At 43.7% G+C, this 128,128-nt stretch overlaps 1 protein-coding gene and 1 long non-coding RNA gene across 3 annotated transcripts; one reads left to right on the top strand and one right to left on the bottom strand.

Annotated features, from left to right (window-relative positions):
• Positions 1–16,030: 16,030 nt before the first annotated feature.
• Positions 16,031–22,816, bottom strand: LOC134738415 (uncharacterized). Of its 2 annotated transcripts, none has more exons than XR_010124126.1 (2): positions 21,705–22,816; positions 16,031–16,353 (listed from the first exon to the last, which is right to left on the bottom strand). It is a non-coding gene; the product is annotated as an uncharacterized LOC134738415 (long non-coding RNA). The 2 variants fall into 2 exon arrangements; XR_010124127.1 differs by having other exon boundaries at positions 16,031–16,350; positions 21,705–22,812.
• Positions 22,817–23,020: 204 nt separating this feature from the next.
• LOC129018975 (cytochrome b5) lies at positions 23,021–64,614 on the top strand. The gene is made up of 5 exons (XM_054461179.2): positions 23,021–23,293; positions 54,324–54,452; positions 56,865–56,894; positions 62,113–62,147; positions 64,245–64,614. The coding sequence occupies exons 1-5, from the start codon at positions 23,165–23,167 to the stop codon at positions 64,324–64,326; spliced, it is 405 nt and encodes a 134-aa protein (XP_054317154.1). The 5' UTR covers positions 23,021–23,164; the 3' UTR covers positions 64,327–64,614.
• The last annotated feature ends 63,514 nt before the right edge of the window (positions 64,615–128,128 follow it).

Here is a 128,128-nt window from a genome sequence, read left to right as displayed (position 1 = left end):
GTCTCGGGGGAGAATGTTTGTTACGAGAGAGGGAATCCTACAAAAGGCCAGGGCAGGAGGGGCGCCAGCTGGCTGCAGTAGAGCAGGAAAGAAGTGGCTTAGTGAGGCCGGAGGAGTTACAGAGAGCCAGACAGGGTTAGGCCCAATAAGCCATGAAAGTATTAAAGGTGCATCCAGACTGCTGTGCTGGAATGGACTGAAGGGGACAGGGAAAGGAAGAATAGCAGTTAGGTGGCAATGGCAGTAAGGAGAGAGGTGGCTTGGATCAGAGCAGTGGCAGTGGAGGGGATGGGATGGGATGGGATTGGATTCTGGATATACTTTGAAATTAGATTTAATAGGATTTGGATATGGATTGATGTGGGGTCTGAGAGAGAGGAAGAGGAATCAAGCATCACTCCAAGGTTTTTATACTAAGAATTCAGAAGGATTGGGTTGCCATTAATTACAAAGGGGAAGACTAAGAGGAGCAAGTTTGGGGCTGAAGATCAGGAGGGTTCATGTCAGTTTTGGACTTGTTGACATTGAGAAATGAAGAGGAACAATTAGAGTTCTGGGGAAAGATCTGCATATAATAGATGCTATTTAAAACCTGAGGCCAGATTGGATCTCCAAGAGAGTGCATGTAGGAAGAAAAGGAACCCTCACACTGGATCCTGGGACACCCCAATATGAGGTCAGGGAGATGACAAGGAACTTCATGGGTGGAATGTCAGGAAATTTTCATTAAGTCAGAGATTTGCTACTTTTCAATCCCACATCTTCCCAGCTTCCAGAAGTGGTATTGTGAAAGAATGAGATTTTATATTGTGTTTAATGTCTAATCAGTTAGAGTAATTTACCTATTTTATTTGCAAAATAATTTTTGGCAAAGAGGAATGTATTTACATATCTTCCTATCAATAAGAATGTGTTCAATGTCTACAATTGTTTGGTTACTTATGACCCCAGATGTGAAATCATAGTAAGTGATTATCACAAGGTTGTTGAGACAAATCAGCCTCCTAAGACAAATACACTTTACATTAATTGAACAAAACACAATCTTCTGAAATAGTCTAACAAATGTAATGTCTCAAATTTAACACCTGCAGTCTGAAGGTTTTATGTCACAGTCCTTGCAATTATTAAAACAAACCTTTCAATATTACAGAAAATCTCTTTGTCCTACTTGGTATATACACATGGGGAAAGAAACCCCTCTGTTTTATGAAGACAGGTAAAAAGTAAATATAGATTCAATTTAAATTTTGTGATAACTGTGGATATTCACTAGCCTTTCCTATCTGTCTAAACAAAGGGAAGCCAAGTGTTCTTTATTCTAAAAAGCACGTGTATCAACACTTTATGTTCTTAATATCTGTGCTATTGAACTTATGGCCTCTAGTTTCAACAATAATTTTAACCAAGGCAGAATTAAAGACATTTGAAGTTTGTTTGTTTGTTTGTTTGTTTTGAGATAGAGTCTCGCCCTGTCGCCTAGGCTGGAGTGCCGTGGCACAATCTCGACTCACTGCAACTTCTGCCTCACGGGTTCCCACATTTCTCCTGCCTCTGCCTCCCGAGTAGCTGGGACTACAGTCGCGTGCCACCACGCCTGGCTAATTTTTGTATTTTTTAGTAGAGACAGGGTTTCACCATATTGACCAGGCTGGTCTTGAACTCCTGACCTCGTGATCCGCCCGCCTTGGCCTTGCAAAGTGCTGGGATTACAGATGTGAGTCATAGTGCCTGGTCTGAAGTTTTAAATTATGTTCACATTACCAAATACCCAAATACCAAAAAGGCCATTTCTAATCATATAAAAAGTGCTTAACAAATATTTATTGAATGGATTCACAAGGAGATGTCTCCCAATCTTTTATATTATGCCTGTGAGAAACTGGTAACGATTTTATGTCATGAATTCTGAATCTTGCTACCATCTTTGATTTAGCCGATAAGCTCAAAACCAAATTTGAGATCCACTTGGAGCAATTGTGCAGGACTTGAGGAAATGCATCTTTATATATGCATGAGAGGAACTGTTGTTTAGTGGTTAAGAGCATGGTCTTTGGGGCCAGACTGCCTGGATTTGAATCCTGGTTCTGCCAGTTACTAGCTATGTAATGTTAAGGTAGGATACTTAACCTCTCTGTACTGCAGTTCATTACCTTAAAAACAGGGATTATAATAGTACTTTTTCAGGTGATAATATACCCCTTAACATAATAAAGGAGTTAATGCACATTAAATACATAAAATACTTACATCAGTGCTTGATATAAGGACAATTTAAGTGTCAGGTATATCAGGTATAGTTAATATTAAAACCATGGGGAAGAAATATAAAATAGGCTATGGAGGCTCTGGTATTAATACTAGTCACGTTTACTATGTGTCCTTCGGCCTGATATTTTGCTTCTGTAAGATACAATTTGACCATATGACATATAGGAATGACAGTCACTAGCTCAGAGTCTTATTGTTAGGATTAAATGGGATAATGTATATATGTATATAAAATGTTTGGAAATACTTCCACATAATAAACACTTACTGAATGTTAATTCATCTTCCTACCAACTTTACTCTTGTTTTATCTTACTTTACCACCTTGGTCTTCCTTTGCTTTGGTTTTTATCTGCTATAGATTGAGTCATGTGTCTCCCCCAATTCATATGTTGAAGCTTAACCCGCTTGCATGTGACTGTATTTGGAGACAGGGCCTACAAGGAGGTAATTAAGATTAATGAGATTATAAGGGTGGGGCTGAGCATATGTCAGGAGGACAAGCTAGAGGAGCTACCCACTCCAGGGCCTCCTCTCTGTGGAGAGCTGCAGAGACGTCAGGAGGACCTGTCTGCAGAGAGAAGCTACACACTCCAAGGCCTCCTCTGAGCTATTGTGTCACTCAATAAACCTTCTCTTTGCCTTGCTCATCCTTCTTGTGTCCACATACCTCATTCTTCCTGGACGCAGGAGAAGAGCTCAGGACCTACTGAATGGCAGGGCTGAAAAAGCTATAAGACACACAGGGTTGAAACACACCCCTTGCTTGCCACGTTGCAGGTGAAAAGGAAACAACTGTGGCCCTTCGGGGACCCCAGACATGGGAGCTCCCCAAGCCTGGGTTGTGACTCCCTCTTTGGGGCCCTGCAGTTCCTGGAGTCTCCAAGCTTCTGGGCAACACCACATTCCCTGGTGGCAGCCATGGAAGCTGCTTGCAGGGTGCCTGGTCCAGCTGCAGCCTTGCAGAGAACCGGCACGTGTGCCAGCACCTGGAGCTGCCCCGCCCTGCTGCAGCAGCCAGTGTGCCTGACTGTGTGCAGTGGCTGAACCCCATGCTTGCTCGCTCACACACCCCTTGTCCCTCCACACCTGGCTCACCCTTGGCAGGCATGGGATCCAGCCAGTAGCATGAGCTGAGTGCCTCCTGCCAGGCCAAGTGGGTGGAATAAGCCCAGGGGTCCTGCAGGCAAAGGTGCCACCAGCCACAGAGGTTTCCTGCCAGGAAAGTGACACCCCAAAGATCCTGTAACAGAATCATTGTACTTTATGCATAATTCCTTTTTTGGTATCCTTTAGTGAAGTTCGTTTTAATATTCTAACAGTGCTATAAGAAAGCAAGGTAAAGGCTATGCATCCCCACTTGTGCCACAGTAAAAAGAAGAGAAGAGTAGTGGTGGGTGGCAAGGAGTGATATTGGTAATCACTGAGGGAATTGAGGGAAAGAAGGATCCAATGGATGCAGTTGCATACTTGGACACTAATGTCCAGGGTTTAGTTTTGTCTTGAATCAACCTTAGAGTTCCTAGACTATTTTTATCAAAGTAGATAGCTGTGTATCTGACATGTGACTCCCAGCAGCATAGGGTATGAAAATGCCGTTGCCCTCTCCATTGTTCCTGTTGTGTTACTTACCAAGCACCTCAGACTTGGACTTAATCAAGTCCAAGTTGATTACAGCACACATTTTCATTTTAAACTATGTTCATGCTGCTGCTGACATTAGCCTCCCTTTCCCTCTGTTTTCTATACTGGAAAAGAAATAAAACAATATTTCAGCTTTAGCAGAAGTCATGGAAAAAATTTAAAACTTTGCTGGTACTCTTGCTAGTAACAGATAAGTAAATCCACATTTCTCAGTATGGTTACAATACAATTATGATTTTCCATGTACTTAAAATCTATCTTCTGGATCACATTTGTGCTCTTATTCATTCAAAAACACTTATTGAGCATCTGCTGAGTGCTAGGCACTGTGATAGTGCTGGAGATAGCAATGCAACTAACCATCATTGTCCCAAAGAACCCATGATGCAATGAGAGAGACAGCCATGTAGATAGACAATGTAGTTGGTGTGTGTGATATAACCGAAGAATCAAGGAAGCACTGAGAGGGCACCTAGTGGAAGGGAAGGATGTGGTCAGTACATGCCTCCTCCAGGAAGTGACTCCTAAGCTGAGTCATAAAGAGTCCTCAGTCCTTGTCCGGTACAGAGAAAGTGGGAGAAAGGAGGTAAAGAGAGTACTCTGGCAAGGGAGAGGACTTGAGCAAGGGTATGGAAGTTGGGAAAGTGTGCTGTGTGGAGGACTAAAAATAGCTAATTTTTGCTGGGTTCTGAGGTTTGAGGCAGAAATGACAAAGGATAAAGCTAGAGAGTTAGGCAGGTACCAGATTTTGAGTGATCTTTTATGTTGTGGTAAGCAATTTGAACTTTGGTTATCAGGAGACATGGGAAGGTCTTAGGCAAGTAGTGATATGATCAGATTTTAATTTTGAGTCCACTCCTGTGTGGAGGATGGATCTGAAGAAGTCAGGTTACAGGTGAGAATAACCTGTTAGGAAGTTATTGAAAGCAGGGTATGCAGGTAATCCTGGCAGGAAGATCTGGAGCAAAGATTGTAGGAATAAAGAGAAGAGCACTGATTGGAGAGATGTTTAACAGGTAAAATCTATAGGACTTGGTGATGAATTCAGTTTTGATGATGATGTGGATGATTCCCAAGCTTCTGACTTGGGTCACTGATAAGGTTAGCCTTTGTGTCCCCACCCAAATCTCATCTTGAATTGTAATCCCCAAGTGTTGAGGGAGAGACCTGGTGGGAGGTGATTGGATCATGGGGGCAGTTTCCCCATGCTGTTCTTATGATAGCGAGTGAGTTCTCAGGACATCTGATGTATTTATAAGTGTTTGATAGTTCCTCGCTTGCTTGCTTCTTCTGTCTCCTGCCATCCTGTGAAGAGGTGCCTTCTGTCATGATTGTAAGTTTCCCATGGCCTCCCCAGCCATGCAGAACTGAGTCAATTAAACCTTTGTTTCTTTATAAATTACCCAGTCTCAGGTAGTATCTTTATAGCAGTGTGAGAATGAATTAATATAGTGACCTTATGACAGTGGCAGCATCAACTATTTCATGGAACTGTCTAGAAACCTGGACACTTTACAAAGTTAAATATGATATCTGGAATTTCCTTTTTACCATTTTACCCTTGTTCAATTTATGCTGGAGACAAAAAGAGATTTAAAAAATAAATTTTATATTTCAACCATGTCCTACAATTAAACATTTACTGTCCTTATTGGCCTTCTCCTACTTAAAGATGGACCTACAAGAAAAATGTGCTTAAGGACATATTTACAGTAAGATGCCCGACATAATTAACTTGTCATTGAAGTTACTGAGGAAAATTCCACTGTGTCAGCAATGAACTTCAGACATTTGTTTTGGGTTTATGGTGAGATATTATCTGTTGCGCTCTGCTCCTTGTTCTGCCTCGGCAATCCAAATGATCAGAGGCTCTCAGCAGACATGCTGGTGGGTTACAAAGGTACATGAGGGAAAAACAACTTCAAGTCATAAATGCTTTATTTTAAAATGAATAAAAACTTTAAAAATTTAGCAGAGTTTGGGAATTACTGCTAATAGATAGGGAATTGTTTAGAAATCAACTAAATGCAGTGTATCTACTAGAAATAGAAATATTTTTGGAAGGAAAAAAGTAACCTGTGCTAACATGATATTTAAAAGACATGGATATACTACAGATGATTTGTGTAGATATTTGAAGATTTCATTTGCATAGAAGTGCTCATTTGCTGAGGGAACCAGCTCTCTATTGTTGATATAACTATTTGCCTATAGGCAGGAAAGATCTGCTCAAGTAGGTCTTGTGGATTGAGTGACAGAAAGAATTAGAAAAAATAATTTAAAAAGTAACAATACTACTTTTTGGTATTATAGTAGAAGAGAAGAATGAGTGCTTTTTACTTTATATTTTTACCTGAGGAACTTTAGGAGTAGGAGTGGTTTTCTAAATATGTATAAAACTGTCTTTACTGTAGGGAAAGTCAGGAGGAGTTTGTAAATATTTGTGTTGCTTTCTCTGTTGTTTGTCTTTAAATTTGCCTAGATTAACTTCACATCAGAGTAACTGCCAGGTAGGATGCTTCTTCATCTTTGTTTTAGAATAAGGAAATCTTTTGAGTAATAATAATAATAGCACAAGCTAAAATTTATTTTTTTAATGTTTTATTTTTAATTTTGGAGGGTACATAGTAGATGTATATATTTATAGGTTCCATGAGATATTTTGATACAGGCTTACAATGCATAATAATCACATCTGGGTGAATGGGTATCTGTCCCCTCAAGTATTTACTTTTTGTGTTACAAATAATTCATTTACACTCTTTTAGTTATTTTAAAATGTACAATTAAATTATTTCTTACTATAGTCACTCTGTTGTGCTAATACATACTAGGTCTTATTCATTCTTTCTGTTGTTTTTGTACCCATTAACCATCCCCACTTTTCCCCTACTCCCTGTTATTACCCTTTCCAGCCTCTGGTAACCATCATTACACTATCTGTCTCCATGAATTCAGTTGTTCTAAATTTTTAGCTCCCACAAGTAAGTAAGAACATGTGAAGTTTGTCTTTCTGTGCCTGGCTTACTTCACTTAATGACCTCCATTTTCATCCATGTTGTTGCAAATGACAGGATCTCATTCTTTTTGTGGCTGAATAGTACTCCATTGTGTATATGCACCACATTTTCTTTATTCATCTGTTGATGGACATTTAGGTTTTGTTAGACCCTTATTAGTGGTTCTGCTTTTTGCCCTTTGAAGCATGTGATCTTTGTACCTACTCCCTGCTCTTACACCCCCTCCCCTTTTGAAACCCTTAATAAAAACTTGCTGGTTTGAGACTCAGGCCAGCAGCACGGTCCTACCGATATGTGATGTCACCCCTGGCGGCCCAGCTGTGAAATTCCTCTTTGTACTGTCTCTCTTTATTTCTCAGCCGGCTGACACGGAAAATAGAAAGAATGTATGTTGAAATATTGGGGGCGGGTTCCCCCAATATCTGGTGTGCCAACATGGTTTTCTTTTTCCTAAGTGCATGTGGAAACCCGATTCCCTTTGGTAGGTGCGTAGAAACGTTCATCCGTTCGGTCCACAGAAACGCTTGTTCGGCTCCCTGACGATTGGTGAGTTGTCTGTGTATTGTCCAGGGTAACTATGGGGCACATGGAGTCTAAATATTATGCCATCTCTGCTATATTAAACTCCTGTTAAAACAGGGAGGAGTTCAGGTGCCCATGGAAAATATGGTCACCCTATTCAGGGAAGTGGAAGAACACTGTCCTTGGTTTCCTGAAAAGGGAACGTTAGATGTGGAACTATGGGATCGTGTTGAAGAATCTCAAATCAATAATCTAAACTCCCACTTCAAGAAACTAGAAAAAAAGAGAAAAGTTTACCCAAAGCAAGCAGAAGGGAGGAAGTAATAAAGATAAAAGCAGAAAGTTAATGAAATTGAAGGAAGAAAAACAATAGAAAAAATCAGTGAAACAAAAAGCTTTCCCTTTTAAAAGATCAGTAAATCTCTGGAAATGTTGACAAATAAATAAAAAGACAAAAGTCACAAATTAGAAATATGAGGAATTAAACTGAAGATACCATTACAGACCCTGCAGACATGAAAAGGATAACAAAGGACTACTGCAAACAACTCCATACACATAGACTTGACAACTTCAATGAAGCAGACCAATTCTCTGAAAGAGTATAAACTGTGACAACACACCCCATATGAAATGGGTAATTTGAATAGTCCTATAACTATTAAAGAAACTTAATTGATAGCTTAAAATCTCAAAAAGAAATCTCTAGACCCATATGGTCTCACTGGAGAATTCTACCAAGCCTTTAAAGAAGTCTAATGTTAATTTCACAAAATCTTTTTCAGAAAAATAGAAAAAATAGAAAAGAAGGTCCCAATTTATTCTATGAAGTCACTATTAACCTAACATTGAAACCAGACTATTACATTACATAAAAAGAAAACTATACACCAATATCTCTCATAAGTATAGATATACAAATTATTAACAAAACATTAAAAATAGAATTCAGCAATACATAAAAAGAATTATACTCCACAAACGAGAGCTTTATTCCAGAGATGCAAGACTATTTGAATATTTGAAAATCAATAAATGTATTCCATCATATGAAAGTCTAGAAGAAAAATTACATTATCACATTAACTGATACAGAAAAATAATTAGATAAAATTCACACCCATTTATGATAAAAACTCTCAGAAAACTGAGTATAGTAGAGAGCTTCCTCAGTTTCATAAAGAGCATCTAGAAAGATATACAACATTATACTTACTGGTGATAGACCGAATGCTTTCTGTTTAAGAACAAGAATAAGACAAGGGTGTACATTCACCACTGCTATTTAACATAGTACTGGATGGTCTAGCCTGTGTGAAAAGACAAGGAAAGGAAACGAAAGGCACACATCATTTATAGGTGACATAATGATCTATGTAGAAAATGCCAAGAAATTTACAAAAAAACCGAGTTCAGCAAGGTTGCAGGGTATAAGACAAACATAAAAATCAATTGTATTTTTATATATTATCAGTGAACTCATAGAAACAAATAAAAACTACAATACCATTTACAGTTACTCAAAAAAAAGAGGAATGTTTAGCTGTAAATCTAACAAAACATGTACAGGACTTATATGCTGAAATTAAAGAATGCTGATAAAAATATTAAGAGAGATTTCTAAATAAGTAAAGAGATATTCTGTGTGCATGGATTGGAAAAGTCAACGTAGTAATGACAGCAGTTCTTCCCTGGCATACAAGTTTAAAGCAATTCCTATCCAAATCTCCAATGCATCAATAGATACAGACAAGATTATTCTAAAATGTATATGGAAAGACAAACAAACTAGAATAGCTAAAACAATTCTGGAAAAAAAAGTGGAAAGAATCATTCTACCTGATTTCAGGACTTATTGCCTAGTTACACTAATCAAGACTAGATGATATGGTGGAAGGATAGATATATAGATCAATGGAACAGAATAGAGAACTCAGAAATAGCTTCATACAAGTACAATGAACTAATTTTTGACAAAGGTGCAAAAGCAATTCAATGAAGGAAAGATAGTCTTTTTAAACAAATGGTGCTTGAGCAACTAGATACAAGAAAAATGAACCCCAGTGTAAGTGACTCAAAATAAATTATAGAATTAATGTAATACTATAAAATATTTAGAAGATAGCATATGAGAAAATATAAGGCTTGGTAAAGTTCTTAGACATGACACCAAAAACACGATGCATACAAGAAAAAAAGTGATAAATTGGACCTCTTTAAAATGAAAAACTTTTGCTTTGAGGAAGAGTAAGAGGATGAAAATACAAGCTACAAAGAGGGATAAAATGTTCCCAAACCACATATCTAACAATGGATTCATATCTAATGTATAAAAAGAACCCTCAAAACTCAACATTTAAAAAATTTTAAATGGGCAAATTTTAAAATGGGCAAAAGACATGAAAAGACCTTTTATTGAAGAGGATATCCAGGTGACAAATAAGTACAGGTATATGAAAAGATGTCCCAAATTAAAACTACAGTAAGATATCACTGCATACCTATTAGAAAATTGAAAATAAAAAATAGTGACAATACCAATGTTGGTGAGGATATGGAAAAACTGGATCTCTCATACACTGCTGGTAGGAATATAAGATGGTACAACTACTCTGGAAGACTGTTTAGCAGTTTCCAAAAAAACTAAACATACACTTAACCATATGTCCCAACAGTCACACTTCTGGGCATTTATCCTAGAGAAAATAAAAACTTATGTTCACATAAAAACCTATACACTAATTGTTCATAGCAGTTTTGCTGTAATAGCCAAACACTGGAAACAACAAAAATGTCCCTCAATAGGGGAATAGCTAAATAAACTGTGATACTCTTGTACATCTATACCATGCAATAATACTTAGTAATGAAAAGGCACTGACTATCGATACATTTAAAAACTTGGATGGATGTCAGAGGCATTATGTTAAGCGAAAGAAGCCAATCTACAAGGTCATTTTGTATGGTTCCATTCATATAACATTTTTTAAATGACAAAATTATATAGATGGGAAACGTTGCTGGTTATGAGGGGTTAGGGGTGGTATGGGAAAGGCAGTGGGTATAACTATAAGGAGGTGGCAACAGGGAGACGTTTGTGGTGATAGAACAGTCTGTATCTTGTTTGTGGTGGTTGTCACAAATCTACAGAAGTCCTAAGACAGGATGGAACTAACATAGTCCTCCTTATCCACAGTTTCATTTTCCATGATTTCATTTACCAACTGTGAACCACAGTCCAAAAATATTAAGTAAAAAATCCTAGAAATAAATAATTCATAAGTTTTAAACTGTGCAGCATTCTGAGTAGCAGGATTAAATCTGGCACCTTCCTGTTTTGCCCTCACATTCCAGCATGTGAATCATCCCTTTATCCAGAATACCCACACTGTAGGCATTCCACGCTCATTAGTTAGCCACTTAGTGGCCTTCTTGGCTATCAGATTGACTGTTGTGGTATTACACTGTGTGTTCCAGTGAACTTTGTTTCACTTAATAATGACCCCAAAGTGCAAGAGTAGTGATGCTGGCAATTCAGATATGCCAATGAGAAGCTGTGAAGCGCTTCCTTTAAGTGAAAAAAAATGAAAGTTCTCAACTTAATAAGGAAAGAAAAAAAATAGGCTGAGACTGCTAAGATCTAAGGTAAGAATGATCTTCGACCTGTGCAATTGTGAAGAAAGAAAAATTCAGGTTAGTTTTGCTGTTGCACCTAAAACTGCAAAAGTTATGACCACAGTGTGTGATAACTGCTTAGTTAAGATGCAAAAGGCATTACATTTCTCAGTGGAAGACATGAACAGAAACATGTTTTTATTGATAATTTTGAAGTCAAAATATAGAGATGAATCTCTAAATTTAAAACACTTTATTTGGGAAGCAAGAATTGCAATTCTGGCCACACACAGAACATTTTATTTTAGTCTTCAGTCTTTAGTATGTCTGAAGAACAAAGAAGGTTGGAGGTTTTATAAAAAGGGGAAATGTTACGTGTTATTCTGAAAGTTCATTGGCACTAGAAAGTTTGGTGAGTGACAGTAGTGGGTAAAACCGGTCTTAGGGTTGCAGCAGGTTGTTTCAGTAGTGAGTAGCTAAAACTGATTTCAGATTACAACAGGCAATTTCTGAAGCCAGCCTTGCAGATAATTACATTCTTAGTGCAATGTTATTATATTATATGCTCTGAGTGCTTTTTCCCCCTGGACTCTCAACTTTGTTCTCGTTGAATATAAAAAATGACCCAATTTGTATGATCACCTTTCACATTTCCCTTTTCTGATCAGGATTTTTCTCTGAAAACATCAGGGACCAACCATTATGTAGTAAGGCTTAATTGTTCCTCAGTGACAGGATGAACCTATCTAATATGTCTAACATATTAGATTTCTGTGAATTTATGTAATTTTTGAAACGTGATTATCAACAACATACCCATAAATGTAACTAAAAGATCTAGTATCACTTATTTGACAATGTTTCCTACACAGTTTACCAAATAAGCCTAACTAATATCTCTACAAGATGACATATATCTTTTGAGGCTTTCCATGGGCTCAACTGAAAAATCCTAAAGTTAATTCTAGGTCAGAAAGACTTAATTTAGAATTTGATTTTAGGGAAGTTTTTCAAAGATGTTAAAAAGCTTGAAACACTTGATCAAAACAGATTAACAGGTCACTGTAAAATAACAGTCATTCATTTAAAAAGAATGATAGTCAAAAGACTCTAAAAGCAATCCAGAAAGTTACACAGATATAAAAACCTTAACCCTTTCAAAGCTTAGTTTTCCTCAGTAATAAAAAATCTAATAAAGGCAACATAGAAAGTAACCTTGACAAAGTGTAAAATCTTTGTTTCTTGGACCCGCTACCAAAAAGGTAGAGAAAAAATTTCTGCAGGGTGAGTGTTTCTCCTTATGGAACGTCATTTAGATAACCTGGAAGTCAAGCCTGATGCAGACATATGAAGACTATGTCCAAAGTTATGAGTGTAACAATTCATATACATCAAGAAAAGCTAAGAGTACAGAATCAGGTTATACTGAAGGAAAATATTGCTTTTCTATGCCTTTAAGATAAATATTTCAGTGTCAGGCCAAAAAAGCAGAGTTAGAACTGGAAAAAAAAATGTTTTAGGAGCTGATAACAAAGTTGGAGAAGAGCACTCTTACCCCAGGCCTTCACAACGGGAGAAAAAAGGTGAAGGCAGGGATGTCGGACCTACAAGTCACGTGTAGCGAGATATAGCAAAAGTTGAATCACTGAGATGTGAATCTGAGAAATTTCAAAAGGAAAACTTTACCTCAGGAAATGAAATTACCATTTTCAATGAAAAGGGCAGCATTTTAAACCTGAAACTAGAGAAATTAAATAGATCTCAGGAAGAAATGGCAGAAACAAAAATTGTGCAGTTCAGAACATGGCTGTTAAACAGATTTTAGAATTAAAAATCAAAACTTCTTGCAGTTTTATTAAGGACAGATCAGTACTTCAGGAAATATTTGTTATTTTAAATATAGAGGACTATACTCTGGTCCGGTATCAGCAACTCCTGACACCAGTGTTTAATTTTTAGAAAAACACATAAACAATTTCTTTCTAATCCCAGCCAATCTGATCACAAATAAAACTTCCTTCATAAAGCCCATCTTCTATAAATCCTCTTCAACTTGTTTAGAACTTTCATTATTTTCCTAAGCCCCCATTCTTAGTCCTATAGTTTTTCTTTTTTGTAAATTTTGGAATAACTAATTATTTAATCTCAGGACAAAAAGGTACCACTTAAGATTTTTTTCTCATACAAAATTATTTTTCCCTAAATTCATATTTTGATTAATAGACCTAAATATATTTAGTATTTTTATAAAATTTAAGAAGCCAAGAAAGAACTTTTATGTATTTACCAATTTGGCTCAATTTTGGATATAACTTGGTCATTTAATGAGTATTATTATTTAATATCACTTTAAAATTTTAAATTGCATAAAAGTTTCATTTATAAATGTTAATTTCATTTCCGATTACCTAATTTATTTTTTAGTAATTACACCTAGATTACTTACGAAAATTAAAATATTAGAGCAAGTCACTATTTTATTTTTTATTAACCAATTTCATAGCCTATTAATATGAAGTGTTTACCTAAGGTGAAACCTTAAAGTTTAATACATGGGTATCCTGTTCATAACTCAGAAAATACAGCCGTTTTTATTAAATCAACAATATTAAACCTTATCAATCAAAGAATTGCATACACAAACATTATTTTGTTTTAGGCTGGGTTTATAGCTTTATAACCTTAAGAACTCTGGCAGAGGCAAATATAAAACTGAACAGTAAACCCAGCCAAAAATGTTGACAATTTTAAAGACTTTTCTAATTTTATTTTATCAACAATTTAAAAACCAATTGATTTATCAAGGATTTGTTTAAGTAAGGCAAAGCAAAAATATTTGGGGTTGTTACATATTTTATATGAGTACATATTTTATCTAAATAGAATTCCTTAAGGGATTTCTGGCCGACTACACCAGGTTTTATCATGTAGATGCAACACATCACACAATACATGTATACATGCATAAATACATCTAAACACATACACATACATATAAATAAAGATCTTACAGATTTTATTTTAGAATTTTAGTCATGAGATAGTAAAACATACATACTGGTTTCTTAAAAAGCAGTTGAATTGAAATTATTTTCTGACAAACTGAGAGAAGGCTAAGCTTTTAACTTGTTGTCTGTAGCCCTGATATGGCTGTGAAACAAATTTTGAGTAAAGCAGTTTGAGGCAGTTACCAATATAGTGGATTGGACAAGGAGTAACTGTGGAAATGTGTCTGAATTACGTGAGGAGGGGTAGAAGATAAGAGTTACTCTAACAAGGTCTGTACAGTGTTTTCTTGTTCTCAATTATTTGTCCTCGAAGATAAAAATGCTGCCATTCCTTATAGTATAGTGTTTTACATGAGAATTTAATCTTTAGCTTTAAGAAACAGCACAAAGGTCAAAACAATTTTATTTTATATCTACTGGTTTCAAGTGTTTTAGAATAATTAATATGCCAGAATAGCTTAGCTGTTTTAGAAAAAGAAAGTTTAGGTTACAAAAGGGTGAAGAGGAGGAATTGTAAGAAGGGGAGGGGAAGATCCAGAGAGAAAAGCCTCCCAGCTACCTTTGAGACAGTATTTTGTAGTTAGACAATCTTTGAGTGCTGATTTTTTTTTTTTTTTTTTTTTTGCCTCAAGGTATCAATTGAAATCTAAGTCTTATTTGCAGTGTATGATTTTATAGCTGTGGTTTTTTAGTTTAGTTTTAAGAACAATAGTCTGTTTGAATGATCTCTGTAATGTTTAAACATGTTACCAGGTGGAGTTAAAAAAAAATTTTGCCATGCCTCTGAACTTTGAGAGCCCATTTGTAACTAAATTTATCTAGGTGATTAAGCACTTGCCAATTAGATGCAAGTGCTAATAAACAAAGGCCAAGTAAATGCAAGAACTGATAGAAAATAAAGTACATATTTACCAAAAAAGATGACAGTCTTCTCCAAATGAAGAGGAAAATTCCCTCATCCAAACCTCAAAGCCAAGATGAGTCAGCTTTGGAATCCCACTTCGGATACCAAGTATGTCCAAGTCAAATACAATACGTTTTACTTGGGAAGCAAGAACTGCAAGTCCAAGCATACACGAGTGGTCTTTGGTATGTCCAATGAACAAACAGAAAGTTTGAGGTTTTATAAAAAGGAGTCATATGTATTGTTCTGAAAGTTCATTAGCACTTGTAAAATTTTGGGGACCTGGCAAGTTCTGATTGGTGAGTGTTGGTGGTGGGTAAAAAGTCTTATAGTAGAAGCAGGTTGTTTCAATAGCTATTAGATATAACTGGTTTTAAGTTAACAATAACCAGTTTCTGTGGGTGGGGTTGCAGACAATTACATTCTTAGGGTAATATATGATGTTTCCTGAGTGCTTTTCTCCCCTGGCCTCTCGACTTTGTTTTAATTGGGCATGATAAGAATGACCCAATTTATATGATCAACTTTCACAGTGGCAATCAGGTTTGGTACTATTGGTGGGTTCAGACATCTACTGGAGTCTTAGAACTATTCCCTGAGGATAAGGGGGGCCTACTGTGGGCACATACATTATACAATGCCAATTTCCTGGTTTTGATACTGTACTACAGTTATAAAAAGATGTAACCATTGGGGGAAACTGGATGAAGGGTACACAGCACCTCTACTATATTTGCAACTTCTTGTGAACCTACAATTATTTCACAATTAAAGATTGGAAATCATTTCAACGTATTTTTGTTGGTTAACGTGAAATAAAATATTTCTATATTATATATGAACCATGACTGATTAGTATATAATAGTACAAATAATTTACCCTCTTAACACTACTTAGTACTTAGAAATATCTCTGAATAACAAAATGTTACACTTGGAAATGTCTGCTTGATATGAAAAAAATGTGATCATTTGGAATGCTTAAAAAATGCGTGTGTGCGTTGTCATATGTGTCCGTGTGAAGGGACTACCAACAGGCTTTGTGTGAGCAATAAAGCTTTTTAATTGCAGGTGGGCTGAGTCCGAAAAGAGAGTCAGCAAAGGGAGTTATAGGGCTGGGGCAGTTTTATAGGATTTAGGTAGGTAGTAGAAAATTACAGTTAAAGGGGGTTGTTCTCTTGCGGGCAGGGGTGGGGGTCACAAGGTGCTCAGTGGGGGAGCTTCTGAGCCAGAAGGAATTTCACAAGGTAATGTCATCAGTTAAGGCAGGAACCGGCCATTTTCACTTCTTTTGTGATTCTTCAGTAGCTTCATACCATCTGGATGTATATGTGCAGAGTTGGGCTCAGAGTCTTGACATTCTTGTCTTCTTATATTAATAAGAAAAACAAAACAAGATAGTGGTGAAGTGTTGGGGTGGGGAAAATTTTGGGGGTTCGTATGGAGAGATAATGGGCGATGTTTCTCAGGGCTGCTTCAAGCAGGATTAGGGGTGGCATGGGAACCTAGAGTGGGAGAGATTAAGAGGAAGGAAGATTTTGTGGTAAGGGGTGATATTCTGGGGTTGTTAGAAGGAGCATTTGTCATATAGGATGATTGGTGATGGACTGGATACAGTTTTGTATGAACTGAGAAACTAAATGGAAGACATAAGGTCCGAATAAGAGAAGGAGAAAAACAAGTATTAAAAGACTAAGAATTGGGAGGACCCAGGACTTCAAATTAGAGAGTGCCTAAGGGGGTTCAGCATGATTATTTGCTTGGCTGGCAAGTTTTTGGCCTCTATCCTTGAATTTTTTTATGTTGTCATATACCAGGCCAGACTGATTTAGGTAAAAACAACACTCTTCATTTAAAAATATGCAGAGTCCTCCTTTTTCAGCAGTGAATAAGTCAAGGCCTATTCCTGTCTTCTTATATTAATAATAAGAAAAAATAAAATAATAGTGAAGTGTTGGTGTCATGAGGGGAACAGGAAGCTGTTTGGTCTTATTTGCAAATTGATTTTTGGGGGTAAGGAAAACTAGTGTACATGTGCCTGTCTAACTAACAGGTAGACACATGTAGGTGGAGGAACCACAAAGGAGGAAGAGACCTTGCGTAAGGCAAAACTGGAAATGTAATGTGGGTGAAAGAATTGGAGTGTGCTTTTCCAGCAAAGGTCATTTATCCATTCCAAGAGGGAGTTAAGAGTGGCAGTTAGGGGCCAAGACCAGGACCAGCTATGATGGTTTGGAGGAAAAGTATAAGCTGGCAGTGTAGATAAGGGCAGGGCATTTATGGATAGGTGAAAATGAACAATAAGAGTACGACTAGACAGAAAATAGCAGGGATGAAAAGTTTTTGGGATGCAGTCTAAGTAGTGGGGATGACTGCATAAAGCCCTGTTGCAAAGAGTCTGGTAAGGAAGGACAGACCTAACAAAATGAAAGGATGTATTAGGCTCATAAGGGTTACTACTGTTCTTCAGAAATGTGGGTGAGTTTAAGGGAAGTAGGGGTGAGTACTCGTGACTTCTAGGAGGAAGAGGAGAGATCAGGCTGGCTGTCCAATGGACACGGCTTTATTTTGGAATGGTGAACCCAATGGGGAGGGTCCTGCAGGAGGACGGCAGTTGGGGTATTATAGATGACTAAGTAGGGTCCATTCCATCGAGGTTGTAGAGTTTGAGGGGTCAGATTCTTAACAAGAACTGATTGTCCAGCTAGGGTGTCTTTATAAGGCTAGGAATCTGGAATAGGCAAGAGAAGATTAGCAGCCTGGCCAATTTCCTGTCTAGCCTGCTGGAGGACTGGAAGATAGTCACCTAGGGGGCTGGTGTCTGGGATGAGGTTGGGGCCGAGCAAGAAAGGGTATCCATATAAAAGTTCAAATGGGCTGTACTCTGTAGCATCTCAAGGACAGGCTCTAATTCTGAGAAGGGCAAGAGGTAAAAGTACTATCTGGTCCTTTTTAAGTTGGAGGCTGAGCTTAGTGAGGTGTGTCTTTAAAAGACCATTAGTCTGTTCTACCTTTCCTGAAGATTGAGGACAATAAGGGGTATAACGTTTCCACTGAATACCAAGAGCCTGAGAAACTGCTTGGGTGATTTGACTAATAAAGGCCGGTCCGCTATTGGACTGTACAGAAGTGGGAAGTCCAAACCAAGGAATTATGTCTGACAGAGGGGAAGAAATGACCACGGTGGCCTTCTCAGACCCTGTGGGAAAGGCCTCTACCTATCTGGTGAAAGTGTCTTCCCAGACCAAGAGGTATGTATATTAGTTTCCTGACTCGGGGCATATGAGTAAAGTCAATTTGCCAGTCCTGGGCAGGGGCAAATCCCCGAGCTTGATGTGTAGGGAAGGGAGGGGGCCTCAACAATCCCTGAGGAGTAGAATAGCAGATGGAACACTGAGAAGCGATTTCCTTGAGAATAGATTTCCACAATGGAAAGGAAATGAGAGGTTCTAAGAGGCGGGCTAGCAGCTTGTAACATACATGGAAGAGGTTATGAAGTGACGACAGAATAGAATGGGCCTGCGAGGCTGGAAGGAGATATTTTCCTTGGTCTAAGAACCATTTACCTTGAGTGGGGAGGGACTGATAGGTGGAAACTTCAGTGGGAGAGTAAGTAGGAGTGACTGATGAGAAGGAGAAAAACTGGCCGTGAGGAACAGAAGTAGGAATGCTAGCTGCTTCTTTAGCTACCTTATCAGCATAAGCATTGCCCTGAGCGACGCGATCTGATGCCTTTTGATGGCCCTTGCAGTGAATGAATCCAGCTTCCTTTGGAAGTAAAGTGTCCTTGAGAAGAGTTTTTATTAAAGAGGCATTAATGATGGAGGACCCTTGTGTAGTGAGGAAACCTCTTTCAGCCCATATAACAGCATGGTGGTGCGGGATATGGAGGGCATATTTAGAGTCAGTATAAATACTGACATGCAGTCCTTTTGCAAGAGTGAGGGCCCGGGTTAAGACAATGAGTTTGGCTTGCTGAGAGGTAGTGGAGGGGGGCAGAGCGGTAGCCTCAGTGATAGATGTGGAAGACACTATAGCATAGCCTGCCTTTGCCAGTGATTGGCAATTGGGCCTGGAAGAACTATCATCAATAAACAAAGCGTGGTCTGGGTGGGGAACAGGAAAGAGGTAATATGGGGAAATGGGGAAAATGAATGGTTTCGTTAGGATGGCAAAACCAGGTATCTAAAGGCGAAAGTACCTAACCATGCCTAGGAAGGAAAGGAGTTGTTTTGTAGAAGGGGTTGGGGTTTGGGAGACTAGCTAGACACGATTAGCAGGGAGAGCACATGTATTTTTATGAAGAATTATGCCGAGATAGGTAATGAATGACGAAGAAATTTGGGCTTCACTGAAGTAATGGGTGCTGTCCCTGAAGCCTTGTGCCAGTACAGCCCAGGTAAGTTGCTGAGGCTGATGGGTGTCAGGGTCAGTTAAGTGAAAGCGAAGAGAGGCTGGGATGAAAGGTGCAAAGGAATAGTAAAGAAAGCATGTTTGAGATCCAGAACAGAATAATGGGTTATGGAGGGGTAAAATGGGAGAATTGTAAGGAGAGTTTATAGGATTTATAAGGCCATGCTGTAACAAGTGAGTGATAATAGGCTTTAATTCTTTTAAAGTGTGCTGTGGGATGGGATATTGGTGTTGAGCAGGGTAAGGGTGATGAGGTTTTAATGGGATGGTAAGGGGTGCATGATCAGTTGCCAAGGAGGGAGTAGAGGTGTCTCATACTTGTGGATTAAGGCAAGGAGATACAAGGAGAAGATGTGAAGGAGGCTTTGAACTGGGGAAAAGGGTGACAATGAGTTGTGGCTGTAGCCTAGGAAGAGTCAGGGAAGCAGATAATTTAGTTAAAATGCCTTGACATAATAAGGGAACTGGGCAGGTGGGGATAACTAAAAAGGAGTGCATAAAAGAATATCGCCCCAGTTGGCATCAGAATTGGGGAGTTTTAAGAGGTTTGGAAGCCTGGCCATCAATACCCACAACTGTTATGGAGGCAAGGCAAAGAGGCCCTTGGAAAGAGGGTAATGTGGAGTGGGTAGCCTCTGTATGAAGAAGGGGGCGGACTTATCCTCCACTGTAAGAGTTACCTAAAGCATCTGTCATGGTCCAGGAGGCTTCCAAGGCGATCGGGCAGTGTCAGTCTTCAGCCACTAAGCCGAGAAGATCTGGGAAGGAGTCAGTGAGCCTTGCGCCAGAGTTCCAGAGACTCTAGGAATGGCTGCCAGGTGAGTTGGACACTCCAATTTCCAGTGGGGTCCTGCACAGATGGGACGTTGCTTAGGAGGAATCCCGGGCTGCAGGCATTCCTTGGCCCAGTGGCCAGATTTTCAGTACTTGAAGCAAGATCCTGGGGGAGGAGGTCTTGGAGGAATGCCTGGCCACTGCAGTTTAGGTGTTTTGAAATTCTTGTGTGCTGGAGATGTGGCTGAAGTTTCTCTCACAGCACAGGCAAGTAATTGCCACTCTTCTCTATTATTGTACACCTTGAAGGCAAGGTTAATTAAGTCCTGTTGTGGGGTTTGAGGGCTGGAATCCAATTTTTGGAGCTTTTTCTAATGTTGGGAGTGGGTTGGGTAATAAAATGCATACTGAGAATAAGACGGCCTTCTGGCCCCTCTGGGTCTAGGATGGTAAGGCGTTTAAGGGTTGTTGCCAAATGGGCCATGAACTGGGCTGGGGTTTTATATTTGATGAAAAAGAGCCTAACTGTTTTGGGAGAGGTCAGATAAAGAAAAAAGGAGCATCAACCTTGACTATGCCTTTAGCTCCAGCCACCTCTTTAAGAGGAAATTGTTGGGCAGGTGGGGTAGGGCTAGTCACAGAACGAAACCGTAAGCCGGACTAGGTGTGAGGAGGGGAAGTGATAGAAGGATTATAGGGTGGGGGAGCAGAGGCTGCGGAAGAATTGGGACCTGGCTCAGCCTGGCGAGGAGGGGAGAGGTCAGATGGGTCCATAGAAAAGGAGGATTCAAAGTACTCAGAGCTTGGGGTGGAGACCGAAGGAACACACAGAAGAGAAAGAAAAAAGATTTGGGATGAGTCACATTGGGAGCAGAGACTAGGGCGGGACTGATGTGTAGAAGAATGCCTGGATGTCAGGCACCTCAGACCATTTGCCCATTTTATGACGAGAATTATCTAGATCTTGTAGGGTGGAGAAACTGAAAGTGCCATTTTCTGGCTATTTGGAACCACTGTCAAGTTTGTATTGGGGTCAGGTGGTATTGCAGAAGAAAATAAGGTGTTTAGGTTTTAGGTCAGGTGAGAGTTGAAGAGGTTTTAAGTTCTTGAGAACAGAGGCTAAGGGAGAAGAAGGAGGAATGGAGGGTGGAAGGTTGCCCATAGTGAAGGAGGCAAGCCCAGAGAAAAGAGAGGGCAGAGACACAGAGGGGGTCGGTACTTGCCACCAAGGTGAAGGATCAAGGCAGGTGTCCCTGTGGTGATCAGACACCTCTGAAATGTGGGTGAATAATCAGACAGGCATCCCTGCAGTGATTAAACACCAAGGGAAGACTGTCTTCTCGAGTCCGTGACCAGTGCTGGAGTTTTGGGTTCACGGATAAAACACGTCTCCTCTGTCTGTACCGGAAAAGGAAAGGAACTGAAATTAAGGGAAGGGATAGATTAAGGGAAAGTGGTGCCAAAATTGAAAGGAGAAAGAGGTTGAGGGATAGTGAGAGAGGTTGGAGAAAAGAGTAAAAGGAAGCTGCTTACCCAATTTAAAATTGGTGAGATGTTCCTGGAGCTGGTTGGTCTGAGGACCTGAGGTCGTAGGTAGATCTTTCTCACAGAGCAAAGAGCAGGAGGACAGGTGATTGTCTTATCAGTTAAGGCAGGAACCGGCCATTTTCACTTCTTTTGTGATTCTTCAGTTGCTTCAGCATTTTCACTTCTTTTGTGATTCTTCAGTTGCTTCAAGCCATCTGGATGTATATGTGCAGGCTTGGGCTCAGAGGCCTGACATGCGTGTGTTTTGTGTTTTCCTGGATAGGCATGCATTCCTATGGAGGAGGTAAGCGGGGGAAGGGAGCTCACATTCATCAGACACCTAGTATGTACAGGAACCTTCTGCGTCCCTGGAAGGATGGATGACCCCACATGTGAAACCTCTCGTGTGGTTCTTTTTGGAATTGACTACCATTGCTGAAAAGGGCCCAAATAAAATATCAAATTTTAACATGCTGGAATTTTTCTTTTTTTTCTTCTCCTTCAAACATTTGTAGCTCTTTATATGTGGTATTTCCCCTGTGTCAGAAGGGAAAGAGGGTGCCCTTGGGGAGGTTCTCTTCCAGACTCCTAGAAGAGAATCTGATTTACCTTAAATGCACAAACAAGGCCTTGCCATGTCCCTGGTCAACCGCAGACAAACTACTTCAGTCACAGAAATAATTTGGACATTTTTGCTTTTTAAGGAAAAGATGATTTCCCTGGATTTTTTTCCTGGGAGGACGAGGCATTCCAAAACCCCAGAGGGGTCAGGCACAGTTCGCCAACTTTATGTTTTGGCGGGGCAGCGCATTTGCTTCCCGAAGAGAGTTGCGAAACCGTTTTCTAGCGCGCACGGGGCTTTCATCTCTTCGGTGCATGCCAACGGCTTCCCGAGATGCCCCCTTTATGGACTTGGCCATCGCTACTTTTGTTACAAATTAACGTCTGGGACTCGGATTACTGCCAATAGGAAACTCCCGCGATTCGCTGCCTAGGTCGCCGCCCTCACAAGACTGGACTCTGCACAGGCCATCCATGCCCGCTGGTGCACCTCGCTCTCTTGCACGCTAACCCCGCGGGGACGCCCCCGACCTCCCACCTCAGCCCTCGCCACAGTTAGTCCCGCCCTTCCGCGCAGACTCCTTGGAGTTCTGTCCCGCCCTCCGCGCGCTGCGGCAGCCGGGAGATTGTGAAGGGCACCTCCGGCAGCCAATTAACACCAGCACACTGGGCGGGACCACGCTTGGGCAGGCGGAGGGGGTGGACCAAAGGCGGGGACTTTTGAGTGACAAGGATGATGGCCAACCGTCGGAGGTCCCTCTACTGCGCCCCGCCCCTGAGCCGCCCGCCCAGCGCCCAGTGGGGTTCCCGGCGCGGGGAATGTCCCGGGTGGAGCTGGCTGAGTCGCGCGCTCTGCTCCACACGACGGGGCTGTGTGTGCTGGGCCTGGCTCGCGGCGAACCGAGATGGCAGAGCAGTCGGACGAGGCCGTGAAGTACTACACCCTGGAGGAGATTCAGAAGCACAACCACAACAAGAGCACCTGGCTGATCCTGCACCACAAGGTGTACGATTTAACCAAATTTCTGGAAGAGGTGAGTTGGGGATGAGCGGCTTGGGGCGCAGGGAGCGTGGGCCGGGTTTGGGGGTTCACTGGCATGACCTGTCTTTCGCGGCCGCGAGTCCGCATACCTACGCCTAGGCGCACCCCCCGAGTTCGCTCACCTGCGCGTGTACGCCTGGGCGCGCTTCCGAGTCCGCACACTTGCGCGTACACGCCTGGGCGCCCCCCACCGCCCCAAGTCCGCACACCTGCGCGCGCACACCTGGGAGCGCTCCCCGAGTCCGCACACCTGCTAGTGTACACCTGGGCGCTCTCCTCGAGTCCGCACACCTGCGCGTGCACACCTGGGAGCGCTCCCTGAGTCCGCACACCTGCGCGTGTACACCTGTGCGCGCTCCCCGAATCCGCACACCTGCTCGTGCACACCTGGGAGCGCCCGGCGCGGCGGCATCCTCGCTAGGTGGTGCTGGAGCACCCTTCCGGGGAGAGCGCGCAGCTATGCGGGGGATTTAAATGATCCCTTTCTCCCTTGAGTTTGAATAGAAGGGTGTCCTTCCAGGACCGGCGGCATCCCCGGAGTGGCCGGCTGGAGACCACCCACCCCGAGAGCTGCGGATCCCGCCGAAGGGGACCCCCAGTGCGGAGGTCGGGTGTGGTCCGGGCCTGCGCTTCCCGCGGCAGCCAGTGGCCGACCTTGCGGTCCACACCCACTCGCGTTCGCGTTCGCGTTCGCCTGGAAGAGGCCCGGTGTTAATTAACCTTTTCTGGTCACGCCTTGGCAGCCAGGTGCCGTGCTTGACTCCTGAGACCGCGGTGTGTGGCTCGAGCAAGAACACAGAAAGAGGCCAGGCAAAGCAGCGGACGTTCTGCTGTGGGACTCGCCCCTAACAGCTTTGGAAGGTGTAATAGGAAACGTTGGTTAACTTGAAGACATTCCTTTGATAAGATTCTTTGCATTCGATTATAATTTTTGCCGCACACGCTAAGGGGCGCTTTTGGTGATTGTCTTAGATCCTCTGGAAGTGTTTTACCACTTTTGGGGAGTCTCAATCATCAATCTTAACGCATGCTCACGCCCCTCTCCCAATAATGAGAAGGTTTAGTGATGGGAATTTTTTACATAGTCAGGGAGCAGGGGACAAAAATAGATGCCTGGTCTGAGCTGGATCACAGTTTACATCAGAGGACTTTGGTTTTGCAGAAAATGTTAAAATCAAAAGGCCTGTTTTAAAAAATGAGGCTGGGCCAAAAGCGGTGGCTCACACATGTAATCCCAGCACTTTGGGAGGCTGAGGCGGGTGGATCACTTGAGTCTAGGAGTTCGAGACCAGCTTGACCAACATGGCGAAACCCCATCTCTAACCAAAATACCAAAATTAGCCAGGCCTGGCGGCGCATGCCTGTAGTCCCAGCTACTTGGGAGGCTGAGACAGGAGAATCTCTTAAACCTGGGAGGCAGAGGTTGCAGTGAGCCGAAATCGCACCACTTTACTCCAGCCTGGGGGACAGAGTGAGACTCTGTCTCTAAATAAATAAATAAAATTAAATAATAAGGCTGGAGTTGATGTTTATTGGTATTTCACTCTGGAGCAGTGCCCGAAGATAAAGTCATGTTACCATTTAGTAAGGAGGGGTTTATGTTAGGAAATCAGAGCTGACCTGCCCTCTCCCTCCTGCCCGGCTGCAGATCTTGTCATATAACATCAATTCTCATTAACTCTAAATGTGGAATTTGAAGATACAGTGTGTGCTTTGTCTATTTGTGCTTATAGAAAAAGTAGCATAAGAGAATATTAGGATATTTTATATTATGAAGCATTTTCTTCTTTCCTTTTGTTTTCTCCTAAAGCGAGTTTTTTCAACCCTGGCACTGTTGACATTTTGGGCCGGCTGATCTTTGTTGTGGTGTCTGTCCTGGGCATTGTAGGATATTGAGCCACCTCCCTAAGTTCTACCCACTAGATGATCGGTACCACCACCTCCCCTATTTTTTTTTTTTTTTGAGACAGGGTTTTGCTCTTGTGGCCCAGGCTGGAGTGCAATGGTGTGATCTCGACTCACTGCAACCTCTGCCTCCTGGGTTCAACCAATTCTCCTGCCTCAGCCTCCCAAGTAGCTGGGATTACAGGCGCACACCACCACGCCCAGCTAATTTTTGTATTTTTAGTAGAGACAGGGTTTCGTCATGTTGGCCAAGTTGGTCTCGAACTGCTGACCTCAGGTGATCCACCCACCTTGGCCTCCCAAAGTGCTGGGATTACAGGCGTGAGCCACTGCTCCCAGCCCTACCTCCCCTATTTATAGCAACCCAAAATGTCTCCAGATATTGCCAGAGGTCCCCTAGGGCACATAATCTCTCCAACTTGAGAATTACTAAGGTTACTGTGCATGACTTTAGGGGTAGATTTTCAGAGAGGATAATAAGGAAGTGAAGATTATTGTTAAAATGTACTCAAAACTATTTACTTTCACATTTCATTCCTGTGAGTCAGGAAAGGAGGGATTGTGCAAAAATTTTCCGAGAAAAACTGAGAGATGAGAGCAAGCTCTTGAGTGGGTGAATTAGCTGAAAACAAATTTCTTTATTTTTTCTCACTCAAAGTTTTTGTGGAGAATGCATCTCAAATAAAATGAACAAGAGGGTGGCTGACCCCAGGAACGGCTAGGAGGATGGCGTGAGTGAGGAGGCTGGGGTCTGGGAGAAACACAAGGAGTTTGGTTTTGGTCCTGTCGACTTTAAGGGGTTGGAGGGATCTTCAGGCATCGGGAGAACTGCATGCGTTTCTGCCTCCACTGTCTGCCAACATGTGGTTCTGGGAACAAGCAAGGCCACTTAGCCTTTCGCTGGATTGTGTCTGCCCTCTGGGCACCTCCCGATTTGACCTTTTATGGATGTGTTTTTCCATTTGCCGTCTTTATTATTTGCTTTGACTTTCTGTGACCATCTCTTGCTTATTGCATGTCCTGGTCATTGGCTTCCCAGCCCCCGGCAAAGCCTTTGGGAGCCTCTGTCTGGGTTCTATCTAAGATTCTAGCCAGGATTCCTTGCAGGTGACTTCCTGTACTCCTGGGGTTACATCTCAAATAAGCTAACTCGCTCAGAGCTCTTCAGCACGCTGCCCTGCCAGGTAGCTTTTTTTGAGGCTAGTCTGTTTGTCTCAAATCTACTTTTAAAACAGAAATGAGTGCAGAATGTCTCTGTCTCTCTTCCCCGCTTGCCCAGTCCTCTTTCCTGTCTTCTATTGTTGAAAGGCTCCAGAATTCATGAAGCATTTGTGTGTTAACTAAAAAATATTTTATCTCACCTAATTTACTTAAATATGAAAGATTTATCTTCCCCTTCGAACTCTCAAATGAACTTTCAGTCATTATGGGCTAGACCTTTGTTTACTGTAGATCCCCCATCCATATGGACAAGATTTCTCATGGCTGAATATTTTCCCTTCTTTCAGAATATCCTAGATTTATGTGCATGTCCGTGTTCGTGTTGAGAAAGTATGTGGTGAGATGGTGGAAGGATCCTGCTCTGCTGGCAGGTACAAGCCAAGAACACAGGTTGAAGCTCACAGGTGCAGCATGTGCTCCGACCTCCTGAAATAATGGCCTCTAAAGCTGTTTTTGTTGTTTAGGAGGAGGGGTAGAAACCTAAGAGGGAAGACTGGCTTATTATTAATGGCAGTCTACATAGCAGCAGGTGCTTAGTTACTGTCTGATATTTAAAAGATTTTGAACTTTATTGCCTACATATTTTGAACTAGATTTTTTTTTTTAATCCTGAGTTCCAGTTTTTGAGTTTATATTTGTGAAATTGAGTCTTTGCTTGATCATAGAACTTTAAGGGACAGTTCTTTGAAATGAAAACTTAGGCATTTAGGGCCGGGGGAGAAATGTTTGCATTTCCCTTTCTGTGATTTGGGCAGCAGCATCTATTCAGTTTTTAAAAGAGCTGTGGAAGGGAGAGAGAAAGGTATCCTGTAATAAACAACAGTTCCATTAGCTGTTGCTTTTGGTTCAAGTCAGTGGGTGTTTGATTTTTGAAATAGATATTGTCCTGGAAAATTTTATAAAGCAGAATGTCTTTTGTGAAGTTATCTCCTCTCCCTTTACATCATAAAAATGGAAACTTGTTTCTGTAGAACATTTTCTAGTGTTCCTGGGATTCTGATAGTCTTGGACCTGAGCCTTAAATGTTCTTTACAGCATTCTGCCTCATAGAAGCTATTGGCTCCTGACTCGCTTTGATTTTTGGAGTCTTAAGAGTGTCCTTTCTAGCACGTTTTGTTGTAGGGACTTGCTCTTTGTTATTTTCCGTTGAACATGGCTGCCTATGTTGCGTAGACCAGTGGTTCCAAGGCTTGGGGATCGAGGAAGAGAGTATGGGTGTTGAAATTCATTGCCCTTAATTGTGAAAAACATAGAACACATATCTTTACCCTTGTTAAAGCTACCATATTTAGGGCTAAAATACTAAATGCCTTTGCTTTTTGCAAGAAAATTTGATAGTATTCTGAATCTCATGCTACTAAAAGGCTGCAGTTGGCAAATATGCCTTTGATGCATGTAAAATGGGAACATTATTATTATTTAATATATACCGTTTGGTAAATAAAACTTAGAAATTACGGAGTCTGTAGAAGGGAAATATTAAGTTATTGTTGATAGTGTTGGTGGCTTAGGCATCTTGGGTAAAGTGGTAGCAAAACCACATCTTAGAAGGCTACCTGGGGAATGTGAACCCCTGAGGCTTTTGTGTGTTTCTGCATATATCTCTATATTTTTTGGTAACCTGTTGCTACTTTTGAAAAGAGGTTCCGAGAGGCAACTTTGTTTTGAAACAGTAAAGAAAACAGTAAAGAAACAGCAAATTAACTTTTGCTTTTTGATTATCTTAAAGGTTGATGAAAATTGTAAATAAGGAAGGGAAAACACATGCAAGCCAGCTTTGGTCAATCAAGGAATAAATAATATGCACAATTTTACTGAATGTGAATGTCTGGTATTCTGAAAAGTCCTCCTGGTGAAGATGGCTGATAAGTGCCTTTGTAGTTGAGTGGAGTCTGAACAACCCTGTCCCGCTGGGCATTTATGGGAAAGCATTGGGCCGGGGTTAGGAAAACTAGACCTGGTCTTAGACCTATCATGGAGGTGACTTTGGGCAAGTCAGGTATTTCTTTCAGTCACTTTCCTTGTTCTGAAGTGGGGACTATTCTGTCACTGGCATCTGCATTGGGAGAAATGATATGTATGAGAACACTGGAAAAAATATGTAAAGAGAAGGCATTTAAGTGACTATATTTTGATTGAATTGAAATTTTAAAATAAATTGTTTTTATGTGGAAGGTCCATTTAGTAGGAACATATCTCAGGAATTATAGTGTTAACTAGTAAACAAAATGACTCAAAATACAAATATTCACTTGAAATATAATTGTTCACGAATGTGTGCTTTGCATGATTGGAAATCATCCCATTCCGCGAGCTTTTAAACATACAACTTTATTGTGTAAGGGGAAAATAATACATGATCATGTTAAGGAAGTGGACAGCATGGAAAGCTGCAAAGAAGAAACTCAAAGCTGCCTGGAGCTCTGCTCCCCGAAGGTGGCCAGCTTGAGCAGTTTGCACACTTGCTACTACAACACCTTGCTCATGGATGTGCTTTACATCCATGGAAATGTGCTCTGCATGCTGCTCTGTAATCTCCCTTTTTCCCCACTGAACTAGGTGTTGAGGGACCAGTCCTGAATTTCAGTAACTCCTGTTCCCAGGCTGCCTCCTGATTGTATAGAGGGATCCTAATATACGGAATCCTCTTTCCTTCCACGTTTTTAGGTTCCCACCTGCAATTACCTCCTTATGGTAGATCTGTGTAAGTGAGATTCTTGGGTGAAAGGATGTACACTTCTACTTTTTTTTTTTTTTTTGAGATGGGGTCTTGCTCTGTTGCCCAGGCCGTGGTGTGATCTCAGCTCACTGCAGCCTCGACCTCCTGGGCTCAAGTGATCCTCCCTCTGGAATAGCTGGGACCACAGGCATGAGCCACCATGCCCAGCTAACTTTTGTATTTTTTGTAGAGATGGAGTCTCTTGTTGCCCAGGCTGGTCTTGAACTCCTAGGCTCAAGTGATCTGCCCCCTTTGGCCTCCCAAAGTGCTGGGATTATAGGCATGAGCCACTCTAAATTTTGATGGATGTTACCAGAGCACCCTGGGGTGGCACAGCAGTGTGTGCATTTCTCAGTTCTTAGGAGTGGAGGAACTTGGTTGCACCTCATTCACCTCCCTTCCTGAATTATTTGGCTGTGTACTTCTGTTAAAAAGGGAAATGTATGGAATAATTTTTTGTCCCCTTTAGCTTATAAATTCTCTTAAAAGTGCAGCTGTGGCAAGTAATACCTTGTCTATTCTATGAAAGAATTTCATTGTCTGAAGGCTCAAAACATCAGAAAAGTGACCGGAGGCAGCAGCTGACTACATGGGAAGCTGAGTAGTGGGCTCAGAGCCATTTTTGGAGTCTCAAGAGTGTCCTTTCTAGCAGGTTTTGTTGTAGGGAGTTGCTCTTTGTTATTTTCCATTGAACATGGCTGCCTACATTGCATAGACCAGTGCTTTCCAAGGCTTGGGGATAGAGGAAGAGAGTATGGGTGTTGAAATTCATTGCCCTTAATTCTGAAAAATGAACATTTTAATCAAGTGTGCTTTCTTCCCTATTACCCTTGGACCTAGTTTTCTTGGGAAAATAGTCTTAAGTGTATATAGTAACTGGGTATCTGTGCCTTTTACTGAGTTCCAACATGGGGACCGGGAGGGTGAGCTGAAGATTGGGTGGGGACAACTCAGTTCTTGCTGTTGAATAGAATCTGGCCTGTGTTGCCTGTTGGCTTAGAGCTGACGTCTCTGTGGATGATGGCAAGAAGTTACTTTCTTACATCCATGGAATTCCGCCTCTAGCAGGCCCACGCCAGAATGATGGCATCTGAACCAGCACTGATGCTGGGGAGGCTCTGGAGGGGGCGAGGGATAAGGGATGTGGACTTAAGGGAAGGGGTGGGGTGATTAACAGCCTCTAGGCTCAGTTAAAGGTGGTCTCTGCCTGGCTGGTGGGCACGGGAGCCTCTTTGAAATGGAATCACTTGAACTCTTCTGTAGTTGAGGGCCTTGGGAGTGTCAGTTTGCAGCTTGTTTCTTTCACTGCCTGCTATTGTTTGTTCTTGGCAGACCTATTCATCAAGCTTTGTGCAGCTGTGTCCAGAATTAGCCAGGTCACAAAATATATTCAGACTTCTTTCCCTCGTCTTCCTCAGAAAGTGTTAAGTAAATGCCATCCATTAATCATCCCCAAGTAAATGCTATTCTTTAATCCTCCTCTCCCCAACAGTCCCTAGTGAGCTAATAAGAAAAGTGATAGCAGTAGACATTGGCTGAATGTTTATGGACATTCAGTATGTGCTAGGGAGTATGCCAAGTGCTTTTTCTGCATAAAACCTTCTTTGCGTTTGTGCTTTTAATCTCTCTTTTTTTTTTTTTTTTTGAGACAGAGTTTCACTCTTGTTGCCGAGGCTGGAGTGCAGTGGTGCAGTCTCGGCTCACTGCAACCTTCCACCTCCCAGGTTCAAGCAATTCTCTTGCCTCAGCCTCCCAAGTAGCTGGGATTACAGGCATGCACCACCACGCTGACTAATTTTGTATTTTCAGTAGAGACGACGTTTCACCATGTTGGTCAGGTTGGTCTCAAACTCCTGACCTCAGGTGATCCACTCGCCTCGGCCTCCCAAAGTGCTAAGATTACAGGTGTGAGCCACTGCGCCCGGCCTGTGCTTTTAATTTTCAAAACAACCCTATGGGGTCAGTGGTGATAGTGTTCTCCCTTTTAAAGGTAAGACGGTGTGTCTTAGGGAGATTTTGCAACTTGCTCAGCAAGTCCCACAGACGATAAGGAGCAAAGCCAGGGCTTCAGTCCAGGCTGCGGGCGCTGCGGCCCAGTGTCTTCAGTGCTGAGTCTGCTGCTAAGGCTTGAGACCCAAGGAGTATTAAAGAGAACCTAGTGTAGCTTTAAAAGCAAAAGTCCATCCCCCTATACAGAGTTGCTGTCATTTGCTGGAGACCTCGATCACTGGAGAGTTCTCTGGAGGAACCAGGGAGAAAGCAAAGGGAATTTGTGATGCAAAGATCTGAACAAAGCCAAAACCCTTGGAAGGTTAATGGGCAAAAATTTGCCTTTCTTTCCATCTGTTGTCAGTTTACTATGTTGCCTTCTAGGAGGTGAAGGAAACAGCCATTCCTGTTTCTTGTAGAGGAATTTTTAAATAGAGGGAGTTGGGGTGGAGTCTTTACGGCCTCAGTTTGTTCGTGACCCAGATGCTGCTCTCACCTGGCAGAGGCTGAATCATCGGTGTGGTTTTGGTTTGGAAAGAGATCGTTTACCCGTGTGGTGGGTATGTGTGAGGAGACATGTGTTGTTTGGTAAAAGGCCTCTTAAATGCCTGCCCTGGGAAGGATTGTTTAAATGGAAATCCGAAGAGGTTCCTGCTCTGATAAATGCCTCAGTGGGTCCAGCTCATCTCTTACCCTCCCCTTCCGGGTCCATATCCCCTCTGCATCTGCCACGCGGTTGGTTGCAGGGTGGTTAGAACATCTTTCTCCTCTAAGCTGAGAGCAGATGCCCTGGCGTGGCCTCTCTTGTATCTTTGCCACCTCTCATGGTGCCCACTGGGCAGTCAGTTCTCAGGATTTCATTGGTTCCATCAAATGGGTGGTGGTTTTATGAGTTTTCAGCTTGAGTAATAAATGCTATTTATCGCATTAAAAAGTGTGATTTCTAGAAGAAGCACACACAAAAAACTTCATCTTTTGGAAACAGATTGTCATTTCTCTGTTCAGTTCCTTTCAATGGCTTCCTGTTGCATTTAGAATAAGATCATATCTCTTTGCCCTGGTTTGGAAAGTTCTGAATGATCCGGCCCTTACCTACCTCCCCTACCTCAGCAAATAACACTGTGTCCTCCCTGCTAATGCCCACACCTGGTCACATTGACCCTTTCTCTCTGTTTCTCAAACAAGCCAAACTTGTTTTTACCTTAAAACCTTTGCCCTGGTTTCCCCTGTGTCAGCCTTGGCCCTGTTCAGGTCTCAGCATGGTGTCCCATCCCGTTTTGCGCCTTTGCTAGCAGTTAGACCCTCCCGGCTGTGATATGCTGCCTACCTGCTGCTTTCTTCACGCGATGGGGGCTCCTGCCTGCCTGGCTGCTGTGCACCTGGCCCATGTCCGGTGCCGGGAAGTCACTCTTCCGGGGATGGAAGAGGAGAGCCTGGTGGAGGAACAGACACGAGCCCCTGCTCTGTGACTATCTTATTTTACCCCCTTTTTCCACACACGGCACATGCTAGTGTGATCTCTTCTTACTCTGTAGGCCTTGGCCTGGGATTTTGTCCCTGAGGATTGCGCAGTTAGAAACTAGTGGGACTCTATTGTGAAAGTCTGGATTGTGACATAGTCTCAGAGCATGGAACACAAGAACAGCATCGAGGGAGGCTCCCAGGCAGTCAGTAGAAGGGAAGAGGAGAATTAAAGGTGAGGGGAGTACTTTGGTCTGCATTTTCCAGTCTCTTCCTGCCCAGAGCCCGGGCCTCCACCTGTGCCTGAGATCCTGTTTCCCTTCGCACTCACAGACGTTCCCTAAGCCACCCGATGTTCCCCACTGTAAACCAGGCCCCTCCAGACTGCACCCCGCTGGGTTATTCTCATCAGTGTTCCTGCTGTTTTTTTCCCTTTCCTGCAAAACACACACACACACACACACACACCCTCCTCCCCTCCTCTCCTGCAAAAACACACATACTCTCTTCTCCCCTGAAACACACACACACACACACACAGCCTCTCTTCACTCTCCTGCCTGCTCCAGGATTTCCTCATTTTTCTGCTCCCCTGAATAATAGAACCCTCTGAAAGGGTTGTTAAGCCTGGTCTCCAATCCACCTCCTCCATTCCCTTTTAAACCACACCCATTCACCACAACTTCTCTTGCCAAGGTCTCCCAGGGTGCCTTGTGTCAGCTCTCAGTTCTCCAGCGCAGTGGCTCAGCAGACTCTGACACAGATGCTCACCCTCCTGGGTTGCCATCCTCTCCTGATTCCCTCCTTCCTCCACCTCCTGTCTCCTTTTCCCACTTCTCTTCTGTCTGACCTCCTTATTGGAGGGCCCGCCTGGGGCCTGGGCTTTTCCACTTTGGCAGGCTCACACAGTAGCATGGCTTTAATGTGCTAATGAATCCTGGATTGTCACATCCTGGTCAGAAAGACCTCTGTCCTGAACTGGCTCTTGTATCCCTGAGGCTACATCACAGTTAGATGTCCAGTAGGCTTCTCACCCTAATGTGGGAAACACACCTGCTCCCTCTGCATGTCCCCATCTCAGCAGATGGCAGTTCCATTCTCCCAGCTGCTCAGGCCAAAAGCCTGGGGGTCGTACTCCTCTCTTCTCTTGCTCTCATACCCACATCCAGTCCACCAGGACATTCTGTGGGCTTAACTTTCATAATGTCAGAATCTCACCAATTTTTTACCATCTCTACTGCTGTTCACCTGGTTGGAGCCTCCATCCTCTCTCGCCTGGTCCCCTCCTGCCCCTGACAGCGTATTCTCACCATAATAGAGTGACATTTTAAAGTCAGATCGGATCAGTCCATATACTCTGTTTAAACCCTTCAAGGGCTGATTACACTGCCCGATTTTAAGAGTTAGGATATGGCTGCAGTTGTCAGAAAAGTGTAGTTCTGGCAGAGGGACACATACATATGTCCATGTAGCAGAATAGAGAGGCCAGAGATAGACTGACAAAAGATTTCCACCTCATTGTTGACAGAGATGGAAAAGCAATTTGATAGAGGAAGGGTAGCCTTTTCAGCACATAATTCTGGAACAATTAGACATCAATAAACAAAAATATAAACCTTGACTTAAACCTCACACCTTATGCCCAAATTAACTCAGAGTGGATCATAGATTCATAGATCTAAATATAAAATGTAAAACTTTTTTTTTTTTTTTTTTTTTTTTTTGAGACAGGGTCTTACTCTGTCACTCAGGCTGGAGTGCAATGGCGTGATCACGGTTCACTGCAGCCTCCACCACCTGGATCAGGTGATTCTCCAACCTCAGCCTCCCAAGTAGCGAGGACTACAGGTGTGCACTACCACGCCTGGCTAATTTTCCTTTTTTTTTTTTTGTAGAGACAGGGTTTTGCCATGTTGCCCAGCTGCCAACTGGTCTCAAACTTCTGAGGCTCGAGTGGTCTACCTGCCTTGGCCTCCCAAAGTGCTGGGATTACGGCATGAGCCACTGCACCTGGCCGACACGTAAAACTTTTTAAAGTGACTTAGGATTAGGCAAAGAATTCTTTGATGTAGTAGAAATGTGATCCATTTTCAGTTCTTTGCACTGGAAGGTTATTCCCCCAAATAACATGTGGTTCCCTGCCTCACCTCCTTTGAGTACTCACTCACTGTCACCTCAACGAGGCATATCCTGACCACTGTATTTAAGCCTGGATATTGCCCCAGCCCCCTGCACTGCTGAGCCCAGTTATGCTGCTGAGTTTTCCCCTGTAGCATGTATTACCTTGTAACATACAGTATAATTTACTCATGTATTAGTTTTTGCTTCTCTGTGTCCTTCCACTAGAAATGTATGCTCTGTGAATGCAGGACTTTTTCTTTCATTCACTGATAAATCCAGTTCTTAGAACAATGCTGGCACATAGAAAGGACTAAATAATTATTTATTGATTGAATAAGAATTAAAAGTTTATAAATATAAAATACTAGAAAGCTGATGTGGAATGGCTGTTGGGTGACATTGAATAATTTTCTGATACCTTATTTTATTTCTCCTTTGTCTCACCTGCATATTTCAACCCAGTTTATTATGATTAAACATGAAAGAGAGGCCTAGTTATTTGGTATTGAGAGAAAAAAAAGAGAGAGATGGGCACATGCCACTATCAATCCTGCTTTCTTTCCACCTCTGGGCTCAGCGTAGGCTATTCTATTATGTCGTCTTTTGTTTTTATTTATTTTTATTTATTATTTATTTATTTTTGAGATGGAGTCTCACTCTGTCGCCCAGGCTGGAGTGCAGTGGCACAATCTCAGCTCACTGCAACCTCTGCCTCCCGGGTTCAAGCAGTTCTCCCTGCCTCAGCTTCCTGAGTAGCTGGGATTACAGGTGACTGACACCATGCCTGGCTAATGTTTGTATTTTTTAGTAGAGATGGGGTTTTGCCTTGTTGGCCAGGCTGATCTCAAACTCCTGACCTCAGGTGATCCACCTGCCTTGGCCTCCCAAAGTGCTGGGGTTATAGGCGTGAGCCACTGTGCCCAGCCTCGTCTCATCTTTTGGCCATTCCAGCTTAAGACAGATCGTAGTTAGAGTAACAGCCTGTCTTAGGTCATCACTCATCTACCACTAGGCCCCCAGTTTTGGTGGCTTGCATATTCCTCTGAGGACATCAGGTTGCATTGGGTTACAAAGCAGGAGGTAAGCTGTGGCAGCTCTGGGCCTGGCAGGACTGGTGCCACAGTGCCCTCCTGCTCTTGTCCCTCAGAAGCAGGCCTGTCCCTGGTCCTTCCCTGTACCCCAAGGCCATCATGTCAGAATTGGTGGCTTATGTACTCTTCAGAGATTAGAGGAAGAATTAGCACACCTGCTTTATTTTATCCAATGAGACAAGTGTAGTAATGGTAGAAGATGAAATACTGGTCAGGGCATAGTGACCAAAATTTGGTTCCCAGTACGTTTTAGACCAAACGTTTACTAATTCAGTTCTAAAAGTAATTAAGAAGAATTTTCTTTCTCTTTTTCAAGAAGAGGAAATTCTAACAGCATTCTGCAGGATGATTGCCAGCTCACAGGCTGTGTATAAGACCTGTCTGCCCTTGGCCTAACTAACCTTTAAGAACCATCTCATGTAGAAATGTCTATTATTTTTATCATAGGATGTTTCTGTGAATGTGTGCCATTTGGTTCTGTGGTTCAGTGGAATCCAGCCAGTTGATTAAATCCAGAGAAAACTTTTGAAGATGAAGGAGAGGTGGTGAGAAGGGGGTCCCTTGGGTTTGGTGCTGGAATTGGCCTTCAGCAATTTACAAAGGCCAGGAACTGTGCCAGGGACTATACACAGTCTCTGTGGCAATATAAAATGGGGATGGGGAAGAAGGAAAAGTGAACTGGTCTTTCTCGAACATCTCTTACTTGCCAAGGAATCTACTAATTAATTCACTTAATCCTGCAGATGGGTAGCTGCTAGACAGACTGTGCCTGAGGGACTCAGGAATCATCTGGACTTAGACCCCTGTTAGCAGATCTCAGGGAAGTGGCTCTCCTCTCAGTACACACAGTGGTCAGGAGACCTGGCATGGAGTCAGGCGGCCTGCGTTCATTTCCAGGGCCTCCCCTAACTGGTTCCGTCACCTCTGTCTGTAAAGTGGGGATAGTAATGGTAATGCCTGCCTCTTGGGCTTGTGAGCTTTAGAAGGGTTCACACAAGTGCTCAGAACACTTCCCTATACACAGTGAGCATTTGTTAAATGTTACCCACTGATATTCATCATTATTTGTCCCTAGACTTTTTCCCTGGCTGCTAGAGTGGAAAGGAGAGAAATTGAAGGCATTTGTTCAGGCTGTGAAATGCGGAGATCTTTGGCAGGAACTCCAGGTGCTCTCTTCCAGTCTGGGCTTTCTGGGTTGCTTTCTCACTGGAGACCCAAGCCCTCACCTGAGCCATATAAAGTTACCCCTGTATCCTCCATGACACCATTGTGTTCTGCCTCAGGGCCTCTATGTGTCTGTGTCCCGGACTTGGGATGCCTCCCCTTGGTCACCTGGTGAGCTCCTGCTGAAATGTTCACACAGAGTCTAAGCGTTGCCTCCTGAGTGACCCCTCCTGGGCCCTTTCTCTGCCTCACACTCCTGGGAGAGTTAATCCCTCCATCTTTTGTGCCATGACTCCCGCACCTGATGCTTGCCACATTTAGCTATTCGTTTACATGTCAGTTTCCTTACTAGACTCTAACTTCTTGAGGGTGGGGCCATGACTTTGCCATTTTGGTAGCAACAGAACATGGCTTGGCATTCATCAGATGTTTGAATGAGTTTGTGGGTCCCATAGGCAAGCTGGTTGACTGCCAGAGGGGCCTCTTTAGTTTCATGCCATGACCTTCAAGGTGAAATGGGAAGTAATTCCATCAAGGCTTGTGGGGATTCAGTGAGAGGGTGGATATGAAGCCCCGAGGTGGTGCCCCATGCAGATGCTGGCCCCTCCACAGAGTCCACAATGGAGCAGGACAGAAGTCTGATGAACTCAAACCAACTTTAAGGCCATCACCCTTTCCCGTCTTAGAAAAACAGCATCCAGAAATGATAGGCAACGTTTGGTCAGGGCATCTTGTTATCTTATTCTAAATCTTGCATCAATTGTTCATTCTCCAAACTCTTTTGAATTGTTTTCATTTTGGGCTTAACTATTGCAGATAAGCTCTTTAAATAAGGTTGTTTTTGCCTAGTCGTTGTTTATGGACAATCTCTGTACTCCACCTTTTTTGGTATGTTAAGCATTTGGAATGAAAGATCCTGTTTAAAACTCCAGAATGGATGGACTTCAGTCACTTAGCATTGCATTTAGGTGAAAAGGGTTTTTTGTTGTGGTTGTCTTTCTCGAACATCTCTTACTTGCCAAGGAGTCTGCTAATTAATTATATGACTTAATCCTGCAGATGGGTAGCTGCCAGATAGACTGTGCCTGAGGGACACAGGAATCATCTGGACTTAGACCCCTGTTAAAGTGGCTCTCCTCTCAGTACATACAGTGGTTAGGAGACCTGGTGTGGAGTCAGGCGGCCTGCGTTCATTCCCCTGGGTTCGGTTCATTTTTGCTTGGTTATGCAAACCCTCCGAAGGCATGACTTTGACCTGCTGCAGATTGTCGTATTGTAGTGTTATTTTGCATACGCTTTTGACTGTTTAATAGGGACAACCTTGTAGTCAAGTGGAACCCTGACAGAAGGGTGTGTGTGTGGGTGTGTGTGTGTGTGTGCTGAATCTTTTGTACTTGGTAAGACCCAGAAAGGCAGGGCAGATGACAAAATTTCTTGAGGTTTAGAAGTCTGTGAAATTTTCTCCTAAATTCTCAAAAGGGAAATTTATGAAGAAACTTTATTTTTAAGACATCTTTTTATATTTAAAGATACTTTGTTCAGAAATGTAAAAATGGTCATTTTATTTGCATGTTCAGAAAAAAAGGTGGGGGGAACTGAACTCTCAAAGTCAGAAAGCAGGGTTCTCGTCCCACCTCCCTCGTGAGCTATTAGTGTGGCACTGGGCTTCATTCCTCTGCGTCCCATTTTCTCTGTCTGAAAATTTAGGATGTCCTTTGCACCTCTAAGCCTCTGGGATTTTTCACCTTCACCCCACCATTTTGAGTCAAGATCTCCAGCTCAGTTGCCTGGTTTTGATGCCGGGCTCACAGAGGAGGTGGAGGATAGTGGGCTGTGAAGGATAGTGGGCTGTGCAGGAAGCTGAGGGAGTTAAGTATTAAGGCTGGAGCTTGTGTTGGGTCGAGGGGGAGAAATGGGGTTGGAGAAGCCTCCAGGCTGGGTCAGATTCCGGTGCCGCACTGGTGTTGGGGTATCTGGTCTGCGCACCGCCGGGTCCTCCCCGGCCACCCTACTCGGTGGCGATGGCTCCTCTGGCATGTTCTTCAAGCCTCTCCTTTTCAGTTTCTTCATCTTTATTGATCTGCTCTATTGATCCACATCCTAACTATTCTAAAGGGGCTGAGGGTATTTTTTAATAGCTCCTGCTTTTCCAGACTCTGCTGTGTTCAGGCAACAATTCGGATGCCCCTTCATGTTCCTCTTATTGCTTGGTGCATGTCAAACCCTGATTGGTAGGAAGCTTCTCGAGGCTCGGGACTGTGTATTCGTGAGTTTCAGATGCTTCTGCATGTTTACACAGGTCACTTTTCTTGACTAAATGATTGATGTAGTAATTAGGATTACGCTCAGGAGATCCTCTAATAACTGGCTTAAGCAGGACAGGAGTTTATTTGCCCTAAAGAAGTGATCTTTGCCACCAGAGCTGTGTGATAACTGCATCCCGCTCCCTTCTCGACCAGTCCTGGGGACAGCCTCATCCTGGTGCTCGGAGGCGGTATCTCAACTCCAGGCAGCAGGATGAAGGAAGAGAGGACACAGAGGATCCACCACTCCAGAGGGAAGACTTCTGGAAGGTTCTTCCATTCCATAAGCCAGAGTTTAACCACATGAGATATGTAGCTGCAAGGAGGCTGGGAAGTATCTCTAACATCTTTCTTTGTTGGCCATTCCCAACTCAGAGTTTTAAGTATTAGGGAGGAAAGGAGAAACAGACGTTGGAGCAATGAACAATTCTGCCCCCCTCCCCCTCACCTGATTTGTTCACCTGATTTGCTCAGCTAAGGGTACCTCCTGTGCTGCATAGGTGTTGACGTTCTCTTTGAGAAGTTCCAGAGGCATTTGATTTAGCTGCAGAAATTCACCACCGTAGGTTTTTGAGGAGGGTACAAGAAATGGTCAAAACAATATTTGAGGATGAAATCCCAGCAGCAATATATGCAAGGGACAAAAGTGGGGTAAGGATTGGAGTGAGGAAGACCAGCTGGCAGCTGCAGCCAGAGGCCCTCCCTGGTTTCCTTTACAGGAATGGAAGGCTCTGCTGTCAAGTGAGCCAGACTGTTAACCTTTGACTTTGAGATTTTATAACTTGTTTCTCCAAGGCCACTAAAATGTAGCAAATTTAGGAGTTAAGGGCAACATTAAACAAAAATATTATTATGTGTCAAGCTTAAGACAATCTCATTTGACCTAGTTATTTGAAGAATATAGCTGGCAAAGACAATTCCAAAAATATAGTTTATACCCATTTTTACTTTCTGGGTGGAGTATCTAAGGAACTATAAAATGGCCCTAGAAACAACAGGAATGAAGAATGGTCCTGGTAATTGTTTTCACTTAGTGACCAGCTTCTGAATAAGTAACAGTTATAGACTGCATATTTAAACCTAGAGTGACTGATTTTACCCACAACATTTTCTTTCTCCTTACGATTATTGCCTTCACACTAAGAATTTATTATTTATTGAAATCATCTGTATCAAGTAGCATCAAATTTATTTTATCTTGCCAGTTTTTATAGATCCACTTTTAGTGTACACTCTTAAGTAGAAAATAGAATTTTCTTGCAGTTTTAAAAATCCTTTATACTGTGGAATCTCTAATAATACATTTATTTAGCATTTCTCTTTGGCCTCATTCTAAAAAGAAGTGGAAACATCACTCGTTGTGTATATTTTCTCATTTTTGGCCTCTTAACATACAAACCCATCCCAAGATCATGTCTTTATTGATTGTACTTATTTTACAGCTGACTGTGACATATTCGCACTATTGTGCTATTATAAATCACCTTCTGCTATTTTACTCTGCTATTCATTTTTTCTTGTATGGGAAAGTGGACTCCTCATTTTCATTTCAGCCACTTGTGCGCTCTCTCACTGTTACTTATTACTGAAGTAGGGAGCATTTGGGAACTGGAGAATGGCGTGCAAATGAAGAAGGCCTTCTAGGGATTGGCTGTGCCATGTGAACAGTCCTGAGCTTGCCATCCATGGAGCATGCCACTATTGCCCAGAAGGTTTGGGTAAGCTTTTTTGTGTGACCTTGGTGGAAACCACTGAGCTCCATGGCATTAAGTGGGCCACGTGTCTTCTCAGTGAGGTTCTTATGTAGATATGAAGGAAGGAAGCCCATTGTGATCCCCGGAGGAGCTGTGAGTGTAGAGCTGGCCCTGAAAGACTTGGCATCTCTCCTGCAGGAAGAATCCCAGGAGCAGGTGAATCCCACCTGCATTGAGCATTTTTTCAGTTTAAAGCAAATCCTTACTGCTAGAGTATGTTTAGAAAGAGGCAGGGCCAGGGCCATGGCTAGGCCAGCTTCGTAGGTGATGAGCTGTATGTTGGCCATCAGCCTTAAGTGTGTTGACTTTTCACAGCAGGTCACTCAGCAGTGTTTATCTGAAAATACTGGCTTGGTGCTATTAATTAAGGATGAAATGAAAAGCTTGTTTCTGTGTGTTAGCATTGTCTAAAGGACTGTAAATAGTGATTAATTCATTATGGATATTTGGTGCCCAGTGAAGAATAATTTACCAAGTTTGTAAGAACAGTATTTTCTTCCTTTTTAAACTCTTTTATTTCTTAGGGAACCAGGGCTGTACCTCTTAGATCACTGAATAGTGCAGACGTGCAGGAAGTGCCGTTTATTGGGATGACTGGTGTTGGGCAGAGGGGTGACCTTACCCTCCAGTCGGTCACTCAGCACACAGGGGCTTCTTCCCTTGACTGTCTTCCTAGCTGAGATGACCTAGTCTTTCCTTGAAGTTATTGACACCATTCAGCTAACACTTCATTTTCTGCCATATTTGCATTCCTTTCGTTTTTGTGTGTATGTATTTGGTGGACCGTTGACCTTGATAAATCCTCAGCTTTACAAGTACAATTACAACTGTGTTTCTCACATTACATGAAGTATAACTGAAAAGGTTAAGACACCAGATTTTTAGTGATAGTAAAAACAAGGACTAAAGCTATAAAACACTCTTTTTTTTTTGGTTTTGTTTTTGAGATGGAATCTCGCTTTTGTCGCCCAGGCTGGAGTGCAGTGGCGCGATCTCAACTCACTGCAACCTCTGCCTCCTGGGTTCAAGCAATTCTCCTGCCTCAGCCTCCCAAGTAGCTGAGGATACAGGCGCCCACCACTATACCTGGCTAATATTTTTGTATTTTTAGTAGAGATGGGGTTTCACCATGTTGGCCAGGCTGGTCTTGAACTCCTGACCTCAGGTGATCTGCCAACCTTGGCCTCCCAAAGTGCTGGGATTACAGGCGTGAGGCACTGTGCCCGGCTGCCATAGAACCCTTAGTTTATATTGAATTAGTGTAAATAAGAGAAACTCTGCTTTCAAGCATTCTTTGCCTTGCCATTATCCAGACAGGAACTTCTTCACTTTACCTCGTTAGAAATACCAGAATTGTTAGAAATAGATAATTGGTACCACGAGGAAACGTCAGTGTGGAGCTAAAACATCTCTCAGCAAAGCAATCTTTACTTTCTGCAGAAAGGGTGCTCAGTGGCAGCTGGAACAATGGCGAGAGCACACCTGAACAAAGGAAAAGCAGACATATTTATCCCTTACACATTTGAGTTGTCCTTACTGCTGTGTCCTGCATCCATTGGCTGGAGCAGGACCTCACACTCTTAAACTGATACCCAGTTTGCTAATTGCCTAAAACTTTCCTAAATAGGTAAGTGCAAAGAAGAACAAAGAAGTTGCTTAGGAAAGGTTTAAGGAAGCAATAACAATTCCAAATGAGAAAGGGGCATAGGCTGTGAGCTGGAATGTGTCTGTGAGCATGTCCAACAGTTACATAGGATAGGGCTTAACAAAGAGTTATTAGTACAAAGCAGGGAGGCTTGAAGAAAGTCTTTAAAATCATCTATTATTTCTAACACTTATGATTTATTCTTTAACAAGAAGGGGAGCTTTAAAGAGGAAACTTTTTACTTTCTACATCTCTTTGTGCCTTAGGGTGGCAAGATGCTGAAACAGGTCAGGCTTGATCCTAAAACCTGGCTCTACAGAGTCATAGGAGACTCATTTGGTCCTTGGCCATCTGCAGCTTTTATGTTGGCCTCTCCTTGCATGAGTCAGTTGACAGCAGCGTATTATGCCAGAGTAGTTTGGTTTGTGGCAAACTCTTGTTCTGGAGATAGTTTGCACACAAGGTAACTACAGTTAATGTTAATGTATTGTATAGTTGAAGATTTCTGGGAAAATACATCTTAAGTGATCTCACCACACACACACACACACACACACACACACACACACGATAAGTACATGAGGTGATGGATATGGTAATTAGCTTGATTGAATCATTTCACAATGTAGATGTGTATCAAAGCATCACACTGTATTCCTTACATATATACAATTTTTATTTCTTAAGTATACCTTGATAAATCTGGGGAACATTTTGAAAAATTAAAAAAGATAAGATGAGAATCATCAAACTACACTGTGGGATGAGGGCTGGAGAGTCAGAGAGGTACCCGTGGTAGCTATGGGGCGCGTTCATTCCTGCCCTCAGGGAAAGTCACTCAAATCCACACTTCAGTGATATCTCAGCTACTGCGAGTTTAGGACCCATTGAGTCACCTGTAGACAGTCAGAACTATGAGGCTGTCTCAGGGAAGCCCAGAAGTCTCTTCTGTGCTATTTCTTTATCCCCAAATGAACTGTATGCTTCTTCAAGATTGGATCATGTTGATTTCTCATGCATTTTTTCTGTCCCACACAATGCCTTGCACATAGTAGACAGTAAAATATTTCGATGAACTGAATCAGACAGCAGTTAAGTACAAAATCATATGATCTGAATGGGAAGAACTGTTAGAGCTCAGGAAAAGTAGAGTGCTATGAACTGGAGGAGTTGGAATGAGAGGGAAAGTTCCCATCAGCCACTGAAGTGGTTATATATAATAGTTACAAAACCGATGTGTAAGAATGATCTGTGCTTATCTCATTTATTTATCTAATGAATACTTATGGGTATTGAACTAAGAGTTAGAGAAACAGTGATGAACGAGACAGATTCATGAATCTTAGAAACAAATTGATATGAAATGTCACTGTCACTAGGTGTGCTCCAGGGAGTAGCTCTAGGACCTCCCTCGATACGAAACCCTAAAGGTGCTCAAGTCCCTGATATAGAAGGATGTAGTATTTGCATATAACCTATACGCATCCTCCTGAATATTTTAAATCTAGATTACTTATAATACCTAATGTAATGTAAATGTTAGATAAGCAGTTATACTGTATAGTTTAGAAAATATTTACAAGAAAAGCCTGTTCATGTTCAGTACTGAAGCAGTTTTTTTTCCTGGATACTTTCCATCCATGGTTGGTTGAATCTATGGGTAAGGAACCCATGGATATGAGGGCTGACAATAATTGTAGGTAGTGACAAGTACTGAGAGGGAAATACAGCAGTAAAGGATAAAGGCAATAGTGTGGGGACACAGGCAGGCTGCTTTAATTAATTATTTAACTTAATGAATGATGGGGTCTCGCTCTGTTGCCTAGGCTGGAGTACAATGATGCAGTCATAGCTCACTGCAACATTGAACTTCTTGCCTCAAGCAATCCTCCCACATTGGTCTCCCAAAGTGTTGGGATTACAGGCGTGAGCCACCACACCCAGGCAGGCCGCTTTAGATGGGGAAATCAGGGGAGGGCTCTGAGGTGTTGACATTTGAGCAGAGCATAAGTGAGGTGACGTATGAAATCTTGTAAAGGTCTGGGACACCAGCATCCCAAGCAGAAGGCAGATGTTGGGTTCTGAGATGGGGACTGAGTGTGGCCAGCTTGAGGGCCTGCCAGAGGCCGTGCAGCCATGACCATGAGCAAGGGCCTTGTAGGACATGGCAAATACTGGATGTTTGTTAACAGCAGTGGGAACCTGTTACCATTAGAATATTACTGAAGGCATCTGTTTCATCTCTGAAACTCCCCTACTTTATCTTCTACCTCTGCATCACCATTACTGCCACCCCTCTAGACTACGCCAGCATGATCCTTTCCCAGGGTACCATAATCAGCTTCTAAAAGTCTTCATGGCATGGCGCTCTCAGGGGAACTGATGCTAGGGAGGATGGGAGACCAGCTCAGTGACAATTGCTGTTGTCCCTGGGTGGTAGCAGGGGAAGTGGTGAGAGGTGGTTAGATTCTCAGTCTGTTTTGAAGGTTGCCAACTGGATTGGCTAATGGAATAGATGAAGAAAGAAAGAGGAATAAAGCTTGACTCCTAGGCTTTTGGCTGCAGCAACTGGGTGTGTGGTGGCAGCATTTCCCATGAATGAAAGACTGGAAGGAGTGTATTTTGGGGGGGAAAGTGAGACATGCCATTTGGTCCTGTTACACTGGGGTATGCGTTAGCTATGGAGTGGAAGTGCTGAGTAACTGCTGTGTGTGGAAGGGACCTGGGGCTCTTCCACTGCTTTCCTTGGCTGACAGATGATACTCTAAGTGGGGAGACTTGATAAGATCATCAGGAGAGCCAACGCAGATGGAGGAGGGGTGAGGGCCAGGGACTGAGCCCCAGGGTTCTCCTGTGTTTAGACACGTAGATGATCAGGAGAATGTGGTGGCCGAGAAGGTTGGGAGAACACGAGCAGAGCCTGTTCCCCTGGAAGTCAAATAAAGAAGGCAATTCAAGGAGAAGAGAACCACTGTGCAAAATTCTGCTGCGAACTTTTATGTGTGAGCTGTATAAAGCTATGGAGCGACAGGAGCTGGGAGCCGACATTACTGTTTACAATGCAGGGGTGTACTGTGTCTTCCTGAAAGTCACTTAGTATTGGGTAGGGGTGTGGCAGTTAATGTCTTCTGAATTTAGACTGTGCCGACCTTCAATCTTTTAAAGCATATTTCCTGTTTATTTTCCCATAGCTAACCTTTATAGATGTAAAAAGCAAAAGCCATTTCCAGTTATTGTATTGGTATTCCCTGGGTTGTATCTGGGGATTCTCATATGCTGTCGAGAACAAGGTATATTTGGGTAACTTACAAAGTGGAGATATCGCAAAAGCATGTGGGAGGCATTAGGAGCTACAAGATATGTGGGCACGATGAGTGAGTTCCAGTAAGTGGTTTAGCCCTAAACCTGGTCTCTCTGCCTGACACCTGTTCTCAGCATTTGGCCCCGTCTTCCATTCAGTTGTGCAAACCAAACATTGGCTCCAGTGGCGCTTCCTGTCTCCCCTCCCATCCTTACTGTCCGGAAGCCCTCTCGTCCACTCTGCCTTACACCGTGCACACCCTTGCACCTGCAGCTGCCCCCACCCTACCCTCTGGAATGGCTGCAGAGAACAGCCTTCCCTCACCCTCTCTTGCCCTTTAGTCTGCTGTCCACTCTGAAGCCTGGGTTATATTTTAAAATTAAATCTGATTGTGTTACCTCCCCTACTTAGATCCTTACCATGGCCTCTCATTGCTCACAGGACAAAGATCAGAATCCTTGGAGAGGCCCAAAAGCAGCACACGGCCTGGGCCTTCTCCTACCCTGGGGCCCTGTGAGGCCTTCTCTCCCAGGTCCTGAACTCGCTGTTCCCCGCCCCTGCAACACCTTACCCGGACACCTCTTGGCCCTTGTTGACTGCAGCTCCCACCTTGTGGTACAGCTCAGCAGGGCCCGTCCTGACCCCTTTGTGTGGGTGGCATTCCTCTGTCATATTCTTCATGGCACTAAACTCTTTCATTTGAGGACATTTCCTTTCACTTGCAGTGGCATGGTCATAGTTATTCATGTTTCATCTCTCCGGCTGTGAACTCCCCGAGGTGGGAGCCGTCGCTGTCTTGGCTCTGACTGTGGCTGCCACATGGAGACCTTCATGTGTGTTTGTTGGGTGAATTAACTCAAGTGCATAATAACAAAAACAAATGGAAATCTTCCTCTGGAAAGACGGAAGACTGTTAGGGGGCAGCTCACGTGGAAACGGCTTTGCATCTCCATGCCCATCCTCACTTCCGGGTCCTCCTTACTGTCCCACGACATCCTCTCCTCACCTTTCTCCCTCTCTCTGGGCTCTACAGCTGGACACCTCCCACACATGGTCACATGAGTAGAGGCTTAGCAAGGAGTGCGTTATGTGGACAGATTTCTGCTACCGACTTCACCAAAGTGGAACCACAGCTTCCATTTGGCTCAGGCCATTTGGGAGAATTTCACCTCTTTTGTTACCTCTAATCTTACCTGTGTGTAACCACATATTTTGGTCTCTTTCTTAAATCTTTTAGATAATCATCAGATAATTTTACTTACCTGTTATTCTACTACTTTCTGCCTTGCCTTTTCTTCAGGCCACCCCCAAGTACTATAACCTGCCCAAAGGTTAGGACATACACGCTGCCACACGTTTATCTCTGGGCATAATCAAGATGGCATAAACACCAGCATTCCCAATTTTTCCTTGTCTCTTCGGAATGCTGACAGGCAAAGAAGAGCATTTTCTTTAGTCTCCAAATGTGTGGCTCACGCCTGTAATCCCAACACTTTGTGAGGCCGAGGCAGGTGGATTACCTGAGGTCAGGAGTTCAAGACCAGCCTGACCAGTCTGGTGAAATCCCATCTCTACTAAAAATACAAAAATTAGCCGGGTGTGGTGGCAGGAGCCTGTAGTCCCAGCTATTCCAGAGGCTGAGACAGGAGAATTGCTTGAACCTGGGAGGCGGAGGTTGCAGTGAGCTGAAATTTTGCCACTGTACTCCAGCCTGGGTGACACAGCGAGACTCTGTCTCAAAAAAAAAAAAAAAAAAAAAAAAGTGATGTGTGCTTATTAAAATTGCTGCATATCAATAAAAAATGATAAAGGGGATATCACCACTGATCCACAGAAATACAAACTACCATCAGAGAATACTACAAACACCTCTATGCAAATAAACTAGAAAATCTAGAAGAAATGGATAAATTCCTCGACACATACACTCTCCCAAGACTAAACCAGGAAGAAGTTGAATCTCTGAATAGACCAATAACAGGAGCTGAAATTGTGGCAATAATCAATAGCTTACCAACCAAAAAGAGTCTAGGACCAGATGGATTCACAGCCAAATTCTACCAGAGGTACAAGGAGGAACTGGTACCATTCCTTCTGAAACTATTCCAATCAATAGAAAAAGAGGGAATCCTCCCTAACTCATTTTATGAGGCCAGCATCATCCTGATACCAAAGCCGGGCAGAGACACAACCAAAAAAGAGAATTTTTAGACCAATATCCTTGATGAACATTGATGCAAAAATCCTCAATAAAATACTGGCAAACCGAATCCAGCAGCACATCAAAAAGCTTATCCACCATGATCAAGTGGGCTTCATCCCTGGGATGCAAGGCTGGTTCAATATATGCAAATCAATAAATGTAATCCAGCATATAAACAGAACCAAAGACAAAAACCACATGATTATCTCAATAGATGCAGAAAAGGCCTTTGACAAAATTCAACAACCTTCATGCTAAAAACTCTCAATAAATTAGGTATTGATGGGACGTATCGCAAAATAATAAGAGCCGTCTATGACAAACCCACAGCCAATATCATACTGAATGGGCAGAAACTGGAAGCATTCCCTTTGAAAACTGGCACAAGACAGGGATGCCCTCTCTCACCACTCCTATTCAACATAGTGTTGGAAGTTCTGGCCAGGGCAATTAGGCAGGAGAGGGAAATAATGGGTATTCAATTAGGAAAAGAAGAAGTCAAATTGTCCCTGTTTGTAGACGACATGATTGTATATCTAGAAAACCCCATTGTCTCAGCCCAAAATCTCCTTAAGCTGATAAGCAACTTCAGCAAAATCTCAGGATACAAAATCAATGTACAAAAATCACAAGCATTCTTATACACTAACAACAGACAAACAGAGAGCCAAATCATGAGTGGACTCCCATTCACAGTTGCTTCAAAGAGAATAAAATACTTAGGAATCCAACTTACAAGGGACATGAAGGACCTCTTCAAGGAGAACTACAAACCCCACTGCTCAAGGAAATAAAAGAGGATACAAACAAATGGAAGAACATGCCATGCTCATGGGTAGGAAGAATCAATATCGTGAAAATGGCCATACTGCCCAAGGTAATTTACAGATTCAATGCCATCCCCATCAAGCTACCAATGACTTTCTTCACAGAATTGGAAAAAACTACTTTAAAGTTCATATGGAACCAAAAAAGAGCCCGCATCGCCAAGTCAATCCTAAGCCAAAAGAACAAAGCTGGAAGCATCACGCTACCTGACTTCAAACTATACTACAAGGCTACAGTAACCAAAACAGCATGGTACTGGTACCAAAACAGAGATATAGATCAATGGAACAGAACAGAGCCCTCAGAAATAACACCACATATCTACAACTATCTGATCTTTGACAAACCTGAGAAAAACAAGCAATGGGGAAAGGATTCCCTATTTAATAAATGGTGCTGGGAAAACTGGCTAGCCATATGTAGAAAGCTGAAACTGGATCCCTTCCTTACACCTTATACAAAAATCAATTCAAGATGGATTAAAGACTTAAACGTTAGACCTAAAACCATAAAAACCCTAGAAGAAAACCTAGGCATTACCATTCAGGACATAGGCATGGGCAAGGACTTCATGTCTAAAACACCAAAAGCAATGGCAACAAAAGCCAAAATTGACAAATGGGATCTTATTAAACTAAAAAACTTCTGCACAGCAAAAGAAACTACCATCAGAGTGAACAGGCAACCTACAAAATGGGAGAAAATTTTCACAACCTACTCATCTGACAAAGGGCTAATATCCAGAATCTACAATGAACTCAAACAAATTTACAAGAAAAAAACAAACAACCCCATCAAAAAGTGGGTGAAGGACATGAACAGACACTTCTCAAAAGAAGACATTTATGCAGCCAAAAAACACATGAAAAAATGCTCACCATCACTGGCCATCAGAGAAATGCAAATCAAAACCACAATGAGATACCATCTCACACCAGTTAGAATGGCAATCATTAAAAAGTCAGGAAACAACAGGTGCTGGAGAGGATGTGGAGAAATAGGAACACTTTTACACTGTTGGTGGGACTGTAAACTAGTTCAACCATTGTGGAAGTCAGTGTGGCGAGTCCTCAGGGATCTAGAACTAGAAATACCATTTGACCCAGCCATCCCATTACTGGGTATATATCCAGAGGACTATAAATCATGCTGCTATAAAGACACATGCACACGTATGTTTATTGCGGCATTATTCACAATAGCAAAGACTTGGAACCAACCCAAATGTCCAACAACGATAGACTGGATTAAGAAAATGTGGCACATATACACCATGGAATACTATGCAGCCATAACAAATGATGAGTTCATGTCCTTTGTAGGGACATGGATGAAATTGGAAATCATCATTCTCAGTAAACTATCGCAAGAACAAAAAACCAAACACCGCATATTCTCACTCATAGGTGGGAATTGAACAATGAGAACACATGGACACAGGAAGGGGAACATCACACTCTGGGGACTGTTGTGGGGTGGCGGAAGGGGGGAGGGATAGCATTGGGAGATATACCTAATGCTAGATGACGAGTTAGTGGGTGCAGTGCACCAGCATGGTACATGTATACATATGTAACTAACCTGCACATTGCGCACATGTACCCTAAAACCTAAAGTATAATAATAATAATAAATAAATAAATAAATAAAATTGCTGCATATATTTGCTAACAAGAGAAGATTGACAAGTTTCAAAACATGATTTAGATTCAGTTTACTTGGCAAAGTGTCTCTGTCTCTCTCTCCATAATACATATATTTCAAGGAAAATATTAGATTTTACAAAAAGCCACCCTCATCTTTTACTGTCTTATCAAGATGAGTTTTTTTTCCCAAAATATCAATTTTTAGGATTTGATCTTCCTACCAATTATTAAGATAGACCTTTAGGTGGAGTGAAAATATTTTAGTGTCAGTTTATTCTATTTTTTTTTTTTTTTTAGTTTTTTAAATCTTTAAAATTTTACATGAGTTATCAGTGAAACCAATGTAATCCAAGATGTTTCTCTCTCTCTCTCTCTTTTTTTTTTTTTGTTAGAAAATTGCCCCACAAATGGTTTAGGCAAGGTAAAAACCAGAGGTCAATAGGTAGATTCATACATACCTATCCCTTGTTGCTGTTCTTGGTCAAAAATTAAGGTGAGGAGTTGCCCGTTGTACTTCTGTTTCAGATTAAGACTGTCGAATTACCCCATGAAATCAAATGTGTATTTTCTCTGTTATAGTACTTTAAAGATCAGAATTCTGTATCTAAAAACTTGTCTAAGTCTGCAATTCTTTATAAAGGGCCAAGTCCATGTTTTTAACCTCACTTGAAGTCGTCCTTTGAACATCGGCTGTCCCTGGCAAATAATGATTGACTCTGGGAGATTTGTCTCCACTGACATATCCTTAACAGGAATCAAAAGTTACGGCAGCTCCTGAATTCAGCGGTCCCCATGCAAGTAACAGCAGTCTGTGAGTTTACATAGTTGTGGGTCCTGGCTGAGTCATTTTATATCTCACCATATGGCTTCTCTGTACTCAGTAGGTGAGTAGAAGTGTCCAACCTTAAGTAGACTTTTCCAGAATCAACAAAATCATGTTTTTATTGCTGCAGCCTTGGCGAGGAATCCAGAAGTTTCGGGTTGGCTTTGAGGTAGCCATTCTGTTGTTTGCACATCTAATGTGCATTCCCATGCCTGTTTAAGGTGGACTTTTAATAATCTAAATGGCCCCAGTAGAAGACATTCAGTAAATCGGGGAATGCCTATACAATGTAACAGCATGTAGCCATGTCAAAGTCCCGTTGAGGAAGAATACTTAGTGACTGACATGGTTTGCACCTGTTCCCTCCAAAGCTCGTGTTGAAATGTGGCCTCCAGGTTGGAGGTGGGCCTAGCAGGAATGTTTAGGTCATGGGGGCAGATCCCCTATAAATGGCTTTGTGCCATCCTCACAGTAGTGAGTGACTTCTCACTTCGTTAGTTCAGGCAGAGTTGGTTGTTTGAAAGAGACTGGGACCACCTCCTCTCTCACCATGAGATGTGTGGGCTCCCCCGGGCCTTCCAGTGTGTGTAAAATCTTCCCGAGGCCTCACCAGAGCTGAGCAGATGATGGTGCCGTGCTTGTACAGGCTGCAGAACTGAGAGCCAGAGTAACCTGTTTTTTCTTTGTAAATGATCCAGTCTCAGGTATTTCTTCATAGCAGTACAAAACAGACTAACATAGTGACACTGGAAAGTGTTTAATAAAAATGCTGGGTAATAGTTATTGAGCATAAATGATGTGCCAGACACATGTTAATACATTTAATCCTCAAAAACTATATACGTATTTTCGCAAGTTCACAGAGTGAGTGGTAACCACTAGGCACCCCTGCCTCTGTACCATGTATCACCTCCTTTTTATTTTCTAAAACAATGCATAGGATAACAATCACAGTTTCTATCCAACATTACATACACATATGTGTGTGTGTATGTCCAGCTCTCTGGAGGCAAGATGATCGGTGATTTTAATTTTTTTCTTTGTGCTTCCCAATTTTTCTGCAGCATAGATGGATAAATGTTATAAAAAGAAAAAAAAAAGAGTGGATTTCCTTAGCACTAGGTATGTTTAGACAAAGTAGGAAGAGAAACAGTTTCAAAACAGAATAATGATCCACCTTCCTACAATGTTATGTGCCCTGATGTCTTCATTACTGGGAGAAATTAAGTACTGACCGCAGTCGACTCTTCAAGGGAGACCGTTTTTGTCCAGTTGTTGGACACTTGCAGGTGACTTGCTCAAGGTCAGGATGAATCTAAGATAACATTCAAGCTCAGTTAAAGAAGTTTTTTTTTTTTTCCCCTACAAAAGTACGTATTTAGGATGCTTTGCCCAAGCTCCACTTTCTTTTTTATTACTCTGAGAGCTGCTTCCCTTGCCCGAGAATTCCCAGACCTCCTTACCTCTGTCCTGTGACTAAGCCCCACTTGTAATCATCTTGGAGAAAAAACTCCCTCCCTGCATCATGACCATCCTTGTTTCACACATTAAAGCAGCTGAAAACACTAAAACTCTTTTATTCCACAAGAGGCTCTTCCCGCCTCTCCCCTCCCCAGTGTGGAGTCGAGCCCCTGCCTCCGTGCCTCCATTGTGTCCTGGCAGCACTGTGTCCTGGTGGCAGCATCTTCAGCAAGTTACTTGTTTTGTTTTGTTTCATTTTCTTTTTTCCTACCAGAAAGTGAGTTCTGCAAAGGCAGGGACTTATCTGACAGTCTGTGCTGCCTGTGCATTGCCGGCACGCAGGGTGCTTTCCAGAGGGAAGTGACACACACGTGCCTCCTGTGAATCGTCTTCTCAGGCATGCCAGCTCTTGAGGCCACACTTAGACTAAGACGTCAGAGTAGTCAGTCTTAGGTGCAGGAGTCAAGAAAAAATAGATTGGGTAAAGAATAAGAGCAATTTTGAGAGCCTTATGGAAAAACAAAACACATTACCAAAGGATGAAGGACATGAGCCTCATGCTTTTATTAAGCTGTATGAATGACATGGGGAAGCAACTTATGCTATTAGTGAAAGGTTCTTTCTTTCTCTCTCTCTTTTTTTTTTTTGAGACAGAGTCTCACTTTGTCACCTAGGCTGGAGTGCAGTGGCGCAATCTCGGCTCACTACAACCTCCACCTCCTGGATTCAAGCGATTCTCAAGACTCAGCCTCCTGAATAGCTGGGACTACAGGTGCCCGCCACCATGGCTGGCTAATTTTTGTATTTTCTGTAGAGACGGGGTTTCGCCATGTTGGCCAGGTTGGTCATGAACTCTTGAACTCAAGTGATCTGCCTGGGATTACAGGCGTGAGCTACCGTACCCGGCCGGGAAAGGTTGTTTTTAAATTTTTTTTTTTTTATTTTTATCTTTTTGAGGGTCTCCCTCTGTTACCCAGGCTGGAGTACAGTGGTGCAGTCACTGCTCACTGAAGCCTCAGCCCCTTGAGCTTATGCCATCCTCCCACCTCAGCCTCTCATGTAGCTGGGACTGCAGGGGCGTGCCACCATGCCCGGCTAATTTTTTAAAATTGTATTTTATAGTTATGGGGTCTCACAGTGTTGCCCAGGTTGGCCTTGAGCTTGGGCCCAAGCAATTCTGCTGCCTAGGCCTATTGTACTTGCATGATGGAAACTGAATATAAAGGCCTGTGTTGTTTTAATCCACGTTTATGGACAAGTTACAGTCTCCTGTTGTCATCTGTGTCTTCTGAAGGAGTCACCTGTTTGGTTAAATAAATTCTGGCCATTTTCTCTTAATTCATTTGCCTGAAAAAAAAATTTTTTATTCTACCTCTCCTTTGAACAGCATCCTGGTGGGGAAGAAGTTTTAAGGGAACAAGCTGGAGGTGACGCTACTGAGAACTTTGAGGATGTCGGGCACTCTACAGATGCCAGGGAAATGTCCAAAACATTCATCATTGGGGAGCTCCATCCAGTAAGTACATTTTGGGGGCCCTTTCTTATTTGTATTTAGGGCTATCAGATGACCTTACCCAAGTCTGTAAGCTTGCATGTATACACATTTTAAAAGGAGTAAAGCAAAAACAACTCCTGATTTTAGGACACCATTTTTTGTTATAAATAAATTGACCAAAAATGTCTTTGCATTTCACTGTCGCTTTTTTTTTTTTTTTTTTTTTTTTTTTGAGACAGGTCTTACTCTGTCACCCAGGCTGGAGTGCAGTGGCACGATCATGGTTCCCTGCAGCCTCAACCTCCTGGGCTCAAGCCATCCTCCTGCCTCAGCCTCTTGGTAGCTGGGACTACAGGCACACACCTCCACACCTGATAAATTTCATAGTTTTTGTAGAGATGGGGTTTCACTGTGTTGCCCAGGCTGGTCTCAAACTCCTGGACTCAAGCGATCCACCCACCTCGGCCTCTCAAAGTGTTGGGATTACAGGCGTGAGCCCCCACACCTGGCCTGATTGCATTGTTTACTGGCACTTCGTTTTAGTCAGCATGCTCCACCCCACAGCCACGCACTGGGGAGTCTGCTCAGTCCTAGAAATTCCATGGGGCAGCACGTTTTACAAGGTGGGGAGAATCAACCCAGCATTGCTTTCTTTCTTTTTCTGACCAAAATATTTTCATTAAGAACCCCCCCTTCTACTTTCATTAGACCAAGGATATTTTAGTTCTAAAAAATGATTTAAAAAATATAAAAACGGAGCTACGTGAAATGAATAAGCTCTACCTTCTGTAGAACTAGCACATTGTCCATATTCCGCTCACTGTACCTCAGACCTTCGAGAATATCAGCTCTGGACCAATCCATTGACCAACTTTTAGAAAACACTGGCCTAATTTGGCTTTTCTTTTTTTTTTTTTTTTTGAGACAGAGTCTCGCTGTGTTGCCCAGGCTGGAGTACAATGGCGTGGTCTTGGCCCACTGCAACCTCCACCTCCTGGGTTCAAGCAATTCTCCTGCCTCAGCCTCTCAAGTAGCTGGGATTACAGGCACCGGCCACCACGCCTGGTCAATTGTTTTGTATTTTTAGTAGAGATGGGGTTTCGCCATGTTGGCCAGGTTGGCCTCGAACTCCTGACCTCAGGTAATCCGCCTACCTAGGCCTCCCAGAGTGCTAGGATTACAGGTGTGAGTCACCGCACCTAGCCCTAATTTGGCTTTTCTATAAACACTGTGCTGTGTTATGGTTTTAGACCCCTCTGTGGCAGTTGTAAATGACCATGTTAAATGTTACTAGTCTATCAACCTAAGTTATCAGGAAAATCGCTGAAAACTTGGAAAGAAGTTGCCGAGCGCTCTGAGCTTCTGGAGTGGATCACGGGGCCGCACACTCAGCTGCCCTGTCCACCTCTGGGAGTGCCTGGCTCCGTCCTGCCTTCACACTTGTGGTGCATGGTTAGCAGCCCGCCAGAAGGGGACAGAGGCCTACTAGGAGCCCGCTCTGCTCTCATAAGAAAAAAATGGAGAGGCAAATAGCCTCATTCCAAGTGAGCAAACTGAGAAACTCTTAAAGAATATAGGAAAAGTCTTATCATATACCACTGATGCTTCCTGTAATGACTGTGAATGAAGAAGAGGTTACATTAGGTTCTTTGTAGAAGGCTCGAAAGTAGGAAATCCATTCGAGAACAACTTCATTGAGTGCGGAGGTTTGTTTGATTTTGTTTTTGGTGGTAGGAGATATGTACTTTGAGGGAGTAAGCTTCATTTATCTGACAAGTTTATTTGCCCCTATATTTTCATCCCATACTTCACAAAGGCAAAGTTGTTTCAGGGTCATCAGGGAGGCCTGCCCTTACACATGCCTGATCCCATCCTTGTTTCCAGCTGTGGGTCAGGTTTCAGGCCCTGACCGTGGCACTTCCGCTTCACCTGCCCGCTGGGCTTCCCCCTGGCCAGCCTTTAAACACACTGTATTTTTGACAGCTTCAGCCTGAAGTTGAAATAGTTTATGACTCTAAAACTGGGAGATGGCAGGGCTTAACTGAAGATATCACACACGTAAGAGATACATGCACAATCTCAAATGGAATTTGAGAGGACAGAAGGGAAGAATTAGTCTTCAGCTCCTCCCTGAGTTACGTGTCACAATCTGAGTCTAATAAATGTGTATGCACATCAACATGTACAGAGAGCTGTCATGGGTGCTGTTCTAAACTTTGGAACTCTAGATAGAAAATATCTCTTGGCACTTAATCTGCTACTAATTTTTGCTGTTAAATCAGATGGATCAAACTTTGTGTTTAATAGCTAAATGTTGAATCTGAAATGGTAATTACTGAATTGTAATTTAAAAAAATCTCAAAGTCAGCATTTTGGAAGTGGTGCTTTCGTAGATTTTTAAACTCCATAATGTGCCTTATTTTTTCATTGCAGGATGACAGACCAAAGTTAAACAAGCCTCCGGTAAGTGTGACCATCTCAAGTGTCTCTGGATGTTCTCATTGTCTTTAATACTTGTCAAACTGAAGGCAGAGGGTTTTTATTTACCTGACTGAGGCCAGCACAGGTCTTTCTAGATAAATGAATATGTAACCTACTGGCTCAGCAAATACTTTTTATTTACGGAAACCTGTCAGTATGATTTGTTAGGATGGCTTGTGTGTAATTTTTTTAAGGCTGTCAATAAACTACTTTTTTCATCATAATTATCAATATATACCCTTTGAAGAGCTACTTTTTATAGTAGCACATGCTTCTGATCTAAAAGATTTGACACAAGCCTTATTTTCAGAGAAGTTAAAATCTGAAAGGATAGTGGTTTTATTACTTAAATCTTTTAAGGGTGCGTCTCATGTCTTCTTCATCTGTAAGTCTCTTGGGCATAGTAGGTGTTCAATAAATATTTGTCAGATGAATTTAATGAAATTAAATAATACCCTTTTGACTTACTTTTCCTTGGGAAAGGAAAATAACTCTGGCAATACTAGTTTTATGTTCTGATTCACTAGCCTTTCTCTCTGAACTGACCATCTCACTTATATTTGAAGATAAATGTAGGGTGAGAATGGAAGAGCACAGCCTAAGTTCCTGAAAAGTACAAGTAGGCAAAATAGTTTCTAGTGTCTAATTAAAGGACTATGGGGGAAAGTTTTGCTTAGAACAAATGACAAAACAGAAAGTATAATTTTTCGTTTTGGTGTAAATTCTTGGTTTCATTAGAGAAAATGCAACAGCAAGACCCCACTGAGCTTGTGTCGAGAACTGGTGAGCTGATTTTTTGAGCTGTTGCTGCCAAGATATCTTCTTTAATCTATTAAAGGATCAAAGCAGTTAATCCAATAATATAAGCATAAAGGCCACATTTACCTCAACATCCCTGATGGTGCAATAAAAGTCTTGTGTAATACTGTTTAGTACAAAGCAATTTTATTTATATTCTCTCCTTATTCAAGAAAGACTTAAGTTCAATGTTAATGATATGAGTACTTCCAGAAGATAAAAAATTGACTTCAGAATTTCAATGGCCTCTGTGACAATTGCTTAGAATCCTTGCTGTGAGTTCATTTGACTTTAGCATCTTTTTTGAGGCTCCTTTTTGGACAGCTGAAATTCTGTGATGCATAAAGTTTTTCCTTTTTCTCTGAAGTCTCTTAAGGGAAGAATATATATATATATTTTAATCACGTGTTCAGCATGTTAATCATTGTGGTATAAGTCATTTAGCTATAGCAAAACAAAGGTTTAAGATTCATCAGATGAACTTAGATGACCGCAGGGCCAGCTGTTTCCCTAACCATAAAGACACAAGCAGAAAACACTTGTAGGTGTAAGATTGTACATGTGTCTCCTGCCATAACTACTTTCAGTTTGAAGGACAAAGACTTTCCTCCTTTATTTGCTTTTAGAACACGTGTATTACAACCTATACTCTGTTGGATTAATTGCCCGTTACTATTTATTGTTCTTATTAGATTAATTGCCCGTTGGATTAATTGCCCGTTACTATTTATTGTTCTTATTTTCTATTTTATTTATTGTTCTTATTTTCTATTTTAAAGTGGCAGTTACTTTGATACTGAGAATATTTTGGGAACAGAGCAAGTTTATGTGGTAAATTCCGGAACTTTAGCTTTTAGTATCAAAGAAAGCTTTCCTGACAACATTAAGTGACAGCCTTTTGTGCATTAAGACATGACTTACTTCATTCCAGCATTAGCAGCTGATATTTGATCAGCTTGTTAGATGTAGAAGGTCTCACTGAAGTTAAAGTAGATTTTTGTTTGCTTGCTTGCTTGCTTGTTTTTGAGACGGAGTTTTGCTCTTGTCACCCAGGCTGGAGTGCAATGGTGTGATCTCGGCTCACTGCAACCTCCACCTGCTGGGTTCAAGCGATTCTCCTGCCTCAGCCTCCCGAGTAGCTGGGATTACAGGTGCCTGCCACCATGCCCAGCTAATTTTTGTATTTTTAGTAGAGATGGGGTTTCACCATGTTGGCCAGGCTTGTCTTGAACTCCTGACCTCAGGCATTCGCCCGCCTCAGCCTCCCAAAGTGCCGAGATTACAGGCGTAAGCCACGGCACCTAGCCTAAAGTAGATGTTTTTACTCTCTTCAGAGATTTTACAGATTAACTAACTTCTGAGTATTTTTTAAACAACTCTTCTTTATTGTGACTTTGCTTCAGTGAGAGCAGAACCGGAAGAACGTGGGACAAGAACTTGCTGGCCTTTTTGAGAGGCCATAAGCAGATGAAATGAAAGGAAATACATGAACACTTTTCTGGATATATCTTTCTTGTGCTTTTGGTTTAGCAGAAGTAAAGAGTGTCCTTAGAGATTTCTTTTGTCATGTGTCTGTATAACCATCCACCGATCTCCAGGTTGAAGAATGTACACTGTGGTCTGAAGTTTTGAAATGTTGCCTGCTTAAAATATCTAGTTGAATAGTGAAATAAAATGCAGTAAAGATTATTAGCTTGAACCTGCCCTATGGAAAGCGTAGTGTTAAGTTACCAAATTAAGATATTTGTAGACCTAGAAATCATGCATTTTAATCGAACATAAATGTTTCTATCACATTTGCTTACATAGAGAATATTAGTCGTAGCAATACTCCTTCTTGGTTATAGTTTTTAAAGCACTCTTGTAGAAATTATTTGGTTCTCACAGTATCTGCATGTTAGACCTGCCAAAGGAGGTAAGTACATTGCAGCTGGGAAGTGTTAAGCACCCGGCTCACAGACATGCTCCAGAACCATCTAGCACCCATCTCAGGCTGGTCAGTTGCAGTCCCTTAAGCTTCTCCTTTAGGTTCTGGGCTTGCCATGTTAGACATCACTCTGTCAGTATTTTAAGGGAGCTAGGCTTCCCACTAAAGTTTACGTTAGATGAACTTACAAATGAGATGACTCTGATTCACAAAAGCTTGTTGGGCTTTGCATGCTTTTCGTAGTTTATGGAGCTTACTGTAATTTACACCGATTCACATGACTTTTATAAGTCATTATACATGACATACTTATTTTACTTTTTTGAGATGGGGTCTCACTCTGTTGCCCAGGCTGGAGTACAGTGGCATGGATCTCGACTTAACGCAACATCCACCTCCCGGGGTCAAGCAATCCTCCCACCTCAGCCTCCTGAGTAGCTGGACCATAGGCACACAGCACTGTGCCCAGCTAATTTTTGTATTTTTCTGTAGAAACAGAGTTTCGCCATGTTGCCCAGACTGGTCTCAAACTGCTGGACTCAAGCAACCCACCAGTCTCGGCCTCCCAAAGTGCTGGGATTATAGGCATGAGCCACCATGCCCAGACTTTGACACACTGATTTAATTGTTAATCTCTTTTTACTGAAGCTGAACCCTCGAAGTCATGGGGTGAACAGGTGACAGAGCCAATCATAAAAACCATATTCTTTCTCCTTGTTCATTGCTGACATTCTTTGATAGTCATGTCCCTAAACCCAAGTGAGGCCCTCAGGGCATTGACCACTAAAGACCAATTACTTTTTCATCAAAAGTGCAAAGTGGTAATTCAAACTTCCTTTAACTGTCAAGCATCCTGGGCTACAGAGCTAAGAAGATAATCAACAATCAAAAGGTGATATGATTATTTCAAGTTCCCCTCTTTAGAGTTCATGGCTGTTGCTGATGATGCTGGTGCGAGAGTAGTGTTTTAACCTTAGCGCCCACCCATGGTAACGACGAAGGCAGCAGGAGGACAGGTGGGAGGTTCCAGAGTTGTCAGCACGTTGGTGAAATGCCTGCGCTCATTTTAACGATGCCGTGGATGTTTGTGTTTGCCTTCCGTTGGCTGTTTCAAACTTAACTTTCTAGTTTGACAATCATATTTTACCTTCAGTGATTCTTTTGTTTCAGAACTGATTGTGTCCTCTAATAGCTAACTAATATCTTTGTATATTTTGATTATTTCTAGTAATCTTTGTTAATTTTATTCATATATACACAATTTGGAAAACCCTCTTGCTGTAGTTATGAATACTTTTTATAGATGCTAAGATTTTAAAATTGCTGGAATAGATAATAAATTTGCAATTTTCTTTTTAAATGACTTACCTTTTTTCCCCTACTGTGTCAGGAACCTTAAAGGCGATGTTTCAAGGTTGGTGGGTCTCATAACTGCTTTGCTTGCTTTTCCCTGAAAGGTGTCTGTCTTTTCACGGGAGTTTCTCTAACATGCTTTGCAGAGTGATGCTTTGCCTCACTGCAGGCCGCTGATTGTTTTGCTAATGCTTTTTATCTGTGCTTTAGGAAACTGCAGATCTGAAGCTGTCTTATTTATGGCAACTTCTCTTTGAGGCACTAATGCTTATGTTGGTGTGGAACATCAAAAGAATGCTTCTTAACTCATTTTCAAGCCCCGAAAAGTTTATATTTCACTAGACCTTAGCTTTTCAGCTGTTTGAAGAAGTATGCGTTTTTCGAGAATCATTGTCCATTCACTTTAGTGCTACTCAAAAGAGCTGCTCCCAGAAAGCCCTGGAGGATAAAAACAGGGCTTCCTTATTTGGGGATTTGCTGTTAGGCTGACAGTGACCAGCTGGTGACAAGTGTGATGCCAGGCACAGCAGTCCTGTGAGGCTGGTCTGATGTCTTGCTGGTACCGTCTGGTCAGAATTAAAGCAGCCCCCCGGGAAAGTTGGCCTAGAATGTAGAACTTAAAATGGCAGTCCTCTTTTTTCTTTTTGGTTCACATGTATTTAATGTAATTTAGGTACACTTTTTTACATCTGTCAGATTTGAATGAAATAACTGATTTTTTTATTGAACATTGTGTTCATGCTTTTGAAGAATTAAACTGCTTTTTCTAAAGGTGACGTGGGATTGTGTGTATGTGAACATGAATGTCTGTTTTCAGTTTCTGCATTAAAGTATTTAGATGCCTAGCGTGTGCAAGATATTTTATGTAGCATATTAATTTTGAATGTTTTTAAATTATTGAGGTTATGTCCTTAAATAAATATAGATAATGATTAAAATGTTTTATTCTGGAAAAAAACAAAGGCATTTTAGTGAAAAGAAGTTTATAATTTTCCCTTTCGACATCTTCCGAAGAATGCATTGCATAAAATATTGTGTTCTTATTTTCAAACAGGATTTTAGTCAATGGAATAAGTTCAGCATTCCCTTGAACTTACTTTACTTTTTCCTCTCGTGTTTCAGGAAACTCTTATCACTACTGTTGATTCTAGTTCCAGGTATGTGGTAGCTTTCTTTTAAAGCAGTGGTGGGTGGGAAGGCTCATGGGTCCAGGCTGGACAAGGTGCGTCCCCCACCTGCTGGGTTCCTGGGCCTGACACTGTGCTGTCTCAGCAACTTTCCACTGAAGGCCAGACTGTTCAGAGCACTCAGCCTTAAACTTTCAGGCAGCTGACTATGAACACCATCCACAGCCACGTGATCTAGCCGGCTGGCTGCATCCACCCCAAGGAACAAACAGAACAATTGCATTTCCTTTTCCCCCAGGGCAGCATCTTAGGCGGCCAGTCCCACAGCGCCTCCCTGGCTCATGCAGGCAGACATTCCATTTCCTTCCTTTCAATCCATGTCTGTTTCTTAAACTCTAGCGATTACATTTCCCTAAGCATGGGTCAGTTTTCCTTTGTCATTTTTATTAGCTTTAAAATTGAAGCTGGTAATCTATGTGTAGCACGACTCAATTGTTCTAGGCACCAGATTTGTTTATGACAGACCAATTGCATATTAACATCTTTGGCAGCTCTACCATATTGACTTCTGTAGTAGCCACTTTTTTGGACCCAAGCTCAAAATCACACATTTGTATTTCATCCTGTCAAATTAACTGCCTCAGTCCGTTGGTGTTCTGGAATATTCCCTGCCTGCAAGCAGTATTTCACCTTACTCTTCATTAACAAGCCAGTTTCTTTCTAAAGTGAAATTGAAAAACCCCACCAAACCCCACTAAGACAAAAGTTACACTTATAATTCTTATGAAAGTTACACTTGTAATCCTTATGAAAGGATTATACTTATAGTCCCTATGAAACACATATGTATACCAAGCCTATTTCTAAAGCCTACACATTAATTTCCATTTTTCTAAGAAATTAAGTCAAAGATCAAAATCTAAAGATTCAAATCGAATTTAAAGATTCAAATAGAGGCCAGGCGCAGTGGCTCATGCCTGTAATCCCAGCACTTTGGGAGGCCGAGGCGGGCGGATCACGAGGTCAGGAGATCGAGACCATCCTGGGTAACACAGTGAAACCCTGTCTCTACTAAAAAATACAAAAAAATTAGCCGGGTGTGGTGGCAGGCGCCTGTAGTTCCAGCTACTCGGGAGGCTGAAGCAGGAGAATGGTGTGAACCTGGGAGGCGGAGCTTGCAGTGAGCCGAGATCGCGCCACTGCACTCCAGCCTGGGCAACAGAGCAAGACTCTGTCTCAAAAAAAAAAAAAAAAAAATTAAATAGAAATTATAGGTCATCCCTCCTTTGTCCCTGATTTGATTTGTAATCTATAATTTATAGATCGAAATTCTATGCATCAGGACTGTCAATTTAGGCTTTTTTTTTTTTTTTTTTTTTTTTTTTTGGTGAATTTAGACCTGTGGACCACACACCAAGTAGTCTGGCCATTCTGTTTCTTAACCCTTTAAATCCATTTCAGCACAGGTTGTAAAGGTTAGATTTTCCAAACCTAAGCTTAAAGCTGTGGTGTTAATGGCAGCCTTAATAATCACAGGGCCCATATTCTTCAATTTTACAACTGGTGGGGCATTCGTTTTTTGGTTTGTTTATTTTTGTTAGTTTGTTTTTGAGACAGTCTCCCTCCACTCTATTGCACAGGCTGGAGTGCAGTGGCATGATCTCGGCTCACTGCAACCTCCGCCTCCCAGGTTCAAGTGATTCTCCTGCCCCAGCCTCCCCAGTAGCTGGGATTACAATTAGCTACTGCCACCACGCCCAGCTAATTTTTGTATTTTTTGGTAGAAGGTTTTTACCATGTTGGCCAGGCTGGTCTCAAACTCCTGACCTCAAGTGATCCGTCCGCCTTGGCCTCCCAAAGTGCTGGGATTACAGGCGTAAGCCACTGAGCCCAGCCAAGTGGGGCATGAGTTTTCTCATAAAGCCAGCAGGGCAGAGTGATTCCTAGTATAGCAGGGCATGTGTTACACTCATGTCACTTTTAGCAAATCCAGGTTGCCTTTTCAGCAAAATTCATTACAGAGTTAAGAAAAACAAGCCCTGGTAATTTTCTGTTAGAAGGGGAAAAGAGTTTGAGTTCACCACAGTGCACATCATGTCAGCATCATTGCTTTTTGTGTCTTTCTAGTTGGTGGACCAACTGGGTGATCCCTGCCATCTCTGCAGTGGCCGTCGCCTTGATGTATCGCCTGTACGTGGCGGAAGACTGAACACCTCCTCAGAAGTCAGTGCAGGAAAAGCCTGCTTTGGACACAGGAGAAAAGAAGCCATTGCTAACTACTTCAACTGACAGAAACCTTCACTTGAAAACAATGATTTTAATATATCTCTTTCTCTTTCTTCCGACATTAGAAACAAAACAAAAAGAACTGTCCTTTCTGAGCTCAAATTTTTCGAGTGTGCCTTTTTATTCATCTACTTTATTTTGATGTTTCCTTAATGTGTAATTTACTTATTATAAGCATGCTCTTTTAAAAATATATTTGGCTTTTAAAGTATGCACCGTGTTTGCCTGTTTGGTGTATAATTGTCTTTAATGTTTAGAATCTGATTATTTAGAGGAATCCTTCAACGTGTTACTCATTCAGACCCAGGGAGGCCATATGACTGGAGGTGGGGGAAATAGATTTGAGTGTCTCCTTTCACATCGTCACATCTCATTGAGTAACCATGTATTGTATGCTTCCGATGTAGTTTATTTTTTCAAGGAAATTAAGAAAGGCCAGAAATTATAGTTTAAGGATTTCTAATAATTGTTCTACTTGAAATAGATCTTAAAAAGAAAGTAGCGGCTGGGCATCATGGCTCACACCTGTAATCCCAGCACTTTGGGAGGCTGAGGTGGGTGGATCACTTGAGGTCAGGAGTTCAAGACCAGCCTGACCAACATGGTGAAACCGTGTCTCTACTAAAAATACAAAATTAGCAGGACATAGTGGTGCATGCCTGTAATCCCGGCTACTTGGGAGGCTAAGCCAGGAGAATTGCTTGAACCCAGGAGACAGAGGTTGTAGTGAGCTGAGATCGCGCCATTGAACTCCAGCTGGGCAACAAGAGCGAAACTCTGTCTCAAAAAAAAAGAAAGTAGCCTACAGGGCCTATAAGAGAGACTTCTTATCTTCACTGATTGAAAAACATCAGCAACTTAAAAACACATGAACCATTGGAGGGCATCGCAACTGTCCATTCTCTCAGCTTACACGTATCATTGCGAAGACACTCCCAGCTTCATAGGTCCTAAAGTTTCAAGAATTCCTCATTCAGAGGGTAGGATTTATAAACTCTTCTAAGGAAAGGCTGGTTTTCTAATTTGTAAGGAGATTGTGGGACACTGGAATCTGATCTTTGAAGAAATTTAGCGGCTAGTGTCAAGCTCTGAAGAGTTCTGGTGTGGCTCTGTCTCCTCCTGGGAGCTCTAAGGGGCTGATTCAGTCATCTTACTTCCCATTTACTATTCTCTGCCTTATGTGTTATTGTTTTAAATGTGGAAACTTGAAAGCTGAATTTGTTAGACCCCAGTACATGTGTCATTGGCTGTGACTGCGTTTGCACTGGCATGAGCTGACAAACCACGAGGTTCTTCAGAAGTGACCGCATGCAGTGGAAAGGAATTGTGTTGTTCTTACAGAGTACAACCTTTATAATCAAATAGCATGCACCGCCTTTGCCTTCTTTAGTCACTGAAAGTTGACAAGTAGTTTCTATTTCAAAATAAATTACAACACTTGTTAAGGGACCTGTATAAATATGTCAATATTTTTGGTTGTGATTTTTAGCTATAAAGCTTCACATTTTAGTAGTTTTTAAAACATTGCTCCTAAATCAACTATGAAGTGAATCGAAGTGGGTCTGTCATACCTTAGATGACATTAAAGGGTTAACTTGTAAATCATTTTTAAGATGTTGAGTAATAGCATCTGTGTATCGTTAAGAAACCTAACAGTTGAACTTTGACATTTTTATCAGTGACTCAGCAATTTGCTGCTGTGGCTGGCAATTTTTCTTGATGTGTTTTGGGAACAACATCTGGAGTAAAGGAGAGTTTACTTCCTAATTTTAACATTTACAGTTTGTGCAGCCAGACTCTCAAGGAAAGATATTTGACACTTTTTTCTCTATTGCTTTCCCTTCAGAGAGGTGAGAGACTTCAGAGGCTGCCCTTTCTCTTCATCTGCTGGTTGTGAAAGGAAAACATCTCAGGCCCCCAGAATCACTAAGGAAAACTCAAGCTGGAAACTGCTTAGGGCCAACCTGCCTCCCGTTCTACTCAGTCACCCTCTGCTCACTGAGAGAGAGGCATATCTGATTGCTTCCTTTGGAAAGGCTAACCAGAAACTCAGAAGAATGCAACCCTTTGTGTCTCACCTGTCTGACCTGGAAGCTCCCTCCCGCTTTGAGTCTTCCTGCCTTTGCTTCAAGACGTCCCGCCTTTCCAAACAGAACCAATGTACTTCTTACATATATTGATCAATGTCTCATGTCTCCCTAAAATGCATAAAACCAAGCTGTGCCCTGACCACCTTGGGTACATGTCATTAGGACCTCCTGATGCTTTGTCACGGGCATGTCCTCAACCTTGGCAAAATAAACTTTCTTTCTCACTCTGTCGCCCAGGCTGGAGTGCGGTGGTGCGATCTTGGCTCACTGCAACCTCCGACTTCTGGATTCAAGTGATTCTCCTGCCCCAGCCTCCCGAGTAGCTGGGACTACAGGCATACGCCACCATGCCCGGCTAATTTTTTTGTATTTTTAGTAGAGACAGAATTTCACCATGTTAGCCAGGCTGGTCTTGACCTCCTGACCTCAGGCAATCCACCCGCCTCAGGCTCGCAAAGTGCTGGAATTACAGGCGTGAGCCACTGCGCCGGGCCTATTCCTTGACTTTCTTAATTAAGTTGTTTTCACTTTGCACTGCGGACTTGCCCTGAATTCTTTCATGAACCCTCTCCTGGGGTCTGGATTGGGACCCCTTTCCTGTAACACAGGGACTGTCTTGGGTGCACGTGTGTCAGTTGCTCACCTCCTGGGTTTGAGTTGATGATTAGGGCTCTGATTGGAACAGGCATCTCCCTTCCTCCGGAGGTGTCTAGATGAAGGCAAGTGTAAGTTCTGGAAGCAGATTCTCCTTTGCAGGGTAGCCTTTCTAAGGGGTGTGCAGACACAGATGGCGTCCGGATCCTCAGCTTCTACCTAGATTGTGGGAGTTTCCCTAGGCTGCTGTAACCAAGTACACCACAACTGGGTGGCTTAGAGCAACAGAAATGTCTTCTCATAATTTAGAGGCCAGACGTTGTAAATGAAGGTTTCAGCCGGGCCACTCGCCCTCCGACACTCTGGGTGGAATCCTTCCTCACCTCTTCCAGCTGCCACTGGTGGCCGGCAGTCCTCACCTGGCGGTCCCCACTTCACAGTCCTCACCTCACAGTCCTCACCTGGTGGTCCTCGATGTGGTCCTCACCTGGCGGTCCCCACCTTGTAGTCCTCATCTGGCAGTCCCCACCTCGTAGTCCTCACTTCGCAGTCCTTGGCTTGTGGCTGCATCGTGCAGGGCTCTGCCTCTATTGTCACTGACATTTTTCTCCCCTTGTGTCTCTGTCATAAGGACACGTTGGATTACCTACCCCAGCATGACTTCATCTTAACTAATTACATCTTCAAGATCCTGTTTCCAAATAGTCACACTCTGAGGTGCTGGGGTTAGGACTTCAACATATGTTTTTGGGGGACGCAGGTCAACCCATAGCACGTTCTTTTCTAAAAGTGACCTGATGTTTATGCCTGCGCTTCTTCCTTTACTCTCTTTCAACTCAATTCCTCTTCTCCCACTTTTCAGGAAAGAGGCAATCTTAGCTCAGGCCACTCCAACAAAATACCTTGGACTGGGTGGCTTAAAAAGCGAATATTTGTTTCTCACAGTTCTAGAGGCTGGAGGTCCAAGATCAAGGTGCCAGCAGATTCGGTGTACTCACATGGTAGGGAGAGGAAGCAAGCTGTCTCGGGACTCTTACGATGACACGATACTACCCCACCTCCTCATACCCGCACATGAGGGGACAGGGTTTCCATATGGGAATTTAGGGGAGACATTCCATCCGTGACAGAGACCTATTTCTCATCCATCCTGAATTTTAATATTGGATGTGAAAGCTACTGTCAAACATAGTACATAGTAGGGTCTGTGAGTCTCTGTAATCGAGACACTTCTTTAATCAAGGTACCCCACCCCAAGTCAGGCTTTGTGCTTTCCTTGTCTGGTGTGTGCTCTGCTGACAGTGAATCACAGAGTAGGAACAGGGCGATTTAGCCTTCTGGAGGGTGGTTGGAATTCACATGGACAGTCAGCAGCAGGGGTGATGACATTGCATTGAGCAATATCTGTTCTACCATGCTTTCACTGTCTTTGATGAAGGCCTCCCTCCCTCAGGAGTGCCCTGGGAGACTGGTCAGATACATGAAATCATCTTGTGATATGGGTCCACAGAAAATCAAAATCAAATGTTTAATTTCACTGGTATGTGTACATTTCTATTATAGACAATGTGATTGGGAGGTAAAAGACTGTCATAACAATATCTTTCACTAGGATAAAACTGGGGAGAAGAAATAGACCTATGAGGTCAAGGAGAAAAAGGAACAATGTACAATTTCTTTCTACGAGGAGTGTTTCTGCATCTTTTACAAAAGGGTAATGGCAAATTGCATTGATATTTAAATTCCACTTAGCAAATTTTAAAGAGTGATATTTCAGCTTTATTTTAAAATGTCAATATTTCAAATGTTGCATAATGATGCCCTTTGTAAATATCTAAACTCATTATGAAAATTTTAAAGGGCAACTGAAGGTGTTTTTCAACATTCTTGTAAGGGTAATTTAAGTAGAATGTGTGAAGAGCACTGGCTCGCGGCAGGAGCTCGTTCTCACTCGCTGCCTCTCCCCGCCACCGCCTCACACACCTGTCCCCACATCCTTTCTCCATGGCCTGGCCACACTGTGAAATCAAAACATAAGTTTCAAGCATTGATAGTGTATGTTGAGTGAGGTTATGCACTACATACTTAATTTTGACTTCAGGCTGCCTGAATGTTTTTCTTGCAAAATATTTTAAAAATTGGTTTTTATTTGTTAGCTCGTCAGTCCAAGACCTCAGCACATAGCCTCGCTCACAGAAACATTCAAGGTTTTGAGTTGAAACTAAATTGTGAATTGTTTTAATATTTTCCATGGCTTAGAAGTCTTTGATTTGATTTTTTAAGACTCTCTACTCCTGACTGTAAGTTGGAATCACTAAATCTGAAAGTATTGTTTTAAAATAAAGGTAAGGCATCTTTGATACTATAAAGCAGGGACAGAATGAAAAACACCTTCTCTTTCAGGAAGACATCTGTTGTACTGAAAATCTGAAGTCACTCTTGGGCAGAAAGGAAGGCTTGGGAGGCTTGGAGACCGCGGTTGGAAACCTGGCCCTCCTGCTTGCTAGCTGCATCGCTTTGAGTAATTACTTATCTTTGTGGAATCTTACTTTCCTATTGATATAATTCATGAACAATGCTTCCCTTAGGCCTTGACTAGAGGTCCTGCCCACTCGGAGGACCCCATCTGGTCCACTGGCTGTGGGCTTCCCCATGGTCAAGGATGTGCCCACCTGGAGGCTGTACCCCTCCAAACCCTAGTACCCCCCACACACAGCCCAATCCTGCCTGTAGGTCTGGGTCTCTCCAGCTCATCCTCCTGAGGGTCACCAGGCTGTGGGGGATGCACATCAGTGCTGAAAGAGTAGCCAAGGGCTGGTGGTCTTTAGAGAGGATGGACACCCTGGATGAGCAGGTGGGGTCTGCAGGTAGGGTCTTCATGAGTGCACTTGGACTCTGCATGTGGGCGGACTGGCGCTGAGAAGGGAAGCGGGGAGCTGGGAGCTGACTCTTCCAATGCCACCACCATCTGGCACAGAACTTTGATGAATCTGAAAATCCTAACTTCAAATGTGACCTTTCTGGCCATTTGTCAAGGCAGGCGGATGCGGTGTATTTTAAGACTTGTCAGTGGCTGCGCAACATTAAAACCCTCGGACACACGAAGTGTGCTCCTCCTGCCCCACCGATGTGAGGGGATGGTGTCTCCTCAGCAGGTGAGGATTGAAATGACCACCGAGCAGCTGTCCACTGCTGGCTCACGCGTCTAATTTGTGTTTGCACTTTCCCATCTGGACCTCTTAAAGATTGCTTTATGTTAAGATGAGGTGTTTGGTGTATAAAATTTGAGCAAAACAAAGCTGATTGCAGTAATTGCAGCTAATAATCACATCCATGTATAGAAATCCCTAGAAGGCCAGGCTGACCCAGTGTATAAAGCTCCCCTTTCTCTCTCCTGTGATCCCTGTTGTCCACTCTGTCGCCTTATCTGAAGGCACCATTTGGTTTGGCTGCACATCAGGGTGGGGAGCACTGGCATTTGGGGTCGTGCTGTCACCCTGGAAGGTGAGTGTCACTCCTTGGTCATCAGCATTACCAAGGGCAAGGGAAGAGGAATGGCAGGGCCCCTGCTGAGAGCTCTGCCATCTCCTGGGAGGAGCGGACACAGAAGCTAGGAGACAATGGGAGGATGGGGAGATAGTGACGGGGAGGGGAGACAATGGGGAAGTGAGGAGATAGGTGGGGGGTGGGGAGATGACAATGAGGGGATGGGGAGATAGTGGGGGATGTGGAGATGGGGGTGGGAAAATAGTGGGGGATGGGGAGATAGTGGGGGATGGGGAGATAGCGGGGGGATGGGGGATAGTGGTGGGATGGGGAGATAGTGGAGGATGGGGAGATAGCAGGGGATGGGGAGATAGCAGGGGGATGGGGAGATAACGGGGCAATGGGGAGATAGCGGGGGGATGGGGAGATAGTGGGGTGGTGGGGAAATGGGGTGTGGGGAGATGGGGAATGGGGAGATAGTGGGGGATGGGGAGATAACAGGGGGACGGAGATAGCGGGAGGATGGGGAGATGGGGGTGTGGAGATAGTGGGGGATGGGGAGATAGTGGGGGTACAGGGAGACTATGGGGAGGTGGGAAGACAATGGGGGCACGGAATGATGTCAAGTCTGATGCTCAGCTGCTTAGCGGAGGCATGGCCAGCAGAGGCCAGCAGGAAGAAGTGTGCTGGGCACTCAGCACCTGCCAGGGAAGCTCAGAAACAATAGAAAAGGGCACAAGGTTGTCCAATAGGGATGGGGGTGTTGAAGGGGTTCTGTGAGGAGTCATATTTTGTAATCAATCAATAATGTCTGAATATTAAGAGATCACTAAGTCATTATGTAAATCCTGAAACATAAATCACAGTCTTCCTTGATTTTTGGCTGAAATGCGAATATTTTCATCAAGATGGAAAACACAACCCAAGTTGTGGGTGGGAAGGAGACATCTATCAGGAAAAGTCCTTAAAAATAAAAAACTAGTGAGGCTTCTTTCTCTACTCTTCTCTCTAGCCTCGGTTTCTGGTTACTCCTCCTTCCTACTGAAGGCACAGAGTCCAATAAGCCATGAAGCTGGACATGGACCACAGCCTCCATGAAGACCAGGAGTAGAATTTCTAGCTTGAGGGTGGGTGGGTGGTCCCGGCATGGTCTCCATTGCCATGCAGCCAGCTCTGCGTGTGGTTGTATTTGGAATCTGTAGGACCAGGCTGAAGTTGACCAAGGGCTTCAGGATTGGCCTAGAAACAAACATACAACCAGAGGTGGGATGCCATGGGCTCCCACCTTTTCTCCACTCCTTTTAAAGAAGAAAGAAGCAAGTGAAACAAATTTGCTTTTTGAAAACCTTAGGTCTCCCGAAAAAAAAAAATGCAAAATGTGCAATTGCAAGAATTTTACCTTTAGTCCAGATAATTTAAGAAACCATTAAAATGCCATGTTGTCATTTTTAGATTAGAAAGTTTGACTTGTTTTAATATTCTTATAGCCACGAGGGAATTCTGGAAATAAAGGAACACTTTGAAGTTGTAGTAGACAGAATTTGAAATTCTCATGATAATTTTAAGTAACATCATATGGAGAACCTTCACCAACTTTGAGAATTATTGTTTCATTATCTTAATATGCTATTGCTAAACTGAATTTATTTTACCGTTATGATTATGCTTGTCATTTTTATATGTCAATAGTTGTTTAAGGAGAGATCATTTGAGAATTGTCACATGGAAACATTTAACATCAGCCAGGACAGTGGCTCACGCCTGTAATCCTAGCACTTTGGGAGGCCAAGGCAGGTGGATCACCTGAGGTCAAGAGTTCAAGACCAGCCTGACCAATATGGTGAAACCCCATCTTTACTAAAAATATAAAAATTAGCCGGGTGTGGTGCTGCGTGCTGGTAATCCCAGCTACTCGGGAGGAGAATCGCTTGAACCTGGGAGGCGGAGGTTGCAGTGAGCCGAGATTGGGTAACTGCACTCCAATCTGGGCAACCGGTGAGATCCATCTCAAAAAAAAAGAAAAAGAAAAATTTAACCTTGTTATAAGTAATGGTAGCATTACTTCATATTTCTTTTCTTAGTTCACCAGTTCATGAACATGCACACAAAAATCCATATTTGTCTTGGAAGTAAACATAGGCATAAATCTTAATGACTTTGGATTAGGAAATGGTTTCTTAGATAACAAAAGCACACACAGCAAAAGAAGAAATAGATGAACTGAACTTCATCACAATTAAAAACTTTTGTTTCAAAGGACATCATCAAGTAACTGAAAAGATAACACAGGATGTGAGAAAATACTTACAAATCATGTATCCGAGGGACCTGTATCTAGAATATATAAAGAACCCTGACAACTCAACAAAAGACAACTCAAGTTAAAAATGGGCAAAAGATCTGAATGGATAGTTCTCCAGATGAAAATGCATGAATGGCTGATAAGCATGATTAGCATGCTCAGTATCATTAGTCATTAGGGAAATGCAAATCAAAACCACAAGATGCCACTTCACACCCACAGGGAAGGTTATAATCAAAAAGTCAGACACTAACAAGTTCTGACAAAGGTGGAGAAATTGTAACCCTTGTGCATTGCTGGTGAGAATGTAAAATGGTTCAACCTCTGTGGAAAAGAGTATAGCAGTTCCTCAAAAAGTTAAACAGAATTACTACATGACTTAGCAATTTCACTGCTAGGTATATATCGAAAAGAAGGAAAAACATGTGTTTAGACAAAAACTTGTTATGTGAATGCTCATAGCATTATTTATAATAGCCCCAAGCTGGAAACAACCCAGAAGTTCATCAGTAGATGAGTGGATAAACAAGTTGCATTATGCCTATACAGTGGAATATTACTCTGCAGTAAAAGTTACTATACATGCTAGAACATGGCTGAAACTTTGAAAACATTTGCTAAATGAAAGAAGCCATTCATAACAGGCTACATATGGTATGATTCAATTGATATGAAATGTTCAGAATAGGCAAATCCATAGAGACAGAAAGTGGTTACCTAGAGCTGGGAAGAAGGCTGAAGAAAACTGGGGAGTGGCTGATAACGGGTGCAGGATTTCTTTGGGGATTGATAAACATGTTCTGAAATGAATTATGGTGATGGTTGCATAACTCTAAATATACTAAAAACCATCAAACTGTACACTTTCAATGGGTGAACTGTGTGGTATGGGAATTATATTTCAACAGAGCTATTGTATAAAAAAATTCAACATAGTCAAGGTGAACCCATTCTCTGTGCCCAAGAAATTGTCCCGTCCAGCATTTCTTTCTTTCTTTTTCTTTTTTTTTTGAAATGGAATTTCACTCTTGTTGCCCAGGCTGGAGTGCAATGGTGCTATCTTGGCTCACCGAAACCTCTGCCTCCTGGGTTCAAGCGATTCTCCTGCCTCAGCCTCCCGAGTAGCTGGGATTACAGGTGTATGCCACCTGATCTGTCCACCTCAGCCTCCCAAAGTACTGGGATTACAGGTGTGAGCCATCGCTCCCGGCCTCAGTGTTTCTTATCTCAGGAGCATCCACCCAGGTCATGCCAGAAACAGGGTTTCTCCTTCACACTCCTCACCTTCGGCATTGCTTCCTACAATCACCACTCGGTTAAGAGTGGCCTCTTGTAAAGGGTGAGATGTGAAGCCAGAGGAGGGGCTTTTACTGTTTCACTCCATACTTTGTTCACTTACATATTGTTGGAATTAAATATATGACTTTTGCAGCTGAAGATAAACTGATTGCTGATGTGTACTGTTTGTTTCTAGATAGCCTCAGTTGCTGCTCTGTCTACTCTCTTGCTAGTGCCCATCCCTCCTCTCCACCTCCAGTGCCACGACCCTCGTCTAGGCTGCAGCTCGGCTGCTCTGAGTTACTGCTGCAAAAGCTCACTTCCTACTCGCATCTGGATCTGCCCAGGCCATTATTTCTGTCCTGCACTGTATTCTCTGAATCTGCCTCATGCAGTTCCTGAGACAAAGGAGGTGTTTGTTAACTGAAGTCCCCTAACTGGTCTCCCACTTCCAGTCTCTATTTTCAATCTCTTGTGCCCATCATGATGAGACTATTCTCACTAAAACACTATTTTGATATCACTCTTGCCCCGCAGCCCCAGGTAGCTCTGAAGCACCCTACAAACTCAGCCTTTAGAGGCAAGGGGTTTTGAGAACTGCAGGATGTCCAGGCTGTGCATATTGGAGCACAGGAACGTTCAGACTCCAACAGTTCGTCAGCGTGGCAAGAGGCAGAGACAGATGTTATCTGACAAAGTTTGTCGTATTCTTAGTACACCAGATCCTGGAAGCTTGTGAAACACTCTAGAAGGTCAAGCTAGTGCCTAGATCTTGGTGTCAGCCCAAAAGACTGAGGGCGAGGGCGGGCGGAAGATTATCAACAGCAAACATGTAGGAGGGCAGGGCCAGCTCGTTCTCGGAGGTCAGGGGAGTTCTGTGCTCTTGGACCTGAGCTTGATAAACTCAGTTCCTCTTTATCTCTGCTGAGCTGCGGTATCTCATAACTTCAGCACGCTCGCCCCTACCCTGAGTCTGTAGACTTCGGTGCTGATGAAATTCACGTTCTTGGCACTATGGCCAGTGCCTAACAGCCTTTCCTTTTAACTAAGAATCTATTGGCTTTAGACGTCCCCAAGTGACACCCTCCTCCTGGGAAAATACTGATTATTTCAGCATCCAGGACTTACTACTGAGACCTAGCAATAACTAAAGAAAGCACTTTTCTCTCTCCCTTTGCGCTGGCTTAGTTACTGATTTACTCCTAGACTCGCAGTAACTTGCAGAATTCACAGATGTGATTTAGAGCAGCTAAATGTTTCTGGCTGAAGTTTTCATGTGTTAGGAAAAACAAAATCCTTTTAGGGAAACCATGGAGTAGATTTTTGCCCTTTTTCTCCAATGGTTCTTCATGTTTCCTTTAATATTTTTTCAGAGTTATCTCTCCTGAGAATCATACCCATTTGTGGCTGCTTCCCTGTATGTTTCGAGTTCAAACTGGATTCCATAACTTTCATTTCTGTCCTCGTGAAATCCTTCTTACCCAAGCAAACCTGTAGGACATGCCTCTCTCCCTGTGTTCCTCTACAGCTTTAAAGCTCTCTTCTCTTTGGGATTACAAAGGATCTAGTATTTGTCAGTTTCCTGAGCCATGACTTTGCAAAGAAAAAACAATACAGCTCTGATGGCATTACAACTTCATAAAAAATTAATTTAGCAGTGTTCAAAGATTGCCTTAATTTCTTTCATGATTTCGGGTTGGCTGTCTCCTCTCCCTATTTTTAGAATGTAGTAGATAGAATGCCCTTAACTATATGGGTGGGTGGTTGATTACTCAAAGTCAGGTAAAGTAGAAAATGATTATATTTTAACTCATTTTAAGTTCATTTGCCAAGAGCTTTTTTGATTTATCTTTTGGGTCTGGATCCTCTGATAGGAGTTCTGTAACCACGATGCATCTGAAATGTCCCTTTCTCTTACTTTAATGTGGAATGAGAACATAAAAAGCTTCCAAAGCTATCTCCATACCGTAGAACTCCTAGAGTTTTAGAATTTTTCTTCCTGATCTTTTACAGCTGCCTTGCACATGCCTAATAAGTCATTTTAACAATCCCTTTATCAAAGCTTTTAACAGCATCCAACATAGTCTTTATAGGGACATCTCTCCTTTTGAACTTGTATTTTTCCTCAGGTTACATCATATTCAATTAGTGTAATTGTAAATACATTTAAAGCTAATATAATGCCGGGCACAGTGGCTCACACCTGTAACCCCAGCACTTTGGGAGGCCAAGGCAGGCGGATAACCTGAGGTCAGGAGTTCGAGACCAGCCTGGCCAACATGGCAAAACCCCGTCTCTACTAAAAATACAAAAATTAGCTGGCCATGGTGGCGGGTGCCTGTAATCCCAGCTACGTGGGAGGCTAAGGCAGGAGAATTGCTTGAACTCAGGAGGTGGAGGTTGCAGTGAGCCGAGATCGTGCCACTGCACTCCAGCCTGGGTGACAGAGTGATACTCCATCTCTAAAAAAATAAGAAAGAAAGCTAAAATAAGCAGAGTGGGAACAAGTACACTGATACACGAGTTGGAGCAGGAGTGTGCAGGCAGTCAAGAAGGCAGGCAACTGTGCAGGTCCGTACACCGTGGGCATTGATTATTTGCGTTTCAGAGGACGTGGAGAGAGACAGGTAAGCTGGCGAGTAAGCTGAGCCGAACTGATGGAGCTTCTTCTAAAGTTTATACTGCTGAATCTAGACTATTGCTTTGTTCTCCCCTATCTCGAGCTCACATTATAAATTTCCATTTATAATTCTTGGTTCTCTGTGTATTCTCTCAGAAACAACTGCCATTGTATGAGTAGGAGTTACCTGTCTCTCAGTGAGAGAAACCCAAAGCAAAGGTCTTTCTAGTAGCTTCTGGCCCAGCCGAATAACAATTAGGCTTAAATGAGCGGCACCCGAAATTCAGAGCGGCTGATCTCTGCTTCAAAAAGCAGCTCCAGGGAGTCCTTAGACCTCCAGAAATTACATGAAGCATTCTGTTCATACGTGCATCTTTCTGAGAAGAAATAACTTTTCCAGAATCCTTAAGGGGTCTGTGATCCCCTAAAGATCAAGAATCATACTTACAAGTGGCTTTGTCCACTCAGGGGAAGAAAAGTACTTGGTGATCTCAGTGAATGAGGTCTTCAACTGCTAAGCTGCTTTTTCCAACTGGCAGAAGCCCTTGAGAAGAGTTTATTAAGAATGAAGGAAAAAAATAATCCCTGTGTAGTTTACACAAATGTCCCTAAAATTCATCCCCCACCCATACATTGAGCAGTACCACGTGCCTGGGGGTACAGCCCTGAACAAGTGCCCACCATCCTGGCCCTTGGGAAGCTGCATTCCATGGGGACATCTGCAAACCACAGGTAAGTAAAGAGACATGCGTGGAACGCCAGTCAGTGAAAAAGTGTTATGGAAAGAGGAAAGTGGAGAGGCTTGGAAAGCCATGTGATTTTAATTAGGGTGATTAGCAGCTCATCTGTGAATTGGGAACATCTGGGTGGCAACCTGCATGAAGTGTAGGAATGAGCTTGAAAATATTTGATGAAAGCATCCCCGAGAGAGGGAAATAAGTGTGCAAAGGCTCTGAGGCAGCAGTGTGCCTGGCATATTTGAAGAACAAGGAGGCCAGCATGGCTGCAACAGACAGGATCTGATTTACATTTGGAGAAATGCATCAGAGACTATAGACTGCGGGTGGCCAAGAGCAGGCACAGGGAGGCCTCTGGGTCTCTTTATAAATATGTGAATTTATTGATAGGTTTAGGAAGGCCACTTCCTAAGCCTATCAAAATGCATGTATTTATAAAGAAGTTTGTTTTTCAGGCATTTAAATTATTTAAATGGAATTTCCATTTAATTAATAATTAATAATTATTACTTATATATATTCATTTAAAAAACAAAAGAGGACATACAAATCAGAAATGTGTAAAAATAAATTTATATCATAACAATTGCTTGGTGGCCACCTAAAAATAATGACAATAGCATTTTTTTAAAATTTTTTATTTCAATAGTTTTTGGGGTACAGGTGGTTTTTGGTTACATGGATAAGTTCTTTAGTGGTAATTTCTGAGATTTTGGTGCTCCTTTCACCCAAACAGTGTACACTACACCCAGTGTGTAGTCTTTTATCCCTCACCCGCCTCCCAACCTTCCCCCGGAGTCTCCAAAGTCCATTATTTCATTCTTATGCCTTTGCATCCTCATAGTTTAGTTCCCACTTATAAGTGAGAATACACAGCGTTTGCTTTTCCATTCCAGAGTTACTTCACTTAGAATAAGGGCCTCTATCTCCAGCCAGGTAGCAGCAAAGGCCATTGTTTTCTTCCATTTTACGGCTGAGTAGTATTTCATGGTGTATATATATCACATTTTCTTTATCTACTCATTGGTTGATGGGCACTTAGGTTGGTTCCGTATCTTTGCAATTGCGAGCTGTGCTGCTGTAAACACGTGTGTGCAAGTGTCTTTTTCATATAATGCCTTCTTTTCCTCTGGGTAGATATGTAGCAGTGGGATTGCTGGATCAAATGGTAGTTCTACTTGTCATTCTTTAAGGAATCTCCACACTGTTTCCCACAGTTGTTGTACTAGTTTACATTCCCACTAGTGGCGTAAAAGTGTTCCCTTTTCACCACATCCATGGCAACAGCTATTATTTTTTGACTTTTTAATTATGGCCATTCTTGCAGGAGTAAGGTGGTATTTCATTGTGTTCTTAATTTGCAATTTTCTCATGATTAGTGATGTTGAACATTTTTTCATATGTTTGTTGGATGTCTGTGTATCTTCTTTTGAGAATTGTCTATTCATGTCCTTTGGCCACTTTTTGATGGGGTTGTTTTTTCTTGCTGATTCGTTTGAGTTCCTTGTAGATTCCGGATATTAGTCCTTTGTCAGGTGCATGGTTTGCAAATATTTTCTCCCACTCTGTGGGTTGTCCGTTTACTCTGCTGATTCTTTCTTTGGCTGTGCAGAAGCTTTTTAGTTTAAATAGGTCCCATTTATTTGTTTTTGTTTTGGGGCAACTAGCATTTTAATGTATATCCTTTCAGAATTATTTCTCATATTCCCTTATAAAAATGGAATCCTATTGGAAAGACTGTTTTTCACTTAACAGTTTATTGAAGAAATCCATCCATATCAACAAGCAAAGGGTTACATTATTATTAAAAGTAATCCATATGTACCATTTTTTTTTTATTGTGATAAAATATACATGCATTTATTTTTAAGGGGAATTAGCGACCTCTAAACCCCGGCTCCTCAGTGTGTCCTGGGAGACCCACAGCAGTGAGATCTCCAGCAGCTTTTAAGGGACGGAGAATCGTGGGCCCTGCCCTGAAGGAGGAGGAGCCCTGCCCCACCCAGAGTTTTCAGGAGGCCTGCGAGGTGGGAGGGCTGTTCCTTCCACCCCCCTGCTCAGGCTGCTCCCCAAGCCTCTGTCTTATCTTGTGCCATCTGCTTTTCTCCATTCACATTCCTTGGCCAAAATCGACTCCTGTTACAACTTCAAGCATGATAGTGTGACGCTCTGCTTTCATTCCGAATCTCTTATCCATCCAGTCACTCAGGAGTGGGAAATACTTCCCTATGTCAGTTTCTGTAGAAAGCACTGGGGATACATGATGATGAAGGTGCTGTGTCTTCCAGAGAGAACGTTCTGGAAGGGGACGAGGATGTCTGGGTGGGAGATAGGGCTGGAGGGTCATCAGCTCATGGAAGTCACTGAGGCCACCTGGGTGCTGCAGTCCTTGGGAAGAGTATGTGGGATGAGATCAGAGAGCTGGGGATGGGAGCCCACGGGAGACGCAGCCACAGATGGCAGCAGCGTGCTGGGCAGTGCCCTGGGCTGCAGGGCCAGGGAGAGCAAGGCCACCGTGACAGCATGTGTGCAGGGCTCACCAGGGCCCAGGCACCCTCAGAGGGTGTGACGTGGATGACTTTATCTCATCCTCAAGGCACACAGAGGAGTAGAAAGTGATTAGTATCTCCATTTTAAAAATGCAGCAGCCAAGGTCCCAGAAAAGTGGGTGCTGGAGCGAGATTCAGCTCCTGTTGTTGGTCTCTAAGGCCCCTGTGCTCACCTAGTTATGCTGAGATTAGGAAGGAACATGTCTTCTGGGGGAGCAACAGCAGCCACCACCCACGGGCAGATCCAGGGCAGCCTCCATGGCAGAGGAAGGCTAGGAGGTGCGCAGTGGACGAGAAGAGCGGGGACTGCCATTTCAGGAACCCTGGCTGTGATCTGGGGGAAAGAGATGGGCAGGCAGTGGTGGCTTTTAATTTCATTTTTGTTTTAAAGGTGGAAGATACTAATGGGTGTTTCAATGCTGCAAGAGCTGTGTATGGGCAGAGGCTGTTGGGGACGGGGCTAACAGACAGCCAAGATCCTGGGAGTCTCGGAAGGAGACTTCCTAGAAGGACCAAGGAAGCAAGAATGTCCCTGACATTGGGAGTAGGGGAAGGGGAGGAAAAAGGGAAATTTAAATTTCATGCCTATTGTCCCCTATTCCTGAAGCCACCCACTGAGAGGGAGAGGGAGGTGGTGGAGAGAAAGAAGAGGTTTGCAACAAGTGCCATAAGAACAAAATAGGGAGTGACCAGGCCTATGGAAGGATATGGAATAGCACTGCGAGGCTGGCTGGCTCTGAGACCACTGTGTGGGCATATGCTTGGCCTCTGAAGCTTGGGCACAAACGCCCTTATCCAGTGTCCATTCAAAGACCAGCTCGAGGCCCTGCATGCCCCATCAGCAGGAGGTTAGGTCCTTTGGTCCCTTAAGATTCCTCCTTGAGGAAATCTAGCCCTGGGGGGCTCACTAAGTTTAAATGCTTGTTCAGTTGACACCTGTCTCTGTACTTGGAGTGAGAAGTAGGCATTTTTTTTTTTTGCCACTGAATATCCACTCTCCTTCTGGTAACAGCACCCAGATTTAACTCTGGGGAGATCTGCTTCCCTCGTTTTCAGCTATGGGACATAGGTGGGATTGACCCCTCACCTAACTCCAGGCTGAGTTAGGATTCACTTGAGCTTAAAGAACATCCCATCCCTGGCCTAGTGGGAAATGATTCCACTCTATCAGAACCAAGGAAGCAGAAGGAATTTCGCCAGTGTTCCTCGGAACGTGGACCTGCTTCCCTGCTGTGTGTGTGTTCAGGAGAGACTGCTTTCCTCCCCTGGCGGTGGGATGTAAAGGCACGTGTCTGGAGCTGCCATGGCCATGTTGACATCATGAAGTATCTTGGGTCCTTCTGGGGTGGGGACTCACAGAGATTGAGGCTGAGCCTGTCAACATGGAAGGTGGGTTAGAAAGACTGGGAAACTCTGAGTCCTTGGACATGCTGGCTGAGCTGCTGGATCATGCCTCTCTCAAAGCCATGCCTATTGCGGACTTCTAATAAGAAGGTTGGAAGCATATGATATTGCTGATAATTTGGCAAGTGCTGACCTACAAGAATGGAAATCTCTTTCAACTTGAATGTTGAAACTCATAAATTCCCTTGATTTTCTAAGACAATTTTAGGTGGGTGGGTTTTTCAACAACTCAAAGACTTCTAGCAAATATAACACAGAACTTAGAATCCTGTCTCTGAGGAAGGAGTGTGCACCCCTAGGTCCCAGGAACTGGTTGCTCCAGAACCTGTCTTTGTGCAGCTGCTGCCACCCCTCACTCCTCCTGCTGCAAAGCTCGGGTGATGCACAGAGATATAAAAGTTTGCTGCTGCCGAGACCACTGCCGGCTCCTATGGCCCTGCCCGAGGGTCAGATCAACTGGCCTCAGGTTTCCAACAGAACTGGTCCTGACAGTCCCTGGTGATTCTTCCCCAGCCTGAATAAACTATAATTCTGAGCAAAATCCAGCTGAGTTCAGCAAATGGAAGTGGGTTAGCCCTCAGAGCCCCACTTCATGTGGGGTATGACAGCAGTCTCAGCTGTCAGCTGCATCCAAGGTGGACATTCTCTCAACTCAAACATCGGCATGGCCTAAAATTGATGCCTTCCCATACATTTGTTAGAGAATAGATTGAAGGGACTTCAAGTTGCAAAGAGCAACTTTTAAAAACCTCAAGCTAGTGTTTGGAAATGGCCAGCAAGGATTTGGACATGGTGAGGTAAGTCAGACCAGTGCCAATTTCATAGGCTGAAGGGAGGTTTTCTAGGTTAGAATGCACAAGATGTAAACAGTTGATTTTTCTGCTCATGTTGTTCAACTGGTTTCTTTTTCTGTAAAGCAACTACGGCCTGAACTTGAAGCCATATCTGTTTTTTTTTTTTTTTTTTTTTGAGATGGAGTCTCACTCTGTCGCTCAGACTGGAGTGCACTGGCACCATCTCAGCTCACTGCAACCTCTGCCTCCCCAGTCCAAGAGATTCTCCTACCTCAGCCTCCTGAGTAGCTGGGATTACGTAGCTGTGCCACGACACTGAGCTCATTTTTGTATTTTTAGTTGAGACAGGATTTCACCATGTTGGCCAGGCTGGTCTAGAACTCCTGACCTCAAGCGATCCACCTGCCTTGGCCTCCCTTGGCTTACAGGCGTGAACAACTGCACCCGGCCTTGAAGTCATAATTAAGTAGTATTAACACATCATGTCTCATCAGGTAATAGGCTTTTGCTTTTTTTTGGAGGAGTCATACCAGAGTTTGCCTACAAACTCTTCCTGTGTGTAATGTATCTATTTATTCATCCATATTGACTGAGAGTCTCCGACGTGTCACTGCATAGCCAGTGTGACTTCCCTAGTCAGATGACTTCCCCTATGCTTGTGTCTTTACTTCCCTGTACCCCTCGCCAGCCCTTGCTGGAACAGGCACTAGTTCCCAGGCAGAGCAAGGACTTGCTTCATAAGCCATCAAAGAAGAAACTCTGGCTTTTCTCAGTCTGTCAAAAGTCAGTGGAGGCCTCCAAGCATTTCTCGTTTTCCCAATCATCGAATAATAACTTCAACACCATGATATGACTCAACCCATTGCTGACAAATGCTCAGAGCCCAAGCCTTTCAAAGCAAAGGACCTTGCATGGTTCCCCTGTCAAGGCAGGAGATTGAGTTCAGCTCAGTTTATTGGTTAAAGATTGTCACCCTCTGTTCCTCCCACTGGTTTGTCTGTTCCAAATGCTGACCCCAGAAAAAAGTTCACATGCTCTTTCCTTAGCCAAAACATATAAAGAACAGCCTCACTTGTTGATATGTACCCTGTTATGCAATCACTTTCCTTGCAAGGGCCGAAGTTCAAGGAGCTGTTAAAGTTGATGCACTTTTTTTTTTCTCAAGGGTGAAACATAAAGAATTGCATGGAATTTTACCGTGAGAGTCAGATGGTGAGAATTCCTTAGCATTTGACTTTCTGAAGTGGAAATTGGGTTCCCCAGAATTGTGACTGTTTGATACGCAGGTGAAGAAATTATTTTTATTGTAACCTCTTCCCCTTGGAGATTAAGGGCTGGATGAACACTTTGTTTAGCACTGCTTTTGATTCTTGTGTGGGTGTGGAAGAAAGATGATCTGTTTAATGCCATGTGGCCCCCCGTGTGCCTGCCTCAAGAGCTGTCCTTAAGTATAGCCAAAGGATTATATAATAAGCAAGATTTATATAATAATTTTGTACATGTTGCCACCAGAATATCACTATGATTTCCTATGACATAAAGCTTTCATCTGTTGCTATCAGGAAAGAATCGACTAAGCTTTTTCTGGGGGGGGGAATGTGCTAGAAAGCCCTTCTGGAAACCATTCCTCAAAATCATGCAAGCTGGAATGGCAACCTAGAACTAATGCTTTCACAACCACCAGTCATCAGTAAAATAAAACATACAATACTAAAATAGCTAATAAACAACAGAGGCTATATGCCAAATGGATTCAGTAAGATATTTGGGGAACTGATGTGAGACAGACTCATGTCATCGTCAACCTGCTCTGGAAAGTCCAAGAGCAGAGGAAAAGAGAAAAAATCTTCTGATATCATATTCATTGATTTGGACACCATGGAGTTAAATGGCAATTATTGTAGTCTACTGTTTATATTGGGCCAGAGTCGAAGGGTTATTTCTTACAGCAGAAGTGCAGCTGGGTGGCCTTTCCATTGTATCTGTTTAAAACCCACTGAATGGGCATATTTGGGGTGCCAGGGAAATGACTAGAAAAGAATCAGGTTGTGATGAGCAGGCATGTGGTGGCGTTTCTGATAGACAATACTTTCCTCTTCCTCTTAAATACAAACTATAAGCATTGTGACGAGAAAGGACCCTCATTATGAATTTTATGTATTAAACACTAATAGTTTGTTACAGTTTATTACATGGTCAATGTTTAAATTAAAAGCTCTATTCGAATAAATGTATTAGTTTGCTAGGACTGCCGTAATAAAGTAGCACAAACTGGATGGCTTAAACAACAGAGATTTATTTTCTCACAATTCTGAAGAGAGCTGGCTGGGATCAAGGTGCAGTCAGGGTTGTTTCCTCCTGAGGGCAGTAAGGGAGTAGCGTCCCAGGCCTCGCTCCCAGCGTCTGGGGGTTGCTGGTGATCTGTGGTGTTCTGTAGCTTGTAGCAGCACCCTGTTCTCTGCCTTCATCTACACAGGGTGTGCCTGTGTCCAAATGCCCCTTTTTAATTTTTTTAATTAATTAATTAATTTTTTTGAGACAGAGTTTCACTCTTGCCCCCCAGGGCAGAGTTCAGTGGCGCGATCTTAGCTCACTGCAACCTCTGCCTCCCGGGTTCAAGCAGTTTTTCTGCCTCAGCCTCCCAAGTAGCTGGGATTACAGGCACACACCACCAAGCCCAGCTAATTTTTGTATTTTTAGTAGATACAGGGTTTCACCATGTTGGCCATGCTGGTCTGGAACTCCTGACCTCAAATGATCTGCCAGCCTCGGCCTCCCAAAATGTTGGGATTACAGGCATGAGCCACCACGCCTGGCCACCCCTTTTTTTTAATAGGGACACCAGCCATATTGAATTAGGGCCTGTCCTACTCCAGTATGACCTCATCTTAACTAATAACATCTGCAAGGACCCTATTTCTTTTTTCTTTTTCTTTCTTGCTTGCTTTCTTTTTTATTTTTAATTTTTTTGACAGGGTCTTCGTCTGTCACCCAGGCTGGAGTGCAGTGGCATGATAACAGCTCACTGCAGCCTTGACCTCCCAACCTCAAGTGATCCTCCTACTTCGGCCTTCCAAGTAGTTGGGATTACAATCATGCACCATCACACCTAGTTAACACCTGGCTAATTTTTGTATTTTTTGTAGAAATTGGGTCTCGTGATGTTGCCCAGGCTGGTCTTGAACTCCAGGGCTTATGTGATCCTCCCACCTCAGCCTCCCAAAGTGCTGGGACTACAGGCATAAGCACCTGTGCCTGGCTGAGGACCCTATTTCTAAATCAGGTCACCTTCTGAGATACTAAGGGTTAAGGCTTCAACATATGAATTGGTTGGGCACAGTTCAAGCCATAACAATAAGTAAACCTAATGTTGGACCAGATATTTAGGGGCAATGTGTCCTGGGCCCATTTTTAAATTAATTAATTGTTTAAAGCAGAAAGGTGCTGCACCAGAAATTGGTTCTACCACTCATAGTGGGGGAAGCAAAACAGTGAGAAGGAAACATGCCCAAATCCAGACTGTGGCTTCTGTTCTGGCAAAGTTGCATCTTGATGACAGTTTGGATCTGCTCGCTGCAGAGGGTCAGAGGGTGCGGCCCGAGTGGCACCCACATCCTGGTTGCCTTGGAGGATGCAGGATGGAGCTGCTCAAGGGCAGGGCACTCTGGAGCCCACCAGCTCCTTGAGCTCTGTCTGGCCCTACAATGTTGTCCTCACAAAAAATGAAAACAAACAAAAAACCCAGGAAAACAGAGAGGGAGCAGGTATAAAGGTGAAGCGAGTAAAAGGCAACCTCAGCAGCATTGCAAGAGTGGGTGCCCTGTTCCACAGGTTGAAGAGCACTAGAACTTGGCAGAATGACACCCAGAACAGGACCCCATTCCTCCACATTGTTAAACCTTGCACCATGGTTCAGGCCAGAGGTGGCTTCACCTGGCTCTGCTGTTTCTAAATTGAAAACCCTGCACCTACTTGGCAGTCCCATGCAGGTGACTCAGCAGTTAGCTGGGAGCAGAGCATTGCCAGAAACGTACCATGTGGCTAACAGGCAAAAAGCAAGCCAGGCCTGTGGGAGGCACTTTCTCTGTGCAGGTGGGCATGTAGATTGGGATTAAGTAGCTCCTATCCCTGGGGTCACTAGTTGTCACCTGAATTCAGACATTCAGTCTTTAATTGGGGGAAGGGACATTTGCAATGGATGGAATGTTACATACATTTGCCTGTATTGAGTTTGTGACAGGCAAAGAATTAAAAATGACAGCTCTGGGATGGTTGTGGTGGCTCACACCTGTAATCCCCCAGTGTTTTGAGAGGCCAAGGTGGGAGGATCACTTGAGCCCAGGAGTTTGAGACTAGCCTGGGCAACATAGCAAGACCCCATCTCTACAAAAGATTTAAAAATTAGCCCTATGTGGTGGTGCATGACTGTAGTCCCAGTTAGGAGGCTGAGGCGGGAGGATTGCTCGAGTCCAGGAGTTCAAGCCTGCAGTAAGCCATGATCGCACCACTGTACTCCAGCCTGGGCAATAGAGCAAGACCCTGTCTCTAAAAAAAGAAAAAGAAAATTACAACTCTCCACAACTAGTGCTCACTTCCCCCAAGACAGTGATGGGGTGAGCTTTCTAACAGTTTAAAGAGAAACTCTTCAAAAATTCCTTTTCACTCCAATATTTTTATTTTTATGGGTTTTTTTTTTTTTTGAGATGGAGTCTCACTTTGTCGACCAGGCTGGGGTGCAGTGGCGCAATCTCAGCTCACTGCAACCTATGCCTCCCGGGTTCAAGCGATTCTCCTGCCTCAGCCTCCTGAGTAGCTGGGATTATAGGCGTGCGCCACCATGCCTGGCTAATTTTTATATTTTTAGTAGAGATGGAGTTTCACCATGTTGGTCAGGCTGGTCTTGAACTTCTGACCTCGTGATCCTCCTGCCTTAGCCTCCCAAAGTTCTAGGATTACAGGTGTGAGCCACTGCACCCGGCCTATTTTTATGTTTTTAAAGAGCCGGGATCTCACTATATTGCCCAGGCTGGTCTTGAACTCCTGGGCTCAAGGGATCCTCCCGATTTGGCCTTCCAAATTGCTGGGATTACAAGTGTGAGTCATTGTGCCCAACCTCACTCCAAAATTTTGACCATGTTGATTTTAAAGCACAGAACTGGACTCAGTACATCTTAAAGAAAAAGCAGAGAAGCAGACAGTACATGGGGTCGAAGCTGGAAGCCGGCAGGAGCAGAGCCGTCTCCAGGCACTGGGTCTCCCTATTTCTCTACCGTGCTCTGCCTCCCGTACTTCCTCAGTGAGGTGGCTTTTCCCTTCCTTCCTTCTGACCAGCCAGTAGGCTTGGCATTGTCCAGCACAGATGCCGGCAGGGCTGGTCTTTTCGGCTTGGCGAATTAGCTACTGGAGACTTCGTGCCTCCAAGTTGTGCCGTCCTGGTCGGGTGATTTCTGAGGTGCAGTCAGTGGACCTGTCACAGAGCCAGCCCAGTGAGGGTGACACTGTCTTCCGAAAACAGGGCTGATTTGGAAATGTGTGGCAACCTTTTGTCTTCTGGCATAATTCTGCCCAAGCATTTACAGATTGAAACAAATAGCGTTAGTTAATTATAAATTGCTTTCACTTTATTTTCTCCTTATATTAGGTTTAGTCATTATGACAATTCTTTTAATAATCTATATCATCTATGAACCTTATTTCTGATTGAGATGGTATTATATTAGTCTTTTTTTGAGACAGGGTTTCATTCTGTTGCCTGGCTGGAATGCAGTAACCCCTAGATTTTTCTTTTTTTTCATTTTTTTTTTTTTGAGACGGAATTTTGCTCTTGTTGCCCAGGCTGGAGTGTGACGGCACGATCTCGGCTCACTGCAACCTCCGCCTCCCGGGCTCAAGTGATTCTCCTGCCTCAGCCTCCCGAGTGGCTGGGATTACAGGCATGCGCCACCATGCTCAGCTAATTTTTTGTATTTTTAGTAGAGATGGGGTTTCACCATGTTGGTAAAGCTGGTCTATAACTCCTGACCTCAGGTGATCCACCCGCCTCGGCCTCCCAAAGTGCTGGGATTATAGGCATGAGCCACTGCGCCCAGCCAGCCTCTAACTTTTTAAAAATATAAAGCATTTGGAGGAGACTCTTCCGCTAGAATCTATGAGAAGCCTGTAAGTCACAGGTGCTGAATGCAAGGTGAAACCCATTAAGCTGCTGAGCAAAACCTAGCTAGTGAAGTCGCATGTGTCTAAGTGTGTGTTGGAGTGGGTCAGGCATGGCTGGTGGAAGGCATCTGGCCATGAATGTTTTCTTGTTATTTCTTATCTGTGTCCTGGTTATTTATTTGCTCTTGATTCTTGCACTGGAATTTAGACCTTTGATACAACGGTTGGTCACACTTTGTCACAAACTCTAGTTCAGAGTGAGTCCAATATTTTGGGTGGGGAAATAGACTGTGAAACATTTGCATGCATGATCTTTTTTTTTTTTTTTTTTTTTTGAGACGGAGTCTGTCACTCTTGTCTCCCAGGCTGGAGTGCAGTGGCACAATCTTGGCTCACTGCAACCTCCGCCTCCTGGATTCAAGTGATTCTCCTGCCTCAGCCTCCCGAGTGGCTGGGATTACAGGTGCCCGCCAGCACACCCAGCTAATTTTTGTATTTTTAGTAGAGGCAGGGTTTCACCGTGTTGACCAGGCTGGTCTCGAACTCCTGAACTCAGGTGATCCTCCCGCCTCGGCCTCCCAAAATGCTGGGATTACAGGCATGAGCCACTGCATCCAGCTGCTTGCTCATTTTTGCATGCATTTAGGGCAATTGCTGTATGAGTTAACATACTTTTGTGCCCCAATATATTCAGAAAGGTCTCCCCTTTCTAACATCCTTTATGTTGCACTCATGGCCAACCACCTTGTCTCTATGTCCTCATACACAGGAAGTATTAGTAGAGTCTTCTAGACTTTCTTATTTCAGGTGATGAGGCACTTCACCTTTCACAGACATCTTACACACACACTGGCTGATTATCTCACCCTGGCTGTGAATGCCACAGGTATGTCCTCTGGTCGTTGCTCCCATAGCTATCCAGCAGAGCAGAGTTTACATCCACGGTTGGCTCCATGGGCCCCTGACGGAGGCAGAGTTTAAATCCATGGGATGGAGATGATTAGGTCCACCAAGGCTCTCATATGCTGGTCTTCAGTTCACACAAACCACATGATGATTGCTTCTCCGTGCTACCTGTGACCCACCTGCAGCTGGGCTGAATGAGGCTGCTCTCCTGTTCATCCGCTCTGCCCATGAACAGGAACAGCGTCCCTGCTAAGCTTGTATCTAGTGTGCACTCACCACCTCAGTGCACCCCAAAAAGCCTGGCAGGAAGTGGGGGAGCAGACATTCCCCCAGGGAATGTATCCCCTGTGGATTGGGTTCCAACCATCCCTATGTGCCTGTCTGGGATGGACCCAAGGTGGGTAACAAGCCCTGCCATTTCCTGAGCACTACGTGCTAAGTAAGCATCATTCATTCATCACGTCACTTAATCCTGACAGCAGCCCTGCCAGGCTCCTGTGGTTGCCTCATTGTTACAGATAAGGAAATGGAACCTCTGAAGAGTTAAGTAACTCGGTGAAGGTTACTCAGCAGGACATGTTAGCGTGTTGGCCCAGGTATCTCTAATTCTTACCTCTTCACTCTTGTCACCTTCCTGCTGCTGCTGCTGCTGCTACTTCTTCTTTTTTCTTTTGGAGACAGAATCTCATTATCTTGCCCAGGCTGGAGTGCATTAGCTATTCACAGACGCAATCCCACTACTGATCAGTGTGGGAGTTTTCACCTGCTCTGTTTCTGACCTGCGCCGATTCACCCCTCCTTAGGCAACCTGGTGGTCCCCTGCTCCTGGGAGGTCAACATGTTGATGCTGAATATAGTGCAGATGCCCCAGCTGCATAGTGCACTACAGCCCAGGACTCCTGGGCTCAATTGGTCCTCCCACCACAGCCTCCTAGTAGCTGGGACTACTGGAACGGGCCTGCATGCCTAGCCTCCTAGCTTCTCAAAGGTGCAGGTTTCAGGGAGCCTGGCTTTGCTTTCTGAGCTCATTTTTTTTCCCTCCAGCACCAAGCAGCTTTATACTCTTTCCTTGACCACTTGTCCTGGAGCCTTTTAAACCTGGCATATAGGAAGGGAGCTCAGATGTTCACACTGTGCAGGTGGATGGCTTAATGTTGACATGCTGCTTTCCATGAGGGGGGCATCGTACAACACCTCAAAACATTGGTAGCCTGTAGAATTGCATATGTGAGTCTGGACAAGGCAGATACATCACTGTAAGGGGAGAGGGAGTTTGATGGTCTACATTTTATTTGGAGCTACAGCTGCATGCTTAAGTCATATTAAGCTCGCTTATGAAAGGGGGATGATATGGGTGGAATTATGTCTACATTGAAGTCCTAACCCCTAGTACGTGGCAATGTGACCTTACTTGGAACTAGGGTCACTGCAGGTGAAATTCATAAGGTGAGGTTATACTAGGGTAGGGTGAGCCCCGCATCCAATATGACTGGTGCCCTTATAAGAAGACAGAGACATACAGAGAATTCCACATGACAAGGCAGAAATTGGAGTGACCTGCAAGCTGAGGAATGCCAAGGATTGACTGCAAATGCCAGAAGCCGGGAGGCAAGAAGGATTCTCCCCTACAGGCTTCAGAGGGAGCACGGCCCCACGACACCTGGATTTCAGACTTCGGGCCGTTGAACTATGAGAGAACCCATGTCTGTGGTTTCAAGCCACCCCATTTGTGGTATTTTCTAATGGCAGCCCTAGGACATGAATCTAGAAAAGAGATGGGTGTGTCCTCTTTGGGACACCTGGTCTGGGAGGGTCGGAATTGTCCTTATCGTCCTGCACGGTCACTGGGTCTTTAGCCACTTTGTGCCTGTTCTCGTGGATCTTGGCCTTGTACCATATCCAGATACTGAAAACAAGATTAAGGTAAAGGTGTAAATTAAATAAAAATGAACACAAAAAGACAAGTGGTTTTAAGATGGGTTTTGTTTGTTTGAAAGGCTGTAAAGGTAAGCTGAGGAATTTTCTTTCCATGGTAAGGATGATTCCAATACAGACATGAGCCACGTCAGAGAGAATGATGACCAGACTGAATGCTGGCCAAGATCAACCATGGAAGCCTGTAGAAAGCCTGACCTCCTTCCACAACCTTCACAGGAAGGACTTCGATTTTCCTTTTTTTTTTTTTTTTTAGGACTTTGATTTTCTTGTAATCAATGTGCGCCGGCCCATTGGTGCCCGGCCATCAGCTACCAGCTTTCTTTCAGCAGACCCTTGTATCATGGTTCCTAGAGGCTTTTCCTTGGTCAGAAATGCAGACTGCCTCTCTCCTTCCTTTCTTCCCATTGCCATGGATTTTTATCACCATGCTTCTTGTCACCACATCACCCAACAGGTTCACCATTCATTTATTCAGGTTCGCCACTGGCCAATTTTTCCTGACCTAAACATCCCTTATATATGAAGAGCTACTTGACAACCAGCCATGTCAAGGCTGTGGGAAATTTGATAAGGCCCCCCCAGTCTCTTCAACAAATAAATGGCTCTACGTAAAAGGGAAACTACTATGGATTGAAATACTCAAGCTGTGTATCCATCCAGTGTTATGTATATGTCTTGTTTGTTTAGATTCCAATTTAAACAAAGTGTAAAAAGACATTTTTTGAGATAATTGAAGAACGTTAAGCATGGGCTGGACACTACGAACTAAAAATTAAATCCTAACTCACCTAACTGAATGGACTCCCTCTTGGCCAAGGGGACCCCAGAAAAAACTTTAAAACATGTCCAGCCATGACTACAGGACAAGGCAGACATGCCTTGTTATAACCCCTTTCTTTTGCAGTTTAGACACAACAGCCAATCAGCATTAATGCTAAAATGGAGATCAGAAAGACTGATAGGACAGCATGCAGTAAGATAACAAATTAGAAACAGGACCTAGGGCCCTGCCAGGCAAGGGTTAAGTCGCACTCCTTACGCTGAAAGAATAAACTATGTTCTCACTGCCACAAGGTTTTTCTCTTTCTCTAGCAGCCAAACAAGCACTGGCCTTGAGATAAGCACTGTTAAATCAATTGCACCAGATGCTGACTAATTGATCCCTGTTCCACCAGTCACAGCTACAGCTCTGGTTGGACAAGAGACTGATTTCAGTAACTTTCTCCTGATAAGTTTACAGAGGCTGCACACCTGAGAACCTTTGGTCCTGAACAGCCCTTTTCACACATACGGCCTAATTGTAATAAATGTGAATGTTACATCTCCAGCCCAAAGTGAACATGGGCCATATGTTGATACATGTTACATATGCATGTGTCAGGACCGCCTTCATGAATATTCATAGCTCTTCCTATATCCTGCTGAATATGTATGTCTAGTTAACCCTAAACATAAAGCTCCTACCCCAAACCCTCCTGGAAGTGCTTGTCTCTGGTCTTGGCTGGAGGCGTCTTCCCAGCCGGAAGAATGGCCACCTTGCAGGCTGAAACCCTTTATAAAAAAAAAAAAAAAATTCTCCTTTTCTAAATGTATGTATTATAGGTTTTCTTTTAAAGTTAACAGTACTATAATTAGATAATTATATTAGATAATTAGACTATTACTTTACATTTTGTGGGCTATAAGGACAGTATTGTCCTTATTGTTAGATGCAAATGGATGTGTGTTTACAATTTTCATTAACGTTTTCTTGCCGTAAGCATGGGTGAGGATAGGGGTGGTAGATGAAATAAGAATGGCAGGTGAGGCCACATGTTCTTCCCCATGTTCTTCCATGATGTAAACTGTTCACAATAAAATGTTTTTTAAAACAGGACAGACTGTGTGCTCTTTGGTGCCAGTGCAGATCCAGATTCGTGCCTGGGAATACATGTGGGGCATGAGGCATCCTGGAGTGTCACTGAATTCTTGTAATTGTCACGACAGCAAATGGAGGATTCATGAGGATCCCCTGATTCCACTAGCGTCCCAGAAAGTGCACTGCTCTGTTTTCTAGTTAAAGCAACGTGGTGGCTTGCTGTCCAAAACCACGACAAAGATGAAAGCCAAGTGGGCAGAGCTAGGGAACAGTCCTTGGAGCCTCTGTCCCGAGTGGGGCCTTCTCATTGGCTTCCTCCATGGAGGCCATGCTCATCAGCGCCTGTGCAGGGAACCCCCAGCCTGTATCGCAGATGCTGGTCAACTTTCTCCTGTTCTCCCAACCTCTAGGACTCTGTTCCCAAGAGAGAACGTACTCTTGTTTCATAGTGCTGGTTCAGACAAAATGAGCTCTTGGTAAGGACATCTCAATAAGATGCACGCCTTTGCTCATGCATTCCAGCAATTGTTGAGCACGATGTCCCCTGAAAGGGCCCAGAAGCAAACGCCCCTCAGCAACTATGAGCACACCCAGTGCCCGCACCTTGGTCTGCAGTGCTATTCCCCACTAACAGGAGCCAGGGGTCCGTCAGAGAATGGCTGATTTTACGGCTACGACAGGGTAGAGACGGTGTGAATATGGAGTCCCTTATGCCACAACATAAGGAGTGATATAAAAAGCTGGGGCCTATCAGAAGGATACACTGGTGGGCAGGGGGACAACTTGAAGGTCTCCCATTGACCGAGTCAGACACAATTTGAGCACTCAAACAATGAAGTCCAGGAATGCCTGAGAAGCCACTGGAAAAATAGGAATCCTCAGGTACACAACGATAATAAAAGGAAAAATAAAGAGGGGAGAGAGGAGGGCTCTTGCGCCTAGGAATGGCAAGTGCTGATGGTAAACATGGAGTGGTGTGGGAGATGGAAAATCATTTCCATCATCATTTTCATCATCACCATGAAGGCTGGCTCAGGCAGGAATCGTGGGTGGATGCTGAGTCTAAGGGGAAATTTTTATGAGCATCAGGGTATGTGTGTGGCCTCCTAGTGTCTCTCCATAGACTGGTTTCTCATTGCAAGGAAACCCATAGTAAGTATGCAGAGGAGAAATGCCTTGACTTGTGCTATGAATAAGCATCACCAAGGAGGGACGATGGATGGCAAACATCTCCAGGTAGGATGCCCCAGAAAGATGCAGCACCACTTATGTCATTCACTGGCCAGAAATGCATCAGACAAACTCCACATGAAAGCAATTCTACTTAAAATGGGAGGAGGAGGCTGTTCTTCAGAAATGCAATGTCATAAAAGATAAAGGCTGTGCAAGTGTCTCAGATTAAAGATGACTAAGGAGACATGAAAATGGATGCAGGACCAGATCCAGGGTAGTATCCTGCCCTGGAGGCCAAAATTCTATAAAGAACGTCAGTGGAACAATTACAAAATTGGAAGAATTGCAAAACAAGATTGTTTTATCATCATGCAAGACTGTCTCTGCTCTGAGGAAATGCAGTTTAGGGGCAAAGGGCCATGACGTGTGCAATATATTCTCAAATGGTTCAGAAAAATTATATACACAGTAATAGCAAGTGAGAAAGCAAATGGGATACAATGTGAATCATAAGAAATCTGGGTAATGGGTGTGGGGGTGTTTTTTGAGCAATTGTTTTTCTTGAGACTCTTCTGTAAGTTTGAAATTATTTGCAAAGAAAAAGTTAAAAAAAATGAACACCTACTATGTGCTATCCTATTTTTCTTGGTATTGGACCCATCGAGGTCATTTTAGACAATAGCCTAAATTTCCTTTTTTTTTTTTTTTTTTGTATGCACTTAAAACTTGTATAAATGGATTGGCTTGATTTCCCTGACTCTGTTTTCTGTTCCTGGAGGTCGATGAATGGCCACATGTTTCAGTAGATTAGAAAAAGTATAGGACCTCATTTACAGATGAGCCCCTAGGTGGTTAAGAATATGTAACACATCACATTGCAATTAAATAGGTGCATTCTGAGCCCCACAAGGGTGGCATCGTCTGACTTGTTTAGGTTTCCATCAGCAGGATCCAGTATGTGCCTATCATATGGTATGCATTCAAATATTTGTTGAATGACTCAATTAATTATTCTAAAGTAAGATTTGAACGTGTAAAATAACCTTTCACCAAGGTTCTAAGTCCTTCATAAAAACAAGTGAAAATGAATCTTTGATATTTGAGATATGCTTTCTAATAAGAAAACTGATACCCTAAGGAAGAGATTTTCATTAGGTTTCCTTCCTGGGCTTATCAGAACCTCTCTGTCTGGAGCCAATAAAGGCCTATAATTAAAAAAAGAAAAAAAGAAAAAGAAAAAACTTGGCAGAAAGCTCATATCTGTACTTTTCTTTTTCTTTTCTAAATATTTCCATAAATTATTTAACTTCCCTGAGTCTTTTGCTCTCTGAATGAAGTAGAGTCCTATTTACATTCTTACCACAGAAAAGACGAGAATAACCAAATAGTGTTTTGGAATACATTTTCAGAAGAAGGAGATTTACTGCTGTTTTGATTCTCTAGAAATTGAGAGGCCACTTCTTTAAACTGTTAGGAGTGAGTTTGTTATGCGAGAGAGAACACACAAACAAAATGCCAGCATAAGAGGCCCAGTGATGACACGGATATAAGCATGAAGCAAAAACGCCTGAGGAGGGGATGGGGTTCCCACCTGGGGTCTAGTGAGTCCCCTGCATTGCGCACTGAATTCCCGTCTTCACAACCAGTCTTAGATGAAAGTCCTAAATGAAAAGGTTGCAAGTGGGGAGAACAGGATCTAAAGCCATCTGATCCTGATGGGGGCCTACAAAGTGTATTTTTGGTCTAATTTCCAAAAGGGCACCAAGTGGGGAAGAGGGGAGAGCCCCGGGAGGAGCTGGGGGTCTCAGGCCCAGCATGGGGGAGGAAGGGGAGCTTGCTGACTGCATGACGCTGACAGGAAGGGGGCCCAGGAAGCCCAGGGCCTTATAGGGATGTTCACCACAGCACAGACCAAACTGAAAGCTGTCCATAAAGCAGGAAACCCACATGTTCAGGTAAGCACAATATTCCTGTAGGCCATTTGTGAAAATGTCTGTGAATGCACAAAACAAAAATACCTCTGAGCGCCTGAAAATAGCTGCTGTGCACAGGCTCCCTTCTCAGTAAAACTTGCCTTACTTCCCAACTCAGGCAGCACTCCCTGCCCGCAGCCTGTGTGAAGATGGAAAGGGACTGGCACTGGTCCTCACGTGAGCCCAGGTAGTGCTATTGGGCTACTTCCCCTCCCTGCCCCACTCGGGCCCCTCCATCTCTCCTTCTCACCTCAGCAGGGAAGGCCAGCTGTATTAGTCCATGTTCATGCTGCTGATAAAAAAAGGTTGAATGGACTTATAGTTCCACATGGCTGGAGACATCTCACAATCATGGCGGAAGGTGAAAGGCCACCTTCACCTTCCTGTCTCCTTCACCTTCCTGTCACCTTCCTGTTTCATGTGGTGGCAGACAGGAGATGAGAGATTGTGCAGGGAGACTTTTTTAAAATGATGTTTTTTTAAAACCATCAGATCTCGTGAGAATTATTCACTATCATGAGAACAGCACGGGAAAGACCCGCCCCCATGATTCAATTACCTCCCACAGGGTCCCTTCCACAACGTGTAAAATTCAAGATGAGATTTGGGTAGGGACACAGCCAAACCATATTACCAGCATTTCTTTCTCCTTTTTGATTTCCCTGAAGTGCCAAAAGGGGCAAACTGGTAATTCTTAGTAGGTAGGCAGCCAGTGGTTGAGCTAAAGTATATTTTTTCTTTATTTTTTTTTTGAGACGGAGTCTTGCTCCCTCGCCCAGGCTGGAGTGCAGTGGCGCAATCTCGGCTCACTGTAACCTCTGCCTCCCAAGTTCAAGCAATTCTGCCTCAGCCTCCTGAGTAGCTGAGATTACAGGCATGTGCCACCACACCTGGCTAATTTTTAGTAGAGATGGGGTTTCACCATGTTGGTCAGGCTGGTCTCAAACTCCTGACCTCGTGATCTGCCCACCTTGGCCTCCCAAAGTGCTGGGATTACAGGTGTGAGCCACCACACCCGGCCTAAAGGATATTTTTTTCTAGTACAATTGTCATTATTTGAATAGTTCATTATATTAAGTATATTAGATAATAAGCAGCTTTTCCTGTTTTGGTTTTGAAGCGTGAGCCTGTTCTTTCGGTCTCTTGGATTTTTCATATTTGTTTCCAAAATGGCATTCTAATAAAGAAGTATAGATCACTGGAATGCATGGTTTTCATTAATTATAATATAGCAGAAAACACTGTCATCATGAGACCATGCACCTCACTTCACTTTGGGTGGCCAGAGCCATTGAGGGAAGCTGGGGCCCTTTCAAGTTCTAGGGGAGAATAACTCTGTGGTCCTGGAGTTCTAGAAAATAACTAAAAGGGATGATGATACCTAAGTATGTGTAGCTGCTCCAGTGTTCCCAAGCCTGGCTCGGTATCCCAACCAGGTCCTCTCCCTACCAGGAAATCACCTTGGGGCATTCCCTTTGGGGCTGTTGGCTTCCTGCATCTCTCTCCCTGAGGGAGGGCACTCCCTGGCTCTGCCATGAAATGATCACTGGCAGGTGCAGAGGGCCAGGGAGGTGATGCCCCCAGGAGTGATCTCAGTCAACAAGGGCAGGAATTGGTGGGTAAATACCCTGGCTTCCTCCCTTCCGCCAGGGACAATGCCCGGGCTCCATGCCCTCTCTGGAGCCCCTGCTAGGGTGAGCCCCAGCTGTCTGTGGCACTGTCCCAGGCTCCATTGCCTCTCTTCCCTCCCCTGTTTCACGTCCCCGCTCTGGGGTCACCTCCCAAATAAACGATTTGCACTTGCAGACTTGTCCCAGGGTCTACTTTCAGGGGGTGATGAGTTTGAAAAGCTTGTATTTGTCTGGCAACAACGCAACCTCATTAATTTAGACTCCATCAAAAATTGGTATTAGTGCTAATGCTCTCATTGGAGTTCATCTTTTCACTGTTCTATTTAAGAATAATTTTCTAAATGAATCGCTCAATTAAGCCTTAATAAATTAAAAACAGAATATCAAAGGCAACGTTAAAACACTTAAGACAAATTTCTGAATTAAAATTAGTCATTTTCATATTATCACTTTATATGGAGTTAATACAGTAGCCCCCCTATCACCAGGGTATATGTTCCAAGACCCACAGCAGATGCTTGAAACCTTGGCTGAATCCTATCTATACCATGTTTTCTTCAGTCTCATAACCAAGGCAGCTACAAAATGACAAATGAGGGCAGGGAGTGTATACAGCACGGATGTGCTGGACAAAGGGTGATTCACATCCCGGGCAGGACAGAGTGGGATGCTGAGAGATTTCATCACACTACTCAGAATGGCGCACAATTTAACATTTGTGAATTATTGATTTCTGGAAATTTTCATTTAATATTTTCAGACCATGATTGAATGTGGTTAACTAAAACCACAGAAAGCAAAACCACAGGCGGATATAATATGGTGATAAACGCCGGGTGCGGTGGCTCACGCCTGTAATCTCAGCAGTTTGGGAGGCCAAGGCAGGCAGATCACGAGGTCGGGAGATCAAGACCATCCTGACTAACACAGTGAAACCCCGTCTGTACTAAAAATACAAAAAATTAGCCAGGCTCGGTGGCAGGCGCCTGTAGTCCAGCTGCTCAGGAGGCTAAGGCAGGAGAATGGCGTGAACCCGGGAGGCGGAGCTTGCAGTGAGCCGAGATCACACCACTGCACTCCAGCCTGGGCAACAGAGCGAGACTCCGTCTCAAAAAAAAAAAAAAAAATATATATATATATATGTATGTATATATATATGTATGTATATATATGTATGTATATATATGTATGTATATATATATATGGTGATAAACTACAAATACTCTTCAAGCAGATATTTTTGAAATTATGAATTTATTTCTTGGCTCTTAGTTTGCTAGCAATCTTTATTAAGGACTGTTAATCTAATTTGTTACTGCTTTACATGTATCACCTGGTTGAAGGAATACATCAGCAAAAAATGTACACATGACACATCATATTGACAAATATAGGAGCTGTGAATCTCTACAAGGTGTGATGATTGATCATGTACTCATTTATATACTCATTTGTCGAGTAAATATTGATGAGGTGCTACTATGGGTTGAAATCTATGCTAATCACCAGAGATACAGAGTTGCAAGCACCAAGGCCAGGTGGAAGGCAGTTGCATGAAGAAAAGGCAATCAGGTGGGCCGTGTGTTATGGCAGAGGTTTGCACTAAATTCTAGAATAGCCCAGAATGAGAGGCTGATCCAAAAAAGAAGTAAATGCACTTAAAATGTCATATTTGAAACACAACGTACTTTCTTTCTGAATGAGACCTAGAGTTATCCAACTCAGATCTCTTCTCACATGAATTTTTCATTTGCAGTCCAGCATGCTACAATCTTAATTGATATCTGAAGCCATCTTGCAACACAGGTTTGACTGGTACAACCCTCAGCAGAGCTGACCTCATGGGACATTTTGGAAAGCAGCAGGCTGTTGCCTCATCTCTAAGGGTTGCGGGTGGCAGCACAGCTCTGCTTCTCCACACCCACTGTTTGCTGAAACAGAAGGGTTGCTGCTGGATTAGAAGTTGGGGGGCAGGTTTTAAATTTCGGTTTTGCCTTTAACTTACTGTGTGATCTTGGACAAGTCACGTAACTTCTTTAGGCCCCAATGTATTCAACGGTAAAATATTGAACTGGTAGCAAGCAACGTTTTGTTGCACAAGAGCTAGTTTTAAGAGAAACAAGGTTGACAGATATCCCTTTAAAAAAGGAAAGAAATAGTAACTTGAAATCAGGGACATTTGTGAACTCTGCCTCCTGAAATTAGATGGTGGGTTGGAGTCAGATGGCTCATTAATAGGCAAGTTTATCTCTAAGACCCCTTACAGCTTTATAATTTTGGTTTGCACTATTTTAGCCTCGTGCAGTAGTGAGGGTTGAATTTGACATCTCTTGGGATACTGCATGTGTCTTGAAAATGATACATACAGGGTTGCAGAGTTGTGTTAAATCTGTGATCCGTGCTTACCTTTGTGTGGTTCTCAGTACACCTACTGGCACTCAGAGGGTTCTCAGGGATGGTGGGTGTGAGGGTGGTGGTGAGACTCCCAGCCCCCATTTCAAGTTTAAACCCAGCCAGTCCACATCCATCTATTTTGTATATTAAAGGGACCCACTGTGTCCAGAACATCACATTGGGGGTGATGAACTTCTTATCTGACATAAATATTTACTTGTTTGATTTTTCCGACATCATAGTTTTCTTTCTGCCTGTTGTTGACTCACATTCAGTACTTCTATTTACAAGTCATGAGAGTTTATTCCAACCATCATTCAAAGTCAAAAGAATCCACACAGGCCATAGCTAATTTTTTTGAGTGAAACTTACTTTATGCATGTTGACTCTGGTTATCCTAACCCCACCATGCAGGCTGCTGGTCCTTGGAATTTTCTGCTATCAGATCTATTCCTCACTTGTCCCCTGCTCAGCTCTGTATCACCTGGGCTTCTTTGCAGCCTTCAATGCAGGCTTAATTTCTTAGACTCTCAGAACAGGTGGTTTGGCCATTTGAGACAATGGCAGGAGATTGGAGAGATGGGGAAGGGAGGAGCCAGGAGTTTCCCTCTGTTTTGTGTGAGGTCTCAGGCAGGGGCTGCATCTTCTCTGTGGTGCTAGCTTCTATCTGTCAGGCCTGTTCTGGTTCCCACCTTGACCAGATGACCCTGCATCTTGGACCAGGAACCCCTTTTTCCCTCTAGCCCAGGATGGCAGTACCTTCTTGTGTTGCTTATCCCTGTTGGTGTCCTTGATTTGGTTTCTCTGCCCTTCTGCCACCGGTATAACCAATTCCTTACATTAGATTTCCTCTGCTTTAAATACTGGAGTGATCTTTTCAAGTTGGACTCCGAATAATAAAGTTCTTCGTACCAGAATTAGTGCCAAAATCAGATCTTTAAGATAATATCATGGAACAGGATTGCTCATCTGTTTGGGCACACAGTGATGATGTTCTGGCAGAGGGAAGATGGGACACTAGTCACCTGTGGCATGGAGTTGCATTATCATTGCCTAAATCATCAGCTGTTGCTGCTGGAGGTGAGGTGTTGGTTGGGTTCAAGGCTTAGGGAGATTAGATAGAGGCTGAATTTGGATGATGTGCCAGAGATGATGATCACAAGGATTGAGGGGTATCTGTTTGTACTGGAGACTTTTCAGAAAAACAGTAGCAAGTTCAGAGCTGGAAATCTTGGTTCAAGGCACAAATATATCCAGAGATCAGCCTTAAAATAATAACTTATATGATGTAGGGACAAGGCTGGCATGGCTGGAGGTCAGGTCCAATGTCTAGCTGTGCCTAGCTGTGTGGGTTACAGAAATGACAACGCTTCTAAATCCATACATTAAATCCATGGCATTAGTGGGGAAGAGGTGGGGCCTGGGGACTTGGGAAAGAGACATCTGAGTAGACTCAAGAAATCCAAGAACCTTGGCTCTCCCACCCCTGATTCCTGGGAGCCTGTCTTGCTAGATTTGTTAGGTTGAGGAAAGCAGGCTTTTCTTGTGTGAAGACTGCTGGTTGCCCTCAAGACCCATTCTCACCATCTGTGGGAACTGCAACCTTTGCTTCCGGACCTATTACCAGAGTCAAGTGTCATCATTCTCTGAGGAGGATGGGGCAGGGTGAGGAACTTCAAGTTTTGCTTCCTGAGCAGGCAGCTTCTACAACAAACTAGTTTGCTAATTTCTAACCCTGGGGAATATGTGAGGAAATAGATTATATGGCTCTTACATGTAATAGGGTAAAATATAACTTTGGATTGGACCAAAAAGTATATTGGTTTGGGTGCACTTATTCAAGACTCAAGGTTTAATGGGCTAGCTGTAGCAGCTGGAGATGGCTCTAGCTCCTTTCTTGGTTGGATGACCAAACCTCAGGTGTCATGGTGGCTGACATTTTTTTTAGCTCGGCTGGGACTGCTGTGCCATTATAGCCCCATACAGAGAGGTCACTGAAAGTTAAAGGTAAAAGAAAATCCTCTGTGGGCAGAACTCCCAGCAGAAGGGTATCTGGTTGTTCACTTTGCATGGGAGGATAAATCCTCAGAGGTGTGGATTTTCCCTGATTCATGGGCAGTGGCTCAAGGCTCTGCAGTTTTTATGCAGTTTAAAAGAAAAAAATAGAAGATGGGTGATGTGGTGATCAGAAGAGGAGATATATGGATGCTGCTCCTGGAATGGGCACAGAAGGAGAGTGTTTCATGTGAGTGAGCTCCAAATAATATCTACCATAGAGGATATAACCAGTAGACAAGATGCCCCATTCTATGGAGAACCGTGTCTTCTACCAGCTACTGCAGTGTCTGTTCAATGGGCTCATGGTGGCAGGGATAGAGCTGTCTACAGGCTCAGCAGCATGAACATCCTCCTTCTCAAGCCAATGTTGGTACCACCACTGCTGAGGACCCAATCTGCCTACAGCTAGTCTGAGACTGAGCCCAGGTTAGGATGCTATGGTCCAGTGGCCTGAGGCTGGGCAGTGCTGCCAGAAGCCAGTGGTAAATTGATTACATCACACTTATCTCATGAGGGCTTATGTGTCCCAAGCTGAAAGGCTTTGTTCTGGGTATGGATTTGCCTTCCCTGACTGAAATGTGTCTGTGGGCTTCAGGCATGAGTTACCCATGGTCATGGGAACCTACGTGAGGGAGTAAAGAAGTGCGGTGTTGGGCTCGTCATATTCCACCACACCCCACCAGGTAGCCTGAAAGAACAGGAGCAGCTTGTGTTGGCTGGGAGGCAGCATGCCCAGAAGCTGGGATGCTGGCCTGCGGGATCTATGTCTTAGACCACAGACAATTGGTGGCGTCCCTTCTCCCACAGCCAACATGCATGGGTCTGGAAACCATGGGGTGGGACCTAAGAAATTGTCTGAAGAGATTTTGCTTTCTATTTTTACAGCCTTGAGGGCTGCTGGTGTAGATGTCTCAGTTCTTGTTTCAAGAGAGGAATGTGTCTATTACAACGATGGTTCCATGGATTGGAGGTTAAGATTGCCACCAGACTGCCTTGAATTCCTCATGCCACTGAACTCACAGGCTAAGATGGGGAGGTTCCGATGTGGTTGAGTTGATTAATCTCATTTTCAAGAAGAAATCAGATTGTTTCTCCCCAGTGGGGACAGAGAGGAGTAAGACCAGGACCTGGGAATTACAGGGATGCATTGTAGTACTTCCGTGTCTAGCAACCCAATAAATACAGGATTGCAAAGAGCTCAGAAAGCTCAGGTCTGAAGGTGTAGCTCACCCCACCAGGTAGAGAACCCTGAATGCCGCAGATGCTGGCTAAGGTAAGAGGGAAAGGAAAAAGGGGGAAAAAAGAGAAAGTGATAAGTACAACTGACCTTTATTACTCACAGCAGTTATGTTCTATAAAGTCACTGGGAACACTGAGTTAGCAGATAATGAACATTGCTCATAGGGAAAATACAGGGTGTGTTTCTGTGAACTTTTGTGATGACATTTTTGTCAATCATCTATTGCTAAGCTTGTTATATGTGTGTTTCTGCTTGAAGGCACCTTATTCTATGTATTATCCATTCATTCATGTAACACTCATGGCTAACGGCACTATAACTCCGGCTGGAATGAAGCTTTTCTCTAACACATGTGTGTTCTCCATAAGGCACATCACAGCCCTTCTGGTGCTTAGGAACACAGGACAGCCTCAGCACTGTGCTTAGGGGCCAATTTAAGGAGCAAAATCACCAAGAAAAAGCACAAAAATGTTAAAAAAAAAATGGCTAAATAGACTGAAGAAGAACACTTGTTTACAGTATGAGAGCTGGAACAAGAAGGTAGAGATGGAACGGGCGAGTTGGACAACTCAACATTTTCACCATTCTGGCATGTCCACGAATGACTATGAAAGCACAGTGAGCACCAATTTGGGGGTTTCAAAAGGTAAATTTTAGGCTGGGCGTGGTGGCTCACACCTGTAATCCCAGCACTTTGGGAGGCCGAGGCGGGTGGATCACCTGAGGTCAGGAGTTCGAGACCAGCCTAGCCAACATGGTGAAACCACGTCTTTATTAAAAATACAAAAAATTAGCCGGGCATGGGGGCAGGCGTCTGTAATCCCAGCTACTCGGGAGGCTGAGGCAGGAGAATCGCTTGAACCCGGGAGGTGAGGTTGCAGTGAGCCGAGGTCGTGCCATTGTACTCCAGCCTGGGCAATAAGAGCAAAACTGCGTCTCAAAAAATAAATAAATAAATAAACAAACGATAAATTTTAGCGAGTAGGTGAATTTGCAAGTAGGAATCCTCAAATAGTGAGGAATGACTCCGTTAACTTTGGCAGTTGCAAGTCAAACTACTAGCAGCTACGCACACTTTCCTTCTGATTTCTTTTCATTTTTCCTTACCCTGCCCCTTCCTCTGATGATTTGAGTGGTGCTGGCCTGTGTGATGTAACTGATTGGTCACTTGACAACAAGGAGCCTCCTGCGCACCCGATGAAGGCAGTGCGCATGTCCTGTTCCTCATCAGGGGATGAGCGGGCGCCTTCCTTTGCATGGGGCAGCCCGCCATGTTGTGGCGATGGGAGCTACGTGTGGGTGGGAGAGTGAATTGGATCCGAGGAGTTGATTGGGTCGCCAGGCTGACCCTGGGCCTGTCTGCTGTCATACCCGCCTCCTGCCCTCCCAGCTCGGCTGTGTCACGGGGCCACCTGTGCAGGGCTCGTTTCCCAGGAAACTCCAAATGTGTTAGTTTAGACATGTACGTTTTTTGTTTTTTGTTTTTGAGACAGAGTTTTGCTCTTCTTTCCTGGGCTGGAGTGCAATGGCACGATCTCGGCTCACTGCAACCTTCACCTCCTGGGTTCAAGCGATTCTCCTACCTCAGCCTCCCAAGTAGCTGGCATTGCAGGCGCCTACCACCACGCCTGACTAATTTTGTATTTTTAGTTAAGACGGGGTTTCACCATGTTGGCCAGGCTGGTCTCGAACTCCTGACCTCAAGTGATCTGCCTGCCTCAGCCTCCCAAAGTGCTGGGATTTCAGGCGTGAGCCACCGTGCCTGGCCTGCATGGTTTTTAAAACAATCACATAGGAATGTGGAAGGCAAATTGTAGACACATCCCTCTTTATCAGTAAAAGCTAGCTTTGAATGAATATTTATGGAAAAAGCCACAAAGGACAAGGAACTGAATCTGACTATGAGATAGAATCACTTCCTGAGTTGAAATTTAACTTCTGAACATTTAATCTCATCTAATTCTTCATTCTCGTGGCAAGACTATTTTTGCCCCCTCAGCTCCCAAGTGACCACCTGCCCAGGGCTGTCCCCCCATCTGGTGGTCAGTGTGAGATACAGGTCATTTCTGCTGCCTCCCCTCTAGACCCAGCTCAGCTAATTTCACTTCCTGAGGTCTTCCCCTTGCTTAAACGCACAGGTCCTGTTTCCAGCCCCTTCCCCTGGCTCCTTGTAGGCAAATGCTACTCCTCTTGCTTCTTTCGACAGTAACATTATTATGACTGTAAGCAATGCTACTCTGCCTTCACTAGGGAATGATGTACGCCTTGAACCAAACCAGTCAGAAGAAAAAGGAGGTGGTTGACTTTGAGTTGAGTTATTTTCCAACCTCAAGCTTTCAGCATCACTTACCCCGTCTCATAAGGGAAACCTGGCTCTCCTCAAAACGAGCATTCAAGATTTAAAATAAATGTTAAAAACAAAAGAAAATTATGTAGTCATTAATTTTGTAGCCATATTAAACTATCTCCCCAATTTCAGTTAGGTGATAATTCACCTACATATTGAGATGGGAAACATTTGTTGGATTAGCTCCCCACTCTAACTTGCCTCTATAGTCTTACTTGCTGGTAAAAGCACATTTTGAGCTCAGAATACGGTATTTGTGCTTTCTGAATATGATATATGCCAGTTTTCAGTTTCCAAGGCTCTCAAACATAATTTTTTTTTTTACCTGTCAAGAACACTTTGTGACAAAACATAACAACAATCTACAGTTACCAGATTTAGCAAATTAAAATACAGCACTTCCCATTAAAGCTGAATTGCAGATATTGATAAACAGTATTTTTTTTGGATAATTATATCATATATAGTATTTGTTTAATATGCAATATGTGGGAAATACTTAAAGTAATATATCATTTGTTGTTTATCTGACATTCAAGTTAAATTGAGCATCCTTTTATTCCTAGTTGAATCAAGCAAAAATCATCCCAAATTATTTTTCTCTTAAGTTTTTATATACCCCCCTGCCAAATTTATCCTGAATTATTTATGTTTTTTTAAAATTATCTCTTCACTGAAAAGGGCTATAAGCAATATAGCTGATAAGAATCTGATCTAGATACTCTTTTGAAGTTAATCTCTTTTTATTTCTTTTTGCTCATTGTTTGGTTAAGATCCTGAAGGCCAATTTAATGGCCAAAAAGTGTCTTTAAGTCCAGTATTTACAATTGCATCATCTTTTACATATGAAAAAAGAGGTTTGTTAAATTAATAGTTTTCAAGTAAGAGATCGGGGTAAGTCAAGAAGCAAAAAGGGGGTTTCTTTTATGTTGACCTATTATACATCTATGTATAAATTTTAAATACGGTCTGTAGAAGTTGCCAAAAGAAGACATACTTTTTGCTAAGTTCTACTATCCAGAGAGTTGGTTTTGTGCTCTGGCCTTGTAATACAGCTTTCTGAATTGCCAATGAAATAATTTCTGTGGGGAAGGATAAGAGATTACAGAAGCAGTTCATGTGTCCCAAAACTCAGCTTTGGGAAGTTCAATCCCCTTGCTCCCTTGAAGCCTGAAGTGGTTTGGATTTGTGTCCCTACCTAAATCCCATGTTCAATTGTCATCCCTAGTGTTAGAGGAGGGGCCTGGTGGGAGGTGACTGGATCATGGGGCCAGATTTCCCCCTTGCTGTTCTTGTGAGAGTGAGTTCTCAGGAGATCTCGTTGTTTAGAAGTGTGTGGCACCTCCCGCTTTGCTCTCTCTTCCTCCTGCTCTGGCCATGTCAGACATGCCTGCTTCCTCTTTGCCTTCTGCCATGATGGTAAGTTTCCTCAGGCCTTGCCAACCATGCTTCTTGTAGAGCCTGCAGAACCGTGAGCCAATTAAAACTCTTTTCTTTATAAATTACCCAGTCTCAGGTAATTCTTTATGCAATGCGAGAATGGACTAATACAAAGCTCTTGTTTTATAAAGTAGTGTTTCAAACTTTGTTTATCTTTATGGCAACTGAGAGGCTTTAGAGGGGGTCACGCCACATTTTGATTACCAAAGGTTGACATTAGGTAAATTTTTTTTTTTTTTTTGAAATGGAGTCTTGCTCTGTCACCCAGGCTGGAGTGTAGTGGCACAATCTCGGCTTACTGCAGCCTCCACCTCCCGGGTTCAAGCAATTCTCCTGCCTCGGCCTTTGGAGCAGCTGAGAATACAGGCATATGCCACCAGACCCGGCTATTTTGTGTATTTTTAGTAGAGAGGGGGTTTCACCATGTTGGCCAGGCTGGTCTCGAATTCCTGACCTCAAGTGATCTGCCTGCCTTGGCCTCCCAAAGTGCTGGGACTACAGGTGTGAGCCACCACGCCTGGCTGAAATTAGGTAAATTCTTAAAACTCTGAGCATGAAGGTATTTGAACAGAAAGGAGAAAGCAATAATTGGGCATAGCAACAGGACATGTAGAGCAGAAGGAGGGAAGGAGACGGCATTTCTGTTGATTCACAGTTTTCCATGAGAGTTTTGAGGGAGGCTCAGTGCTGGTTAGAGATCTCTCTACCCACTGAACATTGGCGTGTCCTTTGGGTTCAGTAGAGTAACCTCTTTAGCCTCTTATAACTAACAGGGGGAATGGGGATCCCAGAGTACTCAGTTTATAACCTCCCAGAGTCACCTAGCAGGACTACGAGCAGTGCTGCAATCTTTAGGGAAAACCACCAGTGAAGAAGAATGCAGAAGAGGAGTTGGATTTACTCTCTAGGGTCCAGGAAAGGGCGGGGAAGACCCTGCATCTATCCTCAGGCTCCTGGCCTTCTGGCCCGCGGGAAACAATGGCATCAACCACACTGTGGAGCCCATCTGGCAAGTGGTGACTTGAAAGACAGGCAGTGCTTGATGTTGGCTCTGGGGTCCCTGGTCAAAATTTAGCCCCTAGAGGTGACTGAGACCTGTGTCAAACCTGGCATGAAGTCGGTCCCCTGGAGTTCTCAAGATGTTAGTGCTGGGACTCATCTTAAGCTGTCCTGAGGGCCAACCCCAATATTGCGAAGCTACTTTACCATGGGGGCCCTTCTTCTGGCTTCTTGTTTAGTGCCTTCCACAATGTCTCTATGCTGAGCTTTGAAAGGGTGCACAGAGTTACAGGGATGTGGCCAGCGGTCCACTGGGAGGCCTCCAGGAGGGCTCAGATTTGGGTGCCAAAGAAAGCACAGACACTTGGCACCCGGTCCTCAGGGCTGTCCTGCTGTAGACCTTCACGTCAGAAAGCTCCGCTAATTTCACTGGCCACACTTGGAGCCACACTGCCTAGCGCAGATCCTGGCTTTGCTCCTCACCAACTGCGTGACTTGTGACAATTTATAAAAATCCTGTGTCCTGGCTTCTTTTTTAGAAGGGAGAAAGCGGTGGTATCTACTTCCTAGGTCATCAAGAGAATTACACGGTTAGTTCATGTGAAGTGTTTGGAGCTTTTCATGGCACTTAGTACGTGTTCAGTAAGTGTTAGCTGTCAGCAGGGTTTTAGTAGTAAGGTAAAGTTTATCTGGGTACATATTCTGTGCCAGGATGTTAACATGTTAGATTGGCAAAACCTAAATAATGAGCCATAGTCTAGGGTCCACTCCCTGAAGGTATATATGTTTTATCTGGGATTGTACATGCTCTATTCTTTTAACAGCTTTATTAAGATATAGTTCACATAGCAATACATGCCCCATTTGGAGAGTGGAAAATGTCTAAATCTGAAATACTAGCTAAGACCGAAATAATAAGACCATTATTGGATATGCAAATCTAAAAATAGTGTAAAAATAGTCAGTCTAAAATAATGTAAAAATACATTATTTCCCACAGTTAGAGCTATGTCTGGTTATTTTGATATATAATTCCATTTTCAAAAGTAATAGGAATTATACAGCAGGCACTAGCTCAAATTAAACATTTTGCAATTATTCTGTTATTTTGGCTCATGCTTCTCCTATGAAGATATTTAATTAATTCTCTTTTTTTTTTTTTTTTTTTTTTTGAGATGGAGTTTCACTTTGTTGCCCAGGCTGGAGTACTGGAGTGCAGTGACATGATCTCCTCTCACTGCAACCTCTGCCTCCCGGGTTCAAGCAATTCTTATGCCTTAGCCTCCTGAGTAGCTAGGGTTACAGGCTTCTGCCAACATGCCTGGATAATTTTTGTATTTTTTTAGTAGAGATGGGGTTTTGCTGTGTTAGCCAGGCTGATCTCGAACACCCGACCTCAGGTGATGCACCTGCCTTAGCCTCCCAAAGTGCTGGAATTACAGTTATGAGCCACTGCGTCTGGCCTAATTAATTCTTAGTGCATGCAGCAGAATGAAATTATATCACTTTACTGATCATTGCTTACAAGAGACTTAGTAAAATATTATAAAACAATGATTTTATTATTGAGTGTGAGTATTCGCTTTCTTCAGCAGCTTTTGCTTCCAGCCCTGAGTTTGTTTTAGGCAGGCATAAGTTTCACTGTTCACTCATGGTTTACTGCAGCGAATACTGCTGGCCTTGTCTTTTCTGGGCGCTCTAATTTCTACCAGTAGAATGTCGCAGCCATCCTCCTTTGATTGTTTATTGTTTGTACCTCCTGGGCTTAGACATAATACTCCCAGATCATACACATAGTATAGTTTTTCTGGCAAAATGCTGTTTCTCATTCTTCCATACTAATTCATTTTAAAGTTGACAACACTCATGAAGATCTAAAAACATTTGATCTTTGGGGGAAGAAAATCCTAAACTTAATGTCTCACGACTCCGTTCCTGTTGATCTTGTCCTTGTGTAAACTTTGCATGAAACTCCCCTTCCCAGTGCCTCTTACTCCTGCCCCACCCACTGCTGCTGCTATCTCCCTGGAAGGTGAAATTTTCTGTAAGTTTTCCTGGGTGCTCAGTCAGCCAGTGAAGGATGAAGTTCCCACCAGTCTCATTGCTCTGACAGCAAGTGAATTGCTCACTCCAAGGCCAGTTAAGAGTGGCAGCTTTGAGTCTCCAGGAAGCTCAAAAGTGCTCTTAAAACCTGAAGTATGGGCCGAGTGCAGAGGTTCACTCCTGTAATCCCAGCACTTTGGGCGGCTGCGGTGGGTGGATCATGAGGTCAGGAGATCGAGACCCTCCTAGACAACATGGTGAAATCCCATCTCTACTAAAAATATAAAAATTGGCTGGTCGTGGTGGCACACACCTGTAGTCCCAGCTACTCAGGAGGCTGAGGCAGCAGAATCGCTTGAACCTGGGAGGCGGAGGTTGCAATGAGCTGAGAGATCGTGCCACTGCCCTGCAGTCTGGCGACGGAGTGAGACTCCATCTCAAAACAAAACAAAACACCTGAAGTATATGACTGATTACTTCTTATGAAGTTTTGACTAAAAAGTAAAAATATATCAATAAGATCAAAGTCTACCCATTGCACTTCATATAGATTTCCTTGTTGGTAAATGACATTATTCCCCTACAAACTTGAAAATATTTTCAATATTACTTTAAAACTTCCCTCTCTTTAATGTCATTTCCAAGGACTTAATTTTCTTGTCATGCTCTTACTATAATAAGCCTCTAGTTATCAGAATAGCTGGGGCATGACATTTTTGGTGAACTATTAACTAGTTTTATTAGAAAGCTTAAAGTGTCCTAAACTATCAAGCACAATTCAAATGTTAGGTATTATTATTATTGTTGTTATAAATTAAATATTGTGAGAAACTGAAGGTAAATAATATTTGCTTTAGTTGGGTTTCCAAAATGAAAATAAATTAGGGTAATGCATGTTTAACATTAAAAAGATGTAAGACATGTGAACCCCCAAAACTGAGACAAGTCCCAGTGAATTTAGAAAGTTTACTTTGCCAAGGTTAGGATGTGCCAAGGTTGAGCCTCAGGAGGCCCTGAGGACAAGTGCCCAAGGTGGTCAGAGCACAGTTTGGTTTTATACATTCTAGGGAGACATGAGACGTCAATCAACCATATGTAAGATGAACAGTGGTTCGGTCTGGAAAGGCGAGACAGCTGGAGGCAAAGGTGGAAGATTCGAAGCGGGGAGGGGGCTTCCAGGTCAGAGGTAGATAAGAGACCCAATGGTTGCACTTTTTTGAGTTTCTGATGAGCCTCTCCAAAGGAAGCAATCAGATCTGCATTTATCTCAGTGAGCAGAGGGGTGACCTTGAACAGAATGGGAGGCAGGTTGGCCCTAAGGAGTTCGCAGCTTGACTTTTCCCTTTAGCTTAGTGATGTGGGGCCCTGAGATATATTTTCCTTTCACAGACAAAACCAGCCTTGGATGTTTTATAGAACGGCAGGTACTAACTAGGCTGCGTCTCCTGATTGCATCTGGGAAAGCAGGTGTTCATGATCTCAGTTATTCTGATGAAGAAACTGAGGTTCCGAAAGGCTCAGTAACTTGCCCACTGACAGCTTACGAAGGCTCCTTGAGAAGGATGAAGGCTTCCTTATCCCTGAATCCTCTACACTCTTCCTAACATCTGAAACACCTAGGCAGGCCTTTACTACCTGTGGAAGGAAAGATGTTCCTGAATAGCTGGTCTCAGTATTGAGTATTCTTGATGAAAAAGGTACAGAAAACAAAGTTATGCATGTTCTGACCCCAGGAAACACTCTTAAGAAATAAGCTACTTAAATCAGCTCACTTACTTGTCATTTGGATACTGAGGAAATGTGAGCTTCTCATAGTTTTGGTGCTGAAATTGGGAGACCATGATCATATTTTGCTAATAACATGACAGGCAAGGCTCAAAGGTGTTTCAAGACAGATTTGGTGGTGTGGGGTTGTTCCTGGCACTTTTATCATTATCCAGAGAATACATTTTTAACACTTAAGACTCATGATGTCACTCATTGGCTTCTTGGGTGCTGGCCAGGCCCTGGGGAAATAATTCAAGCTACCCAGACCTCAGTGTCATGGATGTCTACTTGCATTGTAACTTTCTCCCTTCTTCTCCCACCCTTACCCATCTCCCTCCTTCTCCCACCCTCAGCCATCCCCCTCCTTCTCCCACCCTCCCATCCCCCTCCTTCTCCCACCCTCACCCATCCCCCTCCTTCTCCCATCCTCACATCCCCCTCCTTCTCCCACCCTCACCCATCCCCGTCCTTCTCCCACCCTCCCGTCCCCCTCCTTCTCCCACCCTCCCATCCCCCTCCTTCTCCCACCCTCGCCCATCCCCCTCCTTCTCTCACCCTCACCCATCCACCTCCTTCTCCCATCCTCATCCATCCCCCTCCTTCTCCCACCCTCCCGTCCCCCTCCTTCTCCCACCCTCACCCATCCCCCGTCTTCTCCCACCCTCACCCAAACAACTTGCCACGTGAACCCCCAACATTTGAGACAGGCTTCAGTTAATTTAGAAAGTGGATTTTGCCAAGGATGAGGACACACCTGTGACATCTGCAGGAGGTCCTGATGACATGTGCCCAAGGTGGTCGGGCACAGCTTGGTTTTATACATTTTAGGGAGACATGAGATATCAATCAATATATGTGAGCAGGACATTTGTTTTTCCAGAAAGGCGGGGACAACTCAAAGTAGCGAGGGGGCTTCCAGGTCACAAACAGTTGCATTCTTTTGAATTTCTGATACGCCTTCCCAAGGAGGCAATCAGAATATGCATCTATCTCAGTGAGCAGAGGGATGACTGAATAGAATGAGAGGCAGATTTGCCCTGAGCAGCTCCCAGTTTGAATTTTCCCTTTAGCTCAGTGATTTTGGGGGCCCACAATATGTTTCTTTCGCGCCACTTGTTTTGGGACTGTCCTCGCTCCCCTGCCACTCCTGATTCTATGCACGTGGCCTTGGTGAGACTGCTGGGCTTCCCCTGCATCCCACCTCCCAGCCCACAGCTGGCCGGTCTGGGGTGGCCTCTCCTGGGACTTTCTAAAGCAGAGCCAAAGAGGAGCCCATCCCTGACACGCAGGCTGTGAGGCCACTGTGCAGCCTTGTTCCTGGCCCACCAAGGAAGCCAGCTGCACTGCATGGAGGGAGCTGACGTGCAGAGAGCAGATCCTGGTGGGGTCAAGGCCTGACCCAGCTATCCTTGAAGGCAGCTGCATCTCTGGCCTTCCTACATCTGGCTGAACAATCCCCACCCACTTTTTTTTTTTTTTTTTTTTTGATTCCAGAGGTTGTTAAATTTCCTTTATGCCTAAGCTTGCTTGAGTTGTGTTTCTGACACTAGATGCTAAAAAAGTCTGACAGCCGCATAGCCTTGAGTTCTGGAACTCAAGCCACAGAAACCTGTCCACGTGGCTACTGTGTGTTACAGCCTTTAAGGCCTTCCCCCAGCTCCCCCGAAGCTGGAGTCCCAGGGCAAGGGCACCCACCGATTATGGGTTGAAATGTGTCCCTTAAAATTTCATATGTTGAAGTCCTAACCCCCAGTACCTCAGAATGTGACCTTATTTGGAGATAGGGTCTTTATAGAGGCAATCAAATTCCAATGTGATCATTAGGGTGGGCCCTAAGCCAGTATGACTGTGTCTTTATCAAAAGGGGAAATGTGGACACAGAGACAGACATGCATGCAGGGAGAAGGCCCTGTAAAGATGGAGGCAGAAGTCGAGGTGATGCTTCTGCACACCAACGAGCACCAGAGGTTGCCAGCAGCTGCCAGAAGCAGGGAGAGAGGCCAAGAACAGCTTCTCTCTCCCTGCCTCAGAAGGAACCAGCCCCTGGGCACCTTCATCTCAGACTTCCAGCCTCCACAGCTGTGTCTAAGTCTCCCTGTGTGTGGTTCCTCGTTATGGCAGCCCTGGGGAAGAACATGGTGCCATCCCCGTCACATGGGCACTGAGAGCACCATCATGGCCAGAGAGGCCAGCCCTTCCTTCTGCGGCCATGGGAAGACCGTACTCTGTGGGCTGTGGCTGTGACTGGGCTGGTGACTCCCAGGCTCCACACACGTGCACATCAGCTTCCTCCAGAGCCATCTTCCATGATCTGATTCAAACGCTGGACTTCTCTTCGACTAGACCAGAGCCTCGAGGCCAACTAATCTTCAACAAAACTGAAAAAATGATTTCCAGCAACTGAGCTACTCTCACAAGTATAGAGGATAGAGTAGAATTGGGCATCAAGCATAAATATGGGTTTGAGATGTCCTTTTGGAATAGCACAACTCATATGGTATCACTGCCTCAGGGGCTGGTCTCTTGGGGTTCCTGGATCCCCACATTTTGGACTCATTGTGCTACTGAAGTGAGAGGTTGGAGAGGACTTGGAGATCGTCTGTGTCCCTCATCTTACCAATCACTGGGGTCCTGGGCGCTGACTGGCCCGAGGTCCCTCTGCCATCACAGAGCAAGACAATCCACTTGGCAGCTTCTGCTCCTCCCATGTCCCAAGGACCCCCTGCCCAGGGTTGGGACCCATTGAGGCACCCAGTCACCAGCTCAGACTGAGACCCTTTCCCATAAGGCTTCATGCAGATACCCCTCATATCTATGGGGTCAAACCCCTCAGCTCCAAATCTCTGAGACTCTGAATGCATAATCTGGTTGTGCATTTTGGTTAGATTGATGAAAGCACAGCGGGACTCACCTTTAAGTTCTCAGGTGACAGCAGCGTTATCAAAGCCCTTCTTGGGTTTATTTCTATTTCCAGTTCCTAGGGAAGAGGGAAAAAAGGGGATGATATATAACACTGAACAAACATTTACTTATGTAATCTTATTTAATCCTCACAGCCATCCCACTGTATTAGTTGCCCAGAGATGCTGTAACCAAGTACCATAGACTAGGTGGTGTAGTAATAACAGAAATTTACTCTCCCACAGGGAGGCCAGAAGTCCAAAATCAAGGTGTCCTCAGGGCCATGCTCCCTCTGAAGACTCTAGGGGAGGGTCCATCCTTCTTCCTCCAGCCTCTGGTGGTGGTTGGCAATCCTCTCTGTTTCTTGATATGTGGGTACATTACTCCAATCGCTGCCTCTGTCCTCGCCTGGCCTCTGCATGTGTATCTCTCTGTGTCCCACCTCTTCCCATAAGAACACCCGGCATTGGACTTAGGGCCCATCCAAATCCAGTATGACCTATTTTCATTCACACATTAATGATATCTGCAATGATTGTATTTCCACATAAGGTCACATTTACATATCTTTTTGGGGAGATGCAGCAAACCTCCAACACTTACCTTGATTTTATAGATGACCAGGTCAATATTTAAAACAGCTAAGTCATCTTTCAGGTTTTAGTTTGTGTTGGGGATGCAAAATTTCTCCTCAGCCCTTTTAGAGTTGCTAGATGAGCCCAGTGGATCCACTGAGAGACAGCTTCATAGGAGAAAAGTATGCAGATTTTATTAAGTAATTTTTGCATGGACATGGGAGCCCTCACAAGAAAAATGAAGACCCAAAGAAGCAGTTGGGGCCACGAACTTATGCACTAGGTTGGACAAAGTGTCATAAATTGTGAAAACATGACAAGACAAAGGGGCTTGGGTAGGGCGGTTGATTGGGGGCAAATGACCAGGAAGATAAGTGTTGGCTTCACAAGGTTTGTTTGTAGAGCATTCCCTAGGCTTTGACTCTGGTGAGAAGGATCTCTTCCTTTCTCCTGGTCGAGGGAGGGCATCTTTTACACAGGGTTTCATCTCTTGCTTACGGGAAGAAAAGGGAAAGTCAGGGTCCCCTTCTTGCACCTGCTCTTTTTCAAGTGCCCAGAGCTCAGAATAATCCTTATGCCAAGGTGGCATATGCTGGGGCGGCCTATTCTACTGTCCTTCATTTTTAAGAGGGCAGAGTCAGGGTTCACAGCCAATTCTGTTAGAGTCGGAGCCTGTGTCCCTTCTTCAGGGCTACGCAGCCCACCTGGGGCCACTGGCATGACCCCTCCTGCACCACTGTCATTCACCTTTAGTCGTGCAGAGCGTGAGTCAAAGTCCCTCCCAGGCAGCTTAGGGCAGCACCTGCAGTGTTGGAATGGAAGCGCCAATGCATCCTCCCTCCGTGGAAGAGCAATGCCCAAGTGGGACTCCTGGCTGGGGAGCACAGCTCTACCCATGTGGCCCTGGGCACTGCCCAAGGGGGCTGAGGGGAAGGACGGACTCTGCAAACCACAGTCCAGCCAGGGCCACAAAAGGGGAAGGGGTGCTTCAGACACCGTGTGCATTCAGAAGCAGAACAAACAGGACACAAGTCGTGGCATTGCCGCTCTGTCTCCTGCCCAGATATTCCAGTGGACACACGGGGAGATTTTATGTCCTTTGAACAGAAAGAGAAGCTGTTTGAGGAAATAAAAGAACAAAAGGAGATTGTGAAATCCGAGTCTTTTATTTTCCTGTGTGCGATGTTTGGCAAACTAGGAGAGGAGCATGAAGAAGGGCCCCATGTGACTTACGTTAGAAATGTCTTAGTCAAACTGGTCCTCTGAGTCGTCCTTCTCGGGTGCCCTCCTGGGAAAGCTGGCAGCAAAATTATTTTTATCCCAAATAACTAAGGAAGCCGAGGTTTTGTGATTGGCTTCCCACCTCCTTTTCTGTTCTTTGTGGTGGTCATCTGAGCAACTTACACACACTGCATCACAATTTTCCTCTCCCATGAACTGAAAAACATTTAAATTTTATTTTTTCCCATGGATTTTGGCTAATTCAAGCACTCTTCACACCAGGCACATAAGAAGAAAATAAGGAAGCTGATCCATTGGAGTTTAGTGAATGAAGAAATCGTGCCTTCTGCCCATGTCCCGCGCTCCCAGCCCCCAGCCCCCAGCCGAGAACACACAAGCACCAGTGCCCCGCACCACCCTGGGTAGAATGTGGCCGTGGCAGGATGAGGAGCTCCTGTGGGAAGAAGAGCCGAGGAGGCTGGGCGGAGCTGCACCTTCTTAGTCTTCATCTGGACAGTTTCTAAGGGACTCCCTCCTTGGGCCCATCCTGCCCGGCTCACGTCTCCTTTTCCCAAGGACAGGGGCTTCGCTCCTTCATAGTCTGGCTGGGAAGTGAGAGAGCCATAACCCTGTGGAGACAAATTGAGACTTGATTGTTGGGAGACAAGATGATTTTACAGAAACATGTTTTATTTTTTTCAAATGACTTTGTTGCAAAGTCCCCGCTTTTTTTTTCAAGAGATGGGGTCTCACCCTGTCACCCAGGCTGGAGTGCAGTGGCACCATCATAGCTCACTGCAGTCTCAACTCCTGGGCTCAAGCCATCCTCCTGTCTCAGCCTCCAGAGTAGCTGGGACTACAGGTACCTGTGACACCAGGCCCAGCTAATTTTTAATTTTTTTGTAGAGATAGGGTCTTGCTATATTGCCCTTGAACCCCTGGCCTCAAGCAGTCCTCCCTCCTGGGCCTCCCAAAGTTCTAGGGTTACAGATGTGAGCCACTGCACCCAGCCCAATTTATTAATTGCCCCCAACATATTACGGGCATGACGTTTTCCTCTTTCCCGGGGAGAAGATGATGATAATAACAGTTGCTAACACTCTCTGAGCTATATGCCAGGTACTATTATGAGTGCTGTGTATCCAGTAACTCGTTTTTATCCTTGAAATACGATTTTGAGGAAAGGAGTGTACGTATCCTTGTTTCACAGATGAGAAAACAGCTACAAAGAGATTCAGTTACTTATTTAAAGTCTCATAGTTAATAAGGACTCCAAGCTTCAAGCTCTTCACCTCCACTAGGCTGCTGATGTAGCAAACTTCCCAATTTTTCTTATCCTTATCACCCAAGGTGAAATAATTACAAATGAACTTTTAGAAGGTGTCTACAGTCTTGAGTTTTCCAGTAGTTTCCAGCATGGCTTGTTAACCCGCTGGCCATCACTCGTAACCTCCCCACCCCTGACCTGGGCTTTGAAAGCGTTTTCTTTCTCCTTTGCACTGTGGCCTGAGAAGCCTCCCTCCAGCAGTTCGCCCGGACCTCAGGTCCATCCTGTCCCCACCTCCATCTCCCTCACCTGGACCTCAGGTCCATCCTGTCCCCACCTCCAGCTCCCTCACCCGGACCTCAGGTCCATCCTGTCCCCACCTCCAGCACCCAGACCTCAGGTCCATCCTGTCCCTACCTCCAGCACCCGGACCTCAGGTGCATCCTATCCCCACCTCCAGCTCCCTCACCCGGACCTCAGGTCCATCCTGTCCCCACCTCCAGCTCCCTCACCTGGACCTCAGGTCCATCCTGTCCCCACCTCCAGCTCCTTGTCAGAGCGCTGCTAAGTCCTGGGGCCTGTTGCCATCTTATAGGCAGTCTGAGTACTTCATGGAAGCCCTATTGTCTTCCATTTCCGACCCCGCCCCATCTTGGCAGGGTCTGTTGGCCAGATGATGCTGGCCTCCCATGTTGTACACCCAGGAGCCACTTCCTGCCAGGCCCAGCCACTGTGGCTGAGTCTGCTCTCCCCTGAGCTACCAGGGCACCTGAGCAACATCCGGACACCTGAGGCCTCAGGGCACCACAGCTGTGCTGGGTGCAGTGCATCTGTGCCACCTCTGTTGTCTGAGCACTGAGGGGCACAGGGCACAGCCCATCTGCATGGACATGCTGCTTCCTAGGACCTAGGATTTGGATGTAAGGAACAGGACCTGGAGGTGGCTCTTGGAGCTGGCCATGTCATCCAAGTGGATCCTCCTTTGGGGATACCCTCATTCTCTGTTTGCTCTGTCTTCCTGCTCATCCTCTTCTAGCTCTGAGTCCCATCAACAGCTCCTGTTCCAGCCTCCTGCCCTTCTGCCTGAAGCCTGAGCAGTGGAGCCAGGCCCCATCACGGCCTGACCTGTAGGCTCTGGCATTGTCCCAGCACACTGTGTCCGGGAGCTGGACGTCCCCACCCGGCATGGCCCCAGTGGCTGAGCATGGGCTTGCCCCCACCCACCACCTGATTGCTCTCTTTCCCTCTGCCTGAACCCTGGGCAGGGACCAGGGGGACTGAACCACTGCCCCCGTCCCGGCCGAGCCTCCTCAGGCCCCTGGCTCTGACTGCTGCAGGCAAAGCTAGGATGCATGTTGCCCAGGGTTTACAGGTCATTCTCTGCATCCAGCTGACTTATGCCACTGGCTTACAATCCCGGGAAGCTCCTGGGGGTGGTGGTGCTGAGCCTAGGTTCCCCTGGGCTCAGGGAAGCTGGGTTAATCTCCAGTGAGCTCCATGCCCAGGGCATGGGGAAGTGGCACAGAGAGCAGCCTCTGGATCATTGGCCTGGCAGGGATTTCCGGGTTAGTGTTCTGCCCTTTGTTTAATGTCCCTTTCAGCTCTCCAGTTATGCAAAACAGAGGAGCCATACCCCACTTCGCAGAAACAGGAGGCCCACAGGCATGCACTAGGAGAGCTTCCTGCCCTACTGGCTTCTCCAAGTGGGAGGGGAGGAGCGTTTCCGGGACTAGGCTATATACAATGCGGCTTTTGGAGAAAATACATTTAAAAAACTCTTTCTCAAATTAAAATATATCTTTTAAAGGGTTTTTTCTTTTTTTTAGACGGAGTCTTGCTGTCACCCAGGCTGGAGTGCAATGGTGTGAACTCGGCTCACTGCAAGCTCTGCCTTCCGGGTTTATGCCATTCTCCTGCCTCAGCCTCCCGAGTAGCTGGGACTACATGTGCCCGCCACCGCTCCTGGCTAACTCTTTGTATTTTTTTTTTTAGTAGAGACAGGGTTTCACCGTGTTAGCCAGGATGGTCTTGATCTCCTGACCTTGTGATCTGCCTGCCTCGGCCTCCCAGAGTGCTGGGATTACAGGCGTGAAAGGGTTTTAACAAATTAAGCTTCTTATGGGGGAAAAACATCATGGGAATGTTTCATATTCCCTTTGAGATTTCTACTGCACTTAGGTCTTGGGGATTTTGTACTCACTTTATTTTTGCTTTTTTCTCTGATAAATCCAGTGATGAACAAAATATTCCTTTTGGGAGAGTGTGGGAATGATTTCAAACTTCCAACATTTCAAGTAATAAACACTTTAAGAGTATATCAATTGCTTCACTTTTCCTATTAAATGCATGTTACTTTACATACTGGCCATATCCCTTTTGTGCAAAATACAACACAAGTTTAGCTGAATTCCCTCCCTCCCCCAAAGAGTGAATTCCTCCCTTACCCATGCTGCCTGTCCCTGTGCAAATGTTGGCTCTGATACTTGTAATTATTTGTGCTTCCCATTCATCTATTCTGGAGGACAAGGATTGAGTGTTTTTCAACTTTGTGGCCTCATTGTCTAGCACAAAGGCTTATGGAATGCAAACTGTAATATTTAAATATTTGTTGAATACATGGAGGCTGTGTACAAATTTTTTAAAATTTAACTGGACTTACTAGGGGTTATCGAAATGTAAATAAATCCTATATAAAATAAATCATAAAGAGACAAATATCTTTAAAAGGATATTCTAAAGGAAGAATGGTCTCAAAAGAATGCCTTTATAGTGTAAATAATTATCAACTTAGTTAATATCCTAAATCTGGGTGGATCAATTCATTATGGTGGTGTCGGTGGCCCTCTAGTGGTCATGAAGGGGTGAGGAGTCATTTAGGCTCTGAAGACCCTGAATTTCTGTTACGATGGCTGAGAACCAGGAAGCCTTCTCACCCACCCAGCAGAGGGAATTAGTTTGGAGACAGCACAAAACGACAAAGGCAAGCAGTAGAATCAACTCAACGATACCTGGTTCTTTCATATGGAATACTTAACATTCTTCCTCTATTTACAAAAACAAACAAAAGAGCCAAAGCCTCAGGTGCGAGCAAATGAAGGTTAGAGCTCCCTCTTTTGATGAAATGCATTAATCTAACATTCTGAGCATGTTTGCTGCCATGTACTGAAAAGTTAAACACATGGCAGGAAGGAATAGAATCAGTTCTGTCTTCTTTATCTTCATTACTCATCTCTCCTTTGGATCAATGGAAGATGCAAAGACAAGATGTAGAACTCTGTATGTTTCAGAATACTATGAACATTTTTGGTTCCATTCCCCATTTTTGGTATGGTGGAATGATTTTGCTATTCTAAGCAGCATATAAATCTGGATTTGGGAAAGTTGTATACCTGGATTCGTCAGCAATGGGATATTTTCTCTCAGGGCCCTGGGACTGGGGGAGGCAAGAGGAGGACTCACTTTGGGCACCCAATTTAAAGGAGGTGACAAAAACTCAGTCATCAAGATAAATTATACTCACACACACACACACACACACGTATATATATATATTTTTTTTTGAGACAGAGTCTTTCTCTGTTGCCCAGGCTGGAGTGCAGTGACGCAATCTTGGCTCACTGCAACCCCTGTCTCCTGAGCTCAAACAATTCTCCTGACTCAGCCTCCCAAGTAGCTGGGATGACAGGCGCACACCACCACCTGGTTAATTTTTGTATTCTTAGCAGAGACAGGGTTTCACCATGTTGGCCAGGCTAGTCTCGAACCCCTGACCTCAAATGATCCACCTGCTTTGGCCTCCCAAAATGCTGGGATTACAGGCGTGAGCCACTGCCACCTGGCCTGGATAAATAATACTTTAAAGAAATATTTTTAAAAATCAAAATCCATGCAGAATATCCAGGATTAACAAAATGTCAACACTTCCAGTAAAGACAGGATCAGAGATACTGGCTTTTCCTTTGCCCCAGTCTCCACTGTGGTCTGGCATGGCACTGTTTTCTCTTTGCCCAAAATGAGCTTGTTAAGAGAGCAGCATTGGCCAGGCATTGTTGCTCACATCTGTGATCCCAGGACTTTGGGAAGCCGGAGTGGGAGGATTACTTGATACCAGGAGTTTAAGACCAGTCTGGGCAACAGAGTGAGACCCCGTCTCTACGAAAAAAAAAAAAAAAAGCTGGGCGTGGCGGCACGTACTTGTAGTCCAGCTACTTGGGAGGCTGAGGTGGGAGGAGGGCTTGAGCCTGGGAGGCCGAGGCATCAGTGAGTCGAGATGGCACCACTATACTCCAACCCAGGCGACAGAGCAAGACCCTGTTGGGGGAAAAAGAGAGAGAGAGAGAGAGCAGTGCTTCTGTGTGGGTCAGAGCCCAGCCTCTGTAGCTGGGGGAGCTGGATTTTGAAACAGATGCTGCTGTTGCTTACTCAAGAACCTGATTCTTGGCAAAGTTCGTACCTTATCTCATCATCATTGTGAATCCTTAGAAGCACATAGTCGTTCCTGGCTGGGTCAGGCAGATGAGATGAAAGGAGGAGGAGGGATTCTCAGTGTGAAAGACTCAACCCACTGCTGTTGGCTTTGAAGATGGAGGAAGGAGACCATGAGCCCAGGAGTGTGGCAGCCTCTGGAAGCTGGGAATGGCCCCAGATGACAACCAGTGAGAAGGCAGTGACCTCAGTCCTACAATCTTGGGGAACTGAATTTGCCTGTAACCCAAATGAGCAAGGAAACAGATCCTTCCCAAGAGCATGCAGAGAGTTTCTCAGCCCTGTGGACACCTTGATTCCTTTCCTTTCTGATCTTCTCCTCTTCTCATTCTACATCTCCCTTAGCAGTCCCAGCCACTCCCCAGATGTTAATATTTCTATGCCACTTCCAAATCTTTTTGAAAGAAAAGATTTTCCAAGTCTTTGTCCAACCTACATATTGTTCTTAATTCAGCATTTCCATCTCAATATTCCAGAGGTATCTCAATACATCCAAAGTAGAATGCATTATACATTGAGTGCTCCTGCTAAAAATCGACATCAGCACTAATTTAGGGTTATAATAACCCTAATGAAAAGGGTTACAAATAATTAACAACTTGAGGTGGGAGGCAGGACTCAACCCTGGAGGTGGGGCTTAGACATCCAACCAAATTGAGGACTGACTAAGACAGAGATGGGGTGGAAACAGCTCTCCATAAGACACTCCCACTGGTGTGCCATGTCAATTTGACATTGTCATGCAACAGCCAGAAGTTACCACCCCTTTCCATGGCAATGAGCCAACAACTGGAAAGTTGCCACCCTTTTTCTAGAAATTTCTGTGTAATCTGCTCCTTAATTTGCATATAATTAAAAGTGGGTATAAATGTGACTGCAGGCCTGTCCCTGAGCTGCTGCTCTGGAAACCACGCCTATGGGGTCGCCCTGCTCTGCAAGAAGCAGGACCTCTGCTGCTGCTGTGCACGGCCACTTCAGTAAAAGTTGCTGTCTGACACCACTGGCTTGCCCTTGAATTCTTTCCTGGGTGAAGCCTAGAACCCTCCCGGGGTAAGCCCCAACTTTAGGCTCACCTACCCTGCATCAAATGACTAAACTGATAAAAGAGAAGAAAAATATTAAATAACTATACTTCATAATAAAAAAGGAAGATATGAAGCAATAAATATATTCATTGCAATACAAAAGTATGAGTTGTCATCAAAGTAGTTTTCCTGAGGGTATGGGTATTCCAATATTTGAATTTATTCTTATAAAAATAGGAGAGTTGCCAACCCAAATTTATTATTAGCTTCCTGAAATAAGAACTTGGTATACACTAGCACTGTTCTGTTTTTAGTTTCTAAATTCTTGGTTTTAGTAACCTTTAATAACTCATGTGGTGCTCCATAAAACTGAAACTCTTTAGAATATCACGTTACATGCTCATCAGAAATGAGGGTGAAGGTTGCATTATTAGGTCACCTAAAGGTCTCAAAGTTGGGAGCTCTTGGTCTGTAACAGATGATGGATTCCACTGTGAGGATTAATGACCTTCCTAAAATAAATCTGATCGTGTATTTCCTCTGTTAACAACTCCTCTGTCTCCCAGAGAGTAAAATCTGAGCCCCTTCCTTGGTGTGCAAGAACATTCACCACCGTCTTCAACCCATTCCCTGCCAGGTGCCGTCCAGCACTCTCTACATGATGCCTTACTGAATTTCAAGCCATGTCTCTGAAACTCTGGGGACTGGTTGTGTTCATGCGATGGGTGTGTCCCTGAAGTAGAACTTTTATTCTAGTCACAGAGGACTGTCTATTTTCATTCCTAATTTGCCACAGTACAGATCCCTGGCATGTGGGATGGTGCAGCACTTCTCTGGAAAATGATATTCTTGAGATGTATGCCCTTCTTTCTCTCTTACTGCATTCTGTGTGTGTTTTTCTGTTCTTTGTGCCTCTGTCTGGTTTTGCTCCTTTCATCTGCAGGTGTGGGAAGGGTCATGGGCTTCACTAGACCTTGTCCCACAGGACATCGCTTCCAGGTCACACCCACCTGATGAGCTCCCATTGTTGGGCAGAAATACAGATTCCCTGCCATGGAGACGGTGTTTGCTATCAGCTATTCCTTCAGATACAGAAAACAAAGATAGTAAAAGAGCCAGAGGAATATCCAGTGACCTCAGTCCTACAACTTTGAGGAACTGAATTCACCTGTAACCCAAATGAGCAAGGAAACAGATCTTTCCCGAGAGCCTGCAGAGTTTCTCAGCCCTGTGGACACCTTGATTCCTTCTCTTTTTGATCTTTTCCTCTTCTCGTTCTACCACCTCCCTTGGCAGTCCCAGCCACTCCCCCGATGTTAATATTTCTATGCCACGTCCAAATCTTTCTGAAAGAAAAGATTTTCCAAGTCTTTGCCCATCTACAGTGAAAAAATTCATTAAGGAATGTGAAGAACATTATTATTTCCTCTTACTATAATATTTCTTTTTTTCCTCAAAATGATTCTGACTTTAGGTGAGAGGTTTTCAACTATGATGAAGAGGCAGGGGAGGACATGTTGTCTTTAAAAAGTCCCCAGGGATTTTCAGTGCTAAGGTGGCAGAACAGAGGACAGTGGTGCTGCCTCCTCCTCTCGAGGACTCCTGAGTCCACACTAAGGATTAGGTAGTAGCCAGTGGAGCAAGAGGGCCAGGGCCTGGAGGAAGCAGCTGCTGGTGGGTGGCATTGGGAACAGAGCCTGGGCACAGCAGGCAGCCTCACCGTTTGCAGAGAAATCAAAGCTGAAACAACCAATATAACTTCGTTCAAACCGCAGAAGGCTGGCAAAGACCTCTGATAGGGACTAGGATATGTGTTCAGACAAAGCACCATGAGGCAGCTGGTGACGGGAATGGGATGGCTTCCATGGAGCAATCTCCAATAACAATCCAAAGAAAAAAGCAAGGGGCAAGGAGGGGTACAGTCAAGAAGGAGAAAGGAAGCCTTCGTGCTTGCCTTTGCACGGAATGCCTCCTGAAGAAGGAGAGAAACTGCTGATGGAAGCCATCCACGTGGAGGGGGGGATGGTGGAGGGGGGTGGATGGCAGGGGTGATGGAAGGAGAGTGGGGGTGATGGAAGGGGGGTGGCAGAGTGGGGGTGATGGAAGAGGGGTGGTGGAGGGAGGATGATGGAGCGGGGGTGGTGGGGGGTGGTGGTGGAGGGGACAGTAGTGAGTGTGACCTTCCTTGTCTCTGTGCCTCTTGGAGTAACCTCTGCACACTAATGCTGTTTGCTGTGCTCAGTTGGAGAATCCTTGTCCTAGATTCTCCTATATTCTTTACATGCCAGCCAAGGCAGTAGGAGATTTGATGTTGCTGAAAAATAGCTTTTAAAATGCTACCCTCTACTTTTTTCATATTTATTACATACTAATTTGGCATAGAATACTATGCCTGATGTGAATATAGAATATGCATTGAATGAACAGCTGTTGCTTTGCTTTTGCTATCCCCGTGTGTTAATGGTTTTTTCTTGTGAAAAGCTAAAGAAAATAAAGCCTTCGATTTATTTTATGTGCCTGTTAAAATCAAAATAATAGTAGTCCGTACACTTTGAAGTCTATGATAATAGCACCTTTTCCAGTATTGCATGCAACTTGTGAAATTGCAGCTGACAAGGAGGTAGATGGGAGTAAACTCAACACTGCGTGTCCCTGGTGTGGTGACTGCGACATTCCACGGAAACCTAGGAGCTTTAAGTCTGTTCCCTTTTTCTGACGTTTTATTTACCTCCAAGAATTTATTCTATAATACATTTTTCCCTCATTTTCTTCTCTCATAGATTTCAGTTTTTTTAAATTTCCTGATTCTAAGTTTTATTTTCTGACATCTGAGAAGTATTTTGTCTTAGAAATAGTGACATAAAAATAGGCAAGAAGCATCTAAATTTTAGCAGCATCTATCACTCTGATGAAAATTATATAACTATAAACAATTGCTACATTTATGCATTATTATGTAATATATAAAACTTATTTATATGCAATTCTTACATTGTGAGTTATCATGGCAAACAAATATATTATTGCACAGTAATAATAAATGTCACAGTGAAAGAAATAGAAGGCTTAAATTGTCATCTCAACAATACCATTCTGGTAAATACCCATAAGGAATACAATGGCAAACATTAACTTTATCAAGTGATCTAATAGCAATAGGAGTTCCTTTTTATTTATTTATTTTTATTTTTATTTTTGAGAGACAGAATCTTGCTCTGTTGCCCAGGCTGGAGTGCAGTGGCACGATCTTGGCTCACTGCAACCTCTGCCTCCCAGGTTCAAGCGATTCTCCTGCCTCAGCTTCCGAAGTAGCTGGGATTTCAGGTGTGTGCCACCAGGCCCAGCTAATTTTTGTATTTTTTAGTGGAGATGGGGTTTCACTATATGTTGGCCAGCCTGGTCTCGAGCTCCTGACCTCAGGTGATCCGTGTGCCTCAGCCTCCCAAAGTGCTGGGATTACAGGTATGAGCTACTGTGCCCGGCCGGGGGTTCCTTTTTACATTTTAAAATGTTTGCAGATCAGTACATCACCTAGAATAGCAGCTCTTGTTTAGAAACATGGGCTATTTTAGATCTTATTATATCAATAAAACATTTTGATGATCATTAAAATATTTTGCTGATCAAATCTTTTGATTTGCCAAAGTTATCTTTTGTGACTTGAAGCAGAACTTTTCTCTGTCTCTCTATATGTATATATTGTATATCAATCCTTGTAGAATAATATGCTTTATTTCTATCATCAGAAAGTTGTCATAATACATTAATTTTTTGTTAAAACAACACCTTTTACTGCTATCTGCCAGAAAATTGTTATAAATATTTTAAAATGCCGTCTTTGGGGTTAACAAAATGCTAATAGTAATGTTAAAAATTGTCATAATGACAAGGTGGCACCTAAGAGGCATGGTGCATCCAGGTATGGCGCCTGAGCGTACATGGGGGCGGCCACACGCCCTGCAGCCTGTGCCACTGCACTGCGTGCCTGGCTCCAGCTCCCTTCCATTGGCCTTTGGACAGGCCGCACCTCCCACCTGAAATGTCCCCTTCCTGCCACCCACATTGCTCCGGCTCCTTGCACACGCAGCTTGGCTGTCAGCACCCCGTCTGTGTTTACTCCCCTACCCACCCTGGGGAATGTTTCACACTCGGTGGTAACTGCCAGGTGCTCAAATGTTGCCCTCACTGTAATGTGCCGTTTCCTCCATCATAGAGACTGACTCTCTCTCGTCTTTGTATCCCCTGGGCTTAACTCAAAGCCTGGTGCAAAGTAGGAACTCAAAGTTCGTGGAATGAAGGAAGGAAATTTTAGTCTATGGCATCGCTAGAAAGAGTTTTACTTCCTTATGGCTTTTATTATTAGTTATTTTCACCATTTTTTGAGGATGTTGGTGTTTAGCCTCTTAGCCTTCTCTGATTGTGAAATGTTTTCCATGACTTTGATTGTTAGAATTGCAACTATATGTTTTTAAAATTG

This window comes from Pongo pygmaeus, chromosome 17, assembly GCF_028885625.2.
Source record: "Pongo pygmaeus isolate AG05252 chromosome 17, NHGRI_mPonPyg2-v2.0_pri, whole genome shotgun sequence".
In the NCBI taxonomy this organism is placed as follows: domain Eukaryota; kingdom Metazoa; phylum Chordata; class Mammalia; order Primates; family Hominidae; genus Pongo; species Pongo pygmaeus.
The sequence above is the reverse complement of the archived record's forward strand: the minus strand, read 5'-3'. Positions and strand labels throughout refer to the sequence as shown.

What these genes read in the sequence shown, in the direction of transcription:
- LOC129018975 (XM_054461179.2), top strand. Translation starts at nt 23,165, where the DNA reads ATGGCAGAGCAGTCGGACGAGGCCGTGAAGTACTACACCCTGGAGGAG. An exon ending in TAACCAAATTTCTGGAAGAG is followed by an intron (nt 23,294 to 54,323) that starts GTGAGTTGGGGA and finishes TCCTTTGAACAG; the next exon opens with CATCCTGGTGGGGAAGAAGT. An exon ending in ACTGTTGATTCTAGTTCCAG is followed by an intron (nt 62,148 to 64,244) that starts GTATGTGGTAGC and finishes GTGTCTTTCTAG; the next exon opens with TTGGTGGACCAACTGGGTGA.